This window comes from Engystomops pustulosus, chromosome 4 (assembly GCF_040894005.1).
Source record: "Engystomops pustulosus chromosome 4, aEngPut4.maternal, whole genome shotgun sequence".
NCBI classification, from domain to species: domain Eukaryota; kingdom Metazoa; phylum Chordata; class Amphibia; order Anura; family Leptodactylidae; genus Engystomops; species Engystomops pustulosus.
Genome location: NC_092414.1, coordinates 174,501,832 through 174,646,010, shown reverse-complemented (window position 1 = coordinate 174,646,010; position 144,179 = coordinate 174,501,832). Strand labels below are relative to the sequence as shown.

The following is a 144,179-nucleotide window of genomic DNA, read 5'->3' as shown; positions in this document are numbered from 1 at the left end:
GAAATAATAGATGAAGAGAAAGGTCTATGCCCTTGACCTTGGGGGGTCACAAGAATTGTTGTACTTTCATTGTTGGTTTATGCTTATTTTACCCACAAACTGTATTGTCTTTATCTGTTGAGTAGCAAAATTCATATCAACGACGACGAGTAGTGGAGAAACAGAAGAGACCACTCATGGAGTAGGTTCAGATTGTCACATGGCAATGGAAAAAGGAAGAAGGAAGTATCAACAAATCTACTGTTTGTTCATAAGATATAGCTATAATAATATAGTTATAGCTATAGGATAATAATTAATAGGAAAACCTATGAACTACACAATACATGTCAGAGTAGCACACATGTGTCCGGTGGGTTTTCTAGATCTTAGAAGAATTGAACATTTGAAAGCAAAATAGGTTCCAGGATGGAACAGAAATAATTTAATAATTAAAATTCTTTATTTGCTATCATTTATATTGCAAGTCACCACCACCCACTGTCCTGTGGGACCAGCCATAATAATAGGGTAACAATCAAGGTCAATTTACATCATCTTATTACAGTAGAAATTAGGGGATCAGATGACAAAATCAACCCCCCCAGGCAGTCATTACAACAAATATATTGTAACTTAGTTCATTTTCCTTTGTAACAATGGATACTTTTGAAACTGTATCCAAGGGCCAATATTCCATTAATGACCAAGGTAATGTCTAGTAAATATCGGTTGAACAAGATAATGTTCTATTAGTATTATTATTACTATTTATAGAGGACCATTACGGTAATTCCATCAGTAAGGAGGTCACATACATTACATTAAGACAGGAACAAATGCAAGTACAAATACAAGATTAGTGTGATCAGGAGACAAGTGGCAGGAGGACACTGCCTGTTAGGGCTCACAATCTATGGGGCTCATTTATCTTAGAATTTTCTCCTTTATTTCTTTTATTTTTTTGGGCACCTTTATATATTTGCACCTAAATTTGCAACTTTTCCACTCGCCTGGCAAAACTAGGTGTGCAAGAATTTTTCAGTGTTGCGGCCAATATATCTTTAAAAACCAGACAAGAACATACGGAAAGTCGCAATTTTGGTGCAAATCAAGGTTGAAAAGTCGCAAATAAACTCCAGTCCTGACCATGCAAAGGAAAAACTTTAAACAAAGTTGAAGAGCAGGTTGAGACTTTTGTCTAACTTTTTATTAAAAAGTTGCAAAAACCCTATAAACACAACTGCTGATAACAACTGATATATCACCTGTAAAACAAATCAAAGTCCAAAAGGCAAAAAAAAACAAGAAAAGACGAGCATAAATGTCCTGACTGAAGATAAATGACCCCCTATATGTTCTATAAACTGGATATTTAATGCTCTGGGAATATATATATAATCAGTAATTATGTTCTTTCTACATTTGTTGTATAAATTAAATTGAGATATAGGATAAATATTGTCTGACGGGTGCCTCCATGTTGTAGGGGTTAAACTCTGCCCCACTATTGTGCCACTCTTATGGATTTTATAGCTTAGTACACAATTTGCATTTTAGGTGCAAAAGGAAAGCCATAGTCCCCAAAGTCCTCACATTTTTTAGCCACAATAATAAGATGCCTCCTACTTACCAAGAAGAACATCTTCAGCATCATACAAGAAAACATATTTTTATATAAAGAAATAAAATCATAGTTGCACTATTTTTGTTTTCTAGGCTTTGCCTTTAAATGTCCATGTTGACAAACCAGTATTATGCATATTATTTCTGTAGTAAAACACCCTGTGAAGCATTGTGGTATTCACTTCATAAAACCCTCTTATGTGTATATATGACTTGCTTCCCTTTCTGTTTTTCAGCTCGGTTTATTAGTTCTCTATATAAATATATAGAAGATAATAAGAGAAACTTTACAGCCGCATTAATGTCACATTTCTGTAAGAAAAAAAGGAAACATAAAGGGAAGTCAAAAGAAACTGAAAAGTAAATGTAGTCTCATATTCTATGTTCATTGTGATGCATTTGTGGCACCGATATTCAGATTTATTTGTGCACAATATCTTATACAATATGACATTGCGGTGTTACAAGATCAACATTGAAACATAGTTTTCTAACACATAAATAGAAATAGTTTTCATAATCATCTTCTAGAATAACATCTTCATGATTCACTACCATATGACACTGTAATATATAAATATGCCTCCATCTATAAGACATATAGTCATCATAAGTGTTTGTTCACATTCAGTTGTTGTTGCAGTAACAAAATCTGTTCCATACATCTGAGGTTTTTCTTGTGGAATATGCATGTTGTTGTTTTTTTTCTTTATAACAAACTCTTTTTTTAGATTTCTACATCTGGCAAATTTGTTGCAGACATTTCTATAAATGTCTCATACATCAGAATGGGGTTTGTAATAACAGATGTACATAATGCAGAAGCAGCCTCATTCAGATATATGGAGTGGAGTTTCAGTGGATGTGGAGTTTATTGCAACTAATCTGCCATGTGTCTGTGTGAACGTAATCTTATTGGGAGCTGGAATCTTAGGAGAAATATTTCTAGGAATTTTACTGTTTCCTAGATGTTTTGTCACAAGCAGAGGGAATTTGTTTCTGCTTTAGAGGAAATGTATCACCTATAGTGTTAATAATTCAAACCAAATAGCAAAACATTTTTTAAATGTGTTTTTATATAGTTTTTGTAATCCTTATCTCCGTACATTATTATGGAGGTGCTATCTTGCCTAAGGTGTTATTCACAGCATTTAGAGATACAGGAGGTCCCCTACTTAAGAACACCCAATTTACAGACGACCCCGAGTTACAAACGGACCTCTGGATTTTGGTAATTCACTGTACTTTAGTCCCAGGCTACAATGATCAGCTGTAAGAGTTATGAAAGGTGTCTGCAATTAAGATTTATTGTTAATTCTGGTTCTTATGACAACCCAAAGGTTTTAAATTGTCACAGACACCAAAAAATTTTGTCTGGAGCTACAATTATAAAATAATAATAACTATAATTCTTTGTTTATACAGCGCACACAGATTATGCAGCGCTGCACAAAGCATGCCAAATTGGTCCCTGTCCTCATGGGGCTCACAATCTAAACAACCTACCAGTATGTTTTGGAGTGTTGGTGGAAACTGGTGTACCTGGAGGAAACCCACGCAAACACGGAGAGAACATCCAAACTCTTTGCAGATGTTGACCGGGGTGGAATTTAAACCCAGGACCCCAGCGCCTGCAAGGCAGAAGTGCTACCTACTCAGCCACTGTGCCGCCCAAAATATACAGTTCTGACTTACATACAAATTCAACTTAAGAACAAGCCTAAAGAACCTATCTTGTATGTAACCCTGGGACTGTCTGTATCCTTTACACCAGTCACATGGACCTTTGACAGTTGTTTGGAGATGTTTTTGAGGTCTATGGGAGAGTTTTCCAGACATGTTCTTTTATATGTATAGATGTTATTTTAAAGGGAAGGGGTAAGATAAGCTGTGACCATCACTTATTGTAAATAGTAGATGACATCATAGAGGTGCTATCTACGATGTGTAATCCTGCTTGCAATGATAATGAAATGATTGCTGAAAAGTGACCGGAATAGTGTGCAGGATACAGAACAGGAAGTGTCAGACTAATATTAGGCTTAGTGACCAGTGGCAACCTGCAGGATTTTAGTCATTATTTTTAAAATATTAATAATAACATGCTGCAATACGCTGGAATCTCTGCTTTGATTTAAATAACATCTAATTTTCTAATGACACAATACCTTTAAAAAAATCCATAAACAGTTTTTACCATGCAAAAGTAGGCAAAGGCAGGGGACAGCAGGTGACATGTAACTTTGCTGTAAAAACTGACTCTGACCAAGTGCAAAAGAGGAGGCTCCTTACAATTAAGTGCTCCAGGCATTAAGCATATACAGCTGTTTCTCACTAGATGATGGCCAAAGGAGTGTCCTAGTTGGATGCTGCAGCTTTCACTCAGAGTAGAAAGTGGAGGATGCTTTGCTATTATTAAATAGCATACAATCTAGCACATCAACAACAAAATATCATTTAAAATCATATTCGCAATACTGTCCTAAATAATCTATCTTCTAGTATTTTGTGTTTCTAGCTGTCGGTAACATTATCATGTTTGTATATTTTACATTATTTGACATTTAAGACTTCTCTTATTTCTGAGTACGCCCTGATAGCTACTTGTTCCCAAGACTTAGCGAAACTTAAACCTCCCACCAGCTGAAAATAAGGAAAATAAATCCAAGAGAAAACAATAGCATTTTTTGTGCTTGTATAATATGCTGGACTTCATGTGAAGGAGTGACAAATGACCTTCGCTTTGCAGTTTCTACCTGCCTATCTGTCCTTTGTGCAGTTGGGTCTTTAAAGGTCACAAATAAACACTGTAATTGGCATGAATGCTAAATACATCTTGGGATTTTCTTTTATGAAATCTACTAGTACTGCTAATGTTTTTCTCAAATGTTATTAAGTGTGCTGCCAACATTTGAGACAATGAATAATATAAATCCACATATTTACTACGTATTTACACACATTTGCATGACCCATGATTAGACATATTTGCTGCATAAAAAATTTTTGCAAACGTGATACTATTCCTTAAGTCAGGAGACACAAATGGCTTCTTTTTAAATTGCTTTTTGATAAAGATTTGATCAAAGCTAATAGAGAATTTAGCAGGAGAATTCTAAGTCTTTTCTTCACGTTTCCCATTCCTTGATTACCCGTTTCTGGTTTTGGCTCAAAACAAAAACAGCAATATCTGAACCAAAATAAAACCCCACAAAAAAAACCCTAGATATCCTTATACAGCGATTATAGCTACAATCATGTATATGCTATTATCTTCAATGGTAAAACATCCTCTTAAATCTTCTTAAAGGCAATGCCTCGCCTTCATTTCTTCTTTGAGAAAGTCAGATAATTAAAGGTAATTTCAGTTTTGTAATCTATTTTCTATATTCTGTCTTTTTTTAAAATGATTTTGGGGAAAGGCATTTTCCAGGCTTCCATTAAGATCACATAGAAATTGCCTTTACAGCAGGTGCTAGAATAATATGTTTAAGACCTTTTAACCACTATTGTAGGTAAAGTTCTCCAAAACTGTAATAAGTACTGAAGACGTAAAATTTAGCTAACGCAGAGAACTTTTTCAGAGTTACAGATAGTCCCCAGGTTACATACAAGAAAGGGTCTGTAGGTTTGTTCTTAAGTTGAATTTGTATGTAAGTCAGAACTGTATATTTTATCATTGTAACCCCAGGCACAACTTTTTTGGTCTCTGTGACAATTGGATTTTAAAAATGTTGGGTTGTCATAAGAATCAGGATTAACAATAAAGCTTCATTACAGACATCATTTATAACTGTTATAGATGATTATTGTAGCCTAGGACTAAAGTACAATAAATTACCAATATCCAGAGGTCCGTTTGTAACTAGGGGTCGTATGTAAGTCGAGTGTTCTTAAGTAGGGGACCGCCTGTACTAGGTATAAAAATGGAAACTTTAATGTGAGCTGCAAGCAATGCGTAATCCACGAGTAATCCTATGTGTAATATGGTACCATTTAATCCAATATTAAGTAGATGCTGAGTAAATTGGAAATGCTGTGCAGAATTTTTTACTGCAGATTTCATCCGGATTAGGTTAATTACTGACCTCAGAAATATGTATTTTCAGCCCATTTTTTATTTTATAATATAATTCTACTTTGTGTGTCCCATAAGATATAACATTAGGCATGCTGACATGACAATCTTTCCTCCCACAAAAGTAAAGAATGAGAGTGGTGAATTTAGAAATAGATTAAGGTAAAATATTATTATTTGATCATTTTGTATTAAAAAAAAAAAAGAATAATTATTCAAACATATTAGATTAATCTTTTGGGGGTTGTTTACTCTTTAAGGAGGATAAGCTGATTAAGAATCATAACACGTTATGAAAATTTCTACCAATTAAAAAAAGGACGATCAGGGGTGTTGAATGTTGAGTCCCAGGGTCAACATCTGCAAAGACTTTGGATGTTCTCTCCGTGTTTGCGTGGGTTTCCTCCAGGCCACTGGTTTCCTCCCAAACTCCAAAACATACTGGTAGGTTGATTAGATTGTGAGCCCCATTGGGGACAGGGACTGATTTGGCAAGTTCTGTGCAGCGCTGCATAATCTGTGTGCGCTATATAAATGAAGAATTATTATTATTGATGTTAACGTGCCCCATGTTTTGATCCCTCAGGAAGTAGGTTGCAGTCTAGGGAGCACTGGCTGCAGGTATATAATGTGTATGACTGGTCAGGTTGTCACTTTCAGTTATATAATGTGTATAATTTACTCTTGTCACAGTTAATCTCTTTGCACTGCTTTACCTACACATACATTGCTGTTTTTACTGTGTAAGCAAATGTCAACACCAAACTTCCCAATGTTTATCTAGTGGTTATTCCTAAACACGTAAATGGAAAAGCTCAGGGCAATGGACATGATTATGAGATTTACAGATAACTCAGTTTTAAAGTATAGGTATTTTTTATCCACCAGACAATACATCTGATGTACAGTACAGGTAGTTAACAAAAAAGGTCAATTACAATAAAATTAAATATAATACTACTTCTCAAAAGTTACAATGTTCTTCTGTGGTTGTTACTGTACTTCTTCAGGTGGCCATAAACTTGAGATGTTTAGATAAGAACAGATGACCATCTAATATCAAGGGCAGATACTTGCTTAATTTGAACACTCCTCATGCTTTGAGCTCAAAGGAGAAAACCTGCCCCATGTAATGTCCATGGCTCCCTACTCAAGACAAATGCAAGCTTGAAAAGTTGAAAAATATACAGTGCCTCCACAAAATCTAGAGATACATCTGTAAATTGTTAACACAGTCCAAGGAAACCAATAGCCTTGCTACAAATATATACGTAGAACTTATCCATGAGCTCACTTATTCTAGCATCCAATGGTCAAGATACATAGATCAATCTATTCTTTAGAAGTCAATGGACTAAATAGTGATTGACACAATTTATGTTTATATTAATACTTCCTACTCCAAAAACATGATAGCGCATCGATTGACTTGTGGATATCTCTCGGATTTGGACTCTTTAAAACATCTATATACAACATATATGATAGATGACAGATATGGAGAGAAAGTTGGTAGACAGCCGTCGGTGTTTGCCCTGTTGACCTGTAAGTGAATAGCCTGGTTTCATGTTCCCTGTAGATGTGATGTGGGTGCTGCACATGTATTTTTATCAGTGTGGTATGGCATAACAGTAACAGCATGTTGTCATATAGTACAGCAGTGTACCGTGCAGTCATGCTTCTGTGCTTTACGCTACAGCACTTATGTATTATTCCTAACTATTGAAAGCTATTGCTTTAGTTTACATTTACTTAGCATATACCTGATTCCATTAAATTATTATGTACCCATCAGATTACTGTTTCTCTGACTTAATAGGAGTGAAGTATTAGTTGTTCTGGTCATATATGCACAAGAAAGTCTTCAAGGGGTTTCCCATCTACACTATGTATGACATATCCACAGGATATCTCATAGGTCTTCTATATTGTGAACGGAGGTTCACTGGACCCCTTCCCACAGCTCTACTCTAAGAGATTGCCAAGTGTATAGTCTTGGAAATTTTCTTCTCTGCCATAGAGTTTCATGTGGTCAGTTCGGCCGAGTTGTAGGAAAGGGATCAGCAGAGCTTTATTTCAGATAGCTGGTCCAGAGTTAGGAGCTACATCTATTATCTATTTATGACATATCCTTTTGATGTGTTATAGTAGAGATGGTAAAACCTGTTTAAGGAAAAACTGCATATCTATCTTATGACATCTTGGAAGAGTCATATTTATACATGTCATGGGTGCTCCTGCGACCCACCTCTCGGGTCGTAGGCGCACCCGTGCCCCTCTGTTGCTGCGGTCCCCCGCTGGCTTACTTACCTCATTGCAGTCCAGCACTGACTCTGGTGGTGTGGCGTGCGTGTCCCCACCTCCTAGAGCTTCTTCTTTCTTTCAATTCCAGCCCCTTCCTGTGTCCCCTTCCAGATCTTTGTGCCTTGTGCCTTATAGAAAGCTTTGTCTGATGCCCTAGGCTGTTGTTGTGATTTCCCATTGTGACCCCGGTTCCATTCATAACTACACTCCTCCGCTGCCTGCCTTTACCTCTTGCTACATCCCCGACTCTGATCCTGTGCTGCCCGTCCTGACCTCCTGCCTGTCCCCGAATATGATTTTGCTCAACTTCGTACTTTGTACTTCGCCTTGGCTGCCACCGAGGGCAAAGTCGCACCTGTGGAAAGACCTGGTGGTACCATGCCTCAGCAAGCCCAACTCGCTTTGTGTCGGGCTCTGGTGAAAACCGGGTGCCACTTCCACTCTGGTCCCAGGTGTTGGCTTATGTCATCGTCCGCGGTGGTCCAGAGGATCCACTACCTCCTAATTCTGACAATACATACTTCACGGTATACTGTTTGTTGCAGTATAATTGTGAAAAAAGAGGACTTATAATCCAGAGCCGTAGGCACTTAAAGATCTCTAAGGGTCAGCCTTCACCCTGAAGTGCTCTTTGATTTGAGCTGATGCACATAGCAGCTACAGCTGTCACTCAGAGCAGAGGGGCAGTAGCACATAATAACATGGGCGGTTTGGGTGGGAGCCTAGGATCTATGACCCATAAAACACCAACCAAGTTTGATGCTATTCTGTAGAGATAATAAAGAGAGGGACCTCAAGCTCGGATATATTTAAATTGATGCTGGAGCAAAACACACCTGTATATAAGAGCCCTTCCAGGACCTTTGAAAATTGTCCAAGGTCCTTAAACTACAGAACTGAAAGTGGGCAACAGGAACCCCACCTCTTTTCCTAGAAGCTTGGTTATGTTACCATTTGTAGACAGTAAATGTCAAACAATCAAAAATTGTTGTAGTAGGCCCACACATTTTTACAGCCCAGGGTCCATGTCAGTCTTAATCTGCCTTTGCAAATGATAGGGCTTACAGAGTACTTAAATTTAGAGAGCACTTGAAAGAAGAAGGACGTCCCTCAGAGCACTTGCAGGACCTGAAACCATGGATTAAAAGTCATATTTCACAGTCATGCTGCTAGTAACAACAAGCACCGAATTATGTTTACACAGGTCTTCATCTTTCCCATGACATAATCTTTCTGGGAGACATAACAGGTTCAGACACTTTTACTATAGTCCAGCTTGCGAGCAGAAGGCCCAGACTGTAGGATTTCCGTAGGGTTTCACAGGTGACATTATTAAGGTCACATCATCAGGAAAGGGGATTTGAAACAGGAAGTAACACGGATCTAATGTTCTGCATCAAAAGAGAAAAATTTACTTGCGTCACCCAGATAAGGATTAATTATAACTATTTCTGAGGTTGGCAGGTGACCTCACCTCCGCAAGTGTGCAAGATAAATAAACGTACAGGAAAAAAAACTATGTCCTGACTAGTTCTCAAGTTCCCATGTATTGAAACTTGACTGCAAATTCAGTTGATAGCTTGAGGTGACATCCGCTTGGCTTGTTTGCTTAGCTTACCTCCTTTACTTTACTTCACTACTTTGATCTTGTGTCTCCTTTTTTTGTCAATGGGGATTTTAAGCACAAGCATGACTCTACACAGTAAAACATTTGCCTCTTTTTTTTCCTAAGACCAGTACTACAAGGCCATGTGTAATTGTGTTACTACATTGTGGATTGGCGGGGCGTTGTTAATGCCCCATGGCACAAGTTGTTTCCCTATGTCCACTGACATCTTTATGAAAAAATGAAGACAACCGTGGGTAAGGCTGCATTCACACTAACGTATGGAGGACGTATATACGGACGACGTATATACGGCTGATATACGTCTTCCATAGACGTCAATGGGCGCATGGCGCCCTTCGGGAGCGGTACGGTGCAGCACACGTGCGGCACCGTACCGCTCCGTACCCGGAAAAAGATAGGACCTGTCCTATCTTTTGCCGTAATACTGCGCCGTGCGCCATTAATTCCTATGGAGAGGGGTGGGGGTGAGCTGCACTCACTTCCTCCTCCTCTCCCCGTGCACTGCCGTTGCCCGCTACGGTACGGTACGGGCGGGCAACGGCAGTGTGAATATAGCCTAAGGGATTAGAAACGTATGGCAGACACAATGGTGGCCACAATGGTGGCCTTGATTTTGTAATCATTGTCTGAAGCATATAAAGTAGTCATAGAATTTTGCAAAACCAAGAAACAGACCTGTATGTCCTTTGCAGTTTTCAGTATTAGGCTACATTCACACTACCGTATGGGAGACATACAGGCAGTCCCGGGTTACATACAAGATAGGTTCCATAGGTTTGTTCTTAAGTTGAATTTGTATGTAAGTCAAAACTGTATATTTTATAATTGTAACTACAGACAACATTTTTTTTTGCCCGAATGACAATTGGAGTTTTTTTTACTGTAATTGGACCAAGGATTATAATAAAACCTCATTACAGACACTTTACAGCTGATCATTACAATCTTGGACTATAGTAAAGCATCCAGGGAGCTTCAACAGAGGTCACAGTGGGCAGAGGGGTCTGTCTGTAACTAGGGGGTGTCCTTAAGTAGGGGAACGTCTGTATATACGGCCGATAAACGTCCCCCATAGACGGCAATGGGCGTACAGCACCCAATGGGAGTGTCCTATCTTTCTCCTTAATACAGCGCTGTGCGCTATATATTCTTATGGAGACGGGCGGGTATGTATGCCGGCATCGGCACACACTATGATGTCAGCGAGCGAGTGACGTCATGTTGCCCATGCGGGGACACGGAGCTGATGCCGGAGCCGCGATGTACGGAAGAGGACCTGTCAGGGGGGCTTCGGAGGGGGATTACACTGTTTGTTTTTTTCTTACAGGCATTATATTGGGGGCAGGGGTGTCAGGCTATATACTTCAGGTGGTGTCAGGTTATATACTACATGGGGCTGGCAGGTTATATACTACAGGGGCTGGCAGGCTATATACTACGGGGGGCTGGCAGGCTATACTACAGAGGCTGGAAGGCTATATACTACAGGGGCTGGCAGGCTATATACTACAGTGGCTGGCTATACACTACAGGGGCTGGCAGGCTATATACTACTGGGGGCTGGCAGACTATATATTACAGGGGCTGGTAGGCTATATACTATAGGGGCTTGCGGGCTATATACTACAGGGCTGGCAGGCTATATACTACAGGGGGATGGCAGGCTATATACTACATGGGGCTGGCAGGCTATATACTACAGGGGGCTGGCAGGGTATATACTACAAGGGGCTTGCTGGCTATATACTGCGGAGGCTGTGTTCAATGCATTTCCAACCCTCGGCTTATACTCGATTCAATAGGTTTTTCCTGTTTTTTGTGTTAAAATTAGGGGTCTCTGGTTATACTTGAGTATATACGGTTCAGTAAATTACCAACATCCAGAGGGCCGTTTGTAAATAGGGCTTGTCTGGAAGTTGGGTGTTCTTAAGTAGGGTACCGTCTGTATATATATATTCTGAGGTTATGTTCTGGGCTTTCTATAACTCCCGATCTCTCAATAGATGAAAGCCCAATAGTTGAGACTTGAATTTATAACACATTTATGGTATATTAATTGAAAATTATATAAAAGTACAAGCCCATTTAAATCACAAATGGCAATTATATTCTAACACAAAGGGTAGAAAAACAACAGCTTACACTCTTTCCAAAAAGTTAGGCAAACTGATAACAAAGTGTATAGAAGAATCACAGAGGGCAAATAACCACACATGTTCATATCTGGATTAAAATCTCATTAGATGTGTATTTCAAGTTCTTATTCTGTATTATTACATGATTTTAGGGATTAGTGTGCACAACTGTAGACAAGTGAATTTCTATTTTTATTATGTCATTTTGGAAAACAGTACAGTGGCTGAGTGGGTAGTACTTCTGCCTTGCAGTGCTGGGGTCCTGGGTTCAAGTCCCATCCTGGTAAACATATGTAAAGAGTTTGTATGTTCTCTCTGTGTTTGTGTGGGGGTCCTCCCGTTTCCTCCCACACTCCAAAAACATACTGGTAGGTTGATTAGATTGTGAACCCCATTGGGGACATCTGGTAAGCTCTGCACAGCGCTAAGTAATCTGTGTGTGCTATATGAATAAAGGAATTATTATTAAAATACAGACAGATTATGCTCCATTAGGCATGGGGCAGTATAATGCGGTTTGGTCCCAGCAGCCGGACTCCCAGCTAACAGACTTTTATACACTGTGCTTTGGGTAACAGATAACGGAACACATTTACTAAGTTTTCTGTCAGACTTTGCCTGTTCTTTTCAGTGCAAACAGCTTGCCCAGGCAGGGGGGTAACATAGCAGATTTCTGAATGGGGCCCCCCTTCCCCTTAAAAAAATATATACATATGTTGGCTGCATTCACATAAACGTCTGCCCACCCGGCTTTAGCATGGCAGGCACACGTCGGGCGTGCTGGGGAGGAGGAGAGGTGATCACGGCTCACCCCTCCCCTCTCCATAGAGAATAGAGCCACATGGTCGTTCTTACAGCCAAAGGTAGAGCAGTCTCTATCTCTTTTGAGGCCATGGCTCGAAACAGTGAGTACTCACTGTGCTCATCGTACCGAGCTGAGGCGCTATAGACGCCTATGAGGGAAGTATATCCGGGAGCAAATTTGCAGCCAGATATACGTCCCCCATACGTTCTTGTGAGCATATACATACATTCCATACACACAACATATACAAAAACACACATCACATATGTGCATATATTTAAATGTGCACTTACAGTATATATGCTTATATAAATATGTGCGTGTATAAATACAGTAGATGCATAAATACACATATACACAGTATATACACATATACACAGTATATACTTATATACACAGATATACATTTATACACATATACACAGTAGATGCATGTATACACAGTAAATACACATAAACATAGTATATACATATATACACAGTATATACACAGTAGATGCATGTATACACAGTAGATGCATATATACACAGTATATATACATAAACACAGTATATACATATATACACAGTATATACACATATACACAGATATACATAGTATATACGTATATACACAGTACATGCATATATACACCGTATATACACAGTATAAACATATATACACACAGATAAATACATATGTATATAGTTTCCTTTTCGGAGGTGCTTGTTTGGCCCTGGGTTGGTCGGGCGGATTGCTTGTTTGGCCACGGTGGCAGGGGGGGGGCTGTCCAGGCACTGGCCTGTTCGGCCACCGAGGGGGGGGGGTTAGTAGGGCCTGTTTGGCCGCTTTTGGTGTTGGTTCGAAGGGGGTGCTTGTTCGAGCGAGGGGGTTGTAGACTGGGCCGTAGAGTGGGGAGGAGGGGCATCCATCCGCTCTGTCAGCGGCCAGCTGTGCCACCATGCAGGGGGATGGGCGGGCGGTCACCTGTGCCGGTGGGGGTCACCTGTGCTGGGGGGCAGGCGGTCACCGGTGCCGGGGGGGGCAGGCTTCTCAGGGAAGGGGTGGGTGGGACAGGTTTAGGAGTGGACACAGAGGCAGGGGCCAGGGGGCACGTTCCGGCAGGCACCCACACTGCAGGCACACTGCAGGCACCCACCCCGGGCCCCTTAACCTCACTGGTCCCATAGCAACCGCTACGGCTGCTACGGTGGTAGTTACGCCACTGTGCACAGGTAATTAAGAAGTGACTGAGACACATTTCTGGCGCAAGCGACAATATACACAGGCAGACATACTTTTAGTAAATGTGCCCCAGTGTCTTTTGTGACATAACCACTCTAAATTTGGAATTAAACAGAATTCATTTAATTCAAAGCTATTTTTTTGTTTCAAACATGAATAGCACAGGTACTCATAGATCAACTTTGTAAAATACTTTATAAATTAAAAAATACTTCTCTAATCTGTATTCTGCTCCAGCAGTATATCTGAAAGCCTTCTGAGATCCTGTCCACTTCACACAGATAAGGGGACAGGAACCTTAACTCTTTCCATACCTAGAGCATATTTCCTTGATTATTCAGCTTTGTAAGGAGATTAACCTATCCACTGTCTGTAAAGGGTTAAGGGGGTTTTCTCATGATAGAAAGTTCTCAAATTTTAATCCACTAGTGATGTTTACATAAAAAAGATTAATTTTACAGTTTTATTCAGCTTTATTACTGTTTTAGCTCCTATCCAAAAACCCCAGAGTGTGGGTGGGGACTCTCTAAGCAGACACTTCATGATCCCTCTAGTGCTGTGGTGGCGAACCTATGGCACGGGTGCTAGATGCGGCACTCCATGCCCTTTCTGTGGGCACCCGGGCCATCACCCCAGCACACCAGACAGGACTCCAAACAATTTTCCTGCAGTTCCAAGCAACTTGGAAGCAAAGATGCTGCTTTCAGTGATATTTTAAAGTGACTTTACTTGGCCCCATGATTTTCTGTGTACAAAGGGACACTGAAAAGAAGCTACAATTATGCAAATTTTCCCTCCTTCTTTCTACTGTGTTAGGGTCCTCAGGAGGCCAGTATGATTGAACATTGTTGAAGAACAGGTAGCAATAAGTTACTGCTTTAATTTGTGGTTGGCACCTCGCGATAAATGAAGATTTGGGGTTGTAGTTTGGGCACTCAGTCATTAAAAGGTTTGCCATCACTGCTCTAGTGCTGTGTGCTGACAATGTGCTTAGATTGTCAGGGTACAGAGTTTATCTACATTCTAGTATCTGACACATAGATGAGACAGTTTAGAGATGAGAGATGATGAGATCCATGAGATGAATATAAAACACAATGGCACTGTCAGCTCTGCGAATTCACCTATAACACACTCAGAGTCAGCTCTGCTATATGCCCCCCTCCCAGATAGAGACCTTATCTTCCCTGTAGCTTGTAGAGTAAGTCTCTGCACACTGCTGCTCACTGACAGGAAGTGCCAGTGTCTGAGCTGGTCTTTTAATGCATGGGAGAGAGGCAGGAGGCAGAGAACAGTGCATTGTGCAGACAAGAGAAGCTATTCATGAGAAGAATCCAACCATAGTCACAAGATTTACAGTCATATCCAGGGGCAACCAAATTGTAAACATCAGGACTGATAGAGACAGGTTGGAATTATATTTGTGAAATGCTGTATTTTTGATAACAGTGATAATGTATTATTTTGATATCCTAAGTATATTTAAGAATCTAATCTTCATGAGAATACCCCTTCTAGTCATCAGACACTTTATCAGGTTTCTTTATCTCTCATCTGTCAGTGGATAGAGGACAAAAACCTGATTTACACAAACTTCTTAAATAAGGAAGAAAGGCAGGGGATAAAGAAAGACACAGTAAATAACAAAGTTGGTGGAGCTGGTGCCATGCACATCCACCACAGGCTACTCCGAGGAATCCTACCATCAATACCTGCGTCGTTACTACAGTACATGGTTCAGAACAAGTTATGTCCACCCTTATGTGTTTTTCTAGCACTTTTTTGTTTTAAAGTTTTAAAACTGTTTATATTAGGTACAAATATATCAGTCATTATCAGGATATATCATATATATATATATATATATCAGACTATATCAGTCATGGGGCAGATTTACTTACCTGGTCCATTCGCGATCCAGCGGCGCGTTCTCTGCGCTGGATTCGGGTCCGGCCGGGATCATTGAGCTACTGTTGAGGGAGTTTTGGATCTCCATTGTGTTTTTCTTGCACTTTGACACATAGGGGCACCTTTACTAAGGGTCCGCACGCCGCATTTTCCTTGGGTTTTCCGACATTTTTGTTTAGCGCCGCATCTAACTGAGGTTTTTGGCGCATGCAATCGCCGACTTTCATGCAACACAAATCAGGGGCGTAGCCGTCGGACAACCCGACTGATTCGGACTAAGCGCGGGATTTAACATTCAAAATTGTGTTGCAAGTTATGCACTTACATGCACCAGGAAAAAGAAGGTGAACTCCGGCGGACCTCAGCGGGGGAAGCAACACATGCAGGAAATTGGAGGCACAATCTTAGTGAATCCACATCGGACAACGCACCTCAGGATCGCGACAAGACGGCTAAGTAAATGTGCCCCATAGGGAGAAAGCCATTTTAAAAAATGCACATCAGAGCGCATATATTATGACTTTTTGATAAACGATAAATCATTACTTTAAAAGATACAACATGAAAATGCATTTTTACATTTTTACAGTTTTTTTTTCCCATATGCTTTTTCCTTGTATTTTAAAATGAAATAAATGTGAACCCAAAACAATTACTATAATACAGCCACATTGTAATATAAGCCCTTTTTGTGTTTTTCTGCTTTTTCCAAGCTCTCTGAATGGAATGGAAAAGATGGATGTGTCTTTTCGCGTTACCATGGAAATGTGTAGGTTTGTAGACAGGAAGTACAATTTCTTGTCTATACTATGCCAGCTATTCCATTATAACTTTTGTATATACTGTATATATTTACACACACATATACACTGGATTTTTGTAGACTATAGGATGCCTCTAACCGAATTAAAAGCATAAAAAAGTAGGAAAAGTTGTTTTTACACTTCTATTGGGCATCAGCTTATTGACATATCTTAGGTCTGTTCACAGAGATCCTTGCAGGCCGCAGTAGGTAGCAGCTCTTGTAGTACTATCCTGTGTGTGTGCTAATCATTGTATTATCTGCCTAATAAACACTCACATTCTGTATATCCAATCTGATTGTTAAGCAGATAATATAATAATCCACATCACAAAATGTGTGCCTAGTATAAAAAAAATACTAAAAAAAATTTAAAAATTAAAATTAAAGAATGTCACTTAACTCAGAATTCTGCAGCATTTGTCTACCTCCATGTAGTGACTATTCATTTCAGCTGTAGCATCTGGCTGGTAAGCAGTCACAGATCTGCCGCTCTTCCACCAAAGCCAAAGATGCTGGGAGTCAGATTCTGACTTATCTGATATTGATGGTCCATCCTAAGGAGAGTTCATGAAGATTTATGGGCAGAAGAATTGGCCATGGGCCGTCCGTCTTTTGAATGTTCAGCACATGGCTGCGCTACATGCCATACTTTTCCATGGAACACTACCCACGGACGTTATTTTAATGGACCATACGACGATCCACTTAAGAGTAGAGCATGTCTTAGACAGAACCATTTTACAGATGATTCATAGACTATAGTTTATTAGCAGCCATGAAAAACACAGGCCAGAGTGATGCTTATCCATTTTTCCCATCCCATTTTTGCAATGTTTGTGTACAGGTAGCCTACTGTATGTACTAGAAAAGTCTTTAGACTTACTACAATTTCCCATCATAATCAAGTATGGATAAACTAGGGACACTTACTCATAGATCCAGGCACTGTGACTGTGGTCATCTTCTTATTGTTATCCATGGCCTCTTTACTCCTTAAATCAACTCTTAACATTATGCAAATTAGCATAAAGAGCTTCTGGGGGCTTGACCAGAGCCCCTCCGTGCTGCACCAGCTGTTACACTGTCTCCCTCTGCCCTTTAGCACTTTCCCTCTCTTTGCCTGATGTAATCTTGCTGCAGCAAAAGAAGGTTTAACACACAGTGGGAATGTGAAGTGCTCCTTGGACAGTGTAATAGTGGGGGAAGCTACAATACAGATGGGCTCCAATAACACCCCCACAGAGCCCATTAGGCTGGTTTTCATAATTTAAAGTTGAATTTAGAAGGAAGGATGCCATGCATACATCCATGCTAGATTTCCTTTAATACAGAAGTGGCTCAGGCAAACACCTACTATAACTGATCTTGTCTTTCGATATTGTCGACTGAACTAAAATGACACAATATGACAAAAATGTGCAACTTTATCCTGTCAAAAGGATGTAATCATACGAAAATTGGATGTCATCATAGACATAAGAGTCCAAATTAAAGCCAAAAGATTTGAGAATAGAATTTATACAGGTCTGGTTATAGTATTAGGATTGGTTGGAGGGAGCAGCACATTGGAATTGTGATGTCTATTACGGATATAAAACAAGTGCGATAAAATCATTTATGTGGAAAGCCATGTGTAGTAACCATTACTAAACCAATACTGTATGAGATAGGAATTAGAAGTAGGATGGGGATTAGAAATGTTTACTAAAGAGGCAGGAATGTGTGATACTTAGTGCTTACTATTCCTAGCAATGACCATAATAATGGCCGCGCTAGATATAGCCTGGAATCTAGATGTTCAGACGGCATGCACTACAAATTATTGGAATGTCCAGCAAGCATCCAGAAATAATGATAATGTCTGAGATGCATGCTATGATGGGATCTGGGGGGGCTGCTAACATGTCATTGAAATCATTATACACTCACCGGCCACTTTATTAGGTACACCATGCTAGTAACGGGTTGGACCCTCTTTTGCCTTCAGAACTGCCTCAATTCTTCGTGGCATAGATTCAACAAGGTGCTGGAAGCATTCCTCAGAGATTTTGGTCCATATTGACATGATGGCATCACACAGTTGCCGCAGATTTGTCGGCTGCACATCCATGATGCGAATCTCCCGTTCCACCACATCCCAAAGATGCTCTATTGGATTGAGATCTGGTGACTGTGGAGGCCATTTGAGTACAGTGAACTCATTGTCATGTTCAAGAAACCAGTCTGAGATGATTCCAGCTTTATGACATGGCGCATTATCCTGCTGAAAGTAGCCATCAGATGTTGGGTAAATTGTGGTCATAAAGGGATGGACATGGTCAGCAACAATACTCAGGTAGGCTGTGGCGTTGCAACGATGCTCAATTGGTACCAAGGGGCCCAAAGAGTGCCAAGAAAATATTCCCCACACCATGACACCACCACCACCAGCCTGAACCGTTAATACAAGGCAGGATGGATCCATGCTTTCATGTTGTTGACGCCAAATTCTGACCCTATCATCCGAATGTCGCAGCAGAAATCGAGACTCATCAGACCAGGCAACGTTTTTCCAATCTTCTACTGTCCAATTTCAATGAGCTTGTGCAAATTGTAGCCTCAGTTTCCAGTCCTTAGCTGAAAGGAGTGGCACCTGGTGTGGTCTTCTGCTGCTGTAGCCCATCTGCCTCAAAGTTCAACGTACTGTGCGTTCAGAGATGCTCTTCTGTCTACCTTGGTCATAACGGGTGGCGATTTGAGTCACTGTTGCCTTTCTATCAGCTCGAACTAGTCAGCCCATTCTCCTCTGACCTCTGGCATCAACAAGGCATTTCCGCCCACAGAACTGCCGCTCACTGGATGTTTTTTTCTTTTTCGGACCATTCTCTGTAAACCCTAGAGATGGCTGTGCGTGAAAATCCCAGTAGATCAGCAGTTTCTGAAATACTCAGACCAGCCCTTCTGGCACCAACAACCATGCCACGTTCAAAGGCACTCAAATCACCTTTCTTCCCCATACTGATGCTCGGTTTGAACTGCAGGAGATTGTCTTGACCATGTCTACATGCCTAAATGCACTGAGTTGCTGCCATGTGATTGGCCGATTAGAAATTAAGTGTTAACGAGCAGTTGGACAGGTGTACCTAATAAAGTGGCCGGTGAGTGTATATATATATATATATACACACGCCACTCCACACCATGAAGGTGTACAGGGTTGCGACCGCCTGACAGGTACATCAATGAATTGATGAATTTGACAGGATGGGGGTGGGAGTAGCCTCTATCACCGAAACACGAAAAATATCCCCATGTATGATGAATACTAATGCACTGCTCTTATGACCACAATGTACCCAACATCTGATGGCTACTTTCAGCAGGATAATGCGCCATGTCATAAAGCTGGAATCATCTCAGACTGGTTTCTTGAACATGACAGTGAGTTCACTGTACTCAAATGGCCTCCACAGTCACCAGATCTCAATCCAATAGAGCATCTTTGGGATGTGATGGAACGGGAGATTCGCATCATGGATGTGCAGCCGACAAATCTGCTGCAACTGTGTGATGCCATCATGTCAATATGGACCAAAATCTCTGAGGAATGCTTCCAGCACCTTGTTGAATCTATGCCATGAAGAATTGAGGCAGTTCTGAAGGCAAAAGGGGGTCCAACCCGTTACTAGCATGGTGTACCTAATAAAGTGGCCGGTGAGTGTATATATATATTCTACAAGGATTTCATGGGTAAAGGTCCTACTCAGTATAAAATTTCCTCCTGTCGTCCAGGAGGAGGCGGGACAAACCGGGGGACAATGGGGCAGTGTGGGACACTCTCCCAGCCACCCTCGACTACGCGACAAAGCCCAAAAATGGGAATTTCCGGCTGAATCCAGGACGTTTGGGAGGTAAGGTATTATATATAGTATTATGTGATGTGAGCAGTAGTGATATTATTGTATATAGTAGTAATAGTGATGGTATTATGATAGTAGTACTGATGTGAACAGCAGAAGAAGTAGTGATGGTATTATATATAGTATTATAAAATGTGAGCAGCAGAAGTAGTGATGGTATTACATATAGTATTATATAATGTGAATAGCAGAAGTAGTGATGGCATTATATATAGTATTATATAATGTGAGCAGCAGAAGTAGTAGTGATGGTATTATGTAATGATGTGAGCAGTACAGGCAGTCCCCGGGTTACATACATGTAGGGTCTGTAGGTTTGTTCTTAAGTTGAATTTGTATGTAAGTCGGAACTGTGTATTTTATTATTGTAAACCCAGCCAGAACTTTTTTTGGTCTCTTTGACAATTGGATTTTAAAAATGTTGGGTTGTCATAAGAACCAGGATTAACAATAAAGCTTCATTGTAAACACCAGTGATAACTGTTATAGCTGTTTATTGTAGCCTAGGACTAAAGTACAATAAATTACCAATATCCAGTGGTCCGTTTGTAACTAGGGGTCGTATGTAAGTCGAGTGTTCTTAAGTAGGGGACCGCCTGTATTAGTAGTGATGGTATTATATGTAGTATTATATAATGTGAGCAACAGAAGTAGTAATGATGGTAATATATATAGAGCCAGATGTATCACAGTCGCACTAGTCCCGTTTTTATGCATAAACGAGACGCATTGTTACATCCATCTGTGATGATTTGAGTTTTTGCCTCTTATTAATCAACATGTGAGTCTCAGCATATTTGTCCGACTGCACTTTACTTAGGAACAATGTTAGATTCGGACACTTACATGTGATCCCCCTACAAACTCCACTATGCTTCTCTCCCACACCCCACCATGAAAACGACCCTCACAGCAGAGCCCAGGTGTGTGACACCCTGCACCCAGTGACCTCCTCAGCAGTGACTTCTCCTGGAGGGGATCCCCCAGTGCTGATCTTCTGCTGCCCCCCTGTAATTCTGGGCAATATCCTCCCCAGACACCAGTATGGTCGTCCTGCTACATGGTGACACTTCTCTGTAGTATCTGCAACATCCTACAAACTTCTCTTCTGTCCTGCTCAGAGCTTTTGCAGATTATTTGTAAATAGAAGGTCATGAACTTTAACTCCTCAAGGACGCAGCTATTTTGTAGCTTAAGGCTCAGTCCCATTTTTTGGATTCTGACTTACGTCGCTTTATATGGTAATAACTTTTTAACACTGTTACTTATCAAAATTATTCTGAGACTGTTTTTTCCTCACATGTTGTACTTTATTTTAGTGGTAAATGTTGGTTGGTGAGTTTTGCGTTTATTTATGAAAAAAAAAAGAAAAAATGACGATTTTTTAAAAAAATTAGCCATTTCCGAAATTCAAAATCATCGCGTTTTCAGGCAGATAGATTTACCAACTAAATAAGTTGCTGAATACCATTTCCCATATGTCTTACATTTTCATCATTTTTGAAATGTCTGGATAATTTATTTTGATGTTACGCGGCTTACAAATAGTTTATGGATTTTCAGAATTGACCATTTTGGGGATAAATACGGTTTTAAATGAAATTTTACATATTTAACATCAAAACCCCTTATATAATCAACACATTTTCAAATATGAACCCCTCAAACTATCAGAAACAGCTTTTAGGAAGATTGTTAACCCCTTGAGATCTTCATAGTAATTACATCAAAATGGCGGTGAAATTTAGAAAGGTCAAATTGTGCCAGTTATATGTTCATTTAGCCCTAAAATGTACACATTTCCAAAAGATAAAAAGAGAAAACCCACCATACAATTTGTTATGCGATTTCTCCCGAGTGCAGAGACCCCCCACATGTGGTCGTTACTTGTTTTATGGGGGCAAAGCGAGGCGCAGAAGGGAAGGAGCACCCGGCAGCTGCCAGGATTTTAGTATTGGGACCATGTGATGGTGCTTTTTCCATTGTTACCATTTGTGGTTGGTATCCCCTTTTTTTTGGTGTTCACCATTTAGCCTAATAATCATGTTATCTTTATTCTACGGGTCGATACGATTACGGAGATACAATACATGAATAATTTTTCTTACATTTTACTAAATTTGCCAAATAAAACCATATGTGGGGAAAAATCTCTCAGTTTTGCATCGCCGTCTTCCAAGTGGCATAACATTTTAACTTTTTTGGCTATGGAGCTGGTTGATGGCTTGTTTTTTTGCAGGACATGTTGTACTTTGCAACAGTATCATTCAGGAGTACATATGTTTTTTTTAAATCACTTTTTATTGCATTTTATGTTGGATTCAATAGCTAAAAAATGATAATTTTTGGCGGGTTTTTAACTGCGTTCATCGTTCAATAATTTACTTTTATTCTATGGGTTGTTACAGAGGTGGTGATACTATATTTGTGGGGTTTGTGGTGAGAAGTAGAAGTGGTGATAGTACTATAAGATGTGAGAAGTAGAAGTGGTGATAGTACTATAAGATGTGAGCAGTAGTAGTAGTGATGATATTACTATAGGATGTGAGCAGTAGTAGTGATGATAGTGCTATAAGATGTGAGCAGTAGTAGTAGTGATGATAGTACTATATGTTGTAAGTAGTAGTAGTTATGATAGGACTATAAGATGTGAGCAGTAGTAGTGATAATTGTACTATAAGATGAAAGCAGTAGTAGTAGTGATGATAGTACTATAAGATGTGAGAAGTAGTATTAGTGATGATAGTACTATAATTTTTGAGCAGTAGTAGTGCTGATAGTACTATAAGATGTGAGCAGCATTAGTAGTGATGGTAGCACTATAAGATGTGAGCAGTAGTAGTGATGATATTAATATAAGATGTGAATAGTAGTAGTAGTATTAGTGATGATAATACTATAAGATGTGAGCAGTAGTAGTCATAATAGTAATATAAGATGTGAATAGTAGTAGTAGTAGTGGTGATAGTACTATAAGATGTGAGCAGTAGTAGTGATGATATTACTATAAGATGTGAGCAGTGGTAGTAGTGATAATATTACTATAAGATGTGAGCAGTAGTAGTAGTGACGATAGTAGTATAAGATGTGAGGAGTAGTAGTGATGATAGTACTATAAGATGTGAGCAGTAGTAGTGATAATATTACTATAAGATGTGAGGAGTAGTAGTAGTGATGATATTACTATAAGATGTGAGGAGTAGTAGTGATGATAGTACTATAAGATGTGAGGAGTAGTAGTGATGACAGTACTATAAGATGTGAGCAGTAGTAGTGATGATAGTAGTGTAAGATGTTAGGAGTAGTAGTAGTGATGACAGTACTATAAGATGTGAGCAGCAGTAATAGTGATGATAGTACTATAAGATGTGAGCAGTAGTAGTGATGATAGTACTATAAGATGTGAGCAGTAGTAGTGATGATATTACTATAAGATGCGCGCAGAAGTTGTAGTGATGATAGTACTATAAGATGTGAGCAGTAGTAGTGATAATATTACTATAAGATGTGAGGAGTAGTAGTAGTAGTGATGACAGTACTATAAGATATGAGCAGTAGTAGTGATGATAGTAGTGTAAGATGTTAGGAGTAGTAGTAGTGATGATAGTACTATAAGATGTGAGTAGTAGTGATGATAGTAGTGTAAGATATGAGCAGTAGTAGTGATGATAGTAGTGTAAGATGTTAGGAGTAGTAGTAGTGATGACAGTACTATAAGATGTGAGCAGCAGTAATAGTGATGATAGTACTATAACATGTGAGCAGTAGTAGTGATGATAGTACTATAAGGTGCGAGCAGAAGTTGTAGTGATGATAGTACTATAAGATGTGAGCAGTAGTAGTGATAATATTAGTATAAGATGTGAGGAGTAGTAGTAGTGATGACAGTACTATAAGATGTGAGCAGTAGTAGTGATGATAGTAGTGTAAGATGTTAGGAGTAGTAGTAGTGATGATAGTACTATAAGATGTGAGCAGTAGTAGTGATGATAGTAGTGTAAGATGTTAGGAGTAGTAGTAGTGATGACAGTACTATAAGATGTGAGCAGCAGTAGTAGTGATGATAGTACTATAACATGTGAGCAGTAGTAGTGATGATAGTACTATAAGGTGCGAGCAGAAGTTGTAGTGATGATAGTACTATAAGATGTGAGCAGTAGTAGTGATAATATTAGTATAAGATGTGAGGAGTAGTAGTAGTGATGACAGTACTATAAGATGTGAGCAGTAGTAGTGATGATAGTAGTGTAAGATGTTAGGAGTAGTAGTAGTGATGATAGTACTATAAGATGTGAGCAGTAGTAGTGATGATAGTAGTGTAAGATGTTAGGAGTAGTAGTAGTGATGACAGAACTATAAGATGTGAGCAGCAGGAACAGTGATGATAGTACTATAACATGTGAGCAGTAGTAGGGATGATAGTATTATAAGATGCGAGCAGAAGTCGTAGTGATGATAGTACTATAAGATGTGAGCAGTAGTAGTGATGATAGTACTATAAGATGTGAGCAGCAGTAGTAGTGATGGTAGTACTATAAGACGTGAGCAGTAGTATAAGTGATGATATTACTATAATATGTGAGCAGTAGTAGTGATGATTGTACTATAAGATGTGAGCAGAAGTAGTGATGATAGTACTGTGAGAAGTGAGTAGTAGTAGTATTAGTGATTATAGTACCATAAGAAGTGAGCAGTAGTAGTGATGAAAGTACTATAATATGTGAGCAGTAGTAGTAGTGATGATAGTACTATAAGATGGGAGCAGTAGTAGTGATGACAGCACTATAAGATGTGAGCATTAGTAGTAGTGATGAGAGTACTATGAGATTTGAGCAGAAGTAGTGATGATAGTACTATAAGATGTGAGATGCATTAGTGATGATAGTACTATAAGATGTGGGGAGTAGTAGTGATGATAGTACTGTAAGATGTGAGTAGTAGTAGTGATGATAGTAGTATAAGTTGTGAGCAGCAGTAGTAGTGATGATAGTACTATAAGATGTGAGGAGTAGTAGTGATGATAGTACTTTAAGATGTGAGTAGTAGTAGTGATGATAGTAGTATAAGATGTGAGCAGCAGTAGTAGTGATGATAGTACTATAAGATGTGAGCAGTAGTAGTGATGATAGTACTATAAGATGTGAGCAGTAGTAGTTGTGATGATAGTACTATAAGATGTGAGCAGTAGTTTTAGTGATGATAGTACTATAAGATGTGAGCAGTAGTAGTAGTGATGATAGTACTATAAGATGTGAGCAGAAGTATTAGTGATGATATTACTATAATATGTGAGCAGTAGTAGTGATGATAGTACTATAAGATGTGAGCAGTAGTTTTAGTGATGATAGTACTATAAGATGTGAGCAGTTTTAGTAGTGGTGATAGTACTATAATATGTGAGCAGTAGTAGTGATGATGTACTAAAAGATGTGAGGACTAGTAGTGATGATGTACTATAAGATGTGAGGAGTAGTAGTGATGATAGTACTATAAGATGTGAGGAGTAGTAGTGATGATAGTACTATAAGATGGGAGGAGTAGTAGTGATGATAGTACTATAGGATGTGAGCAGTAGTAGTAGTGATGATAGTAGTATAAGATGTGAGCAGCAGTAGTAGTGATGATAGTACTATAAGATGTGAGGACTAGTGATGATAGTACTATAAGATGTGAGGAGTAGTAGTGATGATGTACTATAAGATGTGAGGAGTAGTAGTGACGATAGTACTATACGATGTGAGGAGTAGTAGTGATGATAGTACTATACGATATGAGGAGTAGTAGTGATGATAGTACTATAAGATGTGAGGAGTAGTAGTGATGATAGTACTATAAGATGTGAGGAGTAGTAGTGATGATAGTACTATAAGATGTGAGCAGTAGTAGTGATGATAGTACTATAAGATGTGAGGAGTAGTAGTGATGATAGTACTATAAGATGTGAGGAGTAGTAGTGATGATAGTACTATAAGATGTGAGGACTAGTGATGATAGTACTATAAGATGTGAGGACTAGTGATGATAGTACTATAAGATGTGAGGAGTAGTAGTGATGATAGTACTATAAGATGTGAGGAGTAGTAGTGATGATAGTACTATAAGATGTGAGGAGTAGTAGTGATGATAGTACTATAAGATGTGGGGAGTAGTAGTGATAATATTACTATAAGATGTGAGCAATAGTAGTGATGATAGTACTATAAGATGTGAGGAGTAGTAGTGATGATAGTACTATAAGATGTGAGGAGTAGTAGTGACGATGGTAGTATAAGATGTGAGCAGTAGTAGTGATGATATTACTATAAGATGTGAGGAGTAGTAGTGATGATAGTACTATAAGATGTGAGGAGTAGTAGTGACGATGGTAGTATAAGATGTGAGCAGTAGTAGTGATGATATTACTATAAGATGTGAGGAGTAGTAGTGATGATAGTACTATAAGATGTGAGGAGTAGTAGTGACGATGGTAGTATAAGATGTGAGGAATAGTAGGGACGATGGTAGTATAAGATGTGAGCAGTAGTAGTGATGATAGTACTATAAGATGTGAGCAGTAGTAGTGATGATAGTACTATAAGATGTGAGGACTAGTGATGATAGTACTATAAGATGTGAGGAGTAGTAGCGATGATAGTACTATAAGATGTGAGGAGTAGTAGTGATGATAGTACTATAAGATGTGAGCAGTAGTAGTGATGATAGTAATGTAAGATGTGAGGAGTAGTAGTGATGATAGTACTATAAGATGTGGGGAGTAGTAGTGATGATAGTACTATAAGATGTGAGCAGTAGTAGTGATGATGCACTATAAGATGTGGGCAGTATTAGTGATGATTTACTATAAGATGTGAGGAGTAGTAGTGACGATAGTAGTATAAGATGTTAGGAGTAGTAGTAGTGATGATAGTACTATAAGATGTGAGCAGTAGTAGTAGTGACGATGGTAGTATAAGATGTGAGCAGTAGTAGTGATGATAGTACTATAAGATGTGAGCAGTAGTAGTGATGATATTACTATAAGATATGAGTAGTAGTAGTGATGATAGTACTATAAGATGTGAGGAGTAGTAGTGATGATAGTACTATAAGATGTGAGGAGTAGTAGTGATGATAGTACTATAAGATGTGAGCAGTAGTAGTGATGACAGTACTATAAGATGTGGGGAGTAGTAGTGATGATATTATTATAAGATGTGAGCAGTAGTAGTGATGACAGTACTATAAGATGTGGGGAGTAGTAGTGATGATATTACTATAAGATGTGAGCAGTAGTAGTGATGATAGTACTATAAGATGTGAGCAGTAGTAGTGATGATAGTACTATAAGATGTGAGGAGTAGTAGTGATGATATTACTATAAGATGTGAGGAGTAGTAGTGATGATAGTACTATAAGATGTGAGCAGTAGTAGTGATGATAGTACTATAAGATGTGAGGAGTAGTAGTGATGATATTACTATAAGATGTGAGCAGTAGTAGTGATGATAGTACTATAAGATGTGAGGAGTAGTAGTGATGATAGTACTATAAGATGTGAGGAGTAGTAGTGATGATAGTAGTATAAGATGTGAGGAGTAGTAGTGATGATGCACTATAAGGCTATATTCACACTGCCGTTGCCCGCCCGTACCGTACCGTAGCGGGCAACGGCAGTGTACGGGGAGAGGAGGAGGAGGTGAGCGCAACTCACCCCCGCCCCTCTCCATAGCAACCTATGGCGCACGGCCCCGTACTACGGGTAAAGATAGGACAGGTCCTATCTTTTTCCCGGGTACGGAACGGTACGGTGCCGCACGTGTGCTGCATCGTACCGCTCCCGTAGGGTGCCGTGCGCCCATAGGAGTGTATGGGGGACGTATATCGGCCGTATATACGTCGGCCGTATATACGTCCCCCATACGTTCGTGTGAATGTAGCCTAAGATGTGAGCAGTAGTAGTGATGACAGTACTACAAGATGTGGGGAGTAGTAGTGATGATAGTACTATAAGATGTGAGGAGTAGTAGTGATGATAGTACTATAAGATGTGAGGAGTAGTAGTGATGATAGTACTATAAGATGTGAGGAGTAGTAGTGATGATGCACTATAAGATGTGAGCAGTAGTAGTGATGATGCACTATAAGATGTGAGGAGTAGTAGTGATGATAGTACTATAAGATGTGAGGAGTAGTAGTGATGATAGTACTATAAGATGTGAGGAGTAGTAGTGATGATGCACTATAAGATGTGAGCAGTAGTAGTGATGATGCACTATAAGATGTGGGGAGTAGTAGTGATGATAGTACTATAAGATGTGAGCAGTAGTAGTGATGATATTACTATAAGATATGAGTAGTAGTAGTGACGATGGTAGTATAAGATGTGAGGAGTAGTAGTGATGATAGTACTATAAGATGTGAGGAGTAGTAGTGATGATAGTACTATAAGATGTGAGCAGTAGTAGTGATGACAGTACTATAAGATGTGGGGAGTAGTAGTGATGATATTACTATAAGATGTGAGCAGTAGTAGTGATGATGCACTATAAGATGTGGGGAGTAGTAGTGATGATATTACTATAAGATGTGAGCAGTAGTAGTGTTGCTGGTGATGTTGCTCCTCCCGGCGCTGCTCCAGTCCGTGTTTTGCAGGCGGCCGCTCAGTGTGTATGTGAGTCTATGTGAGTGTGCGGTGTCTCAGCCTCTTGTTTACAGCATTAACGTCACATAGACGAGGCAGCGGAGAGGGATCACACAATGAGAGCGCCGCAGCCGGACACCCGCCGCACACCGAGCCCGCTGACTGACTGACCGCCTGGCCCCGCGCACCGTCTACTGTGACCTTCAGCGGCCGGGAGTGAGAGGCCGGCGGCGGCGGAGGAGGGGGACACTTCCATTCATTGGTCCCGCAGCGGCCTCCTGCGGGCTGAGCTCCGGGAGTCAGGCGGGTGACATGGAGGCGGAGGACTCGGAGCTGCTGCTGCCGTGCACTGCGGGTGTCTGCTGCGTGCTCCTCACGTCTGAGCGGCGGCGGCGCTGACCCGGAGCTACACCCGGCTACTACTACTATCACTACTACTACTACACCCCGGAGACACCCGCGGGCGCCTGCGTCACGTGACTGCGCCCCGTCTATCACAGGGGAAGGTATTTGGGGTCGTAACCTCCAGGGTCGGGCTGTTCGGTGTCATCCCGGGGTTGAACCTAAAAAAACCAAGCCCCCACACTTTCCCGGGGGGACCGGGGCAAGGTCACGGAGCGCGGCCGGTATCGCTCCCCGGGCGGGCGGGTCAGTGCGTGTGTGTGGGCTCCGGCCGCCATCTTTCTCCCGGGCACTTTGGGGCTGCTGTTAATGTGATCGGAGGATCCTCGTCTTGTGTGGACATGAAGGCCGGATCGGGCTGGGGGGCTCCGGCCTGGATATCGGGGGTCCCCCTGCTCCTGCTGCTTCTCCTGTGCCCGGGCCTCTGCCTGGGGTCCCTGGGTGGGAAAGGTGAGTGTCTGCCCTCTGTCTGCTCTGCTGCCCCGCATACACGTGGAGGGGATGCCCTGACAATGCTCAGCTGCCACAAGTGGCTCTAGGGAACTACAACCCCCAGCATTGCCTGTGTTGTGCCCACCTGAGGTTGTGTCAGGTTGCCCACAGATGTGCCCAGCCTTGTAATAATATGGTATAGCAGCATCCTATAGGGCCTCCTATCATGTGCCCATCTGCATGAGATGTGGGTGCTGGTACCGGTCCATTGGCATTGTGACACCAGTCTGTACAGCTGGGTGTTATGTCTGCCTATATGTAATTTATGGCATAGGTGTGACATCTGTACATCCAGGTCATGTGACCGCTACCTGCGTACACATGTAATAATGCCGCCATATAGTGGTCGTATTCTGTATACCTGACAGTGGTCCCTGGTTATAATCTATTACTTCATCTCCGGCTAGATGTTTGTATCTACAACATGGATGTGGTGGTTGCTATAATAACACATGGATCCTGGCTGTCTGATAACCTCATACTTGGCTATTAAATCTGAGCTGTCTGATTACTATGTCATTCGAATCCCTCTGTTGTTCTCTGTTATCAGCCATCACTAAGTGTTGGGGTCTACAGGGGAATAATCACCTACTGTACATATGATGCTGTCACCTCTCTTATAGGTCCTATTTCTATCCATATGATATGACTAGTTGTGTGGACAAGGAGTGACCATGGGTAGGAATTGTATTTTTAGGGCACATTGATACAGCATCTGTGTTATCAGACTGGTATAATGTGCCCCCCATATATATCTCATGACTTTAGTTAGGTAAGATGGGCACACGCTGCCAGCGATCAGAACTATAGGGGATGTAATTCCTTTACTTTCCTGGACCATGTGGACTCTGCCCTATAGATGATCTCTGCACATGGCGGTGTATACAGCCCTGGTGTAATATAGAGATCTCTGCTCATGGCTATGTATATAGAGCTATGCTCATGGTGCTGTATACAGCCTTGGTGTAGTATATAGATTTCTGCTTATGGTGGTGTATACAGATCTATGCTCATGGTGGTGTATACAGGCTTGCTCTAGTTTACAGATCTATGCTCATCGCTATGTGTACAGCCTTGGTGTATTATATAGATTTCTGCTCATGGTGGTGTATATAGGCTTGCTGTAGTATATAGATTTCTGTTCATGGTGGTGTATATAGGCTTGCTGTAGTATATAGATCTATGCTTATGGTGGTGTATATGGTCTTTCCGTAGTATATAGATCTCTGCTCATCGCGATGTATACAGCCTTGGTGTAGTATATAGATTTCTGCTCATGGTGGTGTATACAGATCTATGCTCGTGGTGGTGTATATAGGCTTGCTGTAGTATATAGATCTATGCTTATGGTGGTGTATACAGCCTTGCTGTAGTATGTATATCTATGTTCACGGTGGTGTATACAGCCTTGCTGTAGTATGTACCGTATATCTATGTTCACGGTGGTGTATACAGCCTTGCTGTAGTATGTACCGTATATCTATGTTCATGGTGGTGTATACAGCCTTGCTGTAGTATGTACCGTATATCTATGTTCATGGTGGTGTATACAGCCTTGCTGTAGTATGTACCGTATATCTATGTTCATGGTGGTGTATACAGCCTTGCTGTAGTATGTACCGTATATCTATGTTCATGGTGGTGTATACAGCCTTGCTGTAGTATGTACCGTATATCTATGTTCATGGTGGTGTATACAGCCTTGCTGTAGTATGTATATCTATGTTCATGGTGGTGTATACAGCCTTGCTGTAGTATGTATATCTATGTTCATGGTGGTGTATACAGCCTTGCTGTAGTATATAGATCTCTGCTCATAGTGTTGTATACAGCCCATGTTATTTACAGATCTGTGTTCATGACTGTATACAGCCTTGTTTCAGCACCACATAGTGTATTCTCTGTGTATCCTCTGCTTACAGATAAGGTGAGTCCAGTTATGAAAGATCTCGGCTGTGATGTCTTATGTAAGGTACCACAATCTGTGTAAACAGGCGCCTGTGCGCGCTCTGCTCGGCCTCCCATGGACCAGACACATGGGCCTCTAGGCCTTCCAGTCTGCTCCACTATTATCCGGGGATACAGACTTGTTTACATTCATGCTGGAAGTTTGCTCCAAGCTCCATGATTTTGCTTCAGATCCCCCTCCCCCAGTTATCTTGTCCTTGTGCTCGGTTCCTTATTCACCATGTAATGGATTTTGATATCATCCCGTTCCCGTCTTCTTTCCAGGTTACAATACTGTGATCTCTCCTGCTATGTTTTGTGCCCAACTTTGGACCTGTTCTTTATCAGTGTTGTCTTAAGTTTGCAATGGCACCAGGTTACTTGGGGTGACCCCATAATTCAGTGGGGTCACCCTGGAATCATTGGGGATGATTAGATTCTGATTAAAATCTGTTATGTCTGATGTTTATTGACATCATTATTAACCTCGTCATAAAAGGGGTTTTTTTTGTGTGTAAAAGTGTAGCTTAGGGCAGGTAATGTTATACAATAATTTAAAAAAATCCCCAAAAATCATAACTCTGTCCCTTTCATGCCCGTTTCCCCAAGTGACCACCAAAGCCAGTGATTGGATGCCGTGATCACATGGGATGGTCTTGAACATAATCACTGCAGCGACTAGAATAGCAGGGGGGAGGAAGAGCTGGGGTTTTATTTTGTACAAAAAATTTTTAGCTGTAGGTTCTTGAAAAACTGCTTTAAAACATTGACCAAAAATTTTTGGATTTGAAAAGCAAGGGAGAAAAAAAAATTCTCAGTGAATTGTATTGATCTTGTGGGATATCTTTCTGTGTGTGACACCTTATTACGTTTGTAAAGATATTGAATTATTGGGTGATTAAATGATTGACGTCTGTATATATGTATATAGCTCGGTGTGATTCTATATAGATATGTGGATGTGATGTACCATAAGCAGCGCCGGGTATTGAGGCCATTCATAGTGACTGTATTACTATACTCATCAAGTGCTCTGTCAACATGGAACAGAAGTCACCACTGTATACAATGGCCGTTCTATTATTTGTCAGGGAGGGTGAAAGACAGGCCGGTACTATATACAGTAGTCCAGGATTAACTGTGACGGAGCGCCAGCGTTCTGGTTTCAGCCTTGTGTCTGGGGATTATACTGATATGGTTGCTTTCCCATGTTTACCCACGGTAGACGCTTAGGATTGCTACCTGTGTGTTTACGGACAATTGTGAGCCTGGCGGCGGAGGGGTTAATGGTATTTTTCTCCTCGCTGTTATTTTTAGTCGGCTAGGAAATGAAGCATCTCTGCGTAGATCTACAGATAGGGGCTTTGTTTTGTGGGGTCACATAGCCGTCTTCTGTCTGCAAAATAATAGGAATCTTAGAATTGTCCACCCCCCCTAACAAAACATATGATTGTTTTGTGATTTGAGGGTATTCCATTCTACCCCCCCTTGTCTGCTCTGGTGCCTCCTTGGTTTGATTTATAAAGATCCTTTGTGTTAGAGACCTGATGCTTTCATCATTGGGGGGGAGTGGCGTGCGACCGGTGGTCCTGGCTTACCCTGTACTACGCACTTACTACCTCCTTGTTTACAAGCTTTAACTAGTCCTCAAAGAGGCGAGGAGTGGGAGGGCGCAGACTTGAGGATTGTTTTTCATAGCTCTGTACTGGGGGCTGAATTTCCTAAGAGCCATGGCTTTTATTTGATAGGATTTCCATACAATTTATAGACTCAACAGGTGGAGAGTCTGCTGAACAATATATACGTTCTAGCTACAAATATCGCAGAAATATGCCTAGATCTTGCAGTCAAAATCAGATCTTACAGACCATATGGGTTTTACGTTGTTTTTTTTATTAGTATTATTGGTTTGCAACTGCAGAAAATGTAAAACTAAATAAGAAGTTATAACATATTTTTTATACATTAGTATCTCTTGTAGAGCTATACATTTTCTTGCATTTTGTATAAGTTTTTATTTCTCATCACAAAGTCCTGGTGTTGTGCAATGATCGCCTTTCCATAACTACGCATCCTGAGAATTTAGTGACTGAACAGCAATCCCTTAGAAAATAGTATCTTTTCTGTCTCTCATCACCAGATGTAATAAACCTCTTTTTCTTGTGTGTCTCTGCATTGCTTTCATGCATGTTCTGGCTTGTAAACATTTTAACATAGTTTCCAGTCCATATGTAAGGATTGAAAATGTCCCATTTACTGGTAAACAGATTTTTTTTTTAATATAATACATTGGTGCTTTTGTTTTTTGACCCCTTTTGGTTGCTGTTCACTGGTAGCAAAAAATTAATTTTTTTTTCTTCTATTTTTCCTCTATTTAAGAGTCTTTTAATTCTTCCTGCAGTCATCTATTTTATCATTTTACCTCCTAGTCCCATTTGGAATACAAGCTTTGATCTTTCATCATTTGTTGGTTACTCTTTTACTAGATGGTAAATTTTAGCTTTTTTATTGTCATTGTTTTTTTATTTTTAATTGGGTTCATCCCCAATACTTAGTTTTGTTTATTAGGACTTCATACCAATAATACAATGTGAAGAGCTGGTGACTGAGTTCACGTACCGATGTCATGTATGTTCTAGAAGTTCTGACTTTTGTTTTAGATTCTTTAATTTAATCTTTGTGTCTCTTGTAGGGGAACTGGGCGTTGGAAATAGTATTTTTTGTTAATATAACTTTTTTATTGATAATTTTAAAGCAAATAAAAAGTTTTATATATGAAATTTTAAACTAATTTCTTCATATTTATTTGCTTTTTGGTTCCAAAACAAAGTTGATATTTAGTATTTGACCAGTGTCTGCCTGATAAATATACATCTGAAGGACAGAGGGTCAAGAACAGCTTTTTGTCAAGTTTAGTCCTAATGGCAGTGTTTTGGGGCTACAATTGTCAGTGATGTTAGTTAGTCTCTTGTAACTGTATACAACAAAAATATATTCCTATTAGGACAATGTTATCTTATGAGTTTCCTGAAGATTCATGGCAAAATTGCCAATATCTTGCTTGTTTTTGTGTGAAAATCCCCCATGATCTTATCCTTATGTCTTAGTTACTGTACAGACCTGAAATGTAGAATTGTGACGTAAAAACACAAATTTTGTGCTGGTTATTAAACTTTAAACGATTGGTTATTGTCTTTATCATAGAGATGGGAACGAACAAGGATTTGAGGTTGGGGAAAAAAGCAAATCTTCTGCTAACTGGATCTATATATTGTTTTTCTTACATGAATTAGAATTTTACTGATAATATAAATGTTTTAAAGCTTCTTGATGGCTTGTCCGCTACTCGGTTGATGTAGCTATGTAAAATTACTTTACATTTTGACTTTCTATCCCTAGATATCATGTTCTGTTGGTTTCCTTTGGTACTTTTATGTATTTAATAGTTGTAGTTCATATTATGAGTATGTTGTGAATTCAGACTTTATAACATTGGTTTTTTTTTTTTGTTTTTGTTTTTTTTTTTATACCAGACATAACATTGTTACATTCAATGAACATTTTTAATTAAAAAAACCCAAAAAACTATTTGTAACTTTTGTAGAAACCATTATAGCTGAACTGTCAGAATATTTCAAGATTTTTATTATCCTATTATATAGTAGGGCTAGACTTCAGGTTATAGCTAAAAATCAACAATTCGAGTATAAAATGTCATATCTGGATATGTGACATTCCCTATCCCATATCTATTTGGGGTAAAACACTTACTACACAAAACAATTGTAGCATAAACTTGCATGTCTTTTGGTAATAATGATTACAGATTTGATCTCCAATCTCACATTTTTCAGCAGAAAAAAGATCACATATTTAATTTAAATATTCCTTCTCCTCATGTTTTCCCAACGCCAACATAAACATAGTATATTGCAATATAGTCTAATATGTGAGAGCAATAGAACCGTGTGGATTATAGTAATTGGAGGACGTGGATTTTTCACGTGTCCTTCCAGTTTAGGGCTGTAACCTTCCTATTTTGTTAAGACAGATATCAGGATGTATTCCGCAATCGGTAGTTTTCCTATTGATCTTAGAATACCTAATGGATGGTCGGATAGTAGGAAACCATCTATCAAACCCACTACCTTATGCCAGTGGTGTCAATCAGAGAGTTTGCGTCATGTCCACCTGATATTGTATAGAAATAAATTACTGCATGTTTATCTCTCTTGATAGATATACATTTATATATTTTTACGGGTCGCCCTCAGTGACAGATTATGTAGAATTTAGTTACTTTTCAAAATTTTGAGGCTGGTTGCTTCTAAATGTTGCCTAATGTTTTAAATGTACCATTCATCTGTATACCGAAAATTGACATTTGTGTAGATAATGCAAATATCTTTGCCTTTTTTGTTCTCAAATGCAAAATTGAGTAAAGATAAAAACAGAGGGTCTATTTTAGTGGATTGTATCATCTGACTTTTATTTGTATATGTCCCCCCCAAGATCTGTAATGCGCTCTGCTATATGTTGGTGCAGAGAGTGGGTTAAAGTCCTTGTTACATGGGCAATGATTGAGCAAAAATTTTTCTGCTTATTGTAAGAAGGGAATCGGTCAGATGTCATGACATTCTCTGTATTAAGAACATCTCTCCATATAAATGGGGGGAAGAGCTGCTGAAAATATTGTGTGGGGTCCAGACCGGACATTGATATAACGTGTATGGCCAATATTACTCTCTGCCATTATTGTTTTAGTTTCGGCAAGGGGTTCACATACATTACATATAAACAAGAGCAAGCGACCCAAAACTAGACTGAAATGGCACCAGTGGATGGAGGACCCGGTCTGTGAGCTCTCGCAATCTATAGGTCATCCTTTTGTATACCATGGACTATAGGTCCTTTTGTCATTATTAATAATATGTTCCTTAGTTTAGGGTAATTGAGTAGATCTTTAGCAGTATGCAGGTGGCTATATAAGGTAAGGGTAGGGGGTATAAAATGGGGGCGCTATATCTCAGAGCCAGGTAAATCAGGGAGTCTAGTGGTCAGTATATCTGTGAGATTGACACTAGGAGCTATTTTTATCAAGTTATATTGGACTTGTTTCCTAGCTGCCATAAGTGTGATGTAGGCTCCTAGATTGATGTGTCTGGCTCTCAAAATTTTTACTGATTCATACACCCCAACATTTTGCTGATTTGGAGTCGGTGACTGTAGTCCTCTTCCTCATTGAGTATGTTCTTTGCATAGTTGGCATAGGCTATTGCTTGTCCACTAAAGGCCACTTCACGTCTGCATTATTTTACTTTGTTTTAGCCAACGATAACTGAGAGATAACTGCAGAGATTTGCCCCTGTCCTGTGTCCGTCCACTCCTGGTTTTTGTATAGGATATCTGATATCTGAGATTGGACTCTTCTCCTTTGAGGACAATGCCTGTGCCTTGCTGTTAGGTGCTCTGGATCTCTTGGGGGGTTAATGATCTGCGTTTAAAGCACCCCGCGTTTCTCAATGAGTCTACTTGAATACAGAGACTAAGGGAAAATCCCATGTGACGTGACCCTAATGATGACCGTCTATCCGATATTTTTTTTTCTGCTTAATTGACAAGGTCCTGGCTGCCCGGATAGCGGTGGCTGGCCGTGCCCCTGCAGTCTGGATTTGAGAAATCTTTGTGCTGTAAGTTCCCCTACACTATAGCCTGTGCCTCCAGCCAGCTGTGCTCTGCAGTGCTCCACGCGCTCCTTATCTGCAGTATTCTCCTTCAGCTGGATTTTTTATTTAATGTTTTCAGAGCTGCATTAAATTATTTCAGAAGTCTGTGTGGATTTTTTTGGATCCTGATCTGGGATTTTACACATGTTTGGTTAGCGAGGAATCCTTTGTTTGGTATGTGTGCTCTTTTCCAAAAAAAAACAAAAAAAACAGCAGATTTTTTTTTTTTAAATCTTAAAAAGAGGCGTTGGCTTTGAGGATACTGCAGATATACAGTACAGTAGACCTGTCTCTACCCATATGTGTGGATAGATATGTATGGTGTGTTATAGTGGTTTTTTTTTTTTTTAAGCAGATATTTTTGGCTGTCCGCCCTCTCTCTCGCTCGGTCATAGCAGTCGTCTGGCCACATGTACTGCAGGGTTATGCTGCAATATTGACATCATTTAACTTTAATGTTTTTTCTACAACTGGAATGCCGAGAGTCTCCCAGTAAGAGGAAGGTTTGCCCTAAAATGACTTCTGCAGATTTTTTTTTTTTCTAAAGATTTCCGCCTCGAGATTTGTTTTGCTTGGGGAGAAGTTTCTCTAGAGGGAAGACTATATATCTCTGCTTTGTCGCAGAAGGAGATTCCTCTAGCGCTGTATCCAGCATGGGAGCCCTGCATAATGTATTACCTGCATGTTCAGATACCATATTGTTCATAGTGTGAACTCGATGTGTCTCTTGTGGTTTTATATCCACTTTGTGTATCAACTTTTCCCCCTTTGTTAAATAGTTTGTGAATCTTTTGATCTTTTGTAAATTCCCACGGGTTTTGCCTTGGATGTTGTTTTTGTTACAGCATTTGTATAATTGCCACAACCCGTGATAATTTATATAGCACCACCATATTTAGCGGAGCTGTACAAAGATTATCACCTATTAATCTATACTGTCTCTATCAATGGGACCATCTGCTCAGCAATTTCCTTTAGAAGTTGAATGAAATAAAATTTGCCAGCAAGTGTGAATTTGCTCATGCCTGGAAGGGGTTTTTCTTCCTTTATTTATTTTTTTTTTTTTCTTCCCTCTCCTCCTTAGGAGGAGCTTCTGGACTTGTCCCACTAGGGATCAGTAGTTACATACATATTGCACAAACCAGCATGACTATTAAGGCCATTAATATGTGACCTCTTTGGGAAACCCCCAGGCCAGGTTATACAAAAGAAGACCCCTCCTTTAAACCAGCTGTTCACATGAAGGCCCCCTGGTGCTCATGAATTGGGAATTGGCTATATAAACAATGGCATGAATGGGCTATATAAACAATGGATTGCAATGGTCTGGGGCCATTGGGTGGATGCAGATCTATCACTTAGCTGATAAATGATTTCCCTTCTGGGCAGACCATGAGCTCCTCACATGTAAACATGGACGTCCCTGTGTGCAGGTAAATAACATGGTCTGGTGTGGTACTGACCTCTGCACATCGGTCTGTGTATGGCTGCCTTGGGATGTTCTCCTGTCCAGGATTTTGTTTTATACATTTATTTCCTGCACCAACACTGTGTGCAGATATCATTTCCCTATTACTTGCACACTAGGATGTGTGGTCTTTCCGTCATGGAGGAGGATCTGCCGGGACCACCAGGGACTTGGCAGGCTGATGTGTGTAAACAAGCTCCCTGGTTCCCAACGGCACACAATATACTGACGGCGTGTTCACATCTAATCTACAATGTATTATTTACCGTACTAGCCTCTTTACATGTTGAGGGGAAACATTAAAGTAATAATCTAGGAGTACTAGAAAACCCCGTGCTCTGTACAATTCTCCTGTAACCTGTTTACCAGCCAGCTCATGGCGTCCGTGGGTTTATTAGGGGAGATTGATATTTATAGATTTAATCTAATAACAAATACTATTATTATTTATAGAGCACCACTAATTCTATGGTGTTGAACAATCAGGAAGGGGTTCACATATATTACATTAATGATGCGAGTACAAATATAAGAATATAGTGATCAGGACACATTTTGATAGAGGGAGAGTGTGGGAGATGCACGGGAGAAGTCGTGGATGCGGTTGTGAGAAGAGCGGATGGTTAAAGAGCGAAGCTGAAGGATATTACATGTGGGACGGTATTGGCTTACGAGTTCAGACATATATGAAGGGGACAGGTTGTGGTCGGCTTTGTATGTCATGGTTAGTATTTTAAATTGAATTTGTTGTACAATGGGGAACCAGTGAAGAGTTGAGAAGCCAGGAGACAGCAGAGTTTTGGATGGATTGAAGGGATGTTAGAGAGTTAGCTTGGAGACCACAGAGAAGTATGTTGCAGTAGCCCAAGGGGGAGATAAGGGCATGGACTAGTAATTTTGTAGACTCTGCATTGAGGAAGGGTCGGATGCGAGATATGATCTTGAGATGGAGGCGGCAGGTTTTAGTTAGGGCCTGGATGTGAGGCTTAAAGGTTAAGATCGAGTCAAAGGTGACTCCAAGGCAGCGGACTTTAGGGATCGGAGAGAGTGTGGAGCCATGAATTGTGACGGTTAGGTCTGAAGAGGAGGGATGTGTTGGCTGGAGGAAAGATTATGACTTCTGTTATGTTCATGTTGATAGTAAAGGAGAAGTGAAGATGGAAGATATGGCTGATTCTGGCTAGAAGAGAGGACATATTTGCACCAGAAATATAGATTTGTGTGTCATCTGCATAGGGGTGGTGGGTCATTCGAGATCTTGGTCACAGTCTCAGTGGAGTGATTGGGTTGAAAACCAGATTGTAGTTTGTCAAGGAGCAAGTTGGACAAAGGATGGAAGATGGTTCTAGATGGATGTGGTGTTCCAGGATTTTTGAAGCAAATGGCAGTAGTGAAATAAGGCGATTAGTTGAGTGGAGTAGATGGGTCCAGAGATGGCTTCTTTAGGAAGGGTGTGACAGTCGTGTATTTACAGGGAGATGGGACAATACCAGTGGATACAGCAATGGTACAGGTTAAAGAAATGAGATGGTTAAATTTTATAGGTTGTTGAAAATAGTTTGAGCAGTCTAGATGAAGTATATATTGACTTAATGTGATTGGATTAATCTGTTCTAGTTAGTTACTATTTTATCTGTACGCACTCGGTATTTATTTTCTTTTCTAATACCTGCAAGTGCATTGTACTTTATAGGTTAAAAACCTGAAATATTACAAACACATATTAATTAAATGAGATATAGATATATATCTATATAGATGAGACATAGATATATATCTATCTCATGAAATTAATGTATTTGTAATATTTCTGTTGTTTAACCTATAAAGTATTATGCACTTGCAGTTATCAGAAAATAAATATAATTTATATGATAAAATATACTTATTTATTACTATTTATAATTATATTTTATAATATATATTTTTAATAAAGATGTATAATCATTACATATATAATAGATAATTATTATAAATGTATATATCGCATTAATATTCTGTGGCACTTTACAGATCATGGAGGACATATACAAACATAATAAGACATATTACAGTGTAATAAAATGAGAAAATATATTTCTATGTATATTATAACTATTGATAAAAAGACTTCTCAAAACTTTTCCTTTCTATTACGTATGATAATTACGGCTTTATTCTCATTTTCTCCCGTCCAATAGCTGCACTGCGTGTATATTATCACGTGATCCATTGCAGCCACGTTGTAGTATTTCGAGGTTTGCATGGATTTCATTAGAGCAGATGTCTGAATTGTGACGCTTTTCTTCCGATCTGCTAACATTTATTGTTCTGCTTGGTCGGATTTGACAATGACAAAGTGTTTTTCAACTGGAAGACTTGAAGCCAAAGGGTTATTTCCTCCACCATCCTCTTCCTCCTCTCCCCCACTCAGAAAATAATGCAAAATCCTGGAATTCCTGACATTCCTGAAAGGGTCTGGAAGAAAGGACTGTACTGACCCCCCTTCATGATCCACCCCCCACCCTCATTCATAGACTGCACTCTGGATTTGTTGTATCTGACGTCTGATTGGCCGCTCCACATAAAAGCTTCCATTGAAGAAGCTGAGGGAAAGAATGGGCAGAACTTCCGGTGACTTCAGTCTGAGGTCAACCTCCGCCTATAGCGGCAGTGGGGAGACTGGCTTACCAGCAGCACGAGAGACCTTATACACTCCAGGGATGTATATAAATAGATATTGTGTGAAGTCTATGCACCATGGATCTGCTTGGTTGTAGCCGGGCTCAGTCTGTGATTTCTATCTATAATCATATATATAATTTGTGCATGTATAAGTTCTATATACATTTACATGCAACCTCCTAAGTGGTTATGGTTGTGATGTGTTGTTAAAAGCATGGCACATCATTAAATTAACACGGTTGCTCTTCAGTCATGGGAAAATATCTCCGGCTATGTGAGGATGGCAGCTTATTTTCCTATGGGAAAAATTAAAATCATCATAGTAAGAAATTATTTAACCATTGCGTTGCCCTTTTTTATGTTTGTTACTACATGTGTGTAGAGAGAGGGTTTTATACAAAATACATTTGTAGACTTTTATTATTTGTATCATTCACTGCACTGTTACATTTGCAAGTACAGGCAGTCCCCGGGTTACATACAAGATAGGGTCTGTAGGTTTGTTCTTAAGTTGAATTTGTATGTAAGTCGGAACTGTATATTTTATCATTGTAACCCCAGCCAGAACTTTTTTGGTCTCTGTGACAATTGGATTTTAAAAATGTTGGGTTGTCATAAGAATCAGGATTAACACTAAAGCTTCATTACAGACGCCTGTGATACCTGTTACAGCTGATCATTGTAGCCTAGGACTAAAGTACAATAAATTACCAATATCCAGAGGTCCGTGTGTAACTAGGGGTCGTATGTAAGTCGAGTGTTCTTAAGTAGGGGACCGCCTGTATTGTCCCATCCTGTGGACATAGCAATGTATTTCAGAAATGAGAGAAAACACATTCAGTTTGTGGCATGCAAAAGTCATTTGTAATTTTTTTTCCAATAGAATTGATGAAATTTAACTTCTAATTTATAGAAATGATGCCTCCCCTGGCCTCAGTTTGTTTGATATTACAAGTCTGCTCCATTGTAGTATATAGGGCTGAGCTGCGATGCGACACACACTCAGTGGGCAAAAGTGGTGCTGCTTTACCTACCTTTGACTTGCTAATAAAAATGTGTACTTTTTAGTAACTTGGTAAGCTTTCCAGGGCAGCTCGTGTCCAGTCAAGGTTGCAGCTGCACTGTAATACTGACCAGGGAGGGAGCACTGTTTCTGCAAAATAGTAGCTAGTTTTTCTAATTATGGACATGAGCAGCAAGCTGGCCTTAAATGGAGGGGGTGAGCGGCCACCATTTGCGGATGTGTGCATGGAGACTTAAAGGAAACCTACCAGGCTGAGCTGGTGCCGGAGCTTATTTTTGTTAGTGTTTTAAACCGCGGTATCGCGGTTTAAAACACTTTTGAAACTTTATAGCCGGCGCAGGGAGGTACGCGCTCGGCGCTTACCGTGCGCGCGGCTACATAGGAAGTGAAGGAGAGCCGCGCGCATGGTAAGCGCCGGCTATAAAGTTTCAAAAGTGTTTTAAACCGCGATACCGCGGTTTAAAACACTAACAAAAATAAGCTCCGGCACCAGCTCACCCTGAGCTGATGCTCGGTATTTCCATCAGAAACCTGCCACTACAAGTGGTAGGTTTCCTTTAAATCAGTTGTTTGGAGGTTGAAACATGGCTGCTTTCTTCCTAAAATAACGCCTGACCATGGTTTGTGACGATATCTTAGCTGTTTTGACATAAATGGAGCTTAGTGGCAACACATGCACTGCCCATAGTCAAGAGAGGAGCTGGTTTTGGAAGAAAGAAGCCATGTTTTTCAACCTCCAGACAACCCCTTCTCGACATTTGACATAATAGTACTGCATGGCAGGAGGTGCGTTCCTGCATTTTGCAGGACTATTATGTCAAGCTTCTGGAGCCGGGTGTCGGCTGTATATTATAGCCGACACCCGCCTCTAACACCCGCGATTGGAGAATCCTCTGATCGCAGGTGTTAACCCCTTACACGTCGTGGTCACGCTTAACCACGTCACGTAAGGGGCATTTCAAGTGAATCAGAACCCAAAGCATCGCTTGTTCAAGCCAATCTGTAAAAAAAAAAAAAAAAAGTTTAAAACACTTTTATGTTTAAAGTTTCTGTAGTAAAAAGAATTAAATAAATCAAAAGTCCCCTAAACACAAACATTCCCTATACACATCTAGTAAAGTAAAAAAAAACACAATCACCAAAAAACCTACCTATATGGGAACAATCTGTACAATAATTCAGAAACATTATTGGGCCCGCTCGGTGAACGCCGTAAAAACAAAACCCAAAAAACATGCCAAAAATTAAAATTTTTCATAAAATCTCTTCACAAAAATGTTCCAAAAACGTACCAAAAAAAAGTTGTGCGCCAAAATGGTACCACTGTAAAGGACAACTCAACATGTAAAAAAAATAAGCCCTAAACCAGCTCTGTCAACCAAACAATATAAAAGTGTCTGAATAGATGGCGATACAAAAACAAATGAGAAAACAAATGAGATTTTGTTTTATATTAGTTTTTTCCAGTAAAATTGTAAAAATATTAAAAAAAAAATCAATGAGGTATCACCGCAATTGTAATGATCTATAGAATAAAGATAATATAGTATTTTTAGTGTACTTCCCTCAAAAAATACAAAAAGAAAGGAAACCAAAATTGACGATTTTCTTTTCTTCCATATATTCAAGACTTAATAAAATCTCATCAATAAGCTCTGTCGCGAAAACATTATATGTCCAAATTGGAGCTTTGGAGCGTTTTGGTATTTTATCCACTGAGAATTTGTACATTTCTATGCAAAACACATTAATTTAGCCAAAAAAATTTTACTTTCAAAATTGCATCCGATTTTGTTTTGACCCCTGTAAAACAATGAAAGGGTTAACAAACTTCAGAAAAGTTGTTTTACGTTTGTTGAGGTGTGTAGGTTCTATAATGGTAATTTATGGGGTTTTACTAATAGTAGGATTTTGCTTTTTTTAATGAAAATGTGAAAAATCGCACCTAACGTTCCACAAAAATAAGTGGACGCACAAAAAAATCATGTCCACATAAAGAAGACATTCGGTGAATGTTAGTTATTGTGTTTTTTTGCTGTCATGACTATGTGTGGAAAAAGTAGAACACTTTGAATTTCAAAAATCTAGAATTTTTCCAAATTTTTACCAAATATCTGATTTTCTCATAAATAAATGCAAAACATACCACCAAAATTTTTCAACTAACATGATGTACAAAGTGTCACGAGAAAACAATTATAAAATGACTCGGATATGTTAAATGATCCAAAGTTAGAACCATTTATAGTGACACAGGGCAGATTTGAAAAAATGGGCCGTGTCAGGAAGGTGAAAAGTGGCTTTGCCGTTAAGGGGTTAAATCTGTATAGAAAGAGCGTGTTGATGAAACGGCTCTCTTATGTACAGCTGCAGCATTGCTGGACTTCTATTCCTGCCAGTCTATAGCAGTATGGGGCTGGGCAGGTGTAGCACTGACTGACTGGCCACTGCTGTCCGTGGATGACTAGCCGGGTATCATATGGTAGAGGGAAGCTAGACAGGTGTTTTCTGTGTACGTACGCTTGTAATTTCCTGTCTTCCTCCGTACATACCGACAGCTACGAGCGGAAAACAGCTTAAATATTATTATCACAGCTGAGGAGAGGTTTATCTGTCATAATATGCCACCCACTCCAGTTGCTCCTTTTAAAGCAGAGGATGCTGGAGCTGGAGAAACGGGATGTGAGCCTTGTTTTATCCTGCTTTTGTCTGAACTCCCAGACGCTGTAGAAATCGGAGCTCATCAATATCCCTTCTTGTCTGTCACCACTGATGATCCGTCCATACTCTACATATTTACCACGGGTAATCCTATAGAGAAGTCTTGTTTTATTATCCATTGATAGATCCTAGGAGCATGGGGGTTACATAGTGTCAGGCCTATATTCATAGCATCCTATCCATGGAAATAATGGGCTGTAGCCTTTTCATACTACAGAGCCTGGTATATTTGGTAGCGACTATGTTGAATAATTCACTGCTGTCCCATAAATTCATCTACAAGTATTGGTAGTCAGACCCCAGCAATCTTACATTTGTTGCCAATGTTAAGGACCGTTCAGTAAATGGTCAGAATAAACCATTTAAGACTGTTGACTTGACCATTCTATGATGCTACATCTATTATAATGTGTCTTGCAGGAACCATGTCTTCTCCTTAGATATATAAATCTTGGAAATAATTGGTGACCTCTTTACCACTAATCTCCCATGGAGGTACAGGATCTGGTGAAGACTGTAAAGGAAATCTACTATAAAAATCGAGCATTTTAAAACCGAGGCGATGGTATCCACGGCCTTCTCCCTTCTTCTAAAATCAACTTTTAATATTATTGTAATGGTCCAGAAGGAGGTTCTTTAGTCTGTTTCCTTAACACTCTCCCCTCCCTCAGCCAAATGTAATCTCACTATAGCACATGAAGTTTGTCCACACTATGTGAAGCTATAGCACAGAGGGGCTCAGCTAACGCCCTCGGAGCCCTCCTGACTCATTAACATAATTTTTTTTTGTTGTTTTTAGAAGGAAGGATGCTAAAGATAACAAATATAGGAAGTTACCTGGATCTATGACCAAGTGTCCCTCATGAATGATTTTAATGATTGATTTCCTTTTAAAGGGATTTTTTTTTATTATTCCCTGCCCTCTGAATAGTTGATTAATATCAGATTTGGGCACATGAATCTTCTTTATGAGACAGCAGAATTATTATAAATGTTGTTCTTCCCTTCCAGCCAAGCAAAGCCCTGTGGCTTTTACACTGGTTGTGCTTGGTATTGTGCTTTGTAGCTCAATTACTTGAACGGGTCTGATTTACAAATAGGCCAAGTAGTGGATGGAAGTGGCGTGGATGGAAGTGGCGTGGATGGAAGTGGCGTGGATGGAAGTGGCGTGCAATCAAAAAAATCCTGGAAAACTAATTTAATAAAAGCAAAGAAAAAACTGGACAGAAGTCAAGCACCAGTTGCAGATCTGGCTCCTGGGATTTGTCCGCCCCTGATAAATGATTCCCACTAGGATAAAAAGATGGTGTCCAGTATCTTATCTTCTACCCCTGGACCATCTTTACTCCCACGTAGGCTTTCACTAGTAATTTGCTTCTTTCTTCCAAATCCCTGAAATTCCAAGTATTTGTAGCTTTAGTAAATGTCTCTTCGGCCGCACAAGTCTCTGATATACGATTCAGATTAGAGGTGAATCTATTGTAACCTGAATACAAACTCTTATTGTCCTCCTGCGATAAAAATCACCAGAAACCAAATTAGAGAATTTAAAGCAGCTGCATTTGGAGAACGAGCGGAAAAAAAAAAAATTACCTAGGGGCACAAAAAAAAAAAAGCGAGCAGTTGTGTAATCCACACTGGCTGCCGCGAGTGCGAGCAATCTGGATAAAGCTGCTTTTGTAAACCCGTGCAGGAAAAAAAGTCGTGTTTTTGTAGGAAGTTGGTAGTCTGCCTCCTTGTGTGTTGTGCTAATGTATTGTATTAACACCTTCTCTGCCAATGGGAACAAAACGGCCACTTAGCCGCCACTAAGGACTGAGTTTTGTAAGCCTGTTTTGTCGTTCTGTTGCCAAGCTTGTTTTTATTCATTGCTGTTTGTAAACTCATACAAAAGAATAAAGAACAAATGTTCGTTTTTGTTTTGCTATTTTTAACACCTCTGTTACTAGGAAAGCTGGAGGAAAAACATATATGGCTACCACGCATTTTCAGAATTGGGCAAGTCATGCAATGATATCAAAGTATCTCCAAATATCTAGGCAGGACCGATAATCCAAAAGCTGGAAAACTCCTTTATAAGGGCCATTTCACGTATCAGTTTTTTTTTTTTTTTTTTCCCCATCAGTTATTTTGGGTCAAAACCTGGTGTGGAGACTACACAGAGATGAGATATAATGATAAGATTTGCACCCGTTAAGAGTATCCAACCATTTTTGGCTTATAACATGTGTTCTGCTCCTAAGGGCAGTTCACATCTCTTTTAGGGCTTCAGTTATTTTAATAATTATTTATTTATATAGCGCACACAGATTCCACAGCGTGCCAAATCAAAGCTTGCCAAATCAGTCCCTGTCCCCAATGGGGCTCACATTCTAATCATCCTACCAGTATGTTTTGGAGTGTGGGAGGAAACCGGAGGACCCAGAGGAAACCCATGCAAACACAGAGAACATAGAAACTCTTTGCAGATGATGACCCTGGGACTTGAACCCAGGTCTGCAGCGCTGCAAGGCTGTAATGCTTACTACTAAGCCACCATGCCGCTTTGAGACAAACCCTTGAGTTTTGGAACATTACACCATTTCTGTTATATTTACTTATTCAGTCACTGGTTGAGAATAACTGAAAAAAATGACTGAAGAGCTTATGGAGATGAACAGGGCCTGACTTGTAGGTTACCACCTTACCAATCTTAAAGGCAACCTACCATGCAAATGAACCCACCCAAAATAAATACTTCATTAAAAACTGTCAATAAAATAGTTCCTTTTCATCTCTGCAATGTTAAAAGAAATCAGTTTGTAAACTTATGCAGCTCTCCTGATGCAAGTCCGATGATGGTAATGGGGTTCAGTATATGCAGGGTTCACTGCACTGCTTTGCTTCTTGCTTAACAGTTCTCACAGCTAGGACATGCTGCTGTGTGGAACATGAGCGATGGCTCCGTTGCATCATTCGGCACTTCATGTCATGTGACCTGGGTGATGTCATCTAAGGTCCTTTTACAGTTGCAACATTTACCCCATGTATGTATCTTATCACATGAAATCACAGCATACCTCCATTAAGGATGGGGAGGAATGGAAGTCCTTGGAGGCTGCTGTGATTTCATGTGACAAGTTATATTTGTAACATCTACCCCATTTATGTATCTGGATAAAGGACTTTAGACCCCCTCTGATGACAGGTAATATAAGAGCTTTATGGGAACCTGTCACAAGCTGTATTTGTGAAAATGTGATAACCGATTCCCTTTAAAGGGATTGTCCGGGATGGGAATGATTTTTTCTTCTAAAAATAAAGTAAAAAAAAAAATACTGCTTACCTGGGTTCTTATCTGTGTTGTAGCAGGACACCTCCCATCACTGCCTGGCTCAGCATTGATATCACCTCAGGTTTGTTAAGCTGTAGTGGGTGCTTGGTGTCCACATGTCGTCACTGCTGACCCTGTATATACCATCAGTGGCCAGCAGTAACGGGAGGAGCTGCACTGGAATGATGGCAGCAGCTATTGCCTTTTCCTACCCATGAACTTGTCGGGACACTTAGCAGAAACTCGTGATCAGCTCAGTATTAATAGTTGTAAATTACCGGTATTGAACCATTTACTCCTCCAATGTAGTCAAATAGGATTGAAAATTTTGTGCATTGTTAAACCCTATTGTGTTTTTTTAATGTTTTAATAACAAATAGAGCAAAATATGTTTTCTATATAACATAAACAGTTTTTAAAGTAAAAGCTCATGCTCTCTGTAGACCACAGCTTGTATTTGTAGGTTACTATAGAGAACAGAAGAGCTGTTTTTATAAGGTTGATTATATACGTCTAATTGGATTGTAATACATACTAGTATTAGGCCTCCTGGCTCCTGCAGGTCTAGAAGTCTTCATATATAATCAGCTTTGTATAAGGATGGAGCTAAAAAGGATGATTGAAGGAGCCGAGTCTCTGGTTGTAGTTAGTTTCTATTTAGCAGACCTGTGACTACGTTGTCTGACATTGGGGGTTTGGGTTTCCAGCTTTGATATTTTATGTAAAACTGTGTTTGATATGATTTGTTTTAAATCCTTCTTTATTGGAGGATTGCGAGCACATAACCTGAAGCCACTTTTGTTTTTTGAAAAAAATCGTTTATTAAAATAAAAAACAAAAATGTCACTTTCACAAAGTGGACTTAAAGTGGTGAATAAACGTAAAAGTTTCCCGAAATAGTTTATAAAAAAAAAAAAGTTAATGTCCAGCATTTGAAAATAATTTGTGAGCCAATGGTGGCCATGTTGAATTTTTTTGGATGGTTATTTATTAAAACAACATGTGTATGATGTGGCTGAATGCGGGTGATCATTGGCTACTTTGCACAAGCCCACTCTCTTGTTCAGATTAGTCTCGCCGTTTCGGACGCCTCTCAGACATTACTAAGACCTCAGTAGACAAACTAAAACGTTCTCCAGTATACTTTCACTAATTTTGTTCCAGGAACGGACTGCCAAATATTTGACATCATATGTAAGTGGCATGACCTCAGGTGGAGGTCAACTGCTGCTTTGGACATCATCCGTTCCTGATGACCATCACTATAACCTCTGTACATAGGTTCTCAATGTAGGGAGATAGACGGGTCACTGCCGCACACCTCTGGGAGCATATGGAAATCCAGCTATGGGTAGCAACCTTATATCCTCTCTATCTACCCCCATATATATCCGATTCTTGTATAATGGCTCAATGTACGTGACAAGGAAACTCCCTGCAGGACCAACGTCCAGTACTATAGTGTTATCTCCTGGGATGTTCCTGAATTAAGCCCTGCAGTAATACTGATGCTGTGTCTGGGTCCGCTAAGTACAGCTATCATACACACTATTTTTTCTGGACTGAACACAGTCCTATATATGAGATATTAGTGTATTTATTGGTCATTATAGATGTGGGGTTTTTTTTTTTCCCCCTTTAATTTTTTCTCAATCATTTTATAATAACATTTCCTATGTTAGCAGATAGTTAAACCTTTATTCTTTCAAAAAGGAGGACAAGGATTGAATAACATTGGTTTCCATCGCTGTTTACTGACTGGTATCGCAGGTCATTTACTTTATTAAAGGGGTAATTCATTGGCTTTATACTTGCTCCTCTCCCAGCTTTCAGGCTTGAACCTGGCTTGAAGTTCCTTGGTTAGGGGCAGAGGTGGGTGGTCTTGGTTTCCACTTCATCCAATGAATGGCCTCCTTAGACCAAGAATATCACGAGGTTAAGTTCCCTGGAAAATGGAAGAGGAGTCCTTTGTTCTGAGAAGGCGAGTCATTGGATGAAACAGGTCCAATAACCCCCGTTACTACTGGCTGGAGTATAGCCTTGAAAACTGGACATACTGTAGCAGGGGAACTATGCCCTCTAAGGGTTCACAATTTTCTTGGAAAACTCTTTCAAATTGAGCAGCTTCACCCGGCAGTGTACTGTGTACCAGAAAGCATCATTGTCATGCCTTAAAAGGGACAGTATTTGGATTTTTCTGGTTTCTTCTTCCATAGAGGAAAATGTGGGAGAGATTTCAGTAGGAAGGAGAATATTGGAATGTATCCATTAATATAGGTATCGGTACTTGTAAACGACCTGTAATCTTTTAATGTTGCCCAAGGGCTCTACTGTCTTGTTTGTGAGTTCTTGTTGCTTTTTGAACTGTTGGATATCTTCTTTATATTCCTGTTGATTTCTAATCTTTTCCTTTCCTCAGTTTGCAGTAACAGCATGGACATCCGTAATGACGCCCAGGAGCTGAAGCAGCTCGAAGACTGCGTTGTGATTGAAGGCTACCTCCAGATTTTGCTCATCTCCACTGCCAAGGCTGAGGATTTCCGGAACATGCGGTTCCCCAAGCTCACTGTTATTACGGACTATCTTTTGCTTTTCCGTGTCTCTGGCCTGGAAAGCCTGAGTGACCTCTTTCCCAATCTGACAGTCATCCGTGGTCGTAAACTCTTCTATAACTATGCCTTAGTCATTTTTGAGATGACTGATCTGAAGGAGATAGGGCTGTACAGCTTGAGGAATATTACTCGCGGTGCTATACGGATTGAAAAGAACTCGGACTTGTGTTACCTTTCTACAGTGGATTGGTCGCTGATTCTGGAGGCTGTCTACAACAACTATATAATGGGGAATAAGCCACACAAGGAGTGCGGTGACATGTGTCCTGGGGTCATGGAGGATAGGCCTCTTTGTACGAAGACCACCATAAATAATGACTATACGTACCGATGCTGGACAACAGACCATTGTCAGAAAGGTAAGTGGCAGAAACCACAATAACCTCATGTGTTCCCGGTGAATGCCTGTTCATTTACTTTGGATTACATGTAGTTCATGTAGTAAATTCCTGTGGTTTACATGATAACGTTTATCTATGTGGACTTAGGCAATAGTTTCTGTCTCTGACAATGTAGAAAAACTGCAATTTATTGACCACTCTTTTGCATGACAGCCAAGAGAATCCCTTGGGCTGCAACAGACAAGTGTGGTTGGTCCTTTATACATAGACCGACTGCGGTACAAGTGGTCCCTGCTTCCACACAGATCAGCGTCGAACTGTAAAACCGCAATAAGGGAGTCCATGCATCATATTTCACTATAGCCATCCTTGTGGTTGGTACATGAACCCTGGCCACTGCCGTAGTCTGTGATTCACAGAACTTACACACTTGTCGGTTCTAATCTATAGTTTGTTTGCTTTGTTTTTCCCTTCATTCCTTTTTTGGATAAGTGATCCCATTACTTGCTTTTTTGGGGGTAAGATTACCCATGACACATAAGTTATATAGAAAATCAAAATTTGGTCGTGGCTTTGGCTAGCATGATGTTACACAATACCGATAGAAGTTACCCACATTGTTTATTATTGTTGGGTTTTCTTATTGGAGGGCATTTTTGCAGGCATTCTGGGAAACCTCCTGGACAGCCATAGCAGGGGCATTGGAGCAAAAACCAATGAGAAACGGGGACCTAGGAGAAGGCAACCTGTACCCCTCCATTCCCTTAAAGGGGTTATCCGGGTTTAAAAAATCTTTTTATGGCCGGGCTGGGGAGGGCTAGTTAAACATAATAAACATGTACTTACCACCTCTGGCGCCGCCGATGTCCCGCGCCGCGGTCCCTTCGATCCGTGCCCCTGCTCTGTATATTAGCAATGGATGAATTTTCTCCCTTCTCGATCTCTCCTCTTAGAACAGACTGTGTTCCGCTGCCAAATGTTTCTTACAATCTAATTTTTTTTTATTATTATTATTGTGGCTGCAGGGAAATATTTAATTAGCCTCTAAGAGAGGAGGGGGGGGGGCATCCTCCTCATCTCTGACCTTACTGGGATTATTTTCTGAAAATAAACCACTGTTTTTGCGGGGAATAGCTATTTTTATATATCCTAAAATAATAAGGTAGTCAAAGACGTTCAGCGGTTTTATTATTGGTGTGCAGGGATGGTAGCTGTTTAGATTTTTGGAAAGTGAATGGGATTTGAGCTTCAGTAGCACAGCTTGGCCACTAAACAAAGGATGGTGCTATTCTTCTGGTTGGTTGATTCCAGTGTCGGCCAGTTATCAGACTGACTGATCTCATAGTAACAATGTTCCCTATAGATGGATCAGCAGTAGAAATAAGCAGAAAACCCCCTTTAAGTGTAGTGTTTACAGAGGATGTATCTGCTCCAATAACATGTCTCTTATAGAACATTTATTAAAGTTCTGTGTTGCCGTCCTCTTTTAATACTCCTGGAAATTGGTGAAAAGATTGGTAACTAGATATTACTGAAATGTAGATGTATACGAGATATCAGTACTTGTTACATGAAGGTTCCCCCCCCCCCCCGTTGTCCCCCGATTCCCAAAGAGTCTCAACACTCCAGATATTCCCTGTGGATTTTTGCAGGTAGAATCCATATTGTATCACTGTATCAGGAATTTGGCACAGGTTGTATTGTATCTAATCATTACAGGTTGGAATTTAGAAAGTTTTCTTCCAATTTATGCAAGTATTTTATTTTTATTTTTTTATTGTATTTGTGTGTGATGGGCACTTTGCCCCTGTATGAACTAGACTGCACCTTTGTACGTGGAAAGGGTTACGAGACATTGGGCAAGTGAGGAGGGTAGATTGGTGTGCACCTTCTGCAGGTACTTGTGAGGACCATCTAATGATATGAATACAATAACAATGTATGGACCACTGATGGCCCCGGCGGCTGCAGCGTACATCCAGCTTCTGTGATTTGCTGCAGTGACTATTTATAGACTTTCCATTGCCGCCAGTTCATGGCAAGAAAAAAAAAATGACTGCAGAGTTTATTGGAGAAATATACAGAGGCGGAGGAGATTCCTATAGCCAGCAATATAGTCGGGCTGTGATCGCTGGATGATGGGAGGTGCTGATCCTTGCGGCACGTGGTGCGCCCCTTGGCTGCACTCACAATATATTTACGTTGCAGAATGTGAAGGTAGTATAGAAAATGGTGACAAATTTAGGGGTTGAGGAGCTTTCAATATCCCTGCAAATCAGTGTTGTGTAATGCAAAATCTGTCCCGTACAGTGTTTTATTTGTAGGGTGATTTCTTTTAACTATATGTTTTATATTCTGCTTCTGGTATAACAGGTTCTTCTTGTTATCTAGTATGATGTGTGTGTATAATATATATATACTTGATCGGCCCAGACACTGCAATGAATATGTGGACGGTTCTGTATATTTGGTTATTTGGCACTTCCTCCTGCTGCTTATTGAATTGGTTACTTGTCTCCAGGAGTTCTGCTTCACCTTTGTCTCTTTGTCTCCAATTACTATACAGCTGATCTTACTATAGATTTACCTTCTGCTTTTTATATATTATGTCTTATACCAGGTCTGTACATCCAGTGTTTATTTTCTTGCTTTTGGTTTGCTGTCTTAAAAAGGGGATGAACGTTAGGGTAATGTGCGTTGGGGGCCAGGAAATAGATGTTGGGGTAAGGACGAATAATTGCCCGTCACGTTGAAGAGCAATGGCCCAGTTTCAGACAATCCTGGTTGGTCTGTGAATCCAGGACTGTGCTGTGTCCTGTATCACGGACTGACCACAGTGCAGGGGACAGGACTCTGAACATCATATTATAGGAGTCCCTTCTTCCTTGTGAACATTGTGAACATAATTACAGGACCAAAGAAGGGACTCCTTACATCATAAGGATGTCCACCGGACTGTGTTCGGTTCTTGAAATCTGGCCAGGGTACAGTCTGTCATTTTGGGTCGTCTGAAACAACTTTAAGTTGACAAAGGAGATAAGCGGGCAGAGGTGTCAGGCAGCTCCTTATCTTTATTGAGAACACATGAATGCTTCACTGACATCCTATTATTTGTAGCCAAAAAATCTCAAGCAATTGTGGCCTCGGAAAGTCTCTGACATGTACCGTGAATTCTATTTTCATATCAAATATTTTTCAAAAAAAGAACCTATGGCTTTTATTTTTTTTGTCCAGCAACAACAAACAATTAAGCCCCTATTTTTTTGTAACATTTTTTTCCCAGGCGTCTTCACTGACATTTATACAAAATGGCTATGCTTCCTACAACAAAAGGCAGAAAGAAAATGAAGAGCGCCAGTGCCTGGTGGAGAGGTCTCTTTAAGGCAGCTTCTCTCCTAATGAAATGGAAAGCTCTTAATTTGTGTGTTTGGGGCGAGAAGCTACCTGGGTGTGGGGCGTTGTGTAGGGGGCTCGGTGCCTGCCTGTTTTCTCCTAACACCTTTGTTTGTACATTTTTATATGCCCTGCTTTGATGTTTGCTGCAGGAAGTCAGGAGGTTCTCTATTCATCTCCATATCCTGAAAGGCTCAGTAATCCACCTCCTGGCCCCGGGGCCTGTAACCTCCGTCTTTTCATTACTCTGCTCGGGAGAAGTGCAGATTCTGCGCTCTTATCCCCCCCTTTTTATTTACTAAAAGAAACGGGTACTTCCACTAGTATATGGTGGCGGAGAGAGTCCGTCACTAAATCAACTTGCCTTAGGCCATGTGAGGCACCGTGTGGAACTCGTCTCCTCTTCTGAAATGAGAAATACAGCGTACACCTGTATACTGCTGTTCAGGGTGTGTTGGGGGGGGCCCATAGACCGCTGTTCAGGGTGTGTTGTGGGGCCCCATAGACTCCTGTTCAGGGTATGTTAGAGGTCTATTCCTCTTTAGTGAAGCCTTGGAGGTAACATATGGCAGCATAAAGACCTGTGGGTGTCTGTGTGCAACTCCCTTATTTGTACCCATAGCAGAGTAGTACTGTAATCCCTCTTTACAATATGTACCTTCATTTAACACATTGCACTTGCACCTGTATGTAACAATAAGAAAGGCATTGCAAAATCATGTACATTTTTTTTGTATGGATGCACCCGTACCGTCAGCAGGCCACATGAAGAAACCACTGCTGCCTTAATGTCCATTAACAATGCCCGGGATGGGTAAGATTTTGGCTCTGAAGACCTCCACACTGTGATGTGCGGTGCAAAGGGAGATGGGTTTGGATTTTATGATGGGGTTGGGGTGGTGGGGGTGTCCGGTGATACTTTCCCTATGGAATTGTTTTCTACTTTAGGTTTTTATCTACATAGAGCTGTGTGGGCATCGCTCAATGCACCCCCCAGCCCTATTTTAAATTCTTCTTTGCCCCCTTTTTTTCACACTGCCCCAGTTTGATCTTGCTTATCCTGATCAAAAAAAAAATGAAATGAAATGTATATTTTCAGATGCCCAATTGGTTTACATGAAGGTGTATTTTGGTTCCTATTCCTTAGGTGTCTAGGACATGTGATAGGAGTATTGGTAGCTCAGTCAAGTATTTAATAGATGGCGGTTTTATGTCATTCTATTTAGGGATGGCTAAGAATGGGTTAAAAGATATGTAATTGGCCTGAAATATTTGTCGGCTTAGTCACTGGGGGTGGGGGGGGGGGGCAGAGTTCTAAAAACCCACAGGCCCCAGCCCTTAGAAACCCAGTGGGCAGTGCTTGTCATCCCATAGGAATGTGTGTGTGAACAAAGCAGCGAGATTCTTTGCCCAAACAGCTCCAGACTTCAGGCAGGGTGTGATACGCTGCCGAACAGATGGGTTGTCTCCAATCCACCGCCTCGCCCCACTCTCTTTGTACATTTACTGTTATTCTGGTTCTTGAAAGGTTAAATGAAATACCCATGCCTCTATCCTGCCCATAGGGGGGTCACCAAGCTCCGTTTGCCTGGCGTGACCCATCCGTAAAACATCTGTAACGTTGCAACCGAATCTATTCCCCCAAATAGTCTGTAATTCCATTTGCATGGTGTCTGCATTAGCAGAGCTTCCTGTTTACTTATAGATTTGTAGAAATCGCTCCCCGTCCTTAAGGGAGATTACCCGACACAAAGTAACGGCGGTTTCTGGAAATAGAGAAAACTGACTGAGTGAGCAAAAGAGGTCACAGGCTGCTGGAGGAATCCTAATCGATATCGCTGATGAAAGCCGGAGGTTTATGTGACTCCTGGTATGCCGTATCCATAATGGCGCTGCCGCCTTCTTCTATTAAGTATTTTATGGGATGCTGGAAGAGAATGTTTCTGGAATTAGATGTTGGTACCTCCTGTTTATGTGTACGGCAGCAGTACGGGGTTGCACCGCGCTGGAATGTCACGCGCGGCTCTTGCCGGAGGTGTTTGCCGCGTTGCATCAGATGGAATTCCAAAGCCGGACAAAATCTGTAGCATCTGCTTGGCTCCCGTAGCACAGCAAAGATTAAAATAACTTGCAAGCCAGCAGAGGAAAAACTTCCCATTTGTACAGAAACATCAGAGCCCAGTCTGCGCTGCTGACATCTCTGCCATCTCCGAAACGGGGGGCAGCAGAGCAAAACAGAGGGATGGAGTGTGCACAGAAATGAGTGGGACACGATCGCCTTACTAAGTAAGACCACCTAAAGTTTATACAGAGTATGGACGTATACTAGGCTGAAGTAGCCAGTTGGATGTTGCCAGCAGCCTGTTTGTAGTCTATATATAGTGATGGGATCACATTTTGGCGAGCAGGGTAACATGGGTGACTGCAGCATCATTCTGGCTTGGAGGATCATCGCTTCGATTTTTGGCAAACATAACAAATTTTGCATTGTTTGTCTGCACTGCAAATCACAAGTATCACTTGGAAAATTCTAGAAATAAAGGAATAATTCATCCACAGAGCAGAGTTCAATAAGAATCTGGATCACTGGGCCCGCGCATGCCTCATGTGAAAGGGTCCTCATTCACTTCTTGCACTGGTCGATGCACCACTTCTTCCTTCACATAGGCTCCTGTTCCTATAATTACCTGGTAGTAATTAAATATGTATCTCGTAGATTCAGGGCTGTTTATAGCCTTTTTTTGAAAATTTGCAATTGAAATAGTATACAGCTCCCCCCAGCATATAATATACAGCTTCTCTGCCCCCCCCAGCACATAGTGTACAGCTCTCCCCCCTAGTGCATATTATACAGCTCCACCCTCCCCAACTAGCACATAGCCACCCCTTGTAGATCGTAAACGATAAAAAAAAACCTTAAAACTTACCTCCTTGTCTTCTCCTGCCGACAGAGTGGACACAGGCCGGAGTGTGTGATGACGTCATTGTGGCCTGTGTCCGGCAGAGCACCGCACACTGGCAAGTCTAGCGGCACTGCTCTGCCTCTCCAATTACATCGACGTCTTAAAGGCGCCGATGTAGTTTTTTTTTTTTTTTACACACATGCCAGCGTTTGGCAAGTCAGAACTACTGGCAATCTGCCGTCCTCCAACAGGGGTCCGTGATTTGCTGCCTGAGGCGGGTATTTCACCCCACCTCATGGCACATGCGGCCCGCGTGTTTTATAACTTGGCTCTGCATATTTAGGTTTTTTTTGATCTTCTGGTTACCTGTAGACATTAGGTTTAAGCTGATCTGGATGAACTCTCCCTATATGGCATTAAATAAATAATCAAAGATTTGGTATATACACATGGCCAAGTTGTTGTTCTCTCACAAGATTCCCCTCACTCCCCCAAAATGTCCATTTTAATAGAAGAGTTAAGAATAGTTGTCAGTTGGACCAGTGTTTAGCCACCAGCTTATAAGAATAACCATCCATATGGGCTTGGTAGACTCTTCCAATTTTTCCACCATTGAGCTATTTTTGGTTTTGGCCAGGGGTGATGTCTCCTAGTGGAACATGAAGCAGAGATTTGTGAAACCTTGGAGAGAAATCTCGGAGAGATCAGTGTGAGCATGTTGTAGACACAGACAAAGGCTTTCCTTTGTACGACGCCTGGGCCTGTAGACCTTTCACTTTTGTGAGTCACCCAGAGGATGTTGGTTTGTTTTGAGGTCCTAACCACAGTGTACTCGCCTGATTTTTTTCCCTAAATTCTGACTCATTTCTCTGTCATTCTGCCTGTTTGAACTATTAACTATTTACATCCCTTCTGCTACGTGGTTTCCATCAAAGATGTGTGCATCCATTCAGTTCCATTTTGCCGATTTTCTTAAGTTATGTACCCAAAAATAATGTCTGGGCGTCCTTGCATGTACCCTGTACATGGGGCCATTCACTTTGCACAAGTAAATACAAAGTAGAAAACGCACATGCATTTTTTTTTTCTCTATTTCAGTCCATTATACTATCGTCTTCCAATTTTAAGATCAAGTTTGTCAGTAGTCCAGCAAAATTACCCTGGAGTGAATGGGGACAAATAACCGTACCAAACCTTAAAGACTTCTCCTCTCTCGTGACATGTCTGAGCCCACATGTACTTGAATGTGTGCGTATCACAAACGGCAAACAATGGGCCCATGGTCTGCTGGATGTGTCCTGTGTGTTATCGGAAGAAGTAATGTCACACAAACACGGGCAGGAATTGGAGCTGCTCCATCATTTGAGACTTGGGTAGTCGACACTGGGGCCGTGGAAACCACGGTCATGTATATGAGACAATTGAAATACATGGGTCTGTGATCTATACCCGACCCAAAAACATGCTTGTGTGCATGTAGCCTTACTCAGTAGGTTCTCACACAACATCAATTCCTGTGTTCCTGTGCATATAATGTTTGATTTATTTATTTTTTTTAATAAATTGACAATTGGGCGTCACCATTCTCCTTGTTGAAGGGGAGTGTCCCTTCACAGTCTGATGCGGAGGTGGGATTATCACTATGGTCCATCAGGTTTTTGCCCTTTTTCCTTGTTCCTTCTTTTTGTCTCCGTCTTATCTTCCATTTTCTCGGTTGTGCCGTGTCCTTAGAAGACCCCACTTTGAATGAGTGTATGAATGAATGAAGGCACGCTATCTGCTCTGCCCCATGTAGATGGCCTCCTGATTACATCTAATCATATCCTGTCTCTTACCATTGTTGCTGAAGTGAATGGACGTTGGCTAATTGCATTTGTTCTGGGAATCCAGACCTTTCTTAATGCATCTGAGCAAAGCAAGGTTAATATTATCAATTTAACAACATGAATGAGGCATACAATCTAGTGAGATCCAGCGAGGACTGCAATTTCTTCTCCTCTAATTCATTCATAAAACACTTATCTGTGTACGCTGAGCCGGCTGTGGGAGAGGGAGGACTACCTGGTGATTCTCATTAGGTGGGCTGCTACCATTAAGAGGGCATGGGGGCATTCATACCTGTGTCCGCTCTATAACCTTCTAGAGTGTAGGTAATAGAACAGTGAGTGTACATGAGGAATAACTAGTTTTCCCATTAAATGACTTGTATTCTACTTCTGAAAGCTCCATCTCTCATTCTCAGACCTCGGTGGATGGAGACTAGACGCTACAATGTCTAACAGTAGATTTTGCTCCCGAAGACCTCATGCAGACGACTATGTGCTTCAGCCGGTCGGAACCTGGGCGAAGCACATGGCCGGATGGAGAAGGGGGTAGCTCCATAGGAAGTTGAGCATCTATGACACAAATCTGGCCAACAATAGGACTTACTCTATTTTTTGTGTGTGGTCACCCCACGACCAGGTGTCCTAGAAGTCAATGAACCGACTACAAATTCTGCCAAAAATACAGTCGTGCAAATGGAGCCTATAGCCTCATGCACATTAACATATAAAGGGGAGGTGCTAGCGGCTGTTTGCAGTTGTTTTAGTGTTTAGCACATGTAAGAGGATTCCTCATAAATCCTCCTTGGTCTCCCAAGACGGACTGCAGCCCACAGAGCTAATGTCAGTTTTGGATATATACTTTTTAAAACTAATAGGACTGTATCATTTTCAATTGATACTTTTGATTGTAGTATTTAACAACCTTTTTCTCCCATAATCCAATACTTCTCTAAATTGGGAATGCTACATTCATAACTTACACAACAATTTCGTTTTTTTTTTTTATTTCTGTTGTGTTAGGGATGACTGAAATTTATATTAATCTTTTGGAGGAAGATCCGTGGATTCTCGTAGTGCTGCCAACTTTCTTATCCTCTCCTAACATATTAGCCACTGGAAATTGCAATGTCAATGATGGCTGTTTACACGTGAACGTCTTGGACTGTGCCATGGGATAGAGCGCCAAGAACAGACAAACCTTATTGAGAAGCATTTTGTGGGCCGCTACTAACAAAGGCTTGCAAGGAACAAAGACTTCAAAGCGGTGAGGTGTGACCCGGCAGGCGGTGTGTGTACTATGCTCAGATCATCTGTTTATAGGGTCCCTTTTGGGAAGGACACGGGACATGCTATGATCAATTGGAGAATTTGGGTCCATTAATATTTGAATGCTTGACATATGATCCCTCTGGTCAAGAGAGTGGTAGCATGTACACAGGGGATAGTGTGTTTTTTTTTTTTTTTTTTTTTTTTTTTTTGTTACACGGCAGGGAATGGCAGGATTTATCTGCAGGGCTCAGACTTTGAGGGGAACATCAGCCAATGTAAACCCTTTAGAAGCCAAGAGGAAATGTCTGATGATTGCAATCATTTCTATGTGTGATCGGGCAAAACGACTCCGTCCGAAAATGATCCAACCTCCTAATAAATGTTCTGTTCCGATCAGTCATCCTTGTGATTGTCGTGTTGCAGCCGCCATCATGTGGGAAGGACTAAGCTTTGTTGGGCTACAGTTTTCCCTAGGTGAAGATCTTGTCACGCCGGTTCAAGGCGTCAGACGTATGGAATTAGATTTCAGAGCTGTGGTTGTTGGCATACTTTTTGGCACATGAACGATCCCAAATGATAATGCATACCATACCATATGAAACTGAGACCAGGGATTGACTTGTGCCTAATGAATGTGATGTCAACACTTCTAGTCCAATGGGACCAGATGAACCAGAGACCAAAAGCTGCAGCAGGCACCATGGAGGTTCCCTCTATACCACAACATTGCCTATTGAGGTAACCTCTATATATTATATACATTATATATTTTATATATGCATAATCTAGTTTCTAGCGGGTTCACAAAACCTTGTGCAGAAGGCCCTAGGATGTTGGTATAGCCTTACAAAGCGCCTCCAGGCTGGCGTCTTCAGCAGGCAAGTGTAAATCTCTACCTATCGTCTGCCAAGCCGTACGGTCCTCCTGCTCTTTACGGAGACGCCAGTCCGGCGTCTTTCCCAAATACAATTGTGATGTGTTTAAAGAACGTTGAAGAGCAATGCACAGATTTTCTTTCTTTTGCCTTAAATATCCAGATAGAGATTTAAAACAACCTTGGTGTTTGTGGCTGGGCTGGGGCTGCCGTGTCCACTTAACCGGTTTGCTAAAGAGTTATATTTTTGGTAGTGACTTTGTTGCCCGGAGCTGGCCGGTGATCATTGATAATACATGTAGCCATGTGAGCCGCCGAGTTCCTGTTTTCTGCTCCTGTTAATGTCAGGGTGCTTCATAATTTATAGGAAACAAAATATCAGAGTTTCTTTTATGCAAAACCATCTCTGGGAACTTGTGTTATTCGACAAGACGTCACATTTCAGCTTTCATTTTATTTCGGCCTGGGAACAATGTCGAAATAGGCAGACAGGAAGGTTGGAGCGGGATCCGATGTGACAGGCTCACTGGAGTTTTGCGTGGGAGCACGGCCGTGGTGTAGAGCAGGTTTTTGCACATGGAAATCACAAATACATTGGGAAGACACATGAAAGGGGAGGGATTAATGAGGATTGACAGCAATTATCCTATTCTCTACCTGTTGTGACACCTCAGCCTCCAGCTGCTAAGGGTTTTTTGTTTTTGTGTGTTTGTCGGTTTCTGCTTCACCCTAACACCCTGCTCCGGAGGTAGTGTGACTTGCATAACCAGAATGGCCATGCAACTTTTATATTTTATGCCTTATTGGGTTAAAGGTGTTCGGCCATTCCATTATCATCCATGTGTTGATATTTTGGTCTGACAGTACTGGGGTTATTGCCCCGTTTATGTAATATCAAAGCTTAGACATCTCTTTGGGCAGCATCTACTGTATGGAAAAAGCATAGTCTTGACAAATAGTTAAAGGAAATCTACAATCAAAATCTAGCATGGATAAACCAGGGAAGCTAATAATAATAGTAATAATAATAATTCCTTTATATAGCACACACAGATAATGCAGCGCTGCACAGATCTTGCCAAATCACTCCCTGTCCCCAATGGGGCTCACAATCTAACCAACCTACCAGTATGTTTTGGAGTGTGGGAGGAAACTGGAGGACCCAGAGGAAACCCACACAAACACCCAGAGAACATACAAACTCTTTTGCAAATGTTGATGTTACTCCTAGATCCAGGCACCATGACTATAATAATCTTAGATTTGTTATCCATGGCCTCTTTCCTTCTAAAACCAACTTTTAAAAATATTTTAATGAGCTAGAAGGGGGTCCTGGGGGTGTTACCAGAGTCCCTAAGTGCTCTGGCTTTACTGTCTGTTGTCTCCCCCAGTACTTCCCCCTCCCCTCCCTGTGCTGTAATGTCACACAGTCTGAAGGAGAGGGGGGGGGGGGAGTGCTTCTGCCGTGTAACATGCTCTGAAGATACAGGAAGGTAACCACACATCATTAGAATAATTTTAAAAGTTGATTTTAGAAGGAAGGGCACCATGGATAACAAATGTATATAAGATGATTACCACAGTCGGTGCCTGTGTCATGATAAATTTTGATGGTAGATTTCCTTCTAAAGTGATTTCTACCTTTTCCCTTTCTATCAAATGTATGTGAATAAAAGACACGTAATAGTTCAGTGTTGGTTCTTCATCTACATCCTCCTTTTGGTTGCTATAGAGACGGTCTGGGAAAGCTGCGATCGGAGTGGGAGCTTTTCCAAATTGATTTTGCAACACTGTACAAGCATGAATGATGTATTGCACTATTGTGTTTTTCTACTTTTTACTTTAGATGGCACAGAGACAATAGTAGCACGTACTAGCAATGAATTGTTTGAGGGATCTATTGTCCGGCCGGGCATCTTCCTGCACTTGTCTTCTTCTGGATACCCATGTTGTGAAAAGCATAGATCCATGTGTTTTCCCAGCTTACAGTGTAAGAACTTGTTTACAGGAGAGTCTTTGAACTTTGCTTTCCTTATTTGCCAAAAATGTGGTTGGATTCCATGAGAGAGAAGAAGGAAAACCTGTCCTTTGGGTTTTCAGTCTTCCTCTGAAATCCAGTTGTTTTTTGGCAAAAACATATGGAAGGAAGCTCAGGTCTCGGAGCTCTTGTATGCACAGCATATGTGGGTAAGTTCACACGGTGAGGAGTTACAAAGCACAGTCTTCCATGGATTGGTAGCGATTTTAGTGACTGTTACTTGTGGATTTGTTCTATCAAAGTGGTATCAGGTGGTAGGATGTAGTGCCTAAGGGTACGGCCCCTTGTAGTAGTGGCCACCACACAGCCTGGAAAGCCGCACTAACGTGACAATTGCTGTGATTGTTAGAAATTGATTGTGAATTGATTTGTTTCATTCCTCTTATATCCATAAAACTGTGCGGCGATTCTGTTTCTAAACTTTGTGTTCCCCTTTTTCAGTTGAAATCTGCAACATTGATTTATAATCTGCAGCGCACAGAAGGATGGCTATCCCCGATTATGCACCAATGGACCCCATATCTCCCTGGTGTAATGGCCACAAAAAATAAACTTCCTGACATTTTACTTTGTTAGACTAACTCCGCTGTGAGGGTCAGTGCCCTAGATCTTGTCCTTTTCTAATGTTAATCTGCAAGCTGCACATTTTTATTGAATTGGTTATTGTACTGTAGATCGTTCTCGTTAAAGTGATGGTTAAAGGAAATTATGATCAAAATAAAGCATGGATAAACTAGGGACATTTACTCATAGATCAGTGCCTTGTGATCCATGGCCTCTTACCTTCTAAAATCAACTTTTAAAATTGGGCTAATGAGCCAGAAACCCTTAGGGGGTGTTCCCAGAGTCCCTCTGTGCTACAGCTTCACAGGTTGTTACACTGTGCAGGAGCTCTCTAACCCTTCACTGGGTGCTGAAATTTGCATACTTTTAAAAGTTGCTCTTAGAAGGAAGGAGGCCATCGATAACAAATATAGACCCAGGCACCATGACCTTGGTAATATTTTTATGAGTAAGTGACCTTGGTTTCCATGCTTGATTTTGAGGGTTGATTTCTTTCTAAGTGCTTAAACACACAGCCGGTTGTTCTGTGAATCACACATCATGTCTGAATAAAGGACCGGACGTAGTGCAGAGAACAGGACTCCATTCATCATAGTGATATGATACAAGGAGTCCCTACTTCCCCTTCAGGATTACAGTGTTGACGCTGTTGTTTAGCAGGGAACAAGGGACCTCTTTTATCATATTTCTCTGGGTCTCAAACAGGACACTGAATGGTCCGGGATTCACGGACCAATGACAGCCGTGTCAACCAGCCTTAATGTAGCAGCTATAAAGCCATGGACAAGTCTCTTGGAGACTTCTACAAAAAGGTTAAAAGATGTTAATCCAGCAGCACAAGGTTAAGGGCCTGTGTCTGCGCCTTAACATCTTCTAGCCAAAATTTGCCTCCAACACAAGGCCAGATGTCGTATTTTCCGGAGCAAAATGTAAATATTTTTGCTATTCCACATTCCCCCCCATTTTACACCAAAATACCTTAGCGGGAGCTCGTCTTCCATGTCTTTATAGTAGATGTTGGCTTATGAACACTGCAGCGGTAATGATGTACATAAACACAGGAAACATTCCGGATGTCCTGGAGTGTCCATGAATACTTTTCCTTGAAAACGTCAGTGACACCTCTGCTGCATGTAAACATGGTTCACGTGTATGTTATGTGACCCCCCCAATCCATGCCCGTGTTGTACAATGAAGGCTAAAGTAATGCAATGCATTAGGTCCCCCATATTGAAGGGCACCGGCCGGGGTAACTTCAATAGGCTGAAAATAATTTATAACTACCTGTATATATCTCATACACTGGCAGTTATGTGGTTAATTCCTGTGTTACATGGACTGAACTAGGCCCAGTTTGAGTGGAAAACCCCTGAATTCTTAAGCAAGTCAATGAATTCTCCATCTGGTTACTATAATCTGATGAAATACATTCCCATACAGGATAAAATATGATATTGTGGACTGGCTAGCAAACAGAGGTGTATATATTTATATTAAATTGGTTATCTGTTTACCAAAAAAAGTCACAGAAGGATCTTTATAATTGTAGCTCGAGGCATTTTTTTTTTTTTTGTCCCACCAACCATTGGATTTTCAAAATTCTGCAAATCTGGCAAAATATGGTACATGTATATTTTGCAGTATGGTTGCCCCTGCAGTCACGATGCAGGGACGCACCCTGTGCTCATTGCATTGTGAGCAGGAGACATAGAAGTCTATGGGGCAGTTTCCCCCAAACGGCCGTCTGAATGAGGCCTTTTATGAAACTTGTGCAGCATTAATGATAATAATTAAAAATAATTCCTTTATTTATATAGTGCACACAGATTACACAGTGCTACAAATCGGTCCCTGCCCCAATGGGGCTCACAATCTAATCATCCTACCAGTATATTTTGGAGAGTGGGAGGAAACTGGAGGACCCAGAGGAAACCAACGCAAACACAAGAGAACATACAAACTCTTTGCAGATGTTGACCCAGGTCCCCAGCGCTGCAAGGCTGTAATGCTAACCATTAAACCACTGTGCTTCCCTCCATTAGACTGTCTAGTCGAAGGCTCATTTGACACACACATATGCTCGCCCAGCCCCCTTCTCCACAGCGAAGCACAGCGCCCACATGCTCCATCTATTCCCCGTGCACACACATGTGGCACCGTAGCAGCAACAGGAGCCAAAGCCGTCTATGGGGGCAAATATCTGGCCGCAAGTAAGCATCCCCATGATGGCTGTGTGAAAACAGTCTAAGGCTACATTCACATGACCGTATGATTTCTCCAGTCCCGTATTTACGGGCTGTATATACGTGACGTTTTTCATCCGTATGTAGCACGTATGTAACCCGTATTTTATACGACATGCTCTATATTTTTATACGGCTAGTATACAGTACGGTACGGAACGGAGTTAACAACGGCAACATAAATGGTCAAACGTATTGTCCATTGAAATGAATGTGGCCGTATGTAATCCGTAAAAAAACGGAACTGTACGGATATGGCCGTTTTCATACGTCCGTGTGAATGTAGCCTAACTCTGCACTGTCTTGCCCTACGTCTCTGTTCATAAATCTGCCCCATAGTTTTTTCTCCCACATAAGCTACATGGATTCGTGGTCTATTTGTTACCGGTGTGCAATGCATTGCTAAACTGTATGTCAGTAAACACGGTCCATGTGTCGTCTGTTTTTGCAGATATACAAAACAAAAAATGGAAGCCTGGCAAGGGATATTACTAGCTAATCCCATCCCCTTGAAGGGTCACATGATTGTGTTACATCGACAAGTATGTAGGGCACATCCATGACATCTGTGTGGCATCCATAGTAATCACATTCTAAGCTCGTACAGGATTAGGACCTCCTTCAAGTTTTCTACATGGATTTGTAAAATACAGGTGGTCCCCTACTTAAGAACACTCGACTTACATACGATTAGTAGTTACAAACGGACCACTGGATATTGGTAATATATTGTACTTTAGTCCTAGGCTACAATTAACAGCTATAACATTTATCAAAGATGTCTGTAATGAAGATTTAGTGTTAATCCTGGTTCTTATGACAATCCAACATTTTTGTCATTGGGATTACAATGAAAAAATATACAGTTCCGACTTACATACAAATTAAACTTAAGAACAAACCTACAGACCCCATCTTGTATGTAACCCGGGGACTGCCTGTACATGTACTTGTTCCTGGGTCTATTGAAATTCATGTGTGCACGAGACGGAACTATGCAGAAAATGTGTCAGAAGTGTCGGAGGTAAAACTGTTGTAGTTTCCCAGGAAAACCAATCAGGGTTCGCCTTGGATTTTAAAAACTGCTGTGGGAAATTGAAAATTGAGCTCTGCTCTTAGGCACGTGTGATAAGGCACAGATAAAAGCAGGGTTCACGTGAATGTCTCCTTAGAAAGTGTTGCCCCGGCATCTTTCTGTGATGTTGGTGTTGGTTCTGTCTCCATTATAAAGTGCTTGGAGTAACACAGATGGCCGTATATAATAATGTCACGCCTGTAGAAGGTTTCAATGTGACATTTACATCTCTCCATGTAAAAGTAAGAGAGTCCCAGGCCGTGCTGCTGGTGCTCCTGTAAAGGTTAATACACCTGTCACGGTAGGGAGCACGCGCCTGTGAGGACGAAATGGTTTGTTTGCACAAGGCTTTTTGGAAGAGCGCTCGATAGCTGCTCAAATACACCTTGGTCGGGTGGTGACGTCTGCAACGTACCCATTACGTTCACTCTGGTGAAAATGGGTCACCAGTGACGACAGCCGGGGGGGTAATGACCTACCTACTGGTGAGAGAGAGCCCTGGCAGCCGGTGCCAGCCGTGTCTGTGTTTGTAAGGTGCAGGGATACATGTGCGTGCGTTTCACAATGATTTCTACTAGTCAGGAAGGGGAACGCGTCATCCAGCAAACAAGAGAATTATGAATGGACGTTAGGCGGGGTTGTATGGGTGCGTGTGTGGGGAGACGGTGCCAGATTCACAGATCATTATCCGTGTGCTGATGTATAGATGGCGACAGTCACTAATACACGCCTCACGTGAAAACACTCGTGTTAGTATAGGTTTCACGCCTTTGACTTACTGGATGTGTTTAGAAATTGATTTGACCTAAATATCAGAACTGGAAGTTGAGGCTTAACCCCATTGGGGGTAAAATATTGTGATTCCCCAAAGTAGAGGCACTTCACATAAGGTCCAGTAAATCTGGTCAACTAAGACAAAGGTGCCTAAAGGTGTTACAGCCGGAGTTTTCATTTTTTACCTAGAATCTGCTGGTCTCTTCACCCTGGTCCCATTTTTGCACCTAGGAAATTCTGGCTCAGCCAATCCATAATGCCGGGGACTGCTGCTGGTCGTGCCGGTTTTGGTGCGTTAAGATGGGGCAAGGCTTGGTAAATGGCGAATCGGCAGGCGGAGGTGAAGGTGGTGTGTTTTTGTCTTAATGATATGAGCGTACTCTACTAAATGCCTGGGTGCTAGTGTGAATGAAGCCTTATATACTTGTACACGTCCATAGCACGTGATCTCCTGATTCTTCCTCAAGTAAAGAGAAAATTGAATGAATAAAGTGTAAGCTCTGCTGATCCGATGACATTGTACTAGATTATTGTAGTGACGTCTTAGTTTATTTGCTTGTAAATCCGGATCCTGCTAGTCACCTTACTTCCTATCCTGCCACAATTTGGACAACACAGCTGATGTAGTGAAGCTCAGCCGCACGTCATATTTATTTATCTGTAACATGACGATTATTTAGTGTTTTTAGCATAACGTTCTGATTACTGTTTAGCGCCATTCATCTTTTAACACTTCCTTTGAGATCAAGTGAAAGTATGAGTCAAGGCGATTCATAAAGACTCAATGTGACAAGGGCATCGGGAATACAATTGATCACTATGGAGAAGCTTTCTACGTGAGCACTTTCATACATTTTTCAGGGTATTACTCTGACCTGAAAGCCGGGGGAATATAGAACGCAATACTTGATGATGTAGACTTTATTTTTAGATGGTCAAAAGTTTTTTTTTTTTTTCTTTTAAAATGTTATCTGCCCTTAAAAGAAATCTACCAGAAAAATGCACCATGATGAACCCAGGACCCTTGCTCACGGATGCAGGACCCTTGCTCACGGATGCAGGACCCTTGCTCACGGATGCAGGACCCTTGCTCACGGATGCAGGACCCTTGCTCACATTTGTTCTCCATGGCATTATTCCTTTGAAAAGCAACTTTTCATTTTAAGCTAAGGAGCCTGAAGGCTCCTGGGGGATTGAAGAACACGCTAAGACCCCCAGAAATCATAAGATCATTACCGTTTCTAAATAGATTGCTTGTAAGAAGAGGCTCCTTGGGAGAGATTTATTAGGGATTGTACGTTAATTTCCTGAAATAATTGTGATTCATTGGCAAACCGACCAAGAATTGGTATTTTACCCTTTATCCCAAGTGGGCATGAAGGGGGCAGAGTTGGCAGTATAGAGGGTTGGTGTGGGGCATTCCTGCCCTGCACTTGTGCACTTGCTTTAGCCTGCGACCTCTTAAGCCTGAAAGTTCACTGGTAATGGAGCAAATTTGCTACACAGGAGCACCCACTGCCATTAACATCAGAAGGTTTGAGCCTCCTGATGTATCCAGCACGGTGGGGCCTTCATCATACGCCAGTGCTCAAAGAAAACTGTTCCCCCTTGTATCATATATCACTATGATGCCCCAGCCTAGTACCAATCACATGTTTCTTGCCTAAAAACCTTGGCTATCTCAGAGATAAACATACCGCTCCACTAAGGTGTGAAATGAGGACCCCGTTTTATGGTGATCTGTTTTCCCAAGGTTTTCCTAATCCCTTTATCTCTGTCCCAATGTGTCGGGGTAGAGCTTGTTCCTGTTACTTGTTAAATCCCAAAGTAAATAAGATGAATGGAAAAGCCATTGCCATCTTGCAGGTAAAGGAGGTAACCCCTTCGGTGTGTGAATGACACCTCACAGTACATCATGGCCCCAGAGTGAACCGTCCCCATTAAACACATGATCACCTTTCTTGGCTCCGGCTCGCAGGTCAGTGTTGTTTTTGGCCTGGAACGGCACAAATGATGATCGCTGTCCAGAGAAAACAAACGCTTCAGACTGAACACCTGTTTACAGGAGATCAACTTGTTTTACAACCTGCCGGGTGGCACCTGGTCCTTCACAACACCGCAAAGTGTTACCCAAGACCATGCGGATGGTGCTGGTTAACCCTTGCACTGTGTGCTCTCCTTACAGTAATATCAGTGCGGTCTTCAGGGATTTGTAAAAGAAAATATTTTGAAACAATTTACTATAGATGATAAATTTTCAGGAGGAATAAAAGAGGAACCATACCACGTCATTATTTTGGCAGCTCTGCGTGTTATGCAGTGTCCCAGACGCTTCAATCTTTTATACACATTGACCCATAAGAGGTACATTATATGTGTATGTACACAATGACGCACACGTACATATGGCTGTTTATGATTTTCTGTGTGTTTAGGTCCGAGTGCTCTCCAACATACAAGAATCCCTAGGGCTCTCTTCATGTTGGATGGTTGACGGTATATTCCCAGCGCAGGACTATATATAGCCGCCCCTAGCAATCCAAACACGGGACTCGCTGGCACCAGGAGTTGTTTGCATTGTTATTAATTCTTTATTTCACGTGTAAGGTAACAGATGGGGACAAGCGCCGTTATCTAACACAGAGCGTTATGTGAGCGGAAATATGTCCGTAGAAAGTCCAAAGGTGCCATCTAGATAGATGCCATGGGAAGTAGCAAAGGTATGTAGAATATAAACGCAGGGTACACGCAAATCTCTGAAAGGAAGAAATTCACCCTCAGGGTGCAGTCACACGTCTCGTCTAACTTTAATAGTTGCATTAACGCAAATGTTAACAGCTGTTTAATTAGGAAAATCTATCTCCAGCTGGCGCAATGCACAGTGATACGCATGCGATAGACGCGACGTGTGAACGTGTCCTCAGACTGAAAGATCTTGTGAGCAGGGCCCTCGTTCCTATTGTTTTCATATGTTTACATATGTTTTTACTCTGTAATGTCTTATTTGTATATGTCCACCATGTTTTCAAAAGCGCTGCTGAATATGATGGGGCTACAAAAAAAAACTAGACAATGCATGCAAGGGACATCTTTGGGAACAGGCTTCTTGTATATCACCTGTGTATAAGGTCTCCATCACACGAACGTATGGGGGACGTATATATACGGCCGATATACGTCCCCCATTCATCGCAATGGCCTCACGCCGCGTACGGGAGTGGTACACGTGTGGCACCATACAGCTCCGTACCCTGTAGAAAGATAGGACATGCCCCATCTTTCGATGGAATGCGGCACCGTGTGCTATATATTCCGCGCTACGGTACAGCAGGCAACGGCCGTCTGAATGTAGCCTAAGGCCGGCGCCACACAGGGCGCTTGCAAACGCAGACAAAGTCGCGCCCACCGGGGCGGGCCTCGGCCCAATCGCATCGGCGTTTCTATGGAAACGCCTGCGATCGGGAACGAGCCGCCGGTGTTTCGTGTTAAATTAACGCAAAACACCGGCGGCTTGTTCCCGATCGCAGGCGTTTCCATAGAAACGCCGATGCGATCGGGCCGAGGCCCGCCCCGGTGGGCGCGACTTTGTTTGCGTTTGCAAGCGCAGACAAAAGCGCCACGTGTGGCGCCGGCCTTAGGCTACATTCACACGATGTAAGCTCCTGTACAGGGCCGTGAGCCCATAGAAGTGTATGGGGGACGTATATTGGCCTTATATACGTCCCCCATACATGTGTGTGAATGTAGCCTAAGACTGCATTCACACGTGGCATTTACATTGCATTTTGAATTGCAATACAAACCGCTAAGGAGAGTTGCCTGATTACTTAGTGTTAACATTTGCGTCTACAAAATGGAATTGTTAGCCTAATTAGTTAACGTAAGCGTTTAATAAACACAATGATAGTGCAGTGTTATCACAGCGTAAACGCATTGCGGAAACATTTGCAATGTAATTTGGCAAATCTCTCCAGCTGTTGTGATGCGTTTCAAAGCACAATGTAGTTTTCATGCGTGAACCCAGCCTAAAGGGCTCTTTCACATTGGCGTTATTTTTCGGATGCGTGGTTCACTGATTTCCATGGATGCCTCACGTAGCCATTGTGTTTTCATTGGGTGTTTTCACATTGGCTTTTATTTTTTCTGTTGCCCATGGTAAAAATGATTTAATTTTTTTCATGGATCTGGATCGCGGAAGGCACTAGGAATCTAATTTTTTTTTTTTTTTTAAATTTTATTTTTTTGTGGTCATGGAGACAACACGGAAGCAAGACAAAGACGCAATGGAGACAAACCGCAACAGGAGCGCAGCCCCAACGCATTACAGTTATTTGCGGTGTTATCTGCTTTTCCACTAATCTATTTTTTCCACAGTAGTATTTGTGCTCCGGCCTCTCCGGGGTTATACTGAGCCCAGTAGTAAATGAACATATTCCCTAGAGGCAAGGTGGAGAGACATGTTTTGACGCCACTTGCACATTTTTCTATTATTTTGGTATTTTTTTTTTGGTAGAGGTTGCTGTAAGGTGACTGGCTCTTCCCCTTTATGAGGCCCTGGTTCGTTCTTAACATGCTGCTACAGGGCCCTCCGGAGATCCCAGAGAGGCATGCAGCTGAGGCACAGAGCAAGGGGGAAATTTCACCTCTGTTTGTTGGAATTTGTGGGTGGAGGGGGGAGTGGGCGGAGGAGGACGTAAGGGGGTGTAGATGCTTGTATATGGGGTATGGCAGCCTGGGGAGGGGGGCAGAGGGTGGGCTATACACCATCACGTTATAGCCGAGTCCTACAGACGCTTTCAGTTAATATTTAGAAATCTCTATAATCTTCAAAGGCTAAATTTAGTCAAGGAAAGGCGATCAGGTTACTTTACAATGCTCAATGTATTCCACTGACACGGAAGAAGGGCAGAGATATTGCCCCTTACTCCTTATAATCTGCTGGACACATTTTGACAGCAGAGACATTCAGGCCATTCCATAGCTGGTAGCTATTCCTCGGGAATCCCTCTATACACATGCATCCTTGGACTAGAGTGCATGTGTTTTGAATGGAAAGAAAGACATAGGCCACTAGCAGTTCCCTTCTGGTCACATGCGGACGATTGCTCTTGTGAATAAAGAATGGTAGTATACATTTCGGCATGCCCAATCGTCCTCTAGGCCTCCTGTGTATGACACACGGGGTATCTGACAGTATCTTTAAAGGAACGCTCACTATAACAAGTCATAAGCTACTTGTTTCATATCCTTTGCTTCCTTCCTTGTGCCTCCAGGTAGATGGTGTCGGGGTGATGTCCTCCAGGGCACCTTAGATCTTTGGATGAATATAACAAGGGAGATCCTGTGTGTGGGTGGCTGGGGGATGGGATTAATTGTTGGAAGGATATAATTCGGGTTGTTGGCTGCTGGCAGCTGTTCTTGCCTTTTTTTTTCTCCCTGTGTTGAGGAAAATCGCTTTTTCCATCCGTGCACGACTGTGTAACGCGGTGTACAGTTTACTCCCTGCTCCGTGGTGTCTCAGCATGGTGGAAATCATTGTAAATGTTCTGCTGATATCTATTCTCCTCCTTCCTCTGCAGCCTGCTCCCCGGTGTCCCCAGAAAACCTGTCTCCAGATACACCAACACCTCTAGAATTAGTATTGTCCATTTTATTCCATAGTTGGCACTGGAAAACACTATAGGAGTTGCTTTATGTGATGCCATACAAAGCATTTTCCATTTTTAGACTTATTCCTATCATTACTAATTCATGTAAAATGTAGTGGCATAATAATACTGTAATTCTTTAGCTGCACTTCACCGATCATGAGGTACATGTACAAATACAGATAATTGCATGGTCAGATGGTACAAATGTTGTGAGGGCCCTGCTCACAAGAGTTTACAGTCTAAGAATATACCTTTTTTGGACTACAAGATTCACCCAAGAGTTAGACATTCAAAAAAGGAAAGATCTATTTTACAACTATTTAAAAATTCCCTGTTGGTCCAACAAGTACTACACACACAGCTCTGCTGCATCAATACTCAGTGCTGCTACGTTCAGTTATTCACACACACAACTTTGGTACATCCAGTATCTCGGGTCTGGTACATTCTTTCACTGACTTGAACTTACTCTGCACTCCTGTACACACACTCAGCTCTGCTATATATACAGATGCACTTGGCACCTTCTTCCCTGTCTCCATCACCAGGCAACATGAGAGGGTTTAGAGTCCTCGCAGTGATGCAGGAAACGTGATTTGTCATTTGCTTCTGATATCACTCCAGGTCCTGCAGAAACAGGAGAGGGGGGTGCAGTGCTCTCTCAAAGATCAGGTGAAGCACTTTGTCAGCACTTCACCCGGTCTCCCAGGATGGTGTTTAGGATGGTCTGGCAGTGCTGGATCCTCCTGGCTTTCGGACTATAAGTCGCGGGCACTTTTTGGCAAGATTTTTTTTTCTTGCTAAAGAGTGTGTATTGTAATATGGAAACATTACAATACTTGTACTGGTTTGTTTCTTGGGGCTTAATAGAAATGGTTTGTTCTGTTAGCCACATATGCAACAGGCGAGTGGAGTTGGTCATCTGTTCAGTAGAAATTTAGCTGACCTTGGGCTTAGGAGTCCAGTGAGCGGACTTGGTGGATAAGAGCCTTCCCTGTAATAGAATACAATGCTATGAGACCGCCTGCTGGTCTCCTATACCCATAATGTAAGGTTGATGCCACACATGGCGTTTTTGGTCTGTTTTTTAGCATGTGTTTTCAATCTTTTTAAAAAACGCATCCATTTTTGACCAAACACTGTCAAAAAAAATTGTTTTTTTTTTAAACAAACTGAAAACTCTTAAAAACGGACCAAAAATATTATATACAGGTGTGTACTTGGCCAATCCTGCTCCTTGGGCATTAACGGGGTAGAATTAGACTTTATATTCAGCATGACAGATTCACTCCTAATCTATAATACTAAGTTACATCTAGAGCTGTGTACTGTATACGGATAGTGTATATTCCCGCGGCTCGAGCATACATTATGTTCTCTTCTTCACGTCTGGTTTCTGACTAATGACTTTGTGGGTTCATGGAGCCGGTGGGCTGCAGGAAACGCGGGTTGTGCCCAGGATTTCTTTCTCCTCGCTGTGCGTGGGACATTCCTGTAAACACGGTGAGGCGATCTCTGAGGGGGAAATGTGCAGCCAGATGTGGGATTTGTGAGCAGCCCCAACTAGGAATAGCATCCGCACGTCCCCTAGGTGCCATTGATTCATCCGCACATGAGATGCTGCAGAGGTCGCACGTTGTGATATTTAGCACTTTCCTCATTACTGCGTCTTCCTCATTCATTTCAGCACCATGTCGGCTATTTTAAGTGTGAAGAGCTGAACACATGACTCCAGGAATAGCTGCAAACTGCAAGTCATCTGCTGTAAGTGAGAGCTTACGGCCATTGTGGTGGAAATCGGTGTAGCATAGTCACCCAGTAGGTGCTGAAGGTGTGTAAATCAACACTCCTCACCCCATTAACCTGCCGTTCCCGGGGCTTTCCTCTATTTAGCCCCAGAAAATGCTTACATTACATGTGGACATATCACCTTTTAAGATGTTTCTCATACAAATGGTTTGCCCCTACTCTGAGGAGAAGACGGAACAAACTTGGATGGAAAAGGATCTGCAAAGGAAACATTTGTATAGAAAAATATGAAAAAATAGGAGCTACAGAATTTCAAACTCCATAATACAAAGATTGCACTTTTTTTTTTTAGTTTTTAGTCATTTTTATATTTTGTTTTTATTACATTTTTGTTAACCGCCTTGCATCATGTGAATATCCCCCACCATTGTGTCCCCATGCACAATCCTGGATGTATAGTATCCTGCGTTATACCAGTCTCTGCATGTTGGTGGTGACCATATAAGATAGATGTGTCCTGAGCTGCCCTCCGTAAATAGCACATGGTGCTGCGATATGAGGAGCATGGCTCTCGCAGGGTGGAGTTTCTATGTGTAGATGATTTGTATAGCAGTGTACTTGAATGGAGCTGTGCAAACACTATGACATACATATACAATTACCTAAACAAATATTACCAGGCCTGTCTCTGCCAGTAGACATTCCTGTGTAGAGGCAGTATAGATGAAATGCTAACCATACTCCATTCATGAGCACTTGTCCTGCCTCCAAATTTAGACTAAAGATTAGGCAAAGGTTGAACTTTAGTGAATTCTTATTTGTATATTGTGGTTCTGAGACTCTATCCATGAGTTTGTATTAATCACATTCATTGATCCAGCATATTATAGAGCATCGGAAGCTGAGAACATTGTTCATAATGTCCTATCTGCAGGCAGCATGTAATAAAACAGGAGGAGCTTAATGGCTTGTACACAGTGTCCTATCTGCAGGCAGCATGTAATAAAACAGGAGGAGCTTAATGGCTTGTACACAGTGTCCTATCTGCAGGCAGCATGTAAAAGAGCAGAACCAGATAGGACACATTGTGCAATCGGCTCAGATCCTCCTGTTGTATAACATACTTCTTGCAGAGAGGACGCTACAAACAATCGACTATGCTTTTCCTGCTCTATTACATGCTGCTGTAGATGGGACTCTTTGTACAATATGCTCAGTTCCTCCTCCTCTATAACATGCTTCTTACAGATAGGAAACTACATACACATACAATCGACTCTGCTTTTTCTGCTCTATAACATGCTGCCTGTAGATTGTTCATAATGTCCTATCTGCAGGCAGCATGTAATAAAACAGGAGGAGCTTAATGGCTTGTACACAGTGTCCTATCTGCAGGCAGCATGTAAAAGAGCAGAACCAGATAGGACACATTGTGCAATCGGCTCAAATCCTCCTGCTGTGTAACATACATAGAACGCTACAAATAATCGACTATGCTTTTCCTGCTCTATTACATGCTGCTGTAGATGGGACACTTTGTACAATATGCTCAGTTCCTCCTGCTCTATAACATGCTTCTTGCATATAGGAAACTACATACACATACAATCGACTCTGCTTTTTCTGCTCTATAACATGCTGCCTGTAGATTGTTCATAATGTCCTATCTGCAGGCAGCATGTAATAAAACAGGAGGAGCTTAATGGCTTGTACACAGTGTCCTATCTGCAGGCAGCATGTAAAAGAGCAGAACCAGATAGGACACATTGGGGGACATTTACTATGGCGTTTCCGCCAGTTTTGTGGCGCTCTCACCACATGTTCTGCTCTCCTACCTATTTATTAGCTGTCGGGGACAGAAAAAATGACTTTTTCCGTCTGCTCCGACTCTTCACCGAAAAGGGGCGTGGCTTTGGCGGAGTGGAAACTCAGACAGAATTAATATGTGTCACAGCCATTTTTGGGCGCTGTAAACTGGCGGAAAGTAGACCAAAAGAAAACTGGTCTAGCAGGGACTGTTGGACACATTTCTGGTGCTTGGGACAGATTTTGGTCCCAGGGACAGAAAATGGGCTCGGGGACAGAAAATGGGCTCGGGGACAGAAATGTCTCTGCACAGCTCTACAATATTAAATGTGTATCTTCTTTCCGAGAGCAGGTCGGTAACAAAGCCAATGCAGACACCGACACTCTAAGTAAATGTCCCCCATTGTGCAATCGGCTCAGATCCTCCTGCTGTGTAACATACATAGAACGCTACAAATAATCGACTATGCTTTTCCTGCTCTATTACATGCTGCTGTAGATGGGACACTTTGTACAATATGCTCAGTTCCTCCTGCTCTATAACATGCTTCTTGCATATAGGAAACTACATACACATACAATCGACTCTGCTTTTTCTGCTCTATAACATGCTGCCTGTAGATTGTACATGGTGTCCTATCTGCAGGAAGCATGTAATGGAGCAGAAGGAACAGAGCAGGTTGTATATGGTGTGTTATCTACAGGCAGCATGTTATAGAGCAGATTGTAAATATTGTCACTCTTCTCCAGTTCTATAACCTGCTACCTGCAGATCAGCCTACATGATGTAATAAAATATTTTGCATACAAGAGGGTTGTATAAGCTTATCATGTCCATAGTTGCATCTTTATAGTATTTCTCCAGTGTGTTTGGTAGCAGATCCCTTTAATTTAGGACACTACACTTGGTGAGTGAGTTCTATTATACACTGACAAATAGGAGTTCTATAAAAAGAAATGCACATCTATTATATTGTTTAGTGTCTGTGTCTTGTTTGGCAGATTTGCTATTTTTTCCCTTTTTTTTGTGTTGTGTGGATTTGCACTGTTTCTATGTTGTAGACTGGTTCAGTTCTTGTTAATTCTGGTAAATTTGGACCCCGCAGGCTCTTAGACGGCTCTCGTCGTTGCCCTTTTAAATCTTAGCACGTCCCTAAAAGTTACAATGAGATTCTGGTAAACATCTTTTAGCCAGACCCCGAGTCTGAGTTCTTAGAAAATAAATTGTTCCAAGATAAAAAATTTCCGTCGGGAAAACCTAGACATGTGTGAGCCGTATTAAAGGAAGATAATTTCAGCTGTGACCGGCGGGACAAAGGGTGTGACCGGGGAAGTATGGCTGGGAGCGGGTGGCGCATAGAGGTCTTGTGAGCACTGGAGGATGAAACGAATTTACTTTCAGCCATAAATGGGATAAGAGGATGGGGGGAGATGAGGACTAGTGATTGCTATAATTGGCTGATTGTCATGGGCAGCGCGCTGTTTATGCTCCAGCATGTTGCCTGGAGTTCAGCGCCGTCTACATTTATAGGATTCAGGATTACATGGAGTTCACTGCTTAGAATTGCCTGCGTCTGGAATGACTAGATAGAGGAGTATTGTAGCTTCCGGACCACAAGCGCAGAGGCTTCTGTGACTGCCAAACACTGGTCTCACTGGTCACACATGCAAATGGCCTCACTGATTATACATCAGAAAATAACCGCTGAGGCCAGTGGTCCCAGGAGCCGCACTGCTACTGACCCATTTGGTACTGGAAGCACAAGGAATATGAGCCCTGTTGGGATGAGGTAAATATAGCCAGTCTCCCGGGTTACATATAGGATAGGTTCTGTAGGTTTGTTCTTAAGTTGAATTTGTAGGCAAGTCGGAACAGCTATATTTAGAAAGTGTTACCCAGACAAATTATTTTTGAGCCCTGTGACAATTGTATGTAAGATGTGGTGGTTGACAAGAGAACAATCAAACTTCATTGTAGACACTTTACAGTTGACCATTGCAGCCCGGGACCAAAGTAACTTACCCGCATCCAGAGAGCCCCACCAGAGGTCACAGGGGGCAGCAGGTATGTCGCTGTCAGTCGGGTGGCCTGTATACCCAGAAGGCACTCATAGCGGATTGTCATGTGGAAAAACCACATGTAAATGTGCATCCAATACTTAGTTATGTGCACTTGTGTTTTGTGCCGTGGTTTTTTTAAAATGCAGATTTACATGCTGATGCTGATTTGTTTGCGCAAAGCCATGATGGAAAAGTGACCAAAATCAATCATTTATTTTCTGCAACACACAAAAAAATGTTTTTGGTGGAAACAATTTTTTTTTCTTAATCGCAATCACTTTGAAGCTACAGTTCTACTCTTTGGATCATCTCCACGCGTGAACCTGGCTTCACATTACATTTTGTGCCATATGTTGTAAAGTCACATGTGGGAGGATTCTGACGCGTCCTTACAACGTATGGCCCAGACGTAGCCCACTGCATGCTTATATAGTGGGATACGTCGCTTGGAGAACCCTCCTTCCCCCCCTGAATTCGGGATGAGGAGTGCACAACTGTAGCAGGCGGAGAACACGGGATGTATACGGGTGTTCAGCGGATGTGTCATATACTAGTCAGACTTTAAACTATGCCTCTGTCTGCCAGTATATCTCAATGTGTACATTCGTTGTATACAGCATGTACAGCAAAACCGAATGTGAACCTAGTCTTATAAGCTACGTGCAAATATATTTATAGAATGTGATTTTTTTTTTTTTTTTTAATTTGAATGAAAGGAAATCTACCATCAAAACCAAGTACAATTAGAATTTTGTTGCCCATTTCCCCTAAGAATAATAAGGATGGTGGTCCTTCTGTCTTCTCTCCTATTCCCGGGCAGCACATGATGTTTGTACCATGACTATTTCGTCAGTAGCGTGTCACATGTGCACATGACTGCTGGCACACATACCTGCAGGGCGATCTTTCTATATTTAGTGGAAGGATCTCCATGTGAAGGAAGCGAGGCCCCTGTTAATTATTAGGAAAGTAGTTCTAATGGTGATATTGATGAAGAAAGTGCTTGTCCTGCGGTCTAGTGCCCTTGAAACACACAGGTTTGATGGCAGGTGGGAACCACTTGTTCCAGTGAGCTCTTCCCATTCCCAATACGATATTGACCTTTGACATTAGACTTTTTTTTTTTTTTTTAAATGGCAAAGTTTATCACTAAAGAGGGGAATTTGCTTCTACGTAGGATCGGAATCATTTTTGGGATTGATGTAGGGTCAGTATATATATCATGTATAACGTGTCTAACATTTGCTCCAAGTCCAGCATTGTAGCTGGACTTGGGAGCATTCTGATGCACTGATTTAGGAGTTCTCTTCAATGTACTGCATATCCCCTCCTCCTGAGTTACTGCTGTAGGATTCAAACAGAAGCTGCTACAGTGGTGGGGAAGAGCTAAGCAGGGTTACCCAGAGGGGATCTTGCATGCCAGTGCACCAGAATGCTGTGAATTTGGCTACACAGAGAATATAGCCCACTAGTGGTTCCAATGTGTTTTACCCCTCCTGCATTATACAGTAAAGTGCCACTGGGTGCTGACACTCTACTGAGACACAAATTAATACTGCCATCACCTTCACCTGTACCAGGACATCCTGCATATCCTCTGCACGCTTTATGATGACTCGGATAGGTTTTCAGCTGACGGAAGCTGAGAATCTTTCCATCTGAGGTTATGGTTCAGGTTACTATTGGGATCCGTCTCCTTGAAAACTCAAAGCGGCGGAACCACTCGCCCTACTTGTTTCATGGGAAATTTCCCTTCATGTACAAAACAGGCGCATTGTTTTCTCGTCCCTTGTATTCAAACACCGGAAGTCAGATTCTGTAAATATTTTCAGCCACCACAATACAGCAGGCAGTCAATTTTATTTTTGGCTAAATAAAATCTCCATATACATGGGCATAGGAGAGGTGGTATGTATATGTTCTGTATAGTGATGGTTGTGCCTTCAGGGCTATACACAAAGCGGGCTATTGGTTGCCCACTGCTTTAATTAAAGCTGCAAGGATGTTATTTTTTTTTTTTCTAACTTCTTAGTAGGAATATAAAGACAGCCCAACATTGCTCCTTATAATTTGGGTAGACTGTTATGATGAAAATGCAGTCTGATTTGAAGGCAGCCCCATAGTAGTCCAGTCTTCTCAGACTACCCATGACCATGATATCCCTATGCAACTTGTATAGAATTTCTACTAGAAAACAACGCTTACTAAACTCTTGTCTTGGAACATACAGACGTTTTTATTAGTTATAGTTAGTTATTATTATAGTTGGTTATTATTGGGAATCTGTCAGTAGCTTTTACCATACAAAGCGGCAGACAGGGTTAGGTAGCAGTCCTTGAGATCTGTGTGCGTCGTTAGTAGCTCAGCACTATGAATAATGCTTTCATATTCCTGGATTGTAGCAGGACTTGAGGCACTCTGATGCACTAGTGTGTGAGATCTTCCCAATATACTGCTGCAAAGCCCTGCATTTAGGAGATATCGCACACCAGTATCCAGCAACAATCCTCCAATCTTAATATATTTTTTCAGTCCTGCTGCTTATAAAGTTGCAAATATTATTTTATATTATAACAGCAGATAATTACTAGCAATAATGTGACAGCTCTGAAGTTAATTGTTTAATAAAATGTAAGTTGTGGAGTGGATCTTCCTTTCATTGTGTCATTGTTCTGTTCCTCTTTGGGGTGTAACCAGATGTGTCAAAAGCAATGGTAATGCCTAATCGTCCAGGAGGAATAACAGAGGAACCATTTCTGTTTTCCTAAAACAGACAAGTTGAGGGGAGGTGGTGGGGTGTCTGTATAATATCCACTGATGTTTGCAGTTACTTTATCATCTGGAATGAAGAAATTCTGAGTCTGTGGTCTCACTGGGGGGTTTTATCAGGTACAACTTATCCTGAGCTGTAGTTTTTTCTTTTATAACATTTATATGTGGCAAAATGTGAGAATGTGACACTTTATGGGTATATTATGTGAATTAGCATGTGTGTATTGGTAGGTGAAAAGCTTGCAGGTATGTAGTGATGTAGGAGGGGGCACCTTGTGTGTATATGGCGGAGCTCCCTTGCAGCGAGGCTCTGGTGGGTGGTGTGTTTGTGATGCCTCTGCCCTGTGGATTGGTTTGGCTTGTAGGATGTGTGAGTCCTGGAGGTCCCTGTGAGGGGGAAACCGAAACATACTCACCAATGAAGTCACCAGCGACCAATCCCTATCACTTGATATCGGATGCTTTACAAAGTCCTGCGTATAGCCAAATAATAACAGCAGGGTGGGTGGGAGTCCTGGGACCTTCTACCCACCAATCACCGAGCAGATTCCCAAATCCTAGCCATGGTGAAAGAGACCTCCTCACACCCACATAACCTTTACTTATGTTACCTAGTGCTGAGCACAGCCAGCGGGACTCTCTACGCACATCTAATCCCTCTCCTCTAATTGTCCCTCTTCTGCTCCAGTTTTCTTCTCTTTAGTTTCTCTTGAATTGTAATATACACATTTTCCAGGTTATCTGAAGCATAGCCTGTGCATCCAACAACGCGCATTCCTAATTTAGGAAAGTTCTGGAAGTTTGGAATTGTCTATATGTCTTATGTAGAGATTTCCATCCCTTCTGTTCATGGCAGGCAGGTTCATGCTGGATTATCAGATCGCCTGTGCTTTATATTGTGCTATAACACGTATGTGCTGATGCCGGAGTGTATCCTCTGCTCCCTATGATGGACCCTTCCCTATATCCCTCATATCTGAAAGGATCTGCTTTGTTATTTAGCCCCCATATACACAAACATGGGTGAAGATTTATCATACGTGGTGCTCCAGCAGCTGTACCACCTTCACATGGCCGGAGTTCATAGTCGCCAGAGTTATCGCAATTTCTTCAAGTGCGCAAGGATTTTAGATTATGTCAGTGCTTCTACACCAGAAATTGTGTGGAAGGACTGATAAATCTCCCCGTAATTTTCATCCTTGTGCCGTCAGTTGATTCGGGGGCTTCACAGATTGATTGTTCACGCCATGTGTACATATTGTAAATTCAGTTGGATTGCAGTTACTATATAATAATAGTACATTTACACGGTGCTAACATTGTTTATGTAAATGTGATGTCTATGCTTTAACACACTGTAAACGCAATGTGTGAACGCGGCCTCCGTGGACAACCCACGGCCAAAGATTTCATAGGCAACCGGGGTTGTGCAGGTCCTATTCCTTCCCACGTATTATTTTTTTATTTTTTGCTGGCTACACGCTCAGATGGTACACCAACCACAAGCAACGGGAAGCAAATCCATTGTAAAGACTGCTGTGGAGCCAAAAAATACCTGAGGGACAGGTTTTTTTTTTTTTGCAGTGTCTGTTTTCTACTACATAGCAATAGATGTGATTAAAACCAACCAAATATTTTTTGGCTGCATAGCCCCCATGTAAATAGGGGATGTACTGCCAACGAAGATAAGACTATTGTATGAACAGTCACAATGATGGGCACTTAGGGTGATGCCACACATGGCATTTTTGGTCAGTTTTTAGTCCGTTTTTCCCAATTATCTTAATAGATAACAGGTTGTAAGCAGCCAAATGCATGGTAAACTGCCAAAAACGGACTGAAAACGGATGTTTAAAAATGGACCAAAAACGCCATGTGTGGCATCACCCTTACCGAAGATCACTAAATGGCACTCATTATCGTGGGAGGTTGACAGCTACTTATGGGAAATGATCTCTCCTTTCGATTGGTAGCCCTGGAGTAAACAATCATAGCTTTATATGGCAGACCGGCATGTGCTAGTGTCAGTGTTAATGCTAAAATGCACAACCCATGAGACTGGAGAGAGAACACTGTGCCGGGGAAGGGACTCCAAGCATCATAGTTATATATGATGCAAGGAGCCGATGGTAAACCTCTGGCCAACACTGTCATATTTGTATCACGTTTTCAGATTGCAGATTTAACATGCAAGTTTTTGTTGTGGATGCTACTTCACAGTAACCTTAATGTGATTTTAAAAAAATTGTGCAAACTTTTTTCATGCGAGGAAGTTGTTGCTCAATGTGGAAAATACTATAATCATCTTATTACTTTTCTTGTGCGTCCTTATGGATTTTTGCATTTGTGTTTGCTTTTTGTTTGTTGGTTTTTTTTAAAATTTAATTTTTTTTTCACACTGAAGTCTGGGCAGCACGGTGGCTTAGTGGTTAGCATTGCAGCCTTGCAGCGCTGGGGACCTGGGTTCAAATCGCAGAGTCAACATCTGCAAAGAGTTTGTATGTTCTCTCCGTGGAACATGGATTTCCTCTGGGTCATACTGGTAGATTATATTGTGAGCCCCATTGGGGACAGGGACTGATTTGACAAAGTTCTGTGCAGCGCTGCGTAATCTGTGTGCGCTATATAAAGGAATTATTAACATGTGAAAATCCACATGGAATCTGCATCAAATCCGCACCATGATGGCAATTTGATGCTGATGTTTGCTTGAAATAAAGTCAGATCAGGTGAAACAAAAGAGTTCAAAATAATAGTGTGAAAAAATGCATAAAAATCTGCATCAAATATGCATAGTTTGTATGTGCGTTTTTGACAGATTTCGGTTATTTATATGGTGTTTTTGACATGGCTTTGTGTGGTGTTTCTGCATGCATTTTTAACCTGTCTTATTTCACCTGCATCATGGATATCATGCACATATGTTGTAGATTTAATACAGATTTTCACATCTCCGTAGAATTCAATGTTAAAAAAAAAACATTAAAAAATCTGTGAAGATGCACAAAAAAGTGACACGGTCATTGTATTACTTTCCGGATTGAGCAGCAATTTTCACTTGAGAAAAAAAAAAAAGCATCTACACTTTTTCCAAATCACATTCCCTTTAATGCTGTTGTATTTGGGAGGCTGTGTTCATACATTTCGGTTTAAGAGCGTTTTGAGTCGCAATTCAGTGGGAACAGGGAGGGTCTTGTGCCGATCGCATATCCGTATCAATGGAAAAAATAGCATGTAAGTTGCAGGTTTTAAAACAGCCCATTCTAAAACTTTTTTTCCATGCCAGCAGGGCGCCACACCGGAACAACCAGTGAAAAGACCTTACATTATGCTAATGAGTCTGATGGGCTCTGGGAGGTATGGGCTCTCCTTAGCATAATTTTCACACTTTATTTTAGAAGCAGGGAGGCCATGGATAACAAATATAAGAAGGTTACTACAGTGATAGTGCCTGGATCTATGTGCAAGTGTGTGTGTTAGAGAAGAAGCTTAGCACAATCCTCCTCTACTCCAGTTCCTCCTCTCTGACAGTGGAGAGCCTTACAATGGTCAGATATTGGGACTGATATCTCAGCAACCATGGGGGCTAGAAAGAAATCTCAAAGTTCCCCTGAATACGTGGAGCAGCACATTATGGTATTCTCATCTATGAGGTGCTCAAAAGTCCTCTATAATGAAGCGCTAGTGTTAGTGATCTCTGTGCTTTATGTGATATAATGTACAGTCAGGGTATTGTGTTTTGTACCCTCCAGCACTGTCCATACAGTACGTGGTGAACTAGATAAGTCAGTGCTTTATCATTCTGGGTAGTGAAAATGATCCTCACAACTTGTTGTTCTGAGCTGACGTTAAAGTGCCAATGCCCTTGGGTTCATGGGAAGTGCAGCGTGTGACCCTGCAGTACATCTGATGACCCTGGCGCTGCAGATGTGTTGGATCCACATTGCGAGTCCGATAACCCGGCTGGGGTCACCTCCATGCGAGATAAGCGCAGGCCGCGTTCCCACACATGGCGCTATTCCTTGCAGTTGACTCCGTGTTTAGCTTTGATTAAACATTAATCAGGAATCAATTTCTGTTTCACCCAAGTGGCAATGGATCGGGCGCCTCCTGCCATAGCAAATAGTGGCATTTATTAATCCTGAATAAATAGCAGACTTGGCCGGGGACGGAGTTTAAACAGAGAGAAGGTGGCAGGATCATGAAAATGTTTGTTAAGTAGTAACTGTGTTTAATTAGTTTAAGTGGGTTATTGGGTTAACCTTTTCACTGCCGCAGCAAAACCACCCCTGGCGTCAAATGAAATGAAAAAAACTTAAAGGGCTAGTCCAGGATTCAATTTTCAATTGTAACTCATTTTCTAATAGTATCTAAAATTACCTAATTTCGTCTGCAGTATCTTGCTTGTAGAAGGGGTTAAACCCTAGGGTTAAATCCTTTCGGAGCAGCTTCGGAAGTTATTTCCACAGCAGAATTTTTCAGCTGCTTGCTGAATTTTCGACAGCTGCAGTTGTTGTTTTTTTTGTGTCTGTGTGTCTTCCACTTACCCCCCCCCCCCCTCCTTTTTTTTTTTTTTTTTAGTGGGTGGATGACACATATTTGAATGACATGCCATACTGGTGAATCTGTGGCATACAGGAACATAAGGGTGGATCCAAAATCTCAGTTTTTTCAGATGATTTTTTTTGATCCTCAAACCTGGAATGGAGTAAAAGTAGGGAGATAAGCAGCACCTTTAAATTATTTGTCATAACCCATTATCATCCACATACTTTTGGCTCCAAAATCTGCATCTTAAAAACTGAACATGTGGACACACTCTAGTAAAGTGAAAACTGATAGAGGGTGCGTTCACAAGTGGCGTTTGCATTGTGTTTACAAATACAATACAAATTCCTGGGGGCGGGGCATGGCCAAATCACATCTGCATTTCCTGTGAAAAGCGAATGCGATTGGGATGAACCGCAGGCATTTGCGTTGCATTTGTAAATGCAGTGAAAACGCCTTGTGTGAATGCAGCCGTACACGCTTGTGTCATGAAAAGCCCCTCCCCGTTGCACTTGATTTGTGTTTCAAAGCGCTACTGAAACGCACTCTGAACGCTGCCCGTCAGAACGAAGCGAAGGTTAAGGCAGTGTTCACACGCAGCATTGGTGTTGCATAGGGTGCGAGGGAGGGGCTTGCCTGACCACAGATTCATTTCTATTGAACCACTTGCAATTTGGAACCAGCTCCAAACCATGCAAAACATGTGGAGCTTGTTCCCCATGGCATGCGCTTCAGTAGAAACTAATCTGCGATCGGGCAAGCCCCTCCCCCAGTCTTTGCATTGTGTTTCAAAATGCAACTCAAACACTGTGGGGCTCATTTACTAACGGTCCGCGGAGCGCATTTTTGTCCGGTTTCCCAACGATTTCCGGTTTGTGCCGGGGATTGTGGTGCTCGCGATCAAATTTTGGCGCATCGGCGCCGGCTTGCATGCGACACAAATCGGGGGGAGGCGGGATTTAAAATTTAGAATTGTGTTGCAAGACACGTAATTACAAGCACTGGGAAGAAGGTGAACTCCGACTGACCTTCGCGGGGAAGCGACACATGCAGGAACTCGGGCGCACAAGCTACATGAATCGCGCTGGACATCTTCATCGACTCGGGGATCGCGACAGGACCAGGTAAGTAAATTTGCCCCTGTGTGTGAACATGACCTAAGCCAGATCTGACTGGTAGCAACTAAGAACAGAAATAATAATAGGAGGTTGGGGTATTATGATGAACGGGCATATTTATTTTCTAATTTTCATGCAAAAAAAAAAGGCTCTGTATATCAGAAAACCCTTTAAAATGGGGTAAATGATCCATATTTTGCATTTGAGCCTGGTCTGTAGAGAGAGGCTTTCATGTATAGGGGCAGATGTATATTTTCGGATGAGTTATGGCAGGTGATGGGTGTCCTGCACCCGGATCACTAATGGTTAATGATCCGGTCGCCTTGAGCCTTTATACACCCGGCCATCGCATATTTCTTCTCACATCTACTGACAGGAGGATGCAATCGCTCAGCCGCTGTCAGCCCAAGAAATGTACAAACTGGGGCCCAACACAAAGGGACAGATTCTATAGTGTTGGCACTTGTGTTAAAGGCTTCCGGTTATGTGGTCATGTGACCCTGCATGGAATCTGCCGAAATATTTTCTCTGAGGCAGAAACAGAGGGAGGATTTTAGGCCAAGGCTCCAATGCTGCCTTCAGTTTCTGGAGCTCATGCTGGGGATTAACCTCTTGCTTTCTTTTTCATTTTTCCATCCATGTCGCTGGATTATCCCGCGTTCACACGTGGCATTCATTTTGTATTTAGAAACGCGATGCAGAGGCTGTACTGAGGAGATTCACCGAATTGCATCACATTTATGTCAATTTTAGTGGATGTTTACACAATGCAATTGTGCGGATATACTTTAAACAAAAAAAAAGGCCTTGGGGCGTCCACCCAGTGCGTTCCTGGTTCATTCTTGGTCCGTTTTTAAACGGACTGAAAACGCATTTGCGCATTGCATTTTTGTAAACGTACCGTGTGTTTGGCTGGTTTTAATCCGTTTCACAGCTGCCTACACTTCTAGAAATGACGATAAACAGATTTAAACCAGCTAAAACGCATGGTAAACCTACAAAAACGCATGGGTTGTTCAGTCTGTTTAAAAACGGTCCAAGAACGCACTGTGTGACAGCACCCTGTGTGACAAAACGCAAGCGCAGACAAAGCCGCACACACCGGGGCGGGCCTCGGCCCGATCGCATCGTCGTTTCTATGGAAAAGCCTGCGTTCAGGAATGAGCCGCCGGTGTTTTGCGTTAATTTAATGCAAAACACCGGCGGCTCGTTCCCAATCACAGGCGATTTCATAGAAACGCCGATGCGATCGGGCCGAGGCCCGCCCCGGTGGGTGCGACTTTGTTTGCGTTTGAAAGCGCAGACAAAGCGCTATGTGTGGCGCCAGCCTTAGGGTTTGTTGTTTTTAACGATCTGAAAACGGCCCAAAAACGGCCCAAAACCGCCATGTGTGTCTTCACCCTTAGGGTGATGCCACACATGGCGTTTTTGGTCAGTTTTTAGTCCGTTTTTCCCAATTATCTTAATAGATAAACAGGTTGTAAGCAGCCAAATGCATGGTAAACAGCCAAAAACTGACTGAAAACAGATGTTTAAAAACGGACCAAAAACGCCATGTGTGGCATCACCCTTAGGGTGATGTCAGACGTGGCGCTTTGTCTACGCTCGCAAACGCAGACAAAGCCGCGCCCACCGGGGCGGCCCGAACGCATCGGCGTTTCTATGGAAGCGCCTGCGATCGGGAACGAGCCGCTGGTGTTTTGCATTAAATTAACGCAAAACACCGGCCGCTCATTCCCGTTCGCAGGCGTTTCCATAGAAACGGCTTTGTTTGCGTTTGCAAGCGCAGACAAAGCGCCACGTCTGACATCACCCTCAGGCTGCCGTTGTATGTACTGCTAGTGCAGTGTTAAGAAATTCTGTAATTCTGGTTACTGTTCGCATGCGTTTCCATAGCATCGAAAAATGTGTTAACAGCAGGTTACCGGTTGCGGTTTGCAAACATAATGTTAACAGCAACTTAATTAGGCAAATATCCTCTCAGCTGTTGTTCTCTGTTTTCAAAACGCAATGTAAATGCTATGTGTGAACGCAGCCCAAGAGTGATGTCAAATATGCCGTTTGGGCCACGGCCCGCCCCAATGGGTGCGGTTTGGTCTGCGTTTGAGTTTTTGAAAACGCAGGTGTTTTTTCACAGGTTTGACCAAATATCTTATTTCAAACTGGTCAAAAACGCATGCGTTTCAAAAAATGCATGCAGCTTTTATGATCTGAAAACGCACTAAAAACGGCCCAAAAATGCCATGTGTCACCACCCTTAGGCTAAATGGGATACAGTATAAAAGCCCCTGAGGAGTAAGCATTTCCGCCCCTCACAGCAGCCGCGGGTGTGAATATGGGATTTTGCTGCTTTGATATATAGCTATGAGATAAGCTGCCTGTGTCCCTCTCCAGAATTGGGTTGGTGTTGAGCAGCAGAGATATTACACTGCTGGTGATACAGGAGAAGGGACATGAATTATTAGTGACAGAGCTGAGTAGAAGATATGGGCTGGAGTGAGGAGTGGATCTGGTTCTGGAGCAGGCATTGCACACATTTAGGCTCTTGTATTCTGCAGCCTTGTATGGGTGTATAAGTGTATAGTGCCACCTGCAATGTATGGATAGAAGAACGGCCTTCTGTTGTATGAAAAGATACAACACACACGCGATAATCAACCTGCAGAGGGATTATTACCCCTGTCCTTGCAGATAGTGATCGCTAACCCCAGCAATTTTTTTTTTTTTCCCCACACTGAATTTTATTTTTAGATTTTTAATATTTTATAATTTTTTTTGGGGGGGCAAAATTTGGTGTGGAGGGATGGATAATGGTGAGGCTCATTTACGTCGCAATACCAGGTGTGCTCGACTCACCCTCTTCACAGTTCATAGTTTTATTTTGTCGTATTTTTTTTTTTTTTCACGGATGGAAACTTCCCTGGATACGGCTCGGTTCTGTTCTGTTCTGGTCAGACCTATTGAGGGAATCGGCTAATAATGGTGGAAACTATTGCTGTTTTGTCCTACAAAAAAAACACATTATTTTTGCTCAAAATTCGGTAGCCCAAACACATGGGTGTCATTGAAGTTTTCCAAAGATTTTTTACCTGTATTTACGTTGCCTTGGTATATTCTCCCACCACATCTGACAGAAAATCTGATCCTTCTGGAATAGATACTGGTTTGGTTTTAATCCCACATCATAAGGCTTCCTGAGGGTGCAGTCACGGGTCACGTCTAACGCATGTATATAAAAATGCATTGCAACAGCTGAATAGAGATTTGCCTAATAAGACAGCTGTTAACACTTGCATTTACAAAACACAAATGTTAACGCTTGTGTTAACAGTACCATATCACATGCGTTTGTTAACATGTGGGGCATGGTTTTCCTTAGCCCATCCTGGAAAACTTATTTGCATGTTTCCCCCCTCCCACTGTGTGACATTAGAGCAGGTTTAGGGAGTGGGGGCGAGTGCTGATGAGCTAGGGGACACAGTGTAACAGCCTGTGAAGCTGCAGCACAGAGGGGCGCTGGAAGCGCCTACCAGAGCCATTCAGGCACATTGGTATAAATATATTTGATATCTATTGCCTCCTTCCTTCTAAAATCAACTTCTATGAGTAGGCTAGCACAGTCCCGGTGCCTGGATCTATGAGTAAGTGTCCCTGGTTTATCATGCAGGATTTTGATGGTAGATCTCCTTTAAAGGGGGTTTCCATGAAGGAAAGTTAGGCCCTATCCTTTGTATAGGACCTAACTTGCGGATCTATGGGGGTCTCAATGCTGAGACCCAGCAGATTGCGAAAACGAGGCGTCCGTCGCGCATGACTGTTCGGCTCCATTAATCTCTATGGAGCTGCCAGAGATCGCCGGCCGTCTGCTCCATTAATCTGACGGAGTGATGAGGGGTCCGACTACTGATCAGAAAGTTAACTTTCCTTTGTGGGAAAACCCCTTTAAAGCAATTGCACCTCTATTAGGAATAACTCATGACCTGCTTGCCATTGTGAGTCACCCATCACTCCCTGCACCCCTTGTAGCTGTGGCGGAGCAGCCGACGCTGTCACATCACTCATAAGCTGACAGCTGAAGTGAGGAATAATGAAGATGAATGTTTCCCGGGGTGGGGGTGAGGGCAGACATTGGACTATGTGGGGTTTCCCCTTGTGAATGAGGTCTGCTCTTTGATATGACCTAACATTAAGCTGGCTCATACATATTAGTCCTCTGCTTGATGGATATATATGGTATATTTGATGCCTATTACTGCTCCATACACTTGCACTCTCAGCTTGGTGAATGGAGAGAAACTTCTCTCCTCTGGCAGGGGCTTGTGTCCTGATAACAAAACCATGCGGGGAGATCTGCCTAATCCTTTACTCCCCCAATTATTAGATGGTTGGCTGAACGTGGCAGATATTTTTTAAAGGGGGTTATACAGAGTAAAAATATTGCTGACCTAAGAATAGGCTCCCGATATCCACACCCAGCCCCTCCGCAGATGTGGTGTTCCCAGCCGCTGATAAACATTACGGCAGATGGCTCCATTCTCATGGTAGTGGTTCATGCAGCGTAGCTCCAGGTCAGGTTAATGGAATCTAAGTTGTAGTAACCAGGTCTGGCCACTGTACTTAGAATGGAGTTGTATGCCGTTTGTTACAGGTTGCACGGTCCTCAAATATCTGATATATGTTACGTATTGTACAGATATGAAATCAACATGCTTTGCTTGGCAAAAATGTTTAAGCATGTACAGAGTTAAATTGGAGGAGCTGCATAGATCCCTGCTAGTTTTGGCTGCCTGCCCCTTCCCTGCACAGGAAAAGACTGTGACTAGTTTCTGGTGGCATTGGCCGGGCATGATTGGCAGATGTGCCCGCAGAGGATCACTATATTTTCACCCTTTTCAAATAAAAACCACGTTCTATAATTGTTATTGTAATTGCGTTCTAAAACCGCGCCGCGCTATTTGCAGCCACCTGCTTTCCTCCATGCCATGCGGGATCACTGGGAGTCAGCGCTGGCAGACAGAATCGTTTGGAATCGCTACATTTTATTTAGGGCTGAATAATTTCTGGACTGTATTCCTTTGCCTCTGTTCTCATGATAACAGGGCAGCGAAAGAAAGAAATCCTAAAAATGGATGGCAGAAGCTGTGGATAAACAAGGGAGGTGGCAGGACTCTCCTATGCCATCCACGCAGCTGGTGCAGACGGCGTCTGTGACGTCTCCTGTCTGGAGAAAAACACGGCCGGTCATGTGACTCCACTCCAGACTCCTAAACACGGATCACGTGGTGTCACATTGTGCCCAGGAGCCGCTGTTCCCAGCCTCATCCATTGATGCCCACGTCTGCAGGCACTAACAATACTCCATTCATGTGCTGGCTTGTTCCCTTCTCATCCCCGCTGTTGTTTTCCTGCATGCTTTGTCCTTTCGTCAGCCCCTTCTCCCCCTTGTTTATCCGCAGCGCTGGAATATCTATCCGAGAACAAGATGTGTAAGGGAATTTTTGTTCTCACCTTGGGAAGTCCTTGAAACGTTTCCATGAGAACTCACTAGTGTAGTAGCTTCCAATGCTCAGCACGTCACAAGCCGCGGACAATACGAGCTACGTGTATACTCTAGTACTGGGGGGGGGGGCTGTTACTGCACATTTTACATCCCATCCCATCACAGAGCAGGCATGTCAGGCATCTGCTCTGTGATATTACATGCTTGATCAATTACCCCCAGGTCTACACGTACCTGTGGAGGTGCAGCAAAGGAATACCCCTGTGTATGTCAATAGAATAAAATGTTTATACATATTGGTTTTTTTTTGTTTGCTTTCATTCATAAGTGTTTTTGTGTTTGTTTTTTTGCTTGCATCTCTAGCTGTCCATGTGATGCTGTGCTTGGGCATGATGCGATAGGTTGCAGAGCACAAACCGTACAATTTAAAGGAAATCTACAGAAAAAAGAATTGTAATAAAGCAGGGACTCTTCTTGTATTTGTTATCCATGACCTCCTTCCTTCTAAAATCAACATTTCAAAATGATGCTTTTTACCAAATCCCATCCATGCAGCAGCTTTACACTCTAACTCAAAATGTGAAAGACTCAAAAAATGTATAGACCTGCACAGCTCACGTGCATTTAAATTATCCTATGCCTGAAATGCGTTGGGTACTATGGATGGCAACACCAAATTGAATATTTTTTAACATGTACTAAATGAAGTTTTATCTACGGTGCTGGGATTCGCTTTCAATTCTTATGTGTTGCACTCTCAAACCTTCCCCTGCTTCCTCAGGACCTCCCCTCCCTCTGTCTGCTCTAATATCACTCCTTGCACAGTGTAATAGCCTGGGAAGATAGCGTGCAAGGAGCACTTTCCCCTCCCACTGTGTGCTGACACTTATTGTGCTGCATTGAGATTACATCCGGCATCGGGGGGGGGGGGTGCTGTAGGAGCAGGGGGAGAGGGTGATGGGGAAACAGTCTAAGAACCGCTACAGCCCCCCCCCCCCCCCCCCCCAGAGCCCTTCAGGCTTTTTAGCATTATTTTAAAAGTAGATTTTAGGACAGAGGCCATGGATAATAAATAAAGGAAAATTACCACAGTCACAGTGCCTGGATCTATGAGTAAGATGCAGGGGAAATTTAATAATCATTCCCTTTAAATTATCAGTGAGACAATAAATATACAGTCAGGGAGGCTGCACTACTATCTTGGTTTTTTTTATAACACAATGGCCGTAACCTGTCTAATCTCCTGCACCTGTGATACAGTTTGTGTCCCCCTTGTGGAGAGACTGTGCTACAGTCCCTGAAGTTTCATCACCCACCAAGCCTGGGGTACAAGATGGTGATAAAAAGCATGTATTATACATGTTAATGTGAAGTGTTAAACATGTATTAGTTGCGTATTTGGGTGGTGGGATAATGTTTTATATTCATGCTTGATGATGGATTTGTAAGGGCAAGGCATATTTACAGTATCATGTTTACGGGTTTTTTTAATTGTTTTTAAAGTGTCTTTTGTGTTCTCTGTTTATTGTGTTGTGTTTACAGTTTGTTTTGTGGGTACAGCAGTGAAGAAGGGACTCCTCATATATCACCGTGATGCAAGGAGTCCCCAGCACTGTGGTCAGGATCCTGCACACTACATGGTTCACAGACTGAGCCCTGCCGGTCTAGTGATTCCAGGGCTGGGTAACACTTATGATCCTTGCACCGTATTATACAAGTATATTGTACTATTGTCAGTCTTATTGTTTTCTAGTTTCTTTATAGTAACTCATGGTACACAGTCGCCATAGTACTGTATGGAGATATAGATGAAAATATACACCACATCTCTGTACCATGGAGACCTTATTGCCACGTTTCCATTGTAGCCTGTAAAGAATATATATGTCTATAACCCCCATCCACACCACCAGGGCTTTGGGAAAGCTGAGATGTTGTTCAAGCGAGTTGGTGTAGATTGGTTGTGGCAGATAACCGCGAAGACGTTGCGTTGAGTCTGGAAAAATTGCTTTAGGATGCTTTACTCCAACTCCGAGAAGTCCATCACATCCACTTACCATCAAAACCCTGACAGTGGGTCACAATCGCTGCTCCGCAGACATTATTGTAGCATCCATCTTCGTAGCACCGTAGTTGTGTGGAACTCGCCTCCACCAATATTTGGGCTGTATATGTACAAGGTGTGATGCCAAATCTGAACAATACATTACAATGTGAACATACCCTTAGAAGGAACTCCTTTACTGAAGTGTTGTTCCCTCCATGATAAACCGTATTCCTTTGTCCAAAAGAAGGGAGCATCATATGTGTGCTGGGTCCTTCCATGGCTCTTTACTACTTCTGCTCTCTCACCGATCAGTATTGATCGACTTGTCACCGACTGTAAGTTGTGCACAAATGGAGCGCAACCAGTTCCTGGGATTTGTATGGGGGGCAGGATAACCACACCGCTCTGTCTGGATTATGTTGGTCATTTCACAGCTTCTTAGTTTGCTGCCTCAAGTGACCCTTACAGTATGAAAATTAAGGCTTGAAAACATCTTGAGTCATTGTTTTAAAAGGCGGCACACCCTTCCCTATTATTCCGCCACTGATCCGACAGCTTTTGTTTACTTGCCAGGTAAGACCTCTTAGGAAAATGTTTTTTGTTGCATTTTAGACGTTTTCATTACGGCTCCTCGGCTCTTCTATGATGCTTTGTTTTTGTTTCATCATGCAGGTGAACTTTTGTAATGTACCTTTCTAAGTAAACAACTCCTCTGTACCTTTTTCAGCTCCTTCTTTATCCTGTAGTGAGCAGCGTATCTTGTCCTCCACACAGCATGGAGAGAAGGACCGTAACCCTTTCCATTTCCGGAGCATATTTCTCTTGATGAGGCAGCTCTGTAAAGCATTATAGGGGTTGAAAACATGGCTACTTTCTTCCAAAGAAGAACATGGTGTAGGCGCCTGTTGCAGCTTAGTGGCATAGAAGTTAATTTAACTTAGTTGCAATACCATGGTTTTTTTTGTTTTTTTTATTTAAATGAAAGTAGACTTTAAGTAACCCTTTTATTTCTGAGTTGGTTTCTGTTTGTTTTTTTTTATTGTTGTATAGAGATGATACAGGGAAATTTGGGGTACAGAACCACCAGTACATAAGGACCTCTGGGTTCCTTTTAAGACTTCTTGAAGGACATGTCCAAGGTTAAATCCAGGAATAATCTTGATATATTCCTCTGTTCAAAAAAGCCATGGCTGGACAGTTCTCATGGATGTTTGCATTGCTTTATAGACTGTCATTGCTGTATGCAGCAATCCTTTCCAAAATTAAAGGGGTATTCCCATCTGGGCATTTACATTTAATTGAATTCATTTGTCATATGTAAACATTTCTTCAATTGGATGTTATTAAAAAAATCTTCCTGTGTGAAGATAATTTGTCATAAATGTAGTTCCTCGGATACGACCACCTCACATTTTGGCAGCGGTGGCCAGACATGCGCTCTTGAGCCCTGCCTGACTACGTTGCTTCAGTAATCATTACCACAGGACGGCCGTGGGTCCTGCAGTAACTCCCAGACATTTCATATAAAAAAAACCTTTTGTTTCTTTGTGCAATCCCTCCAGCAGAGGTGGCCGTATCCAAGGAAGCTATCTCTTTCTAAGGGACAACATGGCCACATTTATGAGAAATTATCTTCACACGGGAACATTTTTTTTTTAATAACATCCGATTCAAGAAATGTTTACATTTGGCAAATTAATCCAATTAAATGTAAATGCCCAGATGGGAATACCCCTTTAAGAATATGGGAATATTGTAGCAGCCCCATGAAAACACAGCCAAAATTGTGCCATATCCTTGGGGCTTAAGCTGTAGGTTTCCGCTTTCAGCAAGAAACCTATTCTCGCTGTATTTTAGGCCACTTGCTAATAATTGCTTGAAAACATGTTTTCTTGGGTTTGCAAAGTTCTCCCTGTGAAGAATTTAGTATCCTGGGAACATAGAATCATTTCAGTTTTGTCGGAACCTCTGGAACACGTGAAATCCGGTGGCGTGTGCTACCATTACCCTCCCTGGGCAAAGCCGGTGACTGCTATGAACCTGCCCACTGTGTCAGGGGCACTGAAACGCGTCTCACACCAGCTAGGCGTGTAATTGCCCAAAACTTGTAACCAACACCAGTTTTCAGTAAAACTGCCAAAACCGCAGGGCAGGGGGCCTCTCCCCTCTGATTTTGGCCCTCTCTCGCTCCGCACCAGACAGCTTGAGGTTTGTTCCTGTGGGACACAGACCTGCCTTGTTAGGAAATCCATCTACGCTGTTCAGGCAGCGTACAATGCCTCAAATAGCTCTGTGTACAGTAAGCAGGAGTGGAAATAGGCCATAAGCACAGTCAGGATGAGTTATAAATATAGAATATTCTGCGCCCTCAATTCCTCACTTGTTAGTCATGGAAGGGCAGTGGGACTCTTCCGCTTATAAGGTATATACAAACAGGGATGGAGGCGCCTTACAAGATGACCGACGCTTTGTAAGGAGCTCGATACATTGTTTGGTCAAAACTTGTTTAGATGCCTTCACTCCTGACTGACGGCCCAGTCGTGCGCTTTCCATGGACGGTCAGATTCCTGGCCATCCTCCAGTTGTGAGTGAGAAAAAGATTTTTTTTTTCTTTTCCTGCTCATAACATTGATTTCACTGAAGAAGACGCCAGTCTAGTGCCATGTGTGGGAAAGTAAGGATCTGACATGTAGAAATAGTCATCGCAATCATGTTTCACTGAGCACCTTCTATTCGTACAATGCGCCAACATTTTGGTCCATTGGTATCATTTTCTACAATGAAGAACTGATACCCGCAATGTCACGATCCATGTGATGGATTTTCCGATTCTAAATGTTTTTCTTGGCAAATTTTTGCAATCTCGGGCCACAAACAATGGATTGGTGGTCTTTTGGTTTGGGGTCCATGTGTCATTGGTGTGAGGTCCACAAAAGGATCTGTTCTGTAATTTGCAGCATGACACAAGTCGGGTTCTACTGTAGGCACATTTTGTGACATGACATGTGTACTCTTCATAAAGGTATAAGAGAACAGTCTTGATTCGGGAGACTATAAAGGAGTCCTCGGAGTCTGCATCCATACCTTTTAGGTTTTGATGGGGAAGTAGTCTTCAGGACTACCCGACTATTAATCACTGGGTTGCTGATATATTTGTCCGCAGATTAGCTGAGGGCACACATGCTATAGACATAAAGGTTACAGAATACCTACCTATTATCTGAGTTTCACCTTCATTCACCAGAGAAGAGGGCCATTCCTTACCCATAATTGGTGTAAGATGCAATCCCTGTTTTCTCCTCTGATCATAGGATCAGGCTGTACACGTCACATAAATCCTTCTGTACTCTAGACATGTCATCTCTAATAAACAATAGAGCAGAGCACAAGTGTTAGCGCTGTGCATTGTACGTCCATTCATGTGTCCGTGTCAGACACGTGGTGGAACAGAGCCGCTGTGTATGAGACGCCTGCAATGTCCATTATGTCCCAGGCAGCCTCTTCAGTCTGGAAGAATAAATACTCCATCTTCTCTCCAAAAAGCTGCTAAAAGAGGACCTGTCAGCACTTGGGATCTACCCATCTAGTGAATACGTGCTATACCCATGTGGTAACAATGCTGCAGGATCTTATCTTAAAGCTTTGCATTTTGGGATCCTCTGTTATTCCTCCTGTAAATGTGAAAGTCCAGCAAAAGCCTTTTGTTGAGAACGGAAGTTTATAGGGAGGCAATGGCCACACTAATCAAGCAGGTAACACCCATTTGTCATTCAATTCAGAGAGTTTTAGGAGGAATAACAGAGGAGTAGCACAGTGAAGAGTTGTAGGAAACTGTATGTTATGTAGTAGGGAATGCAGCTATTCCCTAATGGAACCTGTGCCCCAAATGTGTCTTTTACTATCTCTGTTGGGGGCAGAAAACAAAAATTCGTACTTTTTGTGCAGCAGCCCCTTTGTACACAGCGGCTCCGCTACACGTGTGTAATGAGGCCGGGCGTACTACAATGTGCAGGAGCACCACAGATTCTCTAGGCAAGTGTTGGGAACGGATAGAGATGATAGAGGGACGATTTTGGACACCCAACCACCGGACTATAAGGTGTGTGGTTTAGTTGCCTAAATTAGGGGCACTTAAGGGTGGTGTCACACGTGGCGTTTTGAAGACATCCGTTTTTCCAGTTTTTGCCAGTTTTTCCCAATTATCTTAAGATTATTGGAAACACTCAAACGGATGCGTTTTCAAAAGGCATGTGGTTTTTAGCAGTTTTTAGCAGGCGATGTGTGACCTAGAATTTGTGATGGATTCATTAATTGTAAGCAAAAACCTGAATAGGTAAATGCTTCATCTATCAATCTATCTGCTGACTCTACAGATCGTTATAGGGATGTTTTGAGTAAAGTTTTGGTGACCTAGAACCAGAGCTCATCCAGAGTTTGTTTGGGGTTCATATAGACGTATCCTTAGTGGGGATCAGGGATTCTCAAGGTAAATTGTTTGGCACACACCAAACACCCAGAAGAGAAGCCAGAAATGACTGCGCACCTGTCCTCTCTAGCTTCCATTCTGATACACATACAGGCGGGGCGGAGGATGGCCACTTCTCATCTGTCCTTCATTAGGGCAAACCATGAGGAGATCTGTGCTAATCGCTAGACTTTCCATTCCCGCTGCTTGGTGCACATCTACATATGGAACAAATGCTAAAGTGCCTCAGTTGTATGATATACATTGCTGTGCTGAGGTAGGTATCATTTGTCATATAATCTTGTAAGTGCATGATAAGAAATGGTACCACACAGTATACAAGGCTGCACTTTTAGCACTAACGCAGGAGTCCAGTGGGCAGGCCTAGCCAGTGGGCATAACTAGGCATCAGGTAGATTATAGAAGACCGTGTGCCCCTCAATGACGTGTTATGTTGCTCTTGTCTTCGCAGTGTGCCCGAGCGAGTGCGGGAAGCTGGCCTGCTCCCACCACAACGAGTGCTGCCATCCCGAATGCCTGGGAAGCTGCACGGCTCCCAACAACGACAGCGCATGCGTGGCCTGCCAGCACTTCTACTATGACGGCAGATGTGTCCCCAGCTGTCCTGAGAACACCTACAGCTTCGAGGGATGGCGCTGTATCACCATGGAATACTGTGCCAACGTGCACACCCTGTATACCGGGGCAAACCCCTTCATCATCCACAATGGGGAATGTATAGATGAATGTCCATCCGGATATATTATCAACGGGAGGTAAGTGGAAAGGTTTTCTTTCTAGAAATTCTATTTATTTCTCTTCAAATTAGGGCATTTGGTAGGTTTACCTTGGATCTAATGTTCCTTTTACACCTGAGCTCGAATCTATACTGTAGGATCAGAAAATGGAAATCCCACTTTGATCAAAAATGGACAATGGTTGAATTCTGTTGGCGTATCTACTGAGGCACATATGTGAACACAGCCTTACCTCCACCAATATGTTTTCCTAGCAGTAAGGACAGGAGTGAAAATTTTGATAATTATAGATAAGATAAAGCGACTTCAGTCCTGTATGTGTGTTCAGCTCATTCGCAGCAAGCAAAAAAAAATGTATATTATATATAATACAGAACAGAATGTTCCATTGAATGATGAATTCTATTTACATGAATCCAATGGACCATGATGTGGTTAAAGGTAGAGTCATAGGAAATAATGTGTAGTATATGGACAGAATCTGTTTGTATAATTGCCTAGAAATACAATTCTTTTATAATGCAAAAAAATAGAAGAAATTTACACCACTTGCTCACAATGGTTCATCCTCCTTTACTATTCCTCTGCAGTCTAGTATTATAGTTTATCCTCATCCACATGAACGTAGATTAAAGGAAATCTGCCACATGGATGCAGTGCTTCTGAACAAACACACTTACATCTGGCATGTGCCTCCTGAAACAGGATCTGTTCTCCTTTTTGGTACTGGAAGCTTAGTTTTTTAGAAAATAGTCTCTTAAAATTATGCAAATGAGCCTCAGGGACTTCTGGGTGCACCACAAAAGCCCCCTTTGGCTCAGTTGTATTCCCATTCTTCATGTTTCTTTTTAGGGTGGGAGGAAGGGCAAGAAACCCTAAATGGAGGTTAGCGGACGGAGAGTCAGAACGGCTTTCTGAGATCAGGAACCCCTGAGGCTCATTTTCATTACTTTTAAAGCCAGTTTTCTCAAAAACTAAGCAAATATGGTAGCCTGAATAACTCCCAGTATCAACATGAAAGTAACCAAGATGTCTACCTGTGTCTGAGTGTCCTTTTTCCCCCCTCCATAGCAGCATGTTCTGTACTCCCTGTGATGGGCTCTGCCCAAAAATCTGTTACTCTGAGGAGAAAACCATTGACTCTGTGACGTCGGCCCAGATGTTGGAAGGGTGCACGGTGCTGAAAGGAAACCTTCTGCTCAACATCCGCAAGGGCCGTGAGTATCTCATTCTTGGGGCTTTATTCACTACATTGGCTCTTTTTTTATTTTGGGAGATTAGACTTTTTGAATATGTAACCTATTAGAATAAGTCACCTTTTGGTTCACCGTGGGATCAGGAAAAAAATTAAGCAAGATGAGTCTTTAGTTGTACTCACCTTGGTTTTCCCCCTCTCTTTTTTGGTGATATTCTCAGGGACCGGCGCCCCGTCACCCTATGCAGAGCACTGTAGTTGCCTGGTGCCCATGTTTAAATGTGGTTACAGGGATCTGACCCAGGTGGCAGCTGGAATGTTCTGGAATAACAAAGCCGTAGGATCTCACACCTGCGGAGCAGCCAGTGTCCAGTGATGACTTTGGATCCAGTCCTGCCGCCCTCCCCGGCACAGCTGCTCGGGATGGTCTGTGAGCCAGCTCAGTGTCAGCAAGATAATCTCTTCCTGCTTGCCATGCAGATATAGCAACCCCCTCTCCCTCTGCTTCACATGAACCTAGGACGTCTTCCAGGTTCTCACCCAAGGCCTCTGTCCAGACAATTTTTTCTCCCCCTAATTTTGTAAATTTGTATTAAACCTTTTTTTTTTTTTTTTAAATTACAGAGAACAAAACTGTATCGGCTACAAAAAAAGGGATATAGTATTGTAATATAAAATAAGGAATTGCTCAACAAAAGTTAAAAGCCAATAATTATTAGGATCTAATGTCATGTGATCACTTCAAATGTTTGATATCCTAGTAAAGTAGCTTTTTAGTTTTCAAATGTTCCGGATTGTCGGCATCATCAAGCCAATGTTGCACTATAAATTTCCTTCCACATACAACCTACTGCCAACTTGCCAAGCTCGAAGGTACCCAGGTCATTCATACCCCAGCACCAAACATGCGAGTAAGATCAACCTCACACCAAAGTTTCTCCACAGCACATGTAGCAAGGTGGCCGCATCCGCACCACGTTTGGGGCATCTGGAATCCGAATGCGTTTCAACATCAATTAAAAATTGTGGGGTTCAATATTCAAGGGACTTGCAATCACTATCCACAAGTGAGCAATATCCTAACACCGATTGGCCCTCGTAAATTGATTGTAAGTTCTTTGGAGCAGGTTTATGCTTTGTAAAAGTTGCCGTCCTAATCCTGGAAGGTAATAGTCCCGTGTCCTATATAAACTGTTGCCATAACAGAGAGCACATCCGCAGATGTTTTCTATTTGTCGGACATTACTAATCGCCTATAAAACAAAGGCAGCCTTGTTCCCGCACCTTTATCGCACCTCATTTAACCAGTTACCTTTTTGGCTGGGAATCGGCCTGTGATTTGGCTGCCTGTATCACAACGTTTAGTTGCAAAATTTAGCTCTGCATCAGGATACAGATGTAGTAAGAGCAGACGTAGGATTCGAAGGGAAACTCTGATAACTCTTGCAATACGAGACTGCAACCAGTAGTGCCGCTTGTGCCAAGTGAGAGGTTGCTGAAAGCTCAGGACTTGTTACTGGCACCCATGTGGAGCATTCTTGGAAACCTAGACGGATACATGAAGAAGTTATGAATGAGAGCTTCAGAGCATCCTACTCCGATGCCGTACCTGTCAGTTCTCTGACACTGGTCTGGCACACCATGAATCCCACACTCCTTTTACAGCACGTTAGCCGGAAATTCTCATATTAAGGGATTAAAACCTGAGCCCGGATGCACAAATGGATTTGAAGGAGAGAGTATTTTTTTGCTTTATATTCAGATCTCCCTGCATTTAGTAGAATGGAGGAGATTTCTGTTCTTAATTATTAATAAAAAAATATTTGCATCCCTCTTCTCCAAAATCTTTTGAGTCTTTAAGTGTCTGCTTATGCCCAATAAAAATTGTAAATCCCATTTCAAAGGTGTGAACTCTCGACTATGTCGATAACGGGCCCCCTAGACCTTCTAGTTATTCTATAAATAGCATCAAGGTTGTCCGTTGTGGCACAATGGAAATATATGGAGCTGAGCTAAGTTCCAGCTCACAACCAATGCACCAAGGTGCCAATGTTTTTGTAAGAAGCCGTTATATGTTTTTAGTATCTGATTGACTATGTCCTGTACTACAGTCACTATCCTTTTTGCCATGGGCACCATCTTTGCAGCTGAATAGTTTAGTCGTTTGTATGTCAAGTGTTTTTGCCAAATATTATCTTTTGTTATACTGATAATAACGTAAAACACATTCATATCAGTAGTATCTTAGTAGTAGTGTCTGTATCTTTTATATAGAAAATATTGCTGCGGAGCTGGAGAATTTCATCGGATTGATTGAGACTGTGACCGGATATGTGAAAATCCGCCACTCCCATGCATTGGTGTCGCTGTCTTTCCTGAAAAGTCTACGGTACATCAATGGAGAAAACCTGACTGATGGGTGAGTAGTGACCCTCCCCTTTAAGAGCAACATTTAGTGTACGTCTTCCAAGAAATCTCTGAAGAAGGTTACACAGCTGAACCCTCCGGGGGCCCCTCATGCCAGGAATAGGTGAATCTCTGCTTCATTTTCGGAGTCCAGGAATGCCAGTGTTTGGACAGAATTCCACCACTTGTCTGGCTTATCCTCACACTTTGACACGTATAGTAACCTGTGTGTACTGAACAAAGCGCCAGGCAGGAGAAAAGGGGCATCCTGTGCAAGGGGCATGTAGTAATTCATAGACCCTGGGAAATCTCCGGCTTAAGCAGTTTATCTGACCTGTCTGGGGGAAATTTCAAGTGCTGCAAATTCCTGGCATCCTAGTCCTTGTTTGTGTGTGTGTCCTTTCTCTCTCTCTCTTTTTTTGGACAGCGTTCTTCTCTTAACATGTAAGGAATTTCTAAAATCTTGTTTCTTAAATGATTTTGTTGATCCTAAAATGTTCCTTGCTGATGGAATACTGCTTGGATCCAATCTAAATGTTCACATTTCGTAGAGTGATTTTTGTAGTGGTGCTTGGTCTGGGGTTAGTTTTGGGTTTGTTGTTTTTTTTATATATTTTTTGTTGTGGATAGGATACGACTTGTTAAGAGTAGCTGTATTCTCCTGAATTTAAAGAAGTTTCTGATGGTGCCTTATTCTTCTCCTACTGGAGACACAGGCATGCTCTGTAGAGCTGAGGGTGCATGTGTAAAATGCATATGTAAAGAGGTGGAAAGAAGAACAGTTGGCTTAAGTGAAGGAGCTCCTTTTTTCACTGTGAGTGTATAATAATGAATATGTTCCAGAACACAAAAAAATCTCAGTATATTCTGGATAATTATAGGGCAAATCCATGGCTCGGGTGGCCAGTATATCTAGAAAATTTACAATGGTTCTTCAAGCGAGGTCATGATAGGAGGTGAGAGATCTGAAAGAGGAAAGCTGAGTTATGTGTTATATAGGTTTATATGATTGGGGTTTTTGAGTAAATCATGACTGGACTCATAGGAGAAACTGCAGGAGTCCTGAAAGATTTGTTTTAGATCAGATCTTGAGGTAGAATTGTGAGGGTGTTGTACAGAGACTCCAGAATACTCTATTTACCGGACAAAGTGATGTCTCCACAGAACCTGATGCTTCTCTGGTGGAGTAGTTGTAGGTCTCCCGGTCCAGCTTTATTTTTAGAGTATACAGCACATTCACACAGGTTAAAAACTCTAATCGGAACTTGGAGCTTTCATGAAAAGCTTTCTCACACTTCCCTCAGCCAAGACAAACTCTTCTTTCCAGCTCTTCTGACCATTTCATCTGAGAGAGGAGAACAGGGACAGATGCAGGAATATGCACAATTTTAAGATTCCTTGTCTTTTTCTCCCTAAATGTAATACAGCACCCAAAAATATATGTATATTTTTTTAAAGGAGTGCAGAAAGGAATGTCCGATTACTAGGATGGCATACAACACTGCCGATTCACTGGACAACTAAGTATAGAGATTTAAAGGGAACCTGTCTCCACTTTTTTTTTTTTTTTTTTTTAATAAATACAGATAGTAACAGGTTTCCATAGAGCCCAATAACAACAACACTACCTTAAAGGAAACTTGGCTTTTAAGGTAGATCCGGTTGTAGGTTCCTCTTATCTATAGCAGGATAGCCCTTTTTAGAACTAATCCTTTATTCCCCCAAATCTTTTTTTTAATTTTTACTGGCCTTAATATGCAAATCTACTTAAGAGACTACTGGGGCTGAGGCTACACGGCTACTCTATGCCCCAGTAGCCTCATCGCGATCCGCCTACCAATCCATCTTCAACGCGCAACTACTTACCGGGTTCTGTGCATGAGCGGTAGCACTAGCTTCAGAGCCAAGACCGCCCAGCCGCCCCCCTGAGAACCACAAGGAGCGTTGAAGATGGATTGGTACGCAGATAGCAAGAGGCTTCTGGGTCGTGGAGCATCCGTGCCAAGTAGCCGCAGCTTTGGCTTCACTCTCCAGTAGCCTCTTTAGTAAGTTTGCATATTAGGGACATTAAAAATGTTAAGATTTTGGGGACTAAAGGATTAGCCCTACAAAGAACTATCCTACTATAGATTAGAGGAACCTGCCAGTGTATCAACCTTAATAGGTAAATATGTGGTGGTAGGTTTCGTTTAACTATTACTTCTCTCCAACCTCCATGGAGTCATGCTGAGATTTCATGTGCTCATATACATACATGGGCTACAATTTGCAAGGAGTCTAAAGGACCTTAGATGATTACACCATGGTCACATGAAATTAGTTGCTGATGCTTAGAAGGCATGGGAAAGAGCTGCTGGATGCAGCCCGAGGAGGCCACGCCCCTTCCTCTCCTGCTAAGATCTAAGTGCATATCTGGTAAGATAATAAAGTTGATTTTCAGGGGATGTGAGGGAAACTATTTTTAGCTAAAAGCGACTGTCATTTAGTTAATGGGGTTCTATGGGAACCTTTCACCAGCTGTATATATGAAAAATTTGGTGACTGGTTTCCTTTTAAATGAAAGAATTTGGTAATATTTTATCAGTATGCTCACCTCCTCCTGCTCTTATGACATACTTCCTACAAAATGGATACTCCTGCTCTATAACACGCTGCTTGCAGGTACGACGCTATATACAATCTGACATGTGCAGGCTTTCTGCAGCGGAGGATAACTCCATAAATCACTACAGGTCAGTTCCAATGAGACTAGGTTTACTGGGATTGGAGAGATCATATTCGGCAAATCAGACTACACATGTGTGACCACCTTACTGCACTTCTAGCAATGGACGTTACCAACAGCAACCAGTTTTATAAACCGAGCATGGGAAAGTAATAAGTCGCTAAACTGTAATTTCAAAAGCCAATGTACATGACAAACCTACTTATTCTTTCATCAGTTATCACTGATGTTTTGCTTTATAACACTTTATAACATGCAAGACTCTCCTTTTCCTCTGTGCTAAAATAATTTTCTTTGGCCGAATTCACAATTGTTTGTCTTTCTTATCCCGGTATTACATAGGTCCTATTCATTTTATGTTCTGGACAACAATAATCTTCAGCAGCTATGGGACTGGTCGAAGCACAACCTCACCATCAAACAAGGCAAGATGTACTTTGCTTTTAACCCCAGGCTTTGTTTAAAAGAGATCTACGATATGGAAAATGCTACAGGAACCAGAGGAAGACAGACCGAGCTGGACGTAAATACCAGAAATAATGGAGATATGGCTCCCTGTAAGTACCCTGTTTCTAATATAAAGAATACTAAACCAGCAGGTAAAAGCAGAGCTGTGCCCATAGCTTCCAGATATATAGTAATAAGGAGTGGGCATAATAAAAGATAACATGCTTTGTAGATTTGGCTTCAAAATAGCTGCAAGGACCAGCCGTGGTTTTTGCATTGCGCAGTCGGAGATGGCTTCAAGCATCTCTCCACGGCTCTGTTGTGCAGCAGGGGAACTAGTTTTGTAGAATACGGTTACAGATGCTACTGCAGTGCTGGACATAGGAGTCTAGGGGCAGCATGTATCTTTATTTTTACTTTTTTTTCTTTTTGCACATTTTTAATTTTTTTTGCGCCTATGCCAGGGTTTTTACAGAGTTTTGTGTGTTGCAGTTTTCCGAATATATCTTAAGAGTCTAAGATACATTGGAACACACAAGTGTGATGACTTTGAAAAGAGGGCGCTATAATACAAGATACATGTGCCCCTACGAGTCTGTGTCTAGAGAGCATAGTTGAAAGCAGCAAGTAATTGACATTATTTATGTAGGGAAAAGTTAGACAATTTTCCAATGTCCTTTCTGTTTCAGTTTCTCAGTTTTCTAGATCTCTGCTTGCTGTCATTCAACAGGAAGCTTCATTGTTTGCTTCCTGTGGATAAACACCAGCCCCTGATCCTGTGATGTCACACAGGTGCATGGCTCAGTATATTACAGAGAGTAATCAGAGTGTTATAACGAGCGGTGCACCTGGGGGACATCACATGACCATCGACCAGTGTTTACCAAAGAAACCATGAATGTTACATGACAGCAAGCAGAGATCTAAAAAAGGAAGAAATTGATAAAGAAAATTGTATAACTTTTTTTTTTTTTTATACAAACAATATCAATTTCTTACTGAAAGAAGACAACCCCTTTACAAGACAAAAGATGTCAATGGGACTCGCGTCTACAGCGTCATCTTTCAGCGTCCTTATATTTTCTCCTGCTCGCTTGCTTATCGCTGGAGCAGGGCCTGGTTTTCAGCTGTCAGAGACCCCAGGGAGAACATGTTTATTACTGCTGCCATCTCCTTTCTTCACTGCTCAGTGCTTAAGGTAGATTTAAGGTAGCATTACGTGCCGGTTTCTGGAACTGTTTTGGTGCATAAAGAAACAGCACATTTATGAAGAAAAAGACTTTAAAAAAATATATATATATGTAAATTAGCTGGAGTCACCTGAGCGCCTCTCTGCATCACGGGGTTATAATTTATGTACACCCCGCGCTGTAATTGTACCTCCTGCTCCCGATCTAGGAGGTAGCCGAGAGCATACGTCCGGGCTCTTCTGATGTCATCGGTCGATTCCTGGCTCCTCAGGCGGGAGCACGAGGCACAATTATATTGCATTACATAAATGAAAACCCAGCTATGCCAAGAGGCGCTCAGGTGACATCGGCCTGGGCACCTCCGGCTAATTCTACATATTTTTTAAAGGCCTTATTCTTCATTACTGCGTTGTTTCTTTATGCACTAAAAACGATTCCACTTATAATGAAACGACAAATAATGAATACAGGAGGAAAACAGATGGTAGATGTCCTTTAAGGGGTTAAGTCCCACAATTGGGTACTATGAGGTACGATTTAAAGCCCTTTTAAACACTTGTTGTCCGTAGCATTAGATAATACTTATAATATATACGCTAGAAATAGATTATAGTGATTGGGGGGTGGGCTGTCCTATATTGGTGGGTGTTAGAGGTTACTAACCTAGCTTTATCAGGTGAGGACAGGGGATGTGCAGGCAGGTAGGGGATGTGTGTGAGCAATGAGTTTGGGTCCCCAGTTGCAATTCTGTGTAGATAAATCCTATTAGTAGAATGTTAGAAAATACAAGTTTCTCCTCTGACCATCACTTGTTTCAACAGGCGCGACCTTTACTCTGAAATTTATCTCCAACTCCACCAGTAAGAGCAGAATATTATTGACATGGCAGCGTTACAAGCCCAAGGATTATAGAGACCTCATCAGCTTCACTGTCTACTATAAAGAAGCGTAAGTCCCAGACCCTTTATAGATTAAACTTGTATCTAGCCATTTCCAAAGTCAATATGATTGTTTGGTGCTGCCCTGCCAGATATTATAAACAGGGGGTGAGCTCCGTGGTGTATAGGTGTATATTCTCTTCTAAAAAGCAGAATACCCTGACCGGACTCCTAGGCGAGGCACTGAGAGTCCTGATTACTCCACCCACACACAGTGATTGACAGTTCTCTTCATATATCAGGTTGTGTACAGAGAAATCTGTCAGTCACTGTGTTGGAAGGGTAATTGCAACTCTTACCATCTGCTTTTTATTAAAAAATTAAAAATCATATAAATTATATATTTCAAAGAGCTCTGCTTTTCTACCCCTTTCAAGATATCTCAGAGGTAAGGCTCCAAAATCTCCAGATTCAGTGGCGCTATGGTAAACTTTTATAGAAAAAATAAAATGTTATCCAGAATTGTGCAGGATTGCAGTTTACAACACCTATAGTACTAACTCTAAAAGAGGAAATGGTGAAATATCAGGTAGTGTAAATTTATGATGGTAAAGATTTTATCGGATTTGTATCTATAGAACTTGTGTTTCTCTTTTCTTACATCAGCCCTGTTCCTAATGTGACAGAATATGATGGTCAGGATGCATGTGGTTCCAACAGCTGGAACATGGTGGATGTGGACCTACCGGAAAATAAGGATCAGAACCCAGGGATTCTCCTGCAGGGCCTAAAGCCCTGGACTACCTATGCAATTTTTGTTAAAGCCCTAACCTTGACGATGTTGGAAAACCATCAGATCCATGGAGCCAAGAGCAACATTGTTTACATACGTACAGAAGCTGCAGGTAAGCGGAAGTGATAGTTCTATTGTTACTATCCTCCTAAATGGCTGCTGATTCCTAACCTTTGTTTGATTCATAATTTTGGGTCTCCGATGAGACCCGTGAGGAGTGTGCTGTGGCTTTTTTGCCATTTTTGTTTTATTAAGCCCATTGCTGAAAGCAAGTTTGGTCCTACAAATTAGTTTCCTTCTGCTTGCAGCTTTTATCAGACAGGACTGAATCGAGAGTCTCTGAAACTAATGGACGTGTTAAGTTTGAGTTCAGTGATTCAAGGTTCAGTCCAGTAAATCCTACATGTCCACGGAGCGACTTTTTCGGACTAAACTCTCTCATGGGCAAGGGGCTTTACTCAGAATCCTGATCCTGTTTTTTTTAGACTGATGTGATTATATCTTTCTTCTAGTTCCCTCCATTCCTCAGGATGTCATCTCTGCCTCTAACTCATCCTCTCAGCTGATAGTAAGATGGAAGCCTCCCTCTCTGCCGAACGGGAATCTCTCCTATTACATTGTGCGCTGGCAGCAACAGCCTCAGGACAGCTACCTGTACCAAGAAAACTACTGCTCTAAAGGTGCTGCTTCTCATGCCTGGCTATGGGTCTAGGGTCTGTTACCAATTGTATCCCTGTAGATACTCTTAAAGGGATCTAACCAAGTTTTCAAGTTGATTGGTGAAGGTCTGACTACTGGAACCTTCACCAATCACGACAACTGGACCCCTTCGAAAAATGGGGTTGACTCCTGGGATTTTTTTTTTTTTTTAAACCACCTGCTGACAGACCAACAAAGTACTAATTCTTCATATGTGACCTGTAGGAAGCCATGTAGAAATATATAATTCCCCGATCACCAGAAGACTGTTAGGCCCCTTTCACACCACCGTATGCATTGGCATAAGGCATTGGCACGGCACGCGCTTGTTTCACCGTAACGTGCCATTGTCGGGGGGGGGGGGGGGTCTTGGGGGGGAGAATTTATTTTTTTGTCGTATGTAAGGCACAGCTTCAAGTGGAGAAGGGAGATGTAAGGAGCGCTCAACTCGAGCATAGCATAGGAGTGTGTGAAAGCAGCCTTATACCGTCTCAGCAGATCCCTAATTTCCCAATAGACAGCAGGGTCCCAGATGTGGTTTTGTTTGTGCGTGTTTATTTAATATATTTTTTTTTTTTGTTCTTGAATTTGTTTGATAAGACCATTGTGGTGTGATATAAGTTTGAGTTGTCACTATTTTGAGTGTTTTTTTTTAATTTTGCTATGTTTTTCCATTTCAGATAAAGTCCCTAATCGAAAATATGCTAATGGAACCATTGATATGGATGAAGAAAATGAGCCGGCAAAGCCAGAAGCGGGGGACGGACAAGAGAAAGGAACATGCTGTGCGTGTCCGAAGACAGAGGCTGAAAAGAAAGCCGAAAAGGATGAAGCCGAGTACAGGAAGGTGTTTGAGAACTTCCTGCATAACTCCATCTTTGTACCAAGGTAACTCACTGAGCTTTGCCTGTGACACATCACGTGCCTGTACATAGAGGCGTTCTTGGAATACATGGTGGGGCTGCTGGCTTGTAGTGGATAGTAGTATATCGTCTGCTCCCCTCACCAATTCAAGTTCCCATGTCCTTGAAGGGGCTCTCCAAATCTGTCAATTAGTGGCATTTCTTTAGGATATAAGTGGGAATCTGACCTCACTCACATTTTAATCAACTGGAAACTGACGACTAAATTTTGCAGTGTTGGTGCTCAAAGTTGAATAAGCTGCAATAGCAAATTTCGGCCTTAGCTGTGCACTGGGTGCTCAGATTTCTGTATACTTTCCTTATATAAGTTGATCAGCAAAGAACTGGAGTGTCTGACCATCAGTAACCTCCAGTTCATGACCTTTCCTAATGATAAATGAAGTAAATAACTTTTTTTTTTTTTTCTGACTTGTCGAATTTCAACCTACAAGTTGAGGAATTCTAAAAATGCCTTCATCCCAAGATGTTCACAAGTAAACAGAACTGCCCCTCCTAACCCCCCATTAATAACCACATCTAATTATACAAAAGAACTCAAAACACAAGAGACTAATACCTTATACCTAACGTCCATTATTTAAGTACACTTTAAATTCCTAAGAAAATGCCTTTTTTAGATGAAATAATTGTTTCCATGCCTTTAATATCATATTATAGAATTCATCATACACAACATAAAACTAATTTTCGACAAAGTGGTCAAATAGTGTATGTTTTGGAAATGTACATGTGAAATTCAGCTACAGGATAACCCCTGGACTTGCCCTAGACCTAATTCTGATTCTGTATATTAATATCTACCACATTTATTTTAGACATTCTGTTACACTTTTCACACTTCTTTTCATAGTTGCTGTATCTCTATTACTTTATCAATATATGTGATTAAAGGTGTAAACTTACAGTAACACATCCTGATCTACTACAGGCGGTCCCCTACTTAACACCTGACTTACAGACGACCCCTAGTTTCAAACAGACATCTGGATGCTGGTATTTTACTGTACTTTAGCCATAGGCTACAATGAACAGCTATAATAGTTATCACAGGTGTCTGCATTTAAAGGGAACCTACCACCACAAATCTACCTATAAAGGTAGATCGGGTGGTAGGTGGATCAATGGGACGTGAGGATAGCCCTTTTAAGGGCTAATCCTCACGTCCCCACACTTTTTTGTTAACTTTTATTAGACATATATTCAAATTTACTTATGCGGCTACTGGGGCGTGGAGTAGCCGCATCTGAGGTTACACGAGGCGGCTACTCCATGCCCTGGTAGCCTCTTTTCCCCTCCTACTCACCCATCTTCGGCTACGCGGAGCTGCGCGCCCTCGTCCGGCGATCCTGCCGTATGCGCAGAAGAGCAGGCCCGCGTCTGTTTCGGAGCAGTGACCGCGCAGGCGCGGGCCTGCTCTTCTGCGCATGCGCAGACGGCAGGATCGCCGGACGATGATGGGTGAGTAGGAGGGGAAAAGAGGCTACCGGGCCGTGGAGTAGCCGCCTCGTGTAACCTCAGATGCGGCTACTCCACGCCCCAGTAGCCGCATAAGTAAATTTGAATATATGTCTAATAAAAGTTAACAAAAAAGTGTGGGGACGTGAGGATTAGCCCTTAAAAGGGCTATCCTCACGTCCCATTGATCCACCTACCACCCAATCTACCTTTATAGGTAGATTTGTGGTGGTAGGTTCCCATTAAGCTTTACTGTTAATCCTGGTCCTTGGACGACCCAACATTTTTAAAATCCCATTGTCAAAAGATTTGTCTGGAGCTACAATTATAAAATATACAATTTCGACTTGCGTACAAATTCAACTTGAGAACAAACCTACATAACCTATCTTGTACGTAACCCGCGGACTGCCTGTAGTCCCAACGATGTTACTCCACACTTCCCGTATGTTTTAATATAAATTACAAGTTCAATATACAGAAAAAGCGGTTAAATGGGTTTTTTCATGAAAGAGAATTCAAGAAGATTGGGAAAAAAAAAGAAAATTTATAACCCCATACTTAGCAATTGTACTTTGTTTTATCGCTGTTTTAGTTCCTATCACTGTGTACAATTCCAGAGTGTGGGTGGGGACTGTCTAAGCAGATACTTCATGATTCCTTTGGTTCTGTGAGATAGTGTGCTGAAAATGTGGTTAGATTATCATGGTACAAGGTTTATATACACTTTAATTTACCTTCTGAACATTGTATTTGTATCTGACACATAGAAAGAGAGCGAGGAGATGATGAAATCCATGAGATGCATATAAGACACAATGACATTCTGTCAGCTCTGCTGCATATCTGCTCTCACACGATCAGATCTGATATGCCTGCCTCCCCCGCCTGTATAAAGAACTTATCTGCCTGTAGCTTGCAGCTTTTCTTTCCTCACGATGTGATGTGTTTGCTGGCAGGAAGTCATTGTCTGTGTCTGTGAGCTCGGTCCTGGACTGCAAGGCTGGGGGCTAGAGTGCAGGGAGCAGAGAATATCCCTGCTCATGCATCGTCAGGGTCAGGGAAGTCATCGTCTTGCTTTTCTGTCTAAGTCAGAAGTTACAGAGTTGGAAACTAGGGGCAACTGAAATAAACACCAGGACTGATAGACACAGGTTGGAATTATAACTGTGAAATGCTGTGAAATTATTGTTAATAACATTGAATTGGAGAATGTGTGTGTGTTATTTTGTTATCCTGAATATATTCAAGAATCTTGTCTTTGTGGGAACACCCCTTTAAAGCTGTAGACTTTGATATAGAGAAGGAAAAGCGGAGTAGACTCATATGGATAAATCAATATGAAAATGCCAGCTCAGCCTTTTGCTGTTGCTTGCTATACAGGTGCATGTTGTTATCCCTGACGCAGGGTAATACTTGGAAAAACCTCCAGCAAGGTTGTAGCAGATAAACTCTTCTTTATTAGGACATGGGATAAAAGCCACAGGTGCAGACGGTAGGAACATGACCATCTTGACCTAACAAGCTATGGTCTGATTAAAGATTAAGACCATGATGTTCATTGTGAGTCTAGCGTCGGTTCCATACATTGGTTGACAGTCATATGTATATTCATATGGAAAAGGATAGTCAGCCATAAAATAAGTCTTGAACTCTGAATGATCAGAGGTTTATGTAAATGTGGGGTTATACATCGGTCTGCTACTTTATTCCTGCTCTTTAGCACGCTTCCTTCAGAAAGTAAACTATGTGCAATCCGCTCAGCTTCCCCTGCTCTATAACATACTGCCTGCTGACAGGACAATGTGTACAATCTGTTCAATTCGCCCTGCTCTATAACAAGCTGCCTGCAGCTAGGACAATATTTGTAATCTGCGCACCTAATCCTGCTCTAATACATGCTGCTTGATGCTAGGAAATACTTTCAGCTAACCTCCTCATGCTCTATAATAATAATAATAATAATAATAATAATAATAATTCTTTATTTATATAGTGCACACAGATTATGCAGCGCTGCACAAAGCATGGCAAATTGGTCCCTGTCCCCATGGGGCTCACATTCTAAAATACCTCACAGAATGTTTTAGGCCGGCGCCACACGTGTCGCGCCCACGCCCACCGGGGCGGGCCTCGGCCCGATCGCATCGGCGTTTCTATGGAAACGCCTGCGATCGGGAACGAGCCGCCGGTGTTTTGCTTTAATAAGCCACCATGCCGCCCACGCTCTATAACATGTTGCTTGCTGCTTGGACACTACCGTTTACTCAGCTACTCTTGATCTACGTATTTTGCTACCTATAAATTAGTTTTTTCTTTTTCTAATTTTAGTACCTTAAAAGCTCTCCACAAGCAAAGTCCAACAACACAGCCTCAAATACTTTACAATAGAATTCTAACTATATAAAAAGTTAAAGGAAATCAACCATCAAAATCCATCATGATAAACTAGGGAAATTTATTTATACTTAGACCCAGGCACCGTGACTGTGAAAATATTTGTTATCCATGGCCTCCTTCCTTCTCAAACAAACTTTGCAAATTATGCTAATGAGGGGCTCTATTGGGTTTTTCCGGAGCCCCTCAGTGATGTCTTTTCACAGGCTGTTACAATAATCAGGAGGAGACGTGTTCTACTCATTGTAAACCGCCTGTCACACTGCACCACTGATGGGCTCTGAAAACACCCATCAGAGCCCCTGAAGCTAATTAGCTTACTTTGAAAAGTTTATTTTATAACTAAGGAGGCCACGGATAACAAATATAAGAAGTGTCCCTGTTTTATCATGATGGATTTTGATGGTAAGTTGCCTTTAAGCAGAGGCAATTTTAGTTTTGAAAGTGAGGATTTTTGTAATTAAAACTTTTTTTTTTAACCTGTGATGTAATTGGAGGGTTCTTCAACAATGGGGCAGATTTACTTACCCGGTCCATTCGCGATCCAGCGGCGCGTTCTCTGCGGTGGATTCGGTGTCCGGCCGGGATTCACTAAGGCAGTTCCTCCGATGTCCACCAGCGCTGAAGAGCATCGGAACGCACTGGAGTTCACCGAGCCATCCTGGATGAAGGTAGGTGCGTGTCGAGCGACCCCTTTTTTGTTTTGTTTTTTTTATTAATGCGGCGGTTTTTCCAAATCCGTGGGTTTTTTTTACGGCCACGCCCCCCGATTTCTGTCGCGTGCATGCCGGCGCCGATGCGCCACAATCCAATCGCGTGTGCCGAAATCCCGGGGCAATACAGGGAAAATTGGCGCAAAATGGAAAAATTCGGGTATCATGGCGCAAAAACGCGAATCGGGCCCTTAGTAAATGACCCTCAATGTGTTCTAACAATGCAGAGAGCCTCCAACACAAATCTATATAAAACATGAAGGCCTAAGACTGGCTTACAAATGTTTCACTGGAGGAAGGAGAAGCAAGATAGCGCTGTAGGAGGAATGTGAAGCGGGATTGTGTGTAATCCTACCTGACAAGTTCAGGCAGCTCAAAGAAAGAAAAATAGGTTGTCCAAAGGGGCCGGTTGAAAAACAATGGAAGGTCCTGATTTCTATTGTTCCAGAAGATAAAATCTTCTTCGGCAATAAAGTCTTTCTCAATAATTCATACACCATTATGTTGCCAAGTTTTTGTAGAAATTCATAGTTTATTAGAAATTTTGGATTAACTAGGATCGTCGACAACAAACTACCTCCGTGTAGTCGGATCTTTCAATCCTGTTCCCTTCTGTACATCTACTATTATGGACTAACCTGCCATGTCGCACTTTGGCAAGAAATAGGGAACATATTGAAGAGAGGATCCGACTGGAGGATTTCACTGAATAGATTGTGAATACTGGGAGCGTCTATGGCTATAAGACTCCACACCCCTATACGGTGGCCTTCATTGGCAGTCTCCGTAAGGAGAACTCTTACTTCCCGACCAGAATATGGATACACATAGAGCTGCAGATACCAAAATTAGGGCATTTTTTGATGAAGATTTATTGCAAAGTTTCTTACATTTTTATTTTATTTTCAATATATTGGATCAAAGCATTGGTAGCAAAAGTGTACATACCCATTAAAGGTGGAGTAAATTCACTGTATAAATTGGTCACGTTTACTGAATGCTTTAAACATGATACCTCGTTATGTTCAGATTTGACCCAGATTGACCCATGTAAATGGCAGCTGGTTGTACGGTGTTTGAAAGCAGCGAGTGAACCTTTCTAAAGTGCAGACAAAACTTAATTCATCACTCGACAAAGTCTCTGAGAATACTAGATCACATTTCCCGGACATGTTCTGGGAGGGGTCCCAGGTTATTCTGTCTATTTGAGGAGTGTGTAAAACATACACAGCCGTGGGATGAACGTGTGTGGCGCATGTCATGAATTCATCCTGCCTTGGCTTGCCTGCGGATTTAGAAGGCAACATTTCTATTAGAGTATAGGAAGTGACTACAAGTAGACAAGTCAGCCTCATGTGCCCTCATTTATCAGTTTGAGGAGCCTGCTGTGCCCTTAGCTGTGTGTGGACTTGCTCTGTTTCTCTTGAACATAAAGTAGTTGCCTCAAAACTATCCAATGTCTATTTTATAATCCAGCTCTCTTGCCCCAGCTAGTTTATTACCACTTGGTGATCAGTATAGCGGCAGTGATTGGTCGGCTCTTTATACATTTTCTTATACACAGAAGACCTCTCTATGCTTACAAATCTCTTCCATATATGTGAATAGGCTTACTTGTCTTATAAGTCATTGACTACAAACCTCATTCCTATGTATAAAGTTTTTGAAATTTCTTATTATAACATTCATTGACCTCCATAGATCTGCTAATAATTATTATTGTACTTTCTAATACCCCAAAACTCTGCGCTGCATAATTAACCATCAGTTCAGGAATCCATCATAATTGTACATATCCCAATTTTAATTTGTTCATCTTGCTAGGCCGGATCGCAGACGTCGTGACTTGTTCGCTGCTGGGAATGCATCATTGGCTGGATACAGCCGAAATGGCACCACACACGACCTCTCGAATACATCAGACTCTGAACCAAAGGAGATGGACTATCCATTCTTCGAGACAAAGGTGGACTTCAGATTCCAGAGAACGGTTATCTCAAACCTGATGCCCTTTACCCACTACCGTATAGACATCCACAGCTGTAACCACGAGGCAGATCGGCTGGGCTGCAGCGCTTCCAACTTTGTGTTTGCCAGAACCATGCCTGCAGGTCAGTTCTTTTCCCCCATCGGTCCTTTTAAAATGATATTTAGACTATTAATAGTTATGAAGTACTTGTTTTCTTTTAATGATATGTATTAGCACTCTTTTATGTCAGCAGTAGTGCTGTACTTGCTCCCATCTATCACAGCACAAGTGGCCTCATGGACTGAATTCTCCCCATTGTGTGTACTTACTGGTGTACTATGGAAAACCCACCAAAATGGAGATTTTTTTAAAGTGAACCTGTCAGCAAGTTTTCACCATTAAACTGAATGACATATTTTCACTTTTAGGCTGGACCAACCCTTTTTTGGTATAACAATCCATAGCTCAAATCTAGCCAAAATCACAAAATTGTAGCCAACGCCTTTCCAGAAGATTCCCTGGCGTGTTGTCTCTTCAGCAGAGTCGATGTGTAACTCTGCTCCCTCATCCCCCCTCCCTCATTCCTTAGGGAGGGGGGAATGAGGGAGCTAAGCTGTGTCACATTGTGCCTCAGCTGAAGAGCATACACGCCCAATGTGACTCTGAGTCTCCTGGACAGGTGATAGCAACTTTGTAACTTTTTTTAAAGTGAAATTAACTTTTATTGGCATTTATGCTTTGTTTTTCAGTTGGTGCCGATAACATACCTGGATCCGTCATCTCTGAGGAATCTGATGATAATGCAATTGTCCTGAAATGGCCAGAACCCCCTAATCCCAATGGGCTCATCTTGATGTACGAGATACATTACAAGCAGCAGGGAGAGGTGAGATGCATATAATTCTGCAGCAGACCTAGGATTGTCATTGGAGACCTCCCAGTCTGCGTTGAAGTCCTCTTTCTGCTAGACCCCGGTGCCATGTAGCATGTAATTCATGATTGAATGAGATTGTAATGGATTCTTATGCAATGACTAGCATGACCAACCAATTTTAGTTTAATCCGCATTGCAGTTTAACATATCACAGTTTTTCTTTAATGTTGCACAAACTGATTTGTGTGATCTATAGTCTGGAGGATCATATTGCAGTTGTGTCTTCAGCTTATATTATGTTATAAATGAAAGAAGAGGAGGGTGACAACGGAAACATATTTTTTCTATCTGAAGCTGCATGCACAAGCCCGGAGGAGAAGGGAAGGACTTTCGCTGCTCACCTCTCCCCCCTCCATAGTGAGATGAGCGGCCACTCTGTAAATCAGGACAGGTATAGGACCGGTCTTTTTTTTTTTTTTTTGCGGAGCATCCATCCATTTTGGACACAGTGTGGTGAGACACAATGTGCTGACTGCACGTTGTCTGTGCATAATGCACGTCTATGGCGGCCATGAGCTAGCTGCCATCTTTGCGGCCAGCTCACGGCCACCTCTCCCGGACATGTGCATGAGGCCTGAAAGTTTCGTCTACTAGTGTAAGTCTTATTTTTGCTAAATTTAATAACCAACGGTTAAGCTTTTGATTCTTCTTCTTCTTTACAGCCTCCAAGTACTGAATGTGTCTCTAGGCACGACTACTATAAGATGGGCGGCTGCAAACTTACTAGGCTAAACCCGGGCAACTACACAGCACAAGTACGAGCCATATCGCTTTCTGGAAATGGTTCCTGGACGGATATGGTGTCTTTCTTTGTGAAGGAGAGAGGTAAGTGGCATCTTTCTATAAAATCCTATACATCTTGACCGGTAAAGCAAGTCACAGACCGTCTGTGGCGTAGTCTTCACCACTTTAACATCTTTATCTGCCAAAAACAATACCTCCTCCACAAGCCCTGACACAACAAGCAATTATCTCTTCCCTTAAAAGCCGCAGCAATGGGCACCATGTAAGCATAGCCGGTTATAGGTCTATACCGCTGGGAACACACAGTAGGCTACACTTAGGTGTGGAAATGAATTGTGAACAGAAAAGCTTCACTCCTACTTTATTTGACTGAGCTGCTGCTTTGGATGAAAATCTGCACCATGTGAACCAGGCGTCGCTGTCATCTCTAGCCACATTTTAGTGACCTTTCAGAGAATTTTTAAGATTCTCCCCACCTATAGAACATAATTGGGTTATATTGGAGGCACAACAATGCCTCATTTATGTTACTCACCTCCCCATCCGGTCTCTTAAAATGGCTTGAGACATCTGTAGGACAGCTGACTTGTGCCTTAAAAATATACTTTTATTTCTGACTAACAATTTGTTAGGGAGGTGGGGCAGCTTGATGAAGCAGTCAAGCAACCCTACCTCCTGACTGCCCTTTGCTCTGCCCACTCCGCCTCCTGCTGGCATCTGGCACTCCCACCCTTGCCTCGCTGTTGTTACTCTCGGGCTGTTCGGAGATCTTGAGCACTACATGCAAAGTGCCAGTTGCCGGAAGGAGGTGGAGTGGGCCGAGTAAAAGACGGTTCAGGAGGCGGGATTGCCTGACTGCTTCAATGAGCTGCCCCTCCTCCTTGACTGTATCTTAGCCAGGAATAAAAGTATAAAACATACTTGCTGTACTCTATCTCCCGTGTTGCTCCAGCACTTCTGGGTTTCTACACTTTGTTTGTCCAGAAAGTAATGTGTCCTCATAGGACCCGCTTCAGCAGATGAGTGGCTTCCTCGGATCTAGGGACAACAAGAAATTGGCGTCCTGTGGTCTGAGGAGGCCACTCATTAGCGTAAGCCAGTGACATGATCCTTCTCAAACTTCCCACCGGCACATTACCGAAACCGAAGTACCAGAGCAAGAATTCTTTCTTTTTTTTGCCCCAGCCCTCTAGGGGTTATCCCAGTTTCCTGGAAACCCCCTTTAAGAGTTACTTGTAAATGACTTTTATTAAAGTCCTGAATGTCCATCTCCATACATCCCTTTCTCCAGCTAGGAATAATCTTGGCACTATATGACATGCATTCTGTTCTCCCCATTGTGACATTGTATTTTCTTCTTCTTGTGCAGTGATTGAACATGACAATCTCTTACACCTGGCTATAATTCTACCAGTCACCACAGTGTTTTTGCTTGTGACAATCTCTTTCATCGCCTGCTATGTTACCAAGAAGAGGTAAGACTGGATATGGATATGTACTCACAGAGATGACGTCACATAATTAGATGGTATGAGCTGGCCGCTTACATATAGAGATAAAAACCACATCTATCTCATTGTTTATAGTCATAAAATTGTCTCATTCTTTCCTTGCTCTTTGAAGTTGTTGTCCTTCTCCTGTTAAGGCCTGAGAGATTATTTTTCCTTTTTCGATATCCTGTGATTACGGCAGCAGAGTGTTGTATGTGGTTATCCTTGTTCTTTTGTTCTGTCAGAGAAGAGCTTGTATGTGTCTAAACCTGTCTGGATATTGCGTATGGCGATGCCGGGGTGTGCAAATATTGCATGTCTTACTGGGTCAGGATCAAAGTGCAAAAATAACCCGATGCCTACAAAGAAATACTAATAACTACATGAATTTATTTGGGGAAAATATCCCTGTTTTTTTCATTTGCAACTCTGGTATTATTGGTCTAAAGTAGGTAGAAAAACACTTTTTTCTCAAAGGAAATCTGCCATCAAAATAAAGCATGGTAAAAAAGGGACACTCCGGGCCCATGCACACGGCCGCATACACGTCCCCTATGGTTACAGCCGTGCGGCTCTATTCTCTATGGAGAGAGAAGGGGCGAGCAGTTTTCCAGCATGTCCAACATGTGCCCGTACGGGTAAGGCTCATGCTTGAGTTGAGGCATCTTGCTTGATTTTGATGGTAGATTTCCTTTAAATTTATGATAGATCATCACTCCTGCAGTTCTGCGGTCCCATACATTTTATCGATTGGCCCTCAATATGTGCTAACCTACATCTACAGATTAACTCAAAGTGGATAGATAAGCATAGGGATAATATTGAAGAATCAGACTACACCAAATTTGTTTGCAGTCTGTTGCCATGGAGACGCAGAAGTCTGAAATTATAAGCTTACTGCAAGCTTTCTTTTGCTTTGAGATGATAACTTTGTTTCTTGAACTAGTAACCCGTCTCATCTTTTTGTAGGAATAGTGAGCGACTGGGAAATGGAGTATTATACGCCTCAGTGAACCCTGAATACTTCAGTGCAGCAGAAAGTAAGTGGTATTACCCATGGATCAGTAATGGCATATTCTGCATGTTGGATAGTACGTTGTGTACAGTGTGCAGCTTGGCACATATAGATATGCATTGCCTCAGCTCCTTTGTTTTCCTTTAATGCCGGAGAGGAAATTCCAAAGTTTTGTTTTATTAACTGCATGTCCTAGCGCGAAACACCCTCCTCTCTTCACCTTGGAGATTAACCAACCCAAAAATATTTTCTGTTGTAGACAGGGAGAAGTTCCTACAGAATGTCATAGTTCATGACCTCATGCTTTTTATTTAATTTTTTTTTTCACCTAAAGTACTCTTGAATTGTTGTGTACGTATGCGATTCATCACATTACTGTGTGTGGAAGATCGTGCTTCTACAACACACCCCTAAGGATTCTGTCAAATTAAAACCACCTCGCCGGCTCAAGCATCTTATTTATATTCATCCCAATAGACCTTTTAGGTGGGGATCATCCACTACACAACCCAAGGACCAACACATATAGGGCCCAGATGCTTTTTAGTTCTATGGGGGGAAAAAAAGTAACCTCTCGCCACCCTTTGAAATTTTAATGAATTAGTTATGGGGGTCACTGACGGGATAATTGCATCAGTGTTTAACCCCATAATGTAAACAGTGACCAGAGACTGTAACGCTTTGCCTATAGTGTAGTGTTACTAGCAATACTGCACACCCCTCAAGGGCCACGTTTCCGCTTTTTGTACTACCTACCTACCCACCTACCCATCCACACTTGGGGAAATTACAGCAAGTATAACAGTTGTGCTGAATGCTGCCTCTGCTGACTTCTGGACTGGTTTTAGCAGTCATTTTGGTTTCTCACTGAAGCTAAACCTTGTTAGTTGGCTATTCCTGCAGTTTACATACAAACCCGGCCAAGTGTTTTCAGAAGGGACTGGCTTATCTGGCTTATGAAATCCAACTGTGGATCCTGGGCGTTACCAGAGCCTCTCCATGCTGTAGCTTTACAAGCTGTTACACTGTGCACGAGTTCTTCCCCCTCCCACGGTGTTATGTTAAATCAGGCAGAGGGAGTGCTGAGGGAGCAGGGGGGGGGGGGAGATGGTGAAACTGCCATTAAATTTACGTGCCCTCCCCTTATGATGTACCTAACCCCAACTCCTTGTGTTCCCATAATGTCTTGTATTACATACAAACAGGTCCTACTCACTGACAATGTCTTGTTACTTTGTACTCCAGAACACACACACTGCTTTCTCCTGTAGTATTGTCACTGTGTCTCTTACCAGAGGTACCAGATGCACCATCTGCAGAAAACTTCATGTGTATATTAATTATCCACAAAATCTATTCTAAAGATGTTTTTCTTCTCCTTATCCCATAATTACTTTCCACCTGGGTTTTGGTTTCGCAGAGCCTCAGGGAGCTTTAATCTGTTGAAGAATTTTCTCTCCTCCCTCTGTCATATCCCCTTAAATCTTCTGGGTTTGGAAGGGTCAGAATTGGCACTTTCTATCCTTCCGCCTCTTCCCAGAAAACTAATTTATTATTGCCACAACTTCCTTTGACTCCAGACCATCTTGTATTGTGAAACGCAGCAAATTTTACATCAGCTCACATTCTTAAAGTAGACCTGTCACATAAATATTTCATGTTTTTGCTCGCACAGCACCAGAAAATTGTGTCACCTTGTTTACTATCTAATCTCTCCATCTCTGATACATTTGAGGACGACTTTAGTGAAGAAGTTAAAGGAAATCAACAACTCTTAAAAACCTAGAAATACTCGCCTTCGCTCCTCTTCACGTCAATCCCGATGCTGTCCTCCACTAGTCTTGACACTCTGGGATCACCTAGAAAAGAAAGCTATAATTAACAGCCCGGAGCGCAGTGACGAGATGTCCGGTGCTCTGGGCTGCTAATTATTCACAAATCTACACCTCATAGGAGGGGGAGGTGCGGGTGCTTGCATAATTAGCGACCCGGAGGGCCGGACATGTTGAAGAAATCAGAAGTGGTAACTATTGTGCCATTATGAAAGGGAACCTGTCATTTAATGTATTGTCTGGCTTCCTAATTTCTAGTGGCCAGATCACATTGATCATCTTCTATGTTTTGCAAAATTCATCAGAATGAGTCATGTCAGTCAGACCTTAAACCTAACTCCTTTATTCTGCCCTTGACTTGGGTTAATTTTTCTTGGCCTAAGGGATATCTGTAAAGCTAGGAGGTTTCCATGACTTCTCTTGTGACTCCTGGAAATCTTACCGTCATAATCCATCATGATAACCGAGGGGCATTAACTTGTAGATCCAGGCACCGCGACTGTGGTAATTTTCTTCTATTTGTTACCCATGGCTCCCTTCCTTCTGAAATCAACATTTTAAAATGTTACAATGTTACTAATGATCAAGACAGGCTCTTCACATGATTTTATACTGTGCAGGAGAAATTCACACTTCCACTTTGTGTAAGGTTACATTGGGTATATGGAGGGAGGAGTTCTTGAGGGAGAAAGGGGGGTAAAGAGACAGTGTAACAACCTTTGACGCTACAGCACAGAGGGGCTCTGGTAACACCCTCTAGAGCCTCTCTGGCTCATTAGCATCATTTTAAAAGTTTATTTTTAGAAGAAAGGCGGTCATGGATAACAAATATAAGAATATTTTTACAGTCACTGTATCTTGGTCTGTGCCCCTGATTGAAAATGCCTGGTTTTGATGGCAGATTCCCCTTAAAGAGGACCTGTCACCAGATTTTGTCCACCCTGACTAACAATGCCTTCTGATAAAGGGTTACAAGTCCTCACCATCACCTAAAATTAGCTGCCAGTGAGTCTCTGTACCTTAATTACAGATGTTTTTCTGATTAGCTTTTGTGACTCATGTCTGGTGTTTGTGACTCTTCTCTCTCTTTTAGGCTGGCAGTGAACCACGCCCCATTATTGTGACTGACAGCTCTGGGTCTCTTTAAATCACTGCCCTGCCTCCTTGTACTTTGGGACCTTCTGTATTATTCAACTACAGACATATAAAGCTCTATGTACAGTTGAGAAATATTGTGTCAATATTTTACACAATGCCTTGTGTTACATTCATGACATGTGACCGGTGACCTCATCGGAGGTCCTTTAGCCTTCTAAGAATAGCAAACTGTACACCATGTATGTGATTACATGAAAGTGGAGAGCAGTAGAAGTGTATGGAGGCTGCTGTGACTTTATGTGGTCAGATACATGCATGTATTGTTAAGAGGATAAAGGACTGGAGATAATGTCATTCTGGTCCCATGACATGAACTGTCATGGGAGATGGGAGGGGCCAGCTGAGCAGGAAACGCCCCCCTCTGATGCCAGGTAATATAAGATAAAAGGTGATTTATGTGGATGTAAGCGAATCAATATTTAGCTAAAAGAAGGAGGTCAGTTAGTTAATAGTGCTCTATAGGGACCGGTCACTGGCTGTAAATGTGCAAATGTGGTGACCGGTTCCCTTTAAGGTTCATGCAGAATCTTCTAAAACAACATCCTTGGGATCCGACATGAAGGAATGCTCAATACTCCATAGCAGTGTAGAAATGTATTTCATTATTGGTGTGTGGTTTGTGTGTGTTGCCTCGTGTAAATGTAAAGGTCTTCTGGATTATTCATGTGGATAATAATTCTAATTGAATCAAATATGTATGATAACACGTCATCAATTGACACCCGATTCCTTCATTGCAGTGTATGTGCCCGATGAGTGGGAGGTGCCACGTGAGAAAATCACAATGAACCGCGAGTTGGGACAGGGATCGTTCGGAATGGTGTATGAAGGGATTGCTAAAGGAGTGGTAAAGGATGAATCAGAAACCAGGGTGGCGATAAAGACTGTGAATGAGGCGGCCAGCATGAGGGAAAGGATTGAGTTCTTAAACGAGGCTTCGGTGATGAAGGAATTCAATTGTCACCATGTGGTAAGTCTGGTGACATCTAAAGATATTTGACCTATTTGCCCTAACCAAGTAGTCATACCTTACTGTACACGTTTTTATGTTTTAGGTGCGTTTGTTAGGTGTTGTTTCTCAAGGTCAACCAACCCTCGTCATCATGGAACTAATGACCCGAGGGGATCTTAAAAGCCATTTGAGATCTTTACGGCCAGACACAGAAGTAAGTAGAAACTGTTCTAACAGTCGTAGGCTACATTCACACACTTGTTTGGGGGACCTTTATACGGCTGATATATGTCCCCCATACACTTCTATGGGCTAACCGCACCATATGGTAGCGGTACGGTGCGGCACTGTACCGCTCCGTAGCCCATAGAAAGATAGGACATAGGTGATACGGTGCCGTGCGCTGTATATTCCTATGGAGAGGGACGGGGGTGAGCTGCGCTCATTCCCTGCTCCTCTCCACAGCGCCGCTGTATGCCCATCGTACTACGGTACGGCGGGCATACATCGTGTGCATGTAGCCGTACACTGATGTTATTCATATAGTTTTTTACTGCTGCATACAAGGACATCTGTTTTGTTTGTAAGCTCCACATATCTTCCATGATAAAGGAGAGTATGTTACTGTCCTATTTTAAAGCAGGGAAAGGATACCATATTAATATTCTATTAGTGGGGGTCCAACACCCAGGGCCCCCACAGATGAGCAATTCTCAGAAATTGATGAGCATAGACTAGAACAGGAAGCAGACAGCTCCATTATCAGTGCGGTGGCTAAACCAGGTCACTACAACTGAACTCAAATTTTTAAATTGGATCACATGCGGTTTGCAGTAACTTGGTCTGACCACTACTTAGAGAATGGAGCTGTCTGCTTTCTGTTTATCTCTCTAAGCTATTGTGCAATAGCAGGATCTCTATATCCTCTATATCCTGCATGTGGTGTTCTGGCATATACATCACAATATATTAAGAGACATACAAGGTGCAGGGGACATGCATATGTGTCCCATTAGAGCTCTGTACTTTTATTATGCGCCAAGGCCTAAACATGGCGTTGTGCTCCAGGTCTGGATACTGCCAGGTCAAACCCATTTTCGTGTCCAGTATATTCTACGCTTCCTGTGGAATCTTTCCTAATGTATTGAAAGCTTGTGCCGGGGTCGTAGGCATGTTACATCTGGAACACAGCTATTTTCAGACATACAGAGATGCAGGTGGATGTAGACCAGTGATACAATACAATGCGGAGCGGGGGCTTCTGTGGAATTTTGAGAAGCAAAATAAACTCAGGAGTAATTTAGCCTCTTCTTCCCCATCTCTGTTATTGAGGAATATAAATTGACTGCCCGACAGCAATAACATTATTTCCTTTATATTGATTTGAGCACTAAACATAGTTCCATGGGTATCCGCTGTGACCGAAAAGATCTTATCAGAGCCAAGTGGTGGGAATCCTGTATACGGGGTGTCTGTGGATGGACCCTGCCTCTCCAATAGAGAATAAGTGAAATGTGGTATTGGTCTTAAATGTTTAGCAGGTAAAGGCAGTGTAAGTAGCCTTTGTTTTCATCTCTGTTGGTGAATGGCCGAGATTGTGCAGGAGGGAATCAAATTATTTCATTAACACCATTTACAAACGGCGAATACGGAGAATATAACCGTCCAATTCATTATCTGTAATAATAATCTTTTTTTTTCTTCTTTTCCTTGAATTAACTTTTGTTTTTTTTTTTGACTGGTGGATGTTTTCTACAATATGAGCGAATACCCTACATGGGTATGTGTAGTTAGTAATGTGACCGAGTTCTTAGTACAGGCGGTCCCCTACTTAAGAACACCCCACTTAAAGACGACCCCTAGTTACAAACGGACATCTGGATGTTGGAAATTTACTGTACTTTAGCCTAAGGCTACAATAATTGGCTATAACAGTTATCAGAGGTAGCACAGAAACACAGCTGTTCGTGGTGCACAGTTTGCCCCTTAAGGAGCTACTCACTGTATAAGACCGGTCCACACAGTCTTTGAAAAAGACCACAAAAATAGAGAAAATAATTTCACTATGACCGGAGCTCCCAATGCTATTCTTCTTATTACAGGCGGTCCCCTACTTAAGGACACCCGACTTACAGACAACCCATAGTTACAGACAGACCCCTCTGACTTCTGGGGAAGCTTTCTGAATGCTTTGCTATAGTCCCATTCTGCAATAATCAGCTGTAAGGTGTCTGTAATGAAGCTTTATTGATAATCCTTGGTCCCATTGGAGCAAAAAATGTTTAAACTCCAATTGTCACTGGGCCCAAAAACTTTTTTGTCTGGATCTACAATTATAAAGTATACAGTTTCGACTTACATACAAATTCAACTTAAGAACAAACCTCCAGACCCTATCTTGTACGTAACCCAGGGACTACCTGTAGTTATTCCATCTTTAACCACCGATGAAAGGCACCAATCCTCAGTTTCTCCTGCTGAAAGTATATCACCATTCAGACTAGCACCATCGCACTCTCATCATCCTCCTTTAATTATATTGTAACTGGAAGAAAATATACAGGCAGATGGTGTGGTACGTTCCAACAAAGTTAACATTTATTTAGGTTCATCATACTCACAAGAGTCCATTAAAAATGCGCATATCACAAGTTCCAATAACGGGATGCTAGCTTTCCTATCTGCCCGGGCAGAGAGACAGGGGGGTAGGCAGACCCCACGCGTATCCTCACCTATTCGGTGACATCCTCAGGGATAAGTGTAGAATGTAAGAAGATGTCACAGGGCCTGGATCTATGAGTAAGTGTCCCTGGTTTATCATTCGTGAACAAGAAATGCACCTGATTGCCACGTTTACTTGGCCTGGCAAGTTGCCGGATTTATCAACAATGAAGCATTTATGGGATCACAACAGTGTCTACCCCTCTACAAGCCCAATGGAGTCTGTATACATCCACAACTAACCATAGCTCATCTTGTTCTCAGACTTAATGGTGCCCCTAGGGAGGTACTATAACCTCTTTAATTTCCAATGACTTTCTTGGTGCATTTTCTTTTTCTGTCAGACTGTATATTTGGCCCCTATTGCTTCACCCCAAGCCATAGACTTGCTAAATATAAGCATTTGGGCCCCCTCAGGTCTCCTTGTTGCTTCCTGCAACCTGTAAGTATACATTACCCCTCCAGTCTTGGCTAATCCCCCAGCTCATTCTCCTCATTCCTTTGTCACCCATTCCCAGACAATAAATCACCCAGGTGCCAGGTACCATTAGGAGAAGGTTACAGGGCCACATTAACTAAACTAAGGCTCCATATCTGCATTCCAGTGTCCGAAAGAGCACCTAACAAATTCCTAGAAGTGTAATAAGATTGTGACCCTGCCTTCACCAGGGCTCGAGATTCCTATACTATACGTTTAGAGAGCGAGCAGGCTGCTATAGGGCAGCGCTGTGTGAACAAGGGCATGTTAATGATTCTTTTACTACCTGCACTCAGGTCTTTATGTTTCGTCACACTTGTGTGGTTATTACCGTATGCATAGAAGGGATTTTTGCAAAAACGTGCTTTTTTTTTTTCTTTCTTCTCCTCTTATTGATACTAATGGAGGAGGGGCATGGGCTTTCTTCAAGGACAATAGGACAACTATGCAGTGTTTGATTTTTACTGTTGACTAATGGCCAAAGCCACCCACTGAGATGATAGGATATCTCCTTCACGAGCTGGGTCTTGTAGAAGAGCTGCACTTTGTTACTCTTTTGTATTACATATGTAGGAGGTTATATGGATCAAGGTGGTCTTATCATATCCTTTTGTTCAGCATTTCTTCTGGCACCGATCACAGTAATTAAGCTGTAAGGTTCTGCGGTCGAACCCAACTCCACCACTTAACAGTGCTGCATATGGGCACTGCCATCTTAAAAGGAAATCTACCGCCAGGATCAAAGATTGTAAACCAAGCACACTTACATGCAGCTGTGTGCCACCTCTGCTAGAATCACTCTTCTTTTAGCTTCTTATGCTCTTGTTTGTTTGTTTTTGGGGTTTTTTGGGGTTTTTTTTTTACAAAAAAAAAATCTTTAAAAATTATGCAAGTCAGGGGCTCCGGGCACCATAGCTGTTAACATGGAGCCCCTCAGACTTATTTGCAGAATTTTTACAGAATTTTTTTTTGTAAAATCCAGGGCATAAGGAATTAAAAGAAGAGCGTATCCTTCCAGAGGAGGTACACACAAGCATGTAAGTGTGCTTGGTTTACAATACTTGACCCTGGTGTGGTAGATTTCTTTCAATGGCCTAACACTCAGAGCGATGGCCAGGAAGGCTAGAAGTCTCCTGTAGCTGTCATTTGGCATCCTGTAATATAGTCTGTCGTATATGTACAACATACTGCAATGTATTAGTATTGCAGTATAGTGTATAAGTCATCAGACCCCCTAAGGTTTAAGTACCCTAGGAGGACTGAAATCATAGTTAGATTAAAAAAAAGGGGGGGGGGGGGTTTAAAACTTTTTTTTTTTATTATTCTTACAATTATTATCCCCTCTTTCCTTAGAACACATATAAAAATAAGCAAAAGCAGAAACTTGTTAGGTGTTACAGCCTCCCAAAACATCCGAACTATGAAAATTATAAAAACAATTATTTCCGTTATGACCATTTGATTTTCAGAATTGTACAGCCTGATGTTAAAGATCAGTAAATTACTAGTATCCAGAGAGCTTGCCCAGAGGTCACGGGGGACAAAGGGGTCCATTTGTAACTAGGGATTGTATGTTTGGTGTCCTTTAAAGGGGTTGGCCACTTTACCTCTTGTTTTTGTAAAGTGTGGGGGGGCAGAATATTAGGAAATTTACCAATATATATCTATTAATAGTTCTGTTCTCCTTTTCTGATATGTAAAGTGTTTCATGTACATGTATGCACGTATATTCAGATACATCTGTTTGAGGAATAAGGTGACGATGGGACTTTAAGACTGAGGAGAAGTTGCGATATATTAAGCAGATCTGTTGAGCTTAGCTTCCAGCATACTGTGTTACCACAGTGATCCATGCTACAGTCAGACAGGAGAGAACATTATGTGCCGTGACTTTTACCTTGAAAAATATTCATGTGGATTTATGTGCTCTCCTCCATCTCTAATGCGTCATACTTTATCACCATCAGGTGTAAAGTAATGTACATGCCTGGAAGGGCTGGGATATCTAGTGATCTGTAAGATTATATAACTGGGTGCATAGGAGTTATATTAGATGGACACTTTTATTATCACACCACATGCATAGACGTGTACACCTGACCATCCCTTCTATTCCATTACAGAGTAACCCCGGGCAGCCGCCTCCTTCCTTGAAGAAGATGATCCAGATGGCAGGGGAGATTGCAGATGGGATGGCATATCTCAATGCTAATAAATTTGTTCACAGAGACCTTGCGGCCAGAAACTGCATGGTGTCTGAAGAGTTTACTGTCAAAATCGGAGGTAAATTTGTATAGTATATATTATTTAGATATTTTATATTCCCATGTTCAACCAGTTTCCCCCCCATGTACTGCACTTCTTGTCATCCTCCATTGTTTGGGTAATGACAAAATGGACATGTGTCGGAGTGAGTTATCCCTTGAAATATTCTCTGGTCTGGGACTAAAATGTGATCTCTTTATTTCAACACGTAAGAAGCATTGGATGTATTCATTCCTTCCAATATTCTTCTCGTTTTCTCATTAGACTTCGGAATGACCCGAGACATTTACGAGACAGATTATTATCGAAAGGGAGGAAAGGGTCTCCTCCCGGTGCGCTGGATGTCCCCAGAATCTCTGAAGGATGGGGTCTTCACCACTCACTCTGATGTCTGGTAAGTAGAAGTAGGTGCATTTCTGGTAACTTGGGAAGAAGATGAAAGTTTTGTAACCTTTCTGCATTGTTCCTCTCTCATCTCTGTAGGTCATTTGGTGTAGTGTTATGGGAGATCGCTACACTGGCTGAGCAGCCATACCACGGCATGTCCAATGAACAGGTTCTCCGATTCGTCATGGAAGGAGGTCTCCTGGAGAAGCCTGATAACTGCCCGGATATGCTGTATGTCCCCCTCTCTTTATATAACTTGTGTAACATAAGATGGCTTTGGCGTTGTGTCTTTTATTTGCCTGTCTATACTACTTTCTATATTTACGGCTAGCTAAAAGACTTGGGGGTGGGGGGGGGGGGATGAAAAATGTCAAAACTTGGCTAACATGCTGCAATCTGCTCTCTGCAGACTTTGGGGGAGATTTATCAGAAGTGTCTGAGAGCAGAACTGTTCTAGTTGCCCATATCAACCAATCAGAGCTCAGCTTTCATTTTTCCACAGCTGTTAATAAAATTAAAGCTGAGCTCTGATTGGTTGCAATGGGTAACTAGAATTGTTTTCCTCAGACACTTCTGATAAATCCCCCCCCCCCCCCTTCATATTCATGTAATGTAACTAAAATGTGCGGTGCAAAACGCTACGGAGGTTTTCAAGTAAACAGACTGCTGAATTTCCCTGATGGAAATTCCCAGAATATCCGTCACCTGTGGCCGGGATTAAGGGATTTCCCCAAGTTATGCAAATAAAACTTGTTATTGTGCACTTTTTAGGTAGGCCATTGCATTTCTATATGGATGTCGGGGCAATGTGTGACACCTACAGTTTCCTCCACATAATACATATGTGTCGTGTTTACTTGTTGTTTGGTTTTATGGTGTAATATTGGCAGGTTTTTTCCTTGTACGTTCCCCGGTTTCTGCTCCAATCCATAGAGTGATGTCCTGATAAAATAGCTATCGGCCTGTTGTTTCCCTGTGCGTCCTCCCTTCTCCTGACAGGGCACTTTCTTTCTGTATGAGCTCCAGTCATCGCTCACTATCAGACGCTGTGTGAGCCGCCTGCAAAACATGTTTATTTGTTTTTCAGTTCTCTGCAATTGAAAGATGAGTATCATGGGACGTTTGTAAGGGGGCCAGAGACGGGGGAGGCCTTTTGGGGATTCTCTTACCAGCAAGCTACACTTTATTCTGTGGCAGGGGACGTCATTTATTTCTTTATCTGGAGACTTCTTTATAATTCAAAGATTTATTGGCTATAATTTTGTCATTACTAAGTTGACTTTGACCCTTTGTTTAAGTACATGACCCTTTGACAGGTGCCGCAAGGCAGATATGTTGACGTTGCCGCCATAGACTACATCAACCGGTCACAATCCTGCTCTGCACTGAGAAGAGAAGGAAACGTATCCATTCGTGGGTGGTTTTCGTATTCCCTATGATTCGGCTAAATTCCTAGGCCATGTATTGAATTTTTCATTATTTTTTTTTTTTTTTTTTTGGAAGCAGCATTCTGCAGAACTACTCTGGTTTTGGGCCATAGAACCATGGATGCCATTGTGCACCAGTCTGAATGAGTAGGCCATGTTCACACAACAATTATGGTGCATAGTCTGTGCTGTTTGCATGCTACGCCTGTGAATCTGGACTGATATCGTTTTAATTTTATGCATCCACTTATTTCCAGTTCATAAAGTAAGCACTGAATAATAAAGGGGCTAATTCTCTTATGGGTTCACTGCATTGCAAATCCACAGCCAAAATCCAGGAGCCATGTCCAGATTTGTGCAGGGGTAAATGCACAAGATTTCCCTATGAACAGAAATTAGGGAGGTGCAGTTTCCTTATAAGCTGGCAGTGGGTCCCCTGGTGGACCATGTTCTTGTGTGGTTGCAGATATGGCATGGTCTGTCCTTGCTGGTAAGAATACTGTAGAGCAGTATAATAACTATTATTATGGGTGATGGTGTATTTATGGAGCATGTGTGCGGTCGCTGTTCATCTTCTCTCCCGTGTGTAAAGCTTTTTTTTTCCTGTTGTGCTTCATTGTAAACATATTAGCTGGAAAGCTATCCATCCTCCAAATGGGGGTTTCTGGTTTGCTCATAAGCACATGATTCCCCTTCCCTTCGCTGCTCCTCCTTGAGATTCAGTAAACAAGGTATTAAATCCACACGGGAGGGGAAGAGGGGGATTAAAAAGCATTCCATTTATGGCAAGAGCTGGAAGCATGGTCAGTCCGGAATGGCTCAGCGAGCGTCAAGTGACAGAGCTGTGTGTGCACGTCACACGTCTGGCTTCTCTACTCAAGCTTGAGTCCCCAGTATGGACCCCACGTGAAGGGGCCGGAAGGGTACAGGAGAGAAACTAATACAGGAAAAGGCACCCTTGAAGGGGAAAGACTAAATGTGTAGCTTCAGGACTTTCATGTGCAGGAATACTATAAAAGCCGGTTTCAGCATCATAAAATGTGCTACAAATTTTTTTTTTGACCCCTGACTTCAGTGTTCAGAATATTGCATCAAAATCTGTGAATCCAGTATGCTCTATTTAAAAACTCAACATGGCTTTAGTTTAGTTTCTTAAAAGACACCTGTCAGAATGATATGGGACACTAAACCCACCCGCAGGTCGTCTGGACCAGTGGTTCAATGTCCCAATTCATTCGCCTTGTATTCTTTCCCTCTTTACTGGTGTAGTACAAGGCTGTGGAGATGGGTCTGATTTCACACATCTGACCATAAGTATAACAGGGCAATTTGGGACACTTATCCTTGAGGGCCTGTAGTTAAGTGTCCTAAATTAACATGACGTGTTCAGGATTTCTTTTAAAGGAAATCTACCATCAAAATCCACCATTATAAACTTGGGACACCTACTCATAGATCCAGGCACCGTGACTGTGATAATCTTATATTTATTATCCATGGCCTCCTTCCGTCTAAAATCAACTTTTAAAATTAATCTAATGATAATGGGGGGTGCGTTACGGAAGCCCCTCGGTGCTGCAACTGCACAGGTTGTTAGTGTGCCAGGAGGGGAAGGATGATGCAGTGTAATAGCCTATGAAGCTGTAGCTGTAACTCCCCCAGAGCCCTTCTGGCTAATTGGCATAATTAAAAATAAATATTTTAGTAGGAAAGAGGCTGTGCCTAACAAATAAAAGAAGATCACCAAAGTCGCAGTGCCTGGACCTCTGAGAAAGTGCTCCTGCTTTATCCATGCTTAATTTATTTTTCAGTTCCAACTTTGATGCTTTTGCTAACTTTGATACTGGGACTTGGACATTGCAATAACTTGCTAGGTTCAGATGACAAGTGCCCAGGACATTTAATCCAGGGTAACGCTTCAATCAAGCTTAGTCAGTGGGGAACATTTTCTGCATGTTGTTAAAACATACCATTTTTGGTAATAAAGGGGTTAATTTACAGGAACGTATATATTGTGCACACATTGGCTGTTCCCTCTGATCCCTAACCTGTGTGTTCTTTATTGTATTCCCTTTCTTCCAGGTTTGAGTTGATGCGCATGTGCTGGCAGTACAATCCGAAAATGAGGCCCTCATTCCTGGAAATCATCAGCAGCATCAAGGATGAGCTGGATCCAGCTTTCAGGGAGGTGTCCTTCTTTTATAGTGAGGAAAACAAGCCCCCGGATACAGAGGAGCTGGACCTGGAGGCAGAGAATATGGAGAGCATTCCATTGGATCCATCATGTACCTTGCAGACATCTGAGCATCTGGTGGGACACAAGGCTGAGAACGGCCCAGGTGTAGTTGTCTTGAGGGCGAGCTTTGATGAGAGGCAACCATACGCACACATGAATGGGGGGCGCAAGAATGAAAGGGCGCTACCTCTCCCGCAGTCCTCGGCCTGCTGATCCAGGCTTGAGGTCTGACGAACACTTGTAGAAGCATAGCCCTTTGTGTGCATCTAAGACTGAACACGTGGGAGGCTCCCTCCGTATCCGTGCAAACACTAATCCACTTTCTCTTCTGGTTGGGCTTCAGCTGCCTACCGGGTTGGCACTGGTGTACGTGGAGGACATGCTACGTCAGGCCAGTGCCCCGCTAACTGTGCGTCACAGTAAGCCCTGTACATGCTCTCACACAACAAGGATGAAAGCACTTCTTTCCCTTTATGTTTTGGGCCAGAACAAAGCAAACAAACTACTTTTTACCTTTTTGGTCCATTCTGAGATAGACTCGTAAAGTTACATCATAATGTAACTGAGAAATTTATTTAATTCTGACAGTCTTTGCCAAATAGATTTTGACTTTTTTTTTTTTTCTTTCTATTCTTTTTGTTTTTTTTGTTACAGCATGGTTACTGCGGTTGTATGAAGTCCCTTTTCATATCACAGACCCATGCACACTTTTGTCTAAGGGGGAACTTGCTATCTAAATTAAGCAGTTTTTTTTTCATTTTTTATTTTTTTTGTGTGTGTGATGAGGTGGGAAGTGGAATAACCCTGTAAATATATACATATATGTAATGTCATTACATTCTGGAGAAAACTGGCAAAATATCACATGTCACCGGGAAATATAAGCAGGGGTTTACAGTAAAGTGTAAAACGGGTTAGATCGAAGTTTGTGAACCCAAGAAAATAGACTTGATGGGAATTGTGTGGTCCTGTATGTGTTCAAAATGTTCTAGAAGGTGAGACTTTGCTGTAAACCCCCGGCCATCTCCACATCTCTAAACTTAATTTTTTTTTGCACCTCATAAGTATTTACAATTTTTGGGGGGCGGACTGGGAGTGGGTGGTTATTTTCTTTCATGCGACGACTTTATAGAAGGTCCTTACAGTTCAATGTGAGGTCATAGCGTCATTTACATACACATTTTGTGTCCCTTTTTATAACTTTTTTATGGTTCAGATATTCATCTATGTCTGTACAGAAAAAGGCTGCTATTTTTTCTTTATCTTTTGTGTATTTAATCTATGATAGAAAAAACAACAAAAAAATCTTAAAAAAAAAAAAAAATTGCACCTTCAGGTCTCTTCCATCTCCATGTTCCTATCAAGCCGCTTCTCTCTTCACAGGGCACACACACTCTCACTTTTACAAACTTTGCTCGAAACTTCCATTTACTGGGATGGGAGATATTTTTTGATTGCATTATTTTGCGCCACTTCAACACATAACGCCCCGACTCGTCACATTGCCACCTCCCACCAATGAACTCGTAGTAGTATTACCCGTTTGTTTGTTTAATGCCTTTTGTGTGTATGTTTTTTTTGTTTTTTGTTTTTTAAGCTGTTTTCCTACAGGTGTTAAACTAAGTGTCTAAGGAAGGGTGGAGGGGCAGAGAAAAGTGTCTTATGATACAGTGTATAATTTTCATCCTATTATCTCCCCACGCAGCGACCTTTTTGTCGTAATGCAGTGCGTCAAAAAAAAAAAAAATCTCAGGTTAAACCCAAAAAAAAAAAAATTTACTAATTGATACGGTTTCATCTTTACTAAATTCTGTGTTTGTTCCCTGTACTTCCAGCCGTTGTCAGAGCCAGGACATTTTTTCTGGCTTGGTGGCTACAGGGCAGCTCACGTATTTCCAGATCTGTCATCTGTGCGTGTCTTTGTGTGGATTGTTAGATGCAGCCCCGTGCTTTTTAAGTTTTTTAATCTGTATAATGGGAGATTCTTTATTGAAAAAACTCCTCCGTTCCAAGAGCAAAGCTGTATCTGACACACAGACCAAATCCTTTGAAAATCAATTGATTCCGTGGAGCCGGTCACTGGCTTTATGCGCAGTAAGCCTTAGTGGTATCTACTCACCCGATATAAAACCCAAGCAATGCGTTTTATATTATAATTTTTATACAGGGGGTCCCCTACTTACAGACAACCCTTAGATAAGAACCCTTTGCCCACTGTGACCTCTGGTAAAGCCCTCTGGATGCTTTACTATAGTCGCAGGCAGCAATGATCAGCCCCAAAGTGTCTTTAATGAAGTTCTATTCATAATCCTTGGTCCAATTACAGCAAAAAAATTTGAAACTACAATTGTCACAAAAAAAATTTGGCTGGATCTACAATTATAGTTTAAACTTAAGAACAAACCTATGGACCTATGGATCTATGTACACACATCATTGCTCTTAATTTTTGATATCTTGTACACAGTACCCAAAATCTTATATTTTTGGCTGCATCGCTCTGTGATACTGCCCTATTACGAAGCAGGCCAGTAGTGTAAGTGCCTCACAGAGATATTATACTGTCCAGTCTATTATTCTGCTTTTAAAGGGGAAAACAAATGATACCTTTTTTCCTTTTTAGTTCCAAGTAATGTAAAGGCTCCTGCTCAAGCCACGGAATACAATGTGTAATGTTATTTTATCAAGTGGGCTTATGGGAAGCGGAGGACAGTGCGCTGTGTAATTCCTCCACTGCATATACTGTATATAGTGAGATATAGCCGCTATAGTGGTAGAATATCTATATTCATTTGCATTGCTGCTTACTGCTCTTTAAGACTAGACCGTAGTCCACGTTCAGACCAAAATGGCAAACTATTACAGACCACATGATATAGGGTGCAACAAATGTGCTGTTTCCATAGAAGTTAATATGGTAGCAGGCCGTTTAAAAGGTCTACTGCTAGCGGTGCACTTAAAGGGCTAATTTAATTGGATAACATGAGGGGTCTGACTGCTGCACCCCTATTGATATACAGGGAGAAGGGGATACAGGGTCCTCTTTGGTTCAGGAGATGTAACATTTGATTTACTTACTTCGGGCCTTGTGTGCTCTCCAGTTTTATGGAGGGAACTAGTCCAGGACACATTATCTGCTTCTTCTCTGGTCTCCTCTTGACTTTGCGCAATAACATTTTTAAAGGACATTTACCTTTAAATTACTTCCAAATTTAAAATTAAAGGCCATCTACCACCAGGATAAGACTGTATGCAAATGAGCTTGAAGGGATCCAAGCTCCATAAACACCTATGGAGCCTGGAGCCCCTCAGGCTCATTTGCATACAATTCTTCATCCTGGTGGTAGATGGCCTTTAATTTAAAATTTGGAAGTACCATGGCTAAAGTATAAGGTTATGTGATTTTTACAGCAGAAAAAAGTTAGGGGATTGAGTAATTCATCCTATAGGTAACAGCATGGGTTATGTCTAATGTATGTCTACATAAACCGTTCATAGAACACTCAGTGGGAAATGTTACAATTATTGTGACTTTGTTCTGTGACTGTCAATATCTTGCTGACAGGCACAAGAGTTCCCTATTACTATACTATAATCATATGGCTGTTGGCCAATGGCAGGAGGTATCTCCCTAATACTTTAGCTAATGCTTCTTCCTATAGGAGGTGCACTTATTAATTTCTATGGATTGCAGCGCATTAGTCAGTCACCCATCGTGTTTAGTACACCCTCTGATTTTTGCCTTTGGGTGGAGGAGTTTTTCCCTTGAAAACACTTCCATTACAGGTTGTTGTACCTGCATCAGATTAACCCATATTCTTGTAGTGATGCCTGATCTTTTTCCTGTTTGAAGCATACTCAAATCTGATCTCATCTTGTATATTCTTACCCCGCAGCCCCTAAACCTAAGGAAGGTATTCTATGTAGGATTTTTTTTCTTTCGTTTTCTAATTTATTGTTCTCATTGGTTTTGGTCACTGTAAAAAAAAAAAAAAAATGCCCCAAAACATTCTTATGTATTGAGATTTTTTTTTTCTTTGTAAATGACAGGGGACAGTTTTTCAATATTTTTTTTCCCAAACATTTATCTACCTCACTCTTTATTTTTTATATGTGTAAATATCTATATATAAACATATATATATAAAAATGTTAAAAAAAAATTTACATCTCACATTTCTCAGCAGTTGACAATAAACCATAAAACCGGTAACCTCATACACTACTCAAGCCACAAAATGCTGTTACAGAGAGGAGGGCGAGGCGATGTGCCATTCCTATTTACTAGGGTGTGTTGGGGTGCACAGGGTGTTACCGTTATGGAACGACGCACGATGGAACCGCGGAAGTGTGAATTCTGACCTTTTATGGGATGCTTTTCTCCTAGCCCAAAAGAGCCATCTCTCTAGTCATAGTGGTGGTAAAATTCACCACTCCAGCTGTCGATGAAGTAATCGGCCATGATGCTTAGTTACTGGAGCTTCAAAGGTTGCCTCCTTTTTTGTAATAAATAATGCGTTCCTGGTCAATATCGTGGACTATTCCATAAGCAGAGTTCTTTATTTCTGGATACAGTTAATACATTTGATTTATAAAGGTTTCCACGTCCATCCAATACCCCTAGTCCACATCATACACACATAGCCTAGTCATGGTTTGAACTTGGCGGAACAGAAACCGATTCCAATGGATAGAATGGACCTTCTTATCTCACTGGTGACTATTCAACCAATATTATGTCAGACAACGATGCATCCCTAGTATACTACTGTAAATTCGCACTAGAAAGCGACAACCTTTGACACTCCAGATTTACGGCATTTTGGTAGAACATATGCTGCTTTTTTTCTCTTGATAAGGCCTTACAGCTGGGAATCTTCTATGCAAGTTACTCAAATCAGCTGGTAAGGGACACAGAAGGAAAATCTAAAAGGTTGCATCTCACGATTTAGCAATACTTAGAATGTAATTGGTTGCCGTTTAAATATTGTCTGGGGTCAGTGACTATATCGGCAGTAATGGTCACGTATAATAGGTTACTGCACTGAAGTTTGATGTGGATTGGTTTCTTTATTGCTACAGGATTCTTTTTGCGTAGAAAACGATTTGCACCTCCTTGACGGGGTGATGACCTCTTGACATGGCAATTGCCTCACCCTCCTCTCTCTCTCTGTCGCACATACTGCTAAACCGTTTCCTCAAATCTCATTCAACTATGAGGGTTATGTTAAAAATTTAAAAAAAAACAGTCATTGTCTTTTATTGTTGAGTGTATAGTAGAAGGAAAAAAATATTTCATCAAAATGTTTAGAAACTAAAAAAAATCCCCCAAAACATTCTACCTAATAATTGAACTTGCTACACGGGGGTAGGGTGCAGACCTTTTATGTTTAGTGCTTGTCACTTCTTCTTTATGGCCAGTAGGGATCTTGATATTCCCAATTGCAGAAGAGGAATTGCTTAAAGGTGACAGCGAAGGTAGTCCACCAATAAAGGTACTCTACAAAATGGTTGTTCCCCAATCCTCTGTTAATAGCAGTGTTAACTCCACTCTAAAAATTTGCTTTTGACCATGGCTGCTGGAGCCATTAGATACCTGTCCAGATGAGAGCTATCTCTCCATATGTGCATGTCAAATGTCTGGCATTCGCCTATCTCCTCTGGCATGATATCGGGAATGACACATTAGATGGTCGGCTAGTCTTGCTTAAAATTGGCACATTTGGCTAATGTTCATCATATGTTTAAGGCCAATGTAATGGACCATCAATATGATCTGCTGAGAGAAAAGAAATCTAAAATCTTTGGTCCCTGAAAGACCCTCGTCAGATGAAGCAGAGGGTTCTCATGGGTTGAATGTCCCTGTTTGACGGATCACACCCCCCAAAAATCTCCCCCCAACAGAAAAGGTTATCTTTTCCTAAAAACGAAGGTAACCACCAAATAATATAAACCATTTCTAACAATGGCCTCCTTTTACTTCGAGGCTTTATTCATTTCAGTTTCTTTTCTTTCAATGCCTGAAAGATTACTTTGATTGTGTAAGTGAATTATTGTAGCACATATTGACTGAGCATCCTGTCAGCTGTACAAAGCAGAAGATACATGAGCGATTTTTAGCACAAAGATCACACTAGTAAAATCATCAGGGACCAAAGCTGCTTTTGAAGAACTTTACTCTACATCTGGCCGGTGATCTGACAAGCGCAGGTCAACCATAGAGAATAACTCGGCTTCAAAGAAAGGCAATTGGTCGTAATATGGTTGTGCAGCTAGAAGTCGCCCATCTATCATGCGTAGAAAGCAAAAGCTTAAAGGAAGCAAAATCTGAACCATATCCTATCCCGTAAAGTAGAAATAAAAAACAGTATACGTTCAATGTTGTCATTAAATCTGTCCTAAACCTGTACACCTTAAATACTCCGGTGACCGGTATGTGTGTTGTCTGAGGAGCAGGAGATACAGAACTGAATTTTTATTTTATTTTGTTACATTTTATTAACTTGCTGCTTCATTTTGTTGTCCACCGTTCTGTATAAAAGGCACTTATACCCCCTCCCCCCCCCAAAAAAAATAGGAACGTTATTGGACACCCAAAAATGAAGATGAAGCATATTACATGATTACAGTAGCGACTTTAGTATTATAACAGTTACTTCTTATATTTTACTGATCACATACTGGTTTCATTTTCTCTAAATGCATTACATGGTGCATTTATTGGTGGTTTTGGCAATGGGTTATATAACCTAGGTGCTATGTATAACTAGATACAAGCCTCTTTTGGCTAATATCTTAAAGTAACTGTCTAAGGCCGGGGGCACGCGATCATGTTCGATCTGTGAAAACTGAACAGTTTTGTGGACAGATTCCATTGACCGAGCAGAGTGATTACAGTCAGGAGCTGCTCTTCATATTTCACTATGATGCAAGGAGTCCCGTTCCCATCACTGTGCTAGGAACGTGTGCTGGCTGGGTGCCACCGACCAGTTTTCATGAACCGAGCAGAGGTTTGTGCCACCAGCCTGATATTCCTAACCTGGCATTGAGAATACAAATAAACCTTAGTTCTCCGGTCGGAAGGAGAATACCAGAATGCCCACTATCCGCTCAACGGGAATCGGAGTTTCTAAATTTAATGGGCTCCCAGTAGCTCAACCATATTCACTTAAATCTTGTTGAGCCAGACACAGCATACAGACTAGATATACAGATAAATATTGGGTATTTTGATTGAAGGACCTTGAAAGTGGATTCAGTAGAAGGCGATTCCATTCATGGATTTAGAAATGGTTCTAAATGGATGACACTTTGTTCAACTGGTCTGGGCCATACAAAAGTCCAGAACATATGGCACAGTTTGTTATCCCAGAGTATAAAGTTTTGTCCAACTGGGGGAATTTTTTTTTTTTTTTATCCAAATACTGACTCTTGGTGGGCCCCACTTGTCTTTACTTCCAGGTTATGTCTCAAAATGCTGCAACAGTCAATCGTTGGCCACAGCAGTGAGACGGCTCAGTCAGGAAACGGAGACAATTGGAGACCAAGAGTTGTGGAGGGCCATGGCAGAGGCGAGTATCTCTCTTCCCACT

The 144,179-nt window shown here is 41.7% G+C and overlaps 1 protein-coding gene across 1 annotated transcript; it reads left to right on the top strand.

Moving 5' to 3' along the window:
* Window positions 1-29,026: 29,026 nt before the first annotated feature.
* Window positions 29,027-139,822, top strand: IGF1R (insulin like growth factor 1 receptor). Its single transcript, XM_072148582.1, has 21 exons — window positions 29,027-29,866; window positions 51,191-51,742; window positions 100,873-101,176; window positions 102,230-102,375; window positions 104,628-104,772; window positions 107,827-108,041; window positions 109,943-110,069; window positions 110,666-110,904; window positions 111,305-111,472; window positions 112,172-112,379; window positions 118,804-119,090; window positions 119,698-119,834; window positions 120,545-120,707; window positions 121,996-122,101; window positions 123,086-123,156; window positions 126,862-127,091; window positions 127,177-127,287; window positions 132,396-132,555; window positions 132,802-132,931; window positions 133,021-133,155; window positions 136,434-139,822. The coding sequence occupies exons 1-21, from the start codon at window positions 29,758-29,760 to the stop codon at window positions 136,798-136,800; spliced, it is 4,110 nt and encodes a 1,369-aa protein (XP_072004683.1). The 5' UTR covers window positions 29,027-29,757; the 3' UTR covers window positions 136,801-139,822.
* The last annotated feature ends 4,357 nt before the right edge of the window (window positions 139,823-144,179 follow it).

Excerpts from the sequence above, each read along its gene's own strand:
- IGF1R (XM_072148582.1), top strand. The coding sequence starts at position 29,758 with ATGAAGGCCGGATCGGGCTGGGGGGCTCCGGCCTGGATATCGGGGGTC. Across the intron at positions 108,042-109,942 it reads TAATGGAGATATGGCTCCCT|GCGCGACCTTTACTCTGAAA; the intron begins GTAAGTACCCTG and ends TTGTTTCAACAG. Across the intron at positions 123,157-126,861 it reads ATACTTCAGTGCAGCAGAAA|TGTATGTGCCCGATGAGTGG; the intron begins GTAAGTGGTATT and ends CCTTCATTGCAG.